The 141,757-nt window shown below is 38.2% G+C and overlaps 16 protein-coding genes and 1 non-coding gene across 19 annotated transcripts; 8 read left to right on the top strand and 9 right to left on the bottom strand.

Moving 5' to 3' along the window:
• Positions 1 to 5,018: 5,018 nt before the first annotated feature.
• LOC111596553 (NADP-dependent malic enzyme) lies at positions 5,019 to 16,454 on the top strand. The gene is made up of 4 exons (XM_023310830.2): positions 5,019 to 5,140; positions 8,641 to 9,436; positions 14,351 to 15,279; positions 15,343 to 16,454. Exons 1-4 carry the CDS (start codon positions 5,079 to 5,081, stop codon positions 16,016 to 16,018), a joined length of 2,463 nt encoding a protein of 820 aa, XP_023166598.2. The 5' UTR covers positions 5,019 to 5,078; the 3' UTR covers positions 16,019 to 16,454.
• Positions 16,455 to 16,748: 294 nt separating this feature from the next.
• Positions 16,749 to 18,432, bottom strand: LOC111596564 (odorant receptor 88a). Its single transcript, XM_023310841.2, has 3 exons — positions 17,239 to 18,432; positions 17,024 to 17,179; positions 16,749 to 16,970 (listed from the first exon to the last, which is right to left on the bottom strand). Exons 1-3 carry the CDS (start codon positions 18,235 to 18,237, stop codon positions 16,920 to 16,922), a joined length of 1,206 nt encoding a protein of 401 aa, XP_023166609.2. The 5' UTR covers positions 18,238 to 18,432; the 3' UTR covers positions 16,749 to 16,919.
• A 272-nt stretch (positions 18,433 to 18,704) lies between these two features.
• LOC111596574 lies at positions 18,705 to 21,314 on the top strand. The gene is made up of 5 exons (XM_023310851.2): positions 18,705 to 19,014; positions 19,077 to 19,124; positions 19,188 to 19,585; positions 19,642 to 19,843; positions 19,906 to 21,314. Exons 1-5 carry the CDS (start codon positions 19,000 to 19,002, stop codon positions 21,040 to 21,042), a joined length of 1,800 nt encoding a protein of 599 aa, XP_023166619.2. The 5' UTR covers positions 18,705 to 18,999; the 3' UTR covers positions 21,043 to 21,314.
• Positions 21,315 to 21,906: 592 nt separating this feature from the next.
• Positions 21,907 to 24,989, bottom strand: LOC111596584 (chondroadherin). Its single transcript, XM_023310863.2, has 2 exons — positions 24,365 to 24,989; positions 21,907 to 23,557 (listed from the first exon to the last, which is right to left on the bottom strand). The coding sequence occupies exons 1-2, from the start codon at positions 24,386 to 24,388 to the stop codon at positions 22,010 to 22,012; spliced, it is 1,572 nt and encodes a 523-aa protein (XP_023166631.2). The 5' UTR covers positions 24,389 to 24,989; the 3' UTR covers positions 21,907 to 22,009.
• A 1,190-nt stretch (positions 24,990 to 26,179) lies between these two features.
• LOC111596645 (mitochondrial import inner membrane translocase subunit Tim22) lies at positions 26,180 to 27,167 on the bottom strand. Its single transcript, XM_023310945.2, has 3 exons — positions 26,679 to 27,167; positions 26,420 to 26,613; positions 26,180 to 26,350 (listed from the first exon to the last, which is right to left on the bottom strand). The coding sequence occupies exons 1-3, from the start codon at positions 26,914 to 26,916 to the stop codon at positions 26,195 to 26,197; spliced, it is 588 nt and encodes a 195-aa protein (XP_023166713.1). The 5' UTR covers positions 26,917 to 27,167; the 3' UTR covers positions 26,180 to 26,194.
• A 65-nt stretch (positions 27,168 to 27,232) lies between these two features.
• On the bottom strand, positions 27,233 to 28,346 carry LOC111596759 (Golgi SNAP receptor complex member 1). Its single transcript, XM_023311108.2, has 4 exons — positions 28,152 to 28,346; positions 27,904 to 28,085; positions 27,462 to 27,847; positions 27,233 to 27,397 (listed from the first exon to the last, which is right to left on the bottom strand). The coding sequence occupies exons 1-4, from the start codon at positions 28,177 to 28,179 to the stop codon at positions 27,295 to 27,297; spliced, it is 699 nt and encodes a 232-aa protein (XP_023166876.1). The 5' UTR covers positions 28,180 to 28,346; the 3' UTR covers positions 27,233 to 27,294.
• A 55-nt stretch (positions 28,347 to 28,401) lies between these two features.
• LOC111596746 (cleavage and polyadenylation specificity factor 73) lies at positions 28,402 to 30,964 on the top strand. Its single transcript, XM_023311081.2, has 5 exons — positions 28,402 to 28,631; positions 28,689 to 28,850; positions 28,912 to 30,203; positions 30,270 to 30,712; positions 30,779 to 30,964. Exons 1-5 carry the CDS (start codon positions 28,558 to 28,560, stop codon positions 30,866 to 30,868), a joined length of 2,061 nt encoding a protein of 686 aa, XP_023166849.1. The 5' UTR covers positions 28,402 to 28,557; the 3' UTR covers positions 30,869 to 30,964.
• On the bottom strand, positions 30,888 to 32,436 carry LOC111596755 (cleavage stimulation factor subunit 2 tau variant). The gene is made up of 2 exons (XM_023311094.2): positions 32,188 to 32,436; positions 30,888 to 32,111 (listed from the first exon to the last, which is right to left on the bottom strand). The coding sequence occupies exons 1-2, from the start codon at positions 32,322 to 32,324 to the stop codon at positions 30,962 to 30,964; spliced, it is 1,287 nt and encodes a 428-aa protein (XP_023166862.1). The 5' UTR covers positions 32,325 to 32,436; the 3' UTR covers positions 30,888 to 30,961.
• A 54-nt stretch (positions 32,437 to 32,490) lies between these two features.
• Positions 32,491 to 41,397, top strand: LOC111596735. The gene is made up of 7 exons (XM_023311070.2): positions 32,491 to 33,439; positions 35,160 to 36,143; positions 36,211 to 36,986; positions 37,058 to 39,110; positions 39,169 to 39,308; positions 39,376 to 40,421; positions 40,491 to 41,397. The coding sequence occupies exons 2-7, from the start codon at positions 35,373 to 35,375 to the stop codon at positions 41,267 to 41,269; spliced, it is 5,565 nt and encodes a 1,854-aa protein (XP_023166838.2). The 5' UTR covers positions 32,491 to 33,439; positions 35,160 to 35,372; the 3' UTR covers positions 41,270 to 41,397.
• A 1,580-nt stretch (positions 41,398 to 42,977) lies between these two features.
• Positions 42,978 to 108,692, bottom strand: LOC111596682. 2 transcript variants are annotated; one of them, XM_023310990.2, is made up of 11 exons: positions 108,449 to 108,692; positions 107,328 to 107,941; positions 106,817 to 106,897; positions 47,974 to 48,177; positions 47,761 to 47,912; positions 47,042 to 47,692; positions 46,839 to 46,976; positions 46,307 to 46,761; positions 45,049 to 46,242; positions 43,828 to 44,990; positions 42,978 to 43,773 (listed from the first exon to the last, which is right to left on the bottom strand). In XM_023310990.2, exons 1-11 carry the CDS (start codon positions 108,579 to 108,581, stop codon positions 43,048 to 43,050), a joined length of 5,511 nt encoding a protein of 1,836 aa, XP_023166758.2. In that variant the 5' UTR covers positions 108,582 to 108,692; the 3' UTR covers positions 42,978 to 43,047. The 2 variants fall into 2 exon arrangements, with proteins under 2 accessions (XP_023166758.2, XP_023166767.2); XM_023310999.2 differs by having other exon boundaries at positions 42,978 to 43,770.
• On the top strand, positions 53,919 to 66,990 carry LOC111596713. Of its 2 annotated transcripts, none has more exons than XM_023311046.2 (4): positions 53,919 to 54,600; positions 65,244 to 65,441; positions 66,382 to 66,492; positions 66,550 to 66,989. In XM_023311046.2, the coding sequence occupies exons 1-4, from the start codon at positions 54,540 to 54,542 to the stop codon at positions 66,774 to 66,776; spliced, it is 597 nt and encodes a 198-aa protein (XP_023166814.1). In that variant the 5' UTR covers positions 53,919 to 54,539; the 3' UTR covers positions 66,777 to 66,989. The 2 variants fall into 2 exon arrangements, with proteins under 2 accessions (XP_023166814.1, XP_030080733.1); XM_030224873.1 differs by lacking the exon at positions 53,919 to 54,600 and adding an exon at positions 64,787 to 65,081 and having other exon boundaries at positions 66,550 to 66,990.
• Positions 68,229 to 68,300, top strand: Trnap-ugg. Its single transcript has one exon. It is a non-coding gene; the product is annotated as a tRNA-Pro (tRNA).
• Positions 77,740 to 106,705, top strand: LOC111596725 (probable serine/threonine-protein kinase yakA). The gene is made up of 8 exons (XM_023311058.2): positions 77,740 to 77,800; positions 100,892 to 101,316; positions 101,421 to 101,884; positions 103,868 to 104,446; positions 104,562 to 105,361; positions 105,444 to 105,649; positions 105,709 to 105,851; positions 105,916 to 106,705. Exons 1-8 carry the CDS (start codon positions 77,749 to 77,751, stop codon positions 106,544 to 106,546), a joined length of 3,300 nt encoding a protein of 1,099 aa, XP_023166826.2. The 5' UTR covers positions 77,740 to 77,748; the 3' UTR covers positions 106,547 to 106,705.
• LOC111596703 (testis-specific serine/threonine-protein kinase 1) lies at positions 95,930 to 97,634 on the bottom strand. Its single transcript, XM_023311025.2, has 2 exons — positions 97,483 to 97,634; positions 95,930 to 97,402 (listed from the first exon to the last, which is right to left on the bottom strand). The coding sequence occupies exon 2, from the start codon at positions 97,337 to 97,339 to the stop codon at positions 96,437 to 96,439; it is 903 nt and encodes a 300-aa protein (XP_023166793.1). The 5' UTR covers positions 97,340 to 97,402; positions 97,483 to 97,634; the 3' UTR covers positions 95,930 to 96,436.
• Positions 98,619 to 99,955, top strand: LOC111596693 (testis-specific serine/threonine-protein kinase 1-like). Its single transcript, XM_023311014.2, has 2 exons — positions 98,619 to 98,759; positions 98,818 to 99,955. The coding sequence occupies exon 2, from the start codon at positions 98,863 to 98,865 to the stop codon at positions 99,799 to 99,801; it is 939 nt and encodes a 312-aa protein (XP_023166782.1). The 5' UTR covers positions 98,619 to 98,759; positions 98,818 to 98,862; the 3' UTR covers positions 99,802 to 99,955.
• A 428-nt stretch (positions 108,693 to 109,120) lies between the features above and the next one.
• Positions 109,121 to 132,747, bottom strand: LOC111596543 (E3 ubiquitin-protein ligase RNF181 homolog). The gene is made up of 5 exons (XM_023310819.2): positions 132,694 to 132,747; positions 127,487 to 127,504; positions 109,434 to 109,748; positions 109,340 to 109,372; positions 109,121 to 109,269 (listed from the first exon to the last, which is right to left on the bottom strand). The coding sequence occupies exons 3-5, from the start codon at positions 109,740 to 109,742 to the stop codon at positions 109,168 to 109,170; spliced, it is 444 nt and encodes a 147-aa protein (XP_023166587.2). The 5' UTR covers positions 109,743 to 109,748; positions 127,487 to 127,504; positions 132,694 to 132,747; the 3' UTR covers positions 109,121 to 109,167.
• LOC111596534 (serine/threonine-protein kinase OSR1) lies at positions 110,950 to 132,743 on the bottom strand. Its single transcript, XM_023310807.2, has 3 exons — positions 132,694 to 132,743; positions 127,487 to 127,504; positions 110,950 to 113,614 (listed from the first exon to the last, which is right to left on the bottom strand). The coding sequence occupies exon 3, from the start codon at positions 113,082 to 113,084 to the stop codon at positions 111,399 to 111,401; it is 1,686 nt and encodes a 561-aa protein (XP_023166575.1). The 5' UTR covers positions 113,085 to 113,614; positions 127,487 to 127,504; positions 132,694 to 132,743; the 3' UTR covers positions 110,950 to 111,398.
• Positions 132,748 to 141,757: the final 9,010 nt, after the last annotated feature.

Raw genomic sequence — 141,757 nt, 5'->3', positions numbered from 1 at the left:
GCTACTTTATATATAGATTTAAACAGCATCTGCTTAAAGTTAATTTTACGCAATCATTTGTTCAGCTTTTAGCGGTTTAAGCCGCGCACAATGTGTTAATGCTCGTTCACAAATTGCAAACGAGTATATAGGTTGAGTGCAATGCCAGTCTAAGTCTTTATATTTTGACAATTGAATACGACCAAGCTATGGTCTCATTCTATATCTAATCTAAAATTATCAATACTTGATGCCTCTTAACAACTTTTGGCAAGCTGAACAAGTATTACGCAGTCGTTTACGCCTCACTTTGTCGCTTTTTTTATCAATTTGCCAATCCGAGTTTAAGGTAAATGCAAAATCGTTTGCTGCTTTTGTTGTCGATTGGTGCAACATGCGGCAATTTCATGGACTGCATTTTATATTATTTTTATTATAATTATTATTAAAAAATTAATTACATGCCAGCAAGCATAGACAGGCAAGCTTGCGCTGCTATATAGTAATTTATATTAAAGTTGGCGTGCAAGCTGCACGGCTTCAAGAGAACTTGCAAGTATTTTTAATGTGCTTTCACTTAAATTGTTCAAAGTATAAAGACTTTAAAGCTTCAAAGCTCACATGCACATTGATTGATAACTTACTTATAAAAAGCTCCACATTTAAGATGCTTTTAAAGTTATTGACAAAGCTTAAAGCGTCTTATCAAGTTTTTTAAATCTGAACTATGCATATTGAAAAGCTCTAATTATAATGCGCTCGAAAGCTTTTATAATATGTTTGAATTGTTAAACTAAAAAGAACTCTTTAAAGCTTCTGAGCTAATTTTTACTTTCTGTCTAAATAAAGTTGATTGGCTTTGTCTATAATCGAAGCTTCTAGAGCTTTCTACAGAGCTTAATGTGTTTGAATTTCAATGGAGATAACAATAAACAAACTCATTTTGTCAACTATTTTCAACATTATTTCAAGCTCAAACCTAGCAGTAAAGCTTATTAAAATAGTTAAACAGAAGTTTTAATTTTCTTGAGTATTTCAAGCTTATTTACGCTAAGTTAAATTAATTGCTGAGAAATTATGATGAAGAGCTTTTTATATAGTAAGGAGGAAGTTGTTTGAATATAATGAAATCTATATATATACATATATACATATATATATATATATATATATATATGAATATAATGAAATCTATATATACATATATATATATATCTATATATATATCTATATATTTATATTTATATATATATATATATATATATTAAATTCTAAGAAAATTTTCTTTAATAAATATTTCTGAGAATTTAATTTATTGGCGAAAAATGTGAAGCTCTTCAATTATTAAGAACTCGCCAAGATAATTGCACTGCTATCTGAATGTCTATATGAATATGTCTATGTGTGTGTTGAGCAAGGACAATGCATTAGACAACGACAACAAGCATATAAAAAGTGCTTGCTGTGTGTGTGTGTGTCTGTAAGAGACTCATAAAATTGTTGGCTATTTGAACGTTTTCTTTTTTTTGTGCTAGCCAAAGCCAAGGCATTGAAAAATAAAACGCGACAAGTGCAGCTAAGCCAAACACACACACACACACACACACACACACACACACACGTGCACAACAAGTTTTGAAAAGGGTGCAAAAAAAAAGGAAGCAAAGAAAAGCTAACAAAAATAGGAACGAAAGCAAGCGCTTGACTGGAATTTCATACTGTTGGCATGCCATGTCCACCCATGTGCATGTGTGTGGGTGTGTGTGTGTGTGTGTTATGCTTTGACGAGTGTATGTGTGTGTGAGTGCTTGGCCTGCGCTTGAGCCGCGTGCAGTAGCTGCCTTCACGTCGATGTGTTGGCCATTTTATTATATTTGCTCGCAGACATTTTTGCTCCAATACGAAAATGGGATTTTAGGATATAAAAATTATGATAGATTACCGCTGAACACACACACACTCATGTCTATATGTATGTGTGTATAGACATGTGCAGGACATGCAGCTGACGTGACTGCAGCGCCGTGGAAATTGTGCCCAGCTTAGCTGAAAGAAAATCATTTGATTATAAAAGTGGACCCTCAATTGCTTTTGTTGCTGCGAGCCTTTATTAAATCTAAGTCAAAAGGGGTACAGCTTGGGGTTGTCTGCTCGTTGTGCAGCAAATTGTTGGCAAAGCAGCTGCTAAAGCAGCAACTGCAGCAGCAGCCGCGACAGCGGCAGCAACAGCAATAATAATAATCCATTTAAGACGTGGCTTATTAAAAGATACATTAATTTAACTAGTAGTTTTGAAGCTTTTCATATTGACTGGATAGTTGACAAAGGCATTTTTGTATGCATATAAATTATCAGACTGCGTTGGTCTGGGATATAATATAATATCTGAAAATGGACCCTTTAATGTTTTTCAACATCAATTAATTTCTTAAGAATTCAAAATACTTCAATTACTTAAATAAAATAAAAACATTTAGCTAAGCCTAAGGCTAGCGCCACCTATAGTTCATACAACGCAAGCAGCCGCTTAGCAAAGACATCAACCCGCTAGCAATGCCATCTATTGTTAAGAAGTGTAGCACAATACATGTGTTTTATGAATATATATAAATATATATTAAATGTTAATAAAAATAAAAAATAAAAAATAAAAGAAAAATATAAAATTAAATAAATTACTAAAATGAAATATTATTTAGTTTTAAAAATATTATTTTGTACTTAAAAGACACTCAAATTATACAGAAATCAAAATATAATGAAAATACAAGTAAGCTGTTACTAATTGCTTAAATATTTTTAGCATTAATTAGTCAAACTGAGTAATGCATAAAAAGACAAAGTCAAGTCAACTGCATTTGAACTCTCCTTGAATACTTCATAGCAATGGAATTCGCATTCAAAACTGAGATTATTCAAATTGATATTTGGGCTAAAGCTTTGTAAACATGTTCAACAAATGCTTAACTGAATTCACTTGGCCTAATGGCTATAACTGTACAGATAATACAACTAGTCATTAGAGCGTTTCGTATTGTTTATACAAAATAATTGCAAAGCCAAAAAAGAAAAATAAGAGAAATAGAGTTAAGTTAATTAAAAGTTTTTGTGCAACTTAAATGACAACTAAATCAACGTCGAATCACTAAAATTACGAAATTGGAGAATTGACATCCGCGACGTTAGGTAAAGCTAGAGTCAAGTCGACTTAGCCATACTCTAAATTTTGTTACAAGAAGAAATTAATAAATTTAAATTTAAAAAAATAATATTTAGATTTCTGTTCAGCTTGTTATAGATCAATTTAATGATATATATATATATATAATTATGTATTATTATTATATCTAGATCATATGTAAAGCATCAATTAATTAACGAATTTTTTTTAACAGTTCAAAATCAAAAATGAAAGATATCTATTTACAGACCAGAATGTAAAGAAGAGAAGTACGAAAATATTCCGCGACTTTCGATGAAAGTTAATTAATTGTTCACAATTTTAGAGAGATGCATTGAAAATTGGCTTATCATAAAAATAGTGGAAATTGTTCCAAATGAAGTTTAATTCATTATTTTATGTCTTATAGATTGCAATTAATTGGAGTTGCATTTTATTTTTGATTTTGTACATATATTTTAACTTTTTATATATTCGTTTTTATTTTTATTTATTCTTTATTTAACACGCCTCTTAAGAGTTTATTCATAGAACTTTTTGGTAGTAAAATGTTGGGAATATCAACCGAAGCATATAGAAGTTCTTTACGATTTCTCAAGCCCTCAGTGAGCATAAACTCAAAGATCTTAATACTTTAAAGAGAGGGTATACACGAATACTTATTCCGAAACTTAGGACTCTTGATGAGCTCAAGACGTACGAACAGCAAAACGAACCACACGCTACATGCTCTGTTTATTACCTAAAGGAAATTAATAATTATAGATAAATAAATGTTAGAGCTCAAATTAAGATAAGTTTCTTTTGAGATTTTTTAAATATTTATAAATTTGAAATATAACTTGTTTACAGAGCAAAAAAACGTTTGATTTCTAGTCAATTAATTATCTGACTAGACTTGAGGTATAGGAAATATTTGAGCCCCAGGAGTTGAGTTCGTTGAAGTGCAACGATGGTCAGTGCGTTTGTTACACTTACTGGGTAAGTGATTATTATTATTATTATTGTTATTATTATTATTTTTTCATTAGCCACGCGCAACATGTACAACGAACAGCGAACAACGACTTTATGCAATTTGTTGCGGCTAAGGTCACAGCGATTAACCAACTGGCCAAGTGGCCAACTTGCCATGTACAAACAGTTAAGGTGAAACACGAAAGAGCCACACAACGAACACTGAATACACTTCAGTTAAAATAATATATAAATATTATAAATATTATTCGATTCTAAACATCTATTAGTGCTACTCCCAAAAATAAAACTAAGCAAATAATAAATTTAAGACGAGCCAAGCTGAATCAACACCTATCAAACACATATGTACGTGACATGCACATACATGCATAATGAACTGTGTGCTCTTATGCGTTACTCACTACGTGACTAAATGTTGAGACTCAACATAAGCGCATAATAAGGCTGTGCGTCCAATTAAACAGCTGTGTGGAGCGCCAAACTGTGTGACTCAACCTCTCTCTCCTGCTCGCACTCCCTTTTACTCACACACACGCCACCTGTCATCGCGAACAAGCATCGCGTGCCGCTGACCGCGTGTGAGAGCGAGCCAAGCTGTTTGCATAATGCCGTCTCCCTTGCACCGACGCCTTGCACTCATCGTCAGTCGCCTTCTCCTTTGGCCATGCGACAACATTTTTGATTGTAACAAGTGGCCGAGGCGGGTTTTAGTTTTAGCTTTAGTTTTTAATTCAGTTTCGCTCGAATCACAGTTGACTAGCGCTCGGCAAACAAAAAGAAGTTAAATATAGTTTATTAAAAAAATAAATTTCTAATATTGTTGAATGTCTTAAATAATTTATGAACTGTCCTTGCGGTGTTTTAACTGTTATACACTCTTGTTATATTTACAACTGTTTATTTATTTAAATAGAACAAAAAAAATAACTTTGCTAAAATGGGCAATTCGAGTTCACTTTGCGCCGATCGCAATGCTATAAGGAATTTTGATGAAAATGGGTAAGAAAGTACAAGAGAAAAGTGTGTGTGCGAGGGCAGCTTGATTAGTTTTGTGATCAGCAAATAACAAAGTGAACTTTTGGTACGAAATACAATTGAAGCTGGCGAAACTTAGAGTTTAATTAAATCTGATAGATTGATAGGACAAATAAAATATAAATATATAAAACAGCAAAAAGTTTTCATGTTGAAAAGAATTTGAGAAACTCTGCGCTCTGAAAATCTATAGAACTATAATTGTTATAGTAGTATGCTGTAAGGTATACTTAGCGAATTTTTTATAAAAGCACAAAGTTTTTGATTGAACAGCTTTACGTCAGACTGAATATACTTTTAACAGTTATACTGCATCCCGTTTTGACATAATTACTGCGAGAAGTTGAAGTTGTTCTTAGAATAATTCTTAGAATACTTCTTATTGTAATACAAAAGTCTACTTAAGGTTATTTTTTTAGTTCAGATATATAATGATACACCATAGATTAGATTACACTTTACCTCTAAGCAACAATTAGTGTAGTAGTGTTCATATTCAATAACTAATAATTTATTAAGCACTTGGTACTAGATAAATAAAATACAGCGCGAAAAATAATAGCACCACCATAATAAATTTACGCATTGATGAAAAACGTATTGACTTACATATTGATGTTTATTGACAACATATTAATCCAACTCAAGCCAACAAAGGTAGCTTCGATGACTGAACTCAAATTACCTGTGAGCATGGTGCTATTCTATTTTTCCCAGCTGTATATATCCATATGTATGTACATATCCACCTAAATGTCGATTAGATTATTGTAGCTTCTTAGTTTGTTCTCAGTACACAAGCACATGAAAGGCGTGTGACCACGCCCAGTCTGCCTGTTCGTCCTTTCAGTACAACATGTAATTAACATTTAATGGTGCGATTCACTAGCGTTTTAATAGCGATTTAAGCGCGTTTCACTGACCCCTAAAACACAAATAAAAAACACGCCTCCATTCGGTAGTTAGTATTGTATATGCCTGTGGGCGTGGCCGGGCACTGATTTAATCGATGTACTTGCAGTCACAAAAAACACACACATACTCGCAATACATGTGTGCGTGTGTCTGGTAAGGTTATTATAGAAAACAATCACAAAATCCTATAAAAAATTCACAATAAAAAAAACACGAAAAAATACGAAATTTAATAAACAAAATAAAAAGTTTAACCTATTAATATTTATGAAGGTTAGACACATGTGTGTAAAATCGCCCAGTCTGAGATTGACTTTCAGTTTTTGTGGATCAGCTTTTGGCATTGGGCTGTGGCTCTATGCGAGACTCGACTTTACAATTTTTACCCTTGCTGCGGGCTATGATAAGTCTGTCACGATATTTAACACGCATTGAGGGGGGCAGTACTTGAACTATATATTTATTCCGGGACGACATGCGAGGTCAATGCAGGAATGTATTAGATTTGAGCTGATAGATTAGATCTTTTTCTGTCTGGCACTCGCTATAAATCGAAACTATCTGCTGCAAGGCAGTGTTTTTTATCTACATATTTATCCATCTATAGCCATTAATTCAAAAATTCATTACAAAAGAGAGATATTAGATCTATAGAATCCATGTAGGTTCCTTTCTTTACTGCACATCCTGCGAACTAGAAATGGTTTTTTATCATTTGTTATTTAGACCTGTATAGGGAATTATTATTCGACTAATTTTATGATAACATCCACACAGACACACTCTTTTATATATTAAATTTTCTATATATACATATAAGTGTATGAAAAATATTTGAAATATATTTATTTACATATATATATATTATTTAACAACATAACATAAAATATGGAAAATATATTTATATATAAATATGTATATTATTTAACATCACTTAAGTCGGTCCCCCTTCAATCACTTTTGAATCACGTGACGCCTCTGTTTGTTTGCATTGCGAATTGTTTACGAATTGTTGAAGCAAAATGTTTTTATGCCCTGATTGATTGTCATAAAGTTAGTCTGGTCTTATCAGTCAATTTGTATGTAAGTACATAAATATATATTCCCTGTTGGCTCTCGCTCATTATGCTTCTAGGCTGAGCGAAAGCAAATGCGATGAAAACTACAAAGTGTAATTGGAAAATACAAAACGAAGTGCCCCAACGAAAACCCCTTAACTTTCTATAGTCAGTTTCATTTTAGTTCTAGAGCGTTTCGGTCACACCAGAATTTTACGTAGTTCTATATAAACCTATATAGACGTTTTAATTTAAGATATCAAAATTTTCCATATATATTGACGAAATTGAAAGTGCTTAGCATGTACGCAACTCTGCAGCGCTTTTCCTCGATTAAAGCTTTTGGACGAATCAAGCAGTATGTATATATATATACATATGTACTATATGTCTTATATATAAACAATATCAGTGTACTCTGTACCCATCTGCCGGGAGCAGAAAGTGGGCGTAGCACAATTCTTATCTCTACTGCTGATTTGTCTAGTCTGCTGTGCCAAGCATCACCTGTTTCTTAATGTTTTGCTAAAACTAAGCATATTTTTAATCAATGCACATTTCTATTACTTAACAAAACAAAAACATATCAGTGAACTAGTTTATTTTTTTAACTCCTGAAGTCTACAGCATAATGTGAGGTACAAGTTATTCATTGCTCTTTTTCCCTTTTCTCTTCCATCAAGTGCCGTTATTAAGTCACAACAATGTCAAGCACATAACATCACATCTTGTTTTATATACCCATTGAAAACGAGACCTTAAGGTATTATGGTTTTGTGCAAATTTACATTATTGAAGCGAGGAGACATCACAAACTCTTTAAAATATATATTGTTCATCGGAACGATCAGCTTAGTCGATGTAATCTTCGCTGTAGCTCTTTGAAGCTATATAAAGTTAAGCACAAGGCTTCTTCTATAGCCCTCAATTTCATCAAATATTCTATATTATATATTTTATGATTTGTGTTTAAGTGACATTGATTAATTATTAATGCAATTGAGAAACATTGAGACAGTAATTATTGGTGCATTGAATAGATAAATATATTACTAGCCATTTTCGAATTCTGATTAAATAACCGAATCGACGAAGCCAGTTTAAAAATTTTCTTATTGAACCTTAATCATATCTTAAAAGCATGGACCTTCAAGACTCTCTTAACCTGATAAATGCCCGCTGTGTAAGATATTATGAAATCAATATAGATGTTTCTCATTTTCGAAACAATCTAGGTTAACAGCTTTTTTTTTATGGTAGTATCAAGTTGCTCAGCACAAGGTGCAGGGTATTTCGTAGTCGGGCATTTCCGACTAAGGTCCTCTTACGTATTCATCTTATAATTAAGTTATGCCGAGAACGAGCATTCGTTTTGCCTACCCACCTAACTTACAGTTACCCAAGCGAACTTACACACAAAGCACTCTCACTCTCATATTCACTCTTTTCCCTCACTCTCTCTCTCGTTCTCTCTCTTTGTCTCATTCACAGCACACCGATTTATCCAACGGCCAACAATTCATACAACCCTTCCAATGGCCAAACAACACCGTATCATCATAAGCAGCAGCTGCAGCAGCAACAACAAAATGAGCACGGCTATTACAAGACCACAATTCCCGTCGGCGTCGGCGTTGGTGTTGGCGCTGGCGCTGGCGCTGGCAGCACCGCTAACAGCAGCAATAGCACACGCTGCGCTCACTGTCAAACAGCTGATTTGTACACACGCGCACTCATCCAAGAGAGAAACGGCGGCAGCAACAACAATAATAACAAAATAAACGCGGCACAGCCAACACACGTACATACCCACACGAAGCACACACACGAGAGCACGAGCAGCTGTGATGGTGACTGCGCTGCCGCTGCGACTGCGAAATGGCGCAGTAGTCGTGTGTGTAAAAATCATACGACTACAACGACAACAACGCTCGAATACGAACTTTCCAATTTTGCAAAACTCACAACACAAATCAGTACGCAACGCGACGTTGACGAAGCAGGAGCAGTAAGTGTAGACGAAGCTGAAGCTTTGCCACCACCGATATTATCCTCGAGCCACTGGCAGCAGCTGCAACAGAGCCTGCACGAGCTACACCAAAACCAAGTCCAATCACTACTTGGCAACCCTAGAAACAACAACAATTTGCACCAAATACGCAACTACAGCGAGAACATGAGCAACAATCTGCAGCGTGATCGCCTCGGACTTTGGGGCACAGGCGACAACGAGATCGTCGGCAATGTCTCTGGATTCGATCGTATGCGCATGAAGCGCTTCAATAAGGTAAGTTTTAAGAAAGTCGCGAGCTTCCCATACACGCGAATAGTGGAAAAATACCAGCAAAGAGTGCGGACTGACTATTGCGGGGTTGTTTTCAGATATACATACATACAAATGTTTAGTTCCGTATTGATATGTATTAGCTACAAATATATGAGCATACAATTGGCGCTACTTGTTAGACGCTACACTAACAAAAAAATTCTAAAAAGCTCACTAAACAGCACTATTTAATTTTTATAGACAGAAAACAAATATAATTTTGACTTTCTTATTAGAATTATTTAATAAAACCTTGACAAATTTTTCGTTAGTGCTCACGCCCTTAGCACTCCTATTGAAACCAAAATATTACTCAATTTCTGGCTGCTATTTTTATGCCACAGACTGCCAAAAAACGAAAGCTCATAAATAATAAAATAAATAGCTATTAAACACAAATGTCAGCTAACAATTTTGTCAAAAAAACAAAATTGGTTGCTGCCGGCTTGCTTGACCTTTAGATGACATAGCCAAAGCAGAGTGTACGTCTACGCGCCGCGCTGGAAGACCAAAGCTCATATTAGATGGAATTTTTTTTCATATTCGGTTTTTAGGTGATGACAGCATTGTTTATAGAAAATCAATAAAACGTAGATGGCTTGTTATAATTGAGTACCCGATAAATTAAATTATATATTCTATAAGCTACTTGCAGTATTAACTTAAGTGTGAACAATTTGTCGATTGGGTTGCATGCGTTTTACCGTTACGCTCACACTTCCAAGTTCATTGCCAATTTGCAGATGCTATTTAGCTGATGTTTTTTTTCTCCCTTCTCTCTCTCTACGTTTTGTAATTTTTTGTTGAGCATAAAATTTGCATGCAAATCGCGGAAGAGAGACAAAGAGAGGCAGAGCGTAGCGTGACTGCTGTTGTGCAAGTGGGAGCGAAGTATGCGCATGAGCTTACTTTAATGGTGAGCTATATGTGGGGTAAGGGTCGCTTGTAGTTGTATAGAAAGAACAGGCAATTTCATATGAGCAAATCCATACAGAATCATTAAGCTGCAAGATAGTATTACAAAATATTTTGACATATATATATGTGTATATATATATATACATATATATATACACATATATATATATACATATATACATTTATATATATATACATATATACATATTAATAATATATATAAAATGTTTTCATTATAAGGTAATAATAAAATATAAATTAAAATGAAATTATAAGAATAAAACATTTTAAAGGTGACCTACAATAACACTCAAGAGCTCTTATCAAATCTGACCAGGGCTTTCATATCTTATATATATTTAACACGCTCTACATGTAGACAATTATAATATATACATATGTATACATTTGTATATATATAAATTGTTCTCTGAGACTTTGCCTATACGTTTCCATTGCATAATGGAAATTTTTTCCAGTTCTTATCGCATTGCATATACTAAATACCTACCACTTCCTCAGCGACAAAAACTGACCTACGTCAAAAGTTGAATACAGTTTAGCGTGAAGCAAAACAATGGCAAAACTCTATAAATATTTATACATATATATATATATATACAAGTATCTGTTTTCATATATATATTTGACACAAAATATTTGTTTGGATATCACAAAACCAAACCAAACAAAAATGGTGATAGACAGATTATTTGCATGTCTGCCCAATTAAGGCGCAAGATAAGGTTAATAGAAAACAAGTCGACTTTAAAATATGCTGATAAAACACACTAATTAAAAATACAATAAATATATGCGAAAACGACTCTGTCACGGTTATAAGGATTTCTTTTCAAATGTTTTGATATTAGATTTGGCTGTCTGACATAGCTAAAGTGCCCACAAAATGTGTGAGTAAATTTAAATAATTAATAGGGTCAATGCGCTCTATCGTGCGAAACTGCGAGCTCACTTACTTCAGTAGTTCAGTATGTAAATAACGAGTTCGTGCTAGAAAAATAATAGTAAAGAACATTTAATTTAGAAAAAAGCTCTTCTGTCCCTGCAAAGTACATACTTTCTATGAGCTTAAGTCTTAATTAATTTCATAATTATTGAAATAGTTAATATATATTTTTAAAGTAGCTGTCATGTCATATTCCAACATTCGTTGCGCCGATTAAAAAAAATTCGTGTTGCTTGAACTGCGGATAGCCAAACACTCACTGTAACGACCTTTCAGCTTTTGAACAGAGGAAACAATTTGTGTGAAATTGTCTGTGGCAGCATCTTTTGTTGTAAGCGCCGTTGGTGTCGTCATCGCTTTGAGGTCAGGTTTCCCGCTGCACGCTTATCGCCGTTACGGGCGACTGTCTCTTAATAATGATAATGCTAATGCTAATGCTGATAATGACAATGATAATGATGATCGTGCCAGACAACGCAAACATCAGCTGAGCGCCAAGCCAGTTGTTTTTGTATTCGTTTTATTTTGGTTTTTTTGCAAATTCGTATGCGTAATCTCCAAATGTTTATTATTACGTATACGCTGCGTGTGACGCGCTGTGAGGCAAGCGCTGGGAATTGCTTACAACGTCGTGTTGAAACGGCAGCTAACAGTTATACCTGTTGCCAAGCGAACGATCTCACTCTCACTCTCGCTCACTATCTCTCTCGCTCTTGCGCACCGACCGCTTATCGTACAGCGGGCGTTACTTCAATGTCAATGGTGTCGTTTTCAACAGTAACGCACTCACTATTTCACCAGCACCATTGATGACGTTTATATCGTATCGTAAACGATATAAACAGTTCCAGAATTATTTTTCATTGGCTAATTCCACAGAATGCGGCGTACGTGCGACGAGCTTCTAACGCTTATTGCCAGCTTTACGAATCAATTATGTTGATTGCTTGAAAGCATTTTTTTTTTTTGGACACTCAGCCACCGCATGGGGTCTTGCTTTGAAATCATTTGATTAGATTAAATCTAATTTGCTTTGCCTCTGCGAAACATTTCCACTGCTCCGGGGTTAGCTATTCGCTTTTTAAGGCAGCTCCGATGCGATCATTCCACATTGATTTACTAAAACACAGGATGAGTTGGCATAAAACTTTACACAATGTCTGACGCACTTTCAAGTATTTGGGGTTTTTCTTTATTCTTTCGTGTAAATTATAGCCAATATTCAGGCATTTTGCATACCATTAAGAATTCTCTGTTTAGTCATCAATTCGTAAATAGAAAAAAAAAACCAATTTGTATAAATCATTAGTATAAAATTGTTAAGGCACGCGATCGATAAATTTAATAAGTTGAAAACATGCATATCTAACGTAATGTTAACACATATATAAGTAAAGTTCAATTATCGAATATAACAAACTTGAGACAAGGCAATTAATATCAACAAATCTTAAATGAAATTTGATTTGTTTATATTTTTCTCCTATTTCTGTGCTCAGCACACGAGTTGCTTATTATTGATATCATTTACAATTATTATACAATCTTTTTTATTGTAAACATATCGAATTGATTTTTATGATTTTATAATATGATATATTTGATGATGAATTTAATAGCGTGACATTATATCACCGGATATAAGTGTGTGCTGAGGCTATATGAAAAAGGTAATCGTCTGAAAGTAAAAGTTATAGTCAGTTGAAATTATTATAAAATGTTTAGAGATATTTATAAAGTTGCCCTAAGTTGATCAAATTTTGTTTACATATAAAGCAAATTTGTTCAAATTTTTTCCTAAGTTTTCTAACTAGAAATTTCCTTTAAAGTTAGTCGTCATTAATTTTTTTAATAAATATATTTTATTAATGCTAGTTAATATAAACAATGTTCCTATTAATCACTTTATTGCAATTACAAAACTTTATATAATTCAAACAAAGCGCTTTCAACTATAATCAACATAAATGCAGTAAGTTCCATTACATGAGCCCAGACTAAGCGTGAGCCTTTGCCACAATGTATAAGCATGTACATGTCAACTGCACAGAAGCTAACTATCAGTTATTCTTTGTCTTGTCACGATTTCGCCATTGTGCAAAGCCCTCAAAGAACGCGCTTCTGCCGGCTGACGGCTGCCGTATGCATATTGTCAGGTAGACTGGCAACCTAGAGGAAGTTGCTCGAGCAGCAAAGACAAACATTTTCACACACTCACACAGGCGATTCCATATAGTTTCTATCAGTCAATTACACAATAGACCCAACCAATTGAATACTTTCAATTGTTGCAAATCATGCTGCTGGCGTATCGAGGCCAGTCGCTCGCTGAGTCAGCCAACTAACATATATTCGACTTTCAAAACGAATGCCCCAAATGCATTTGAATACCGGTTCGCAATCTCCCACCTAACACATATAGTTCGAGATGCTGTTCGCGTCTGACTTTGAACTTCAAGCATAAGTATATGCATATATATATATATTTATATATTTATATATTTGTGTACATTTCACATGCAAATCTCACTGGCTATCGGCTTGGGCTGTGGCGAAGGTCAGTCAAGAGGCGTGTTTGTCAGCCCATGGGCACGGGAACAGCATGGATCTCTACATGGACACGCATCCAGACAGGTTGTCTATGGCGCGTGGCTTATTTTGATAAGCGGTTCGACCAGATGTGACATCTTGACATATGTTGACAGTCGGCTGTTGATTAATCTAATCTAATCTAGACTAATTCCAATCCAAACCATTTAATTTATATAGCTCTATCAGTGGAAGAGTTCAACTAGGATCCAAGAGCAAAACTTGTGTCTGATCTTAGTTCTTCCATAAATATATTTTCCTTATGTGCCACGCCCCCAATGAAACCATTATAATTTTATCTGTTTATTTTGAATTCCAAAACTTTTGCTTCAGCCATCAAAGCGTTGCCAAAGGAAGTACCAGCTTAATCTAATCCTCCTCCTGTGTCTCTTCCATTTTAGGGTCTTGCCTTTACACATGAGGAGCGTCAGATTTTGGGCATTCAAGGCCTTTTGCCCTATGTGGTGCGCACCCTTCAAGAGCAGGTGAACCACTGTCGTCTCTTACTGAATCGACTGCCCAACGATTTGGACAAGTATATGTATCTGATTGGCCTGTCGGAGCGCCATGAACGCCTCTTCTACAATTTGCTCAGCTCGGACATTACCCACATGATGCCGCTGGTGTATACGCCCACTGTGGGCTTGGCCTGCCAGAAGTTCAGTCTGGGGTTCATGAAGCCCAAGGGGCTGTTCATCACCATCAAGGACAAGGGACATGTCTATGATGTGCTCAAGAACTGGCCAGAGATGGATGTGCGTGCAATTGTTGTGACCGACGGTGAACGCATCCTGGGTCTAGGTGATCTGGGCGTCAATGGCATGGGCATACCCGTGGGCAAACTGTCGCTATATACGGCTCTCGCTGGCATCAAGCCAAACCAATGTTTGCCCATCACGCTGGACGTGGGCACCAACACAGAGTCCATACTTGAAGATCCGCTCTATTTGGGTCTGCGTCAGAAACGTGCCACGGGCGATCTGTATAATGATTTCGTCGATGAGTTCATGCGCGCTTGCGTGCGTCGCTTTGGCCAGAATTGCCTCATTCAGTTCGAGGACTTTGCCAATGCTAATGCCTTCCGCTTGCTATCGCTGTATCGCGATAAATACTGCACATTCAATGATGATATTCAGGGCACAGCTTCTGTGGCCATAGCGGGTATGTTGGCGTCGCTGAAGATCAAGAAGACCCAGCTGAAGGATAATGTGCTGCTGTTCTTGGGCGCTGGCGAAGCAGCGCTTGGCATTGCCAATCTGTGCGTCATGGCCATGCAGGAGGAGGGTCTCTCCGAAGAGCAAGCCAAGTCACGTATTTGGATGGTTGATAGGTAAGTCAATCACCTAATATGCTTCTATTTCAAATCCAACTAATCTCTGCATTTCTTTTGCAGCCGTGGCGTCATTGTCCGCGATCGTCCAAAGGGCGGCCTCACTGAGCATAAGTTGCATTTTGCTCAGGTCAGTGCGCCCATTGACACATTGCTGGAGGCTGTTAACAAGGTGCGTCCTAACGTGTTGATTGGTGCCTCGGCACAGGGCGGCGCCTTTACCAAGGAGATTCTCGAGAAAATGGCCGAAATCAACGAGGCGCCCATCATATTTGCACTGTCCAATCCCACCAGCAAGGCTGAATGCACCGCTGAGGAAGCCTACACCCACACAGGAGGTCGCTGCATCTTTGCCTCCGGCTCACCGTTTGCACCAGTCACCTACAATGGGCGTAAATTTTATCCCGGCCAAGGCAATAATTCGTATATCTTTCCGGGCGTTGCTTTGGGTGTTTTGTGCGCCGGCATGCTGACCATACCAGAGGAGGTGTTCCTCCTCTCTGCCCAAACCTTGGCCTCTCTGGTCTCCAAGGATGACCTGGAAAAAGGTAGCCTGTATCCGCCACTCAATTCGATTATGCAGTGCTCGATGTGCATTGCGGAAAGCATCGTAACCTATGCCTACAAAAACGGACTAGCTACCGTACAGCCGGAGCCACAAAACAAGCTGGAGTTCATCAAAGCTCAAATGTACGATCTCGAATATCCTAGTGCCTTGCCCGCCACCTATCCCGTGTAAATAGCGACACAGCAGGAGCACCAACTGCGACCCCCTCAACTACTCAGCTCGTCGTCCTTAACGTCGCGACTTTTGGCAGAAATTCCATTCCATTTGCCTTCTAGGAGGAAACTAGCAGCTGGTGTCACAACAGCAGCAACATGCCTATGTTATTTATTTTACAGTTCTTTTATACATTAACATCCTGTCTTATTAGCACACACCTTTATATATTTATAACGCAGGCGAATATGAAGAAGAAACTCCATATGTTGTTTAACGGTCGATATTGAGGAAAGATTTGTTTTAGATAATCATTTTAAAAATGCAGATGATATGTAAATGGGATATTAATATTCTAGATATCTTTATGTGTATACAAATTCTATGTAAACGTGAACACAAACTATGCTAAGTACATAAGTCTAAATAATAATAAAAATATAACTAAAAACAATAATGAGTGTTGGTGTTTATGAGAGTTAAGGATCTCAGTTGCCAGCTGCTACGAATTTAACATTTAATTTTAAAGGTGTTATATATGTATTGTAGAATATCTAAATACTTATCAGAGATTGGGGCTAGGCTTCGAATCGAACAGATTGAACTCATGTCAATGCCAATTTATATAATTATATATATTATAAAAATTTGAACGTACAATGACTAGAAATTCAGCTTTTAACTATAAAGATATAGTTGAATTTTAAAATATTCTACTAAACATTGCAATTGTTAAATTCTGACGGTGAAACTAAATTGATATAGGCATATATTAGAGCTAGGATTACTGTGTGCTTAAGATTGAACGCTGCTAATCAAATTGTGGTTTATCTTTCTTCTATATATTCTGCAAAAAATTAACTCCGTTTTTTGACTGAGTGTCGATTGCGACCAGGATAAGACCTTATGCTCTGCATATCTACTGTCGTGACTTGAGAAAAGTGAACAGTCTGTAGGCAAGTTGCATAATCTGAAATAGGAAATATTTGAATATGCCTCACAAAGAATCGAAGCTCTACTTACGTCCGAGAAGTGCATCATGTTCACTTCTACCAAGCCATAAGCAGTTAATTTTCGAGTACACTGAGTATATCTTATCCAGATCACAATCAGCCTGCGATACTTCTTGCTGCCAGCGTACCAGTTTTGGTTATACAATGACTCATTCAAGCCAGCAGACTGGGAATATATTAGATAAGATATATTCGTTGAAAGAATTCTTATATCGCTATACTCACCGCCTCCTCGAGCTGTGTGCCACGCAGGCAGCACTCAAAAGTGAAGATCACCAAAGCCATGGTGGGGCATAAGTATTTGCCAACTGTTAGCATATCATCCGCTTCGCTCATTAAATACAAATGGAAACAGATAGACGTTGCGCCCACCAGGTCACTTATAAAAATCGAAAGCTTAAAAATGTCAATGAACTTCTCGCATAACAAATTGATCTCCTGTTGCCGGCGTATCATACCGTTGATGCGCTCATAGAACTGTCGCTCATTAATGGGATTCACACTCTCGGCGCAATCGAGCTGCTCTATCTGCCTACGCAGGCCGCCCAGATACATGATCAGCTGCGTCTGCAGCGCACTGAACAGCGTGTCGAAGGTGGTGAAGTAGGTGACCCCGACTAACATCGCGTAGACGTCGTAGAGCCACACCAAAGGATAAACGTTATGGTTCTGCCTGAGATTGAAAGGTAGCCAACCTCCAAGCAGCTGATGGTCCAGCTGGATGGGCGCACTCCGGCCGTCATAGTCGTGTATGTAAAAAATAATCGGTGCCATGCAGAAGCCGCCAAGTGCACAATATGCAAAGTAACCGACATATCTTTGGCGCTTGGCATGCCGCTCATATATGTCCGGCACTTGGAGCACCTTTTGTGTAGCCAAATCTTTTGGAAATTCGCGATCCATCACGTTGATGAAGTCGACAATGTCGTGTCGCTTCATATACAACATGATTCCTCGTATCGTATAATAAACCGATATACTTAGGACAGGCAGATTTTGATTGGAAATCTCGCCTAGATACCGCGACCGGATAATATCAAAGCAGTTTACAGCAAAAAACCAGAAGTCCAAAGAAAATCCCGTGAAGAAAACCAATACCGATCTGTTAACTATGCGTCCCTCATCATTGCGATAAAATTTGAAGTGTAAAAAATGAAGAACTTGCTGAAATTTCTGAAATTCAAAGAACTCTTCTATTGTAATAGGCTTATTTACGGTGTCCATGTCAAGCAATATATTTCTCCAAATTTTTTCAAACACTGCAAAGCTGTGCTATTCACAGCGTCTATATATACGGAAATCTAGCACCAGCCACAATTGGATAATAATTGCCAGCAGGTTGCATCAATCAGGACTTTTTTTATTTCGCATTCTAATTGTTAGTTGGAAGGTGATAGTCAATTGGTGGGTGCTAAAGCAGCTGTGATGCTTAAGACTACAATAATGATTATAATGCTATGAAAGTGCTAGTTGGGCGTGCCTGACTACGCGATACCCTGAACCTTGGCTAAGCTGATCTTTTACATATTCTAGTTCTACATTTATACTTATATACACATATACATATATACGTGGTTTACAAAAGCATAATTTATGTGCAGAGAACATTTTTTTTAATTCTTTATATTTGACAGATACTCTAATGTATTCAACTGGTGAAACAAAATTTCAATAATTCACTCATTTTGCTTTGAAATGTTAAGTTAAAAAATTACCGGTTATACCCATAGTAATGTGTCGATAAGCTCGACAATATTGCGTTAACGTTGCTCAATTTCGCGCTTACGTTACTCTTGCTGCGTTCACGTTTGTTTTGGATCTGCGTTTAATCATCGCATGGAAAATGCTATATGTTAGAGCGAGACATCAAATCAGTTTGTCTCGCAAGTGCATCCCTGGTATGCACATATGAATAACGTAAATATTGTTGAAAGCCAATGTAATAAATAAATCACTAAATTGCTGTGCAAAATAATTACGCATATAATGGAAAGGTTAACGGTAAGCTCTGCTGCAAAATATTAATAGCTGCAAATAAATATTTATGCACATATTACTCACAGAAATGTTTAGGACGCCGTCGATTAGCCAACGAGCTAAAACAGAAACAGGTGAGTGCCGTGTTGAAAATAAATGTACGTATATAAATACTGAGACAAGCAATACCCTAATAGGCGATAACAGATCAGCTGCTGCAGCGCATACTCTATTCAAAAAGACTGCTAGTTGATCATGTGGAATCTCTGGAGCAATGCATCCAACTCCATCATGAAAAAGCAACCGGCCGGCAGTTGCTAACCACGCGGAGTGCCTGCATTTTGTTGAGCGGCACCGTTCTACAGCACCTAGTTACTCCGCGTGGCATGCGATTGTCCGTGATGCCATCCTTCCTCTTAACCACCGCATTTGGCGTTCTGTGTGTGGTCAAAAGCGTTTTTGTGTGCCGCAATAAAATTGTGGAGCGAAAACTCGAGGAGCTGGTAAAGACCATCGATGAGTTTGGCAATTGTATAAGGCGCAACATGACGTACTTTCAAGAGATTATCATTATGAAACAGGCCGAGCTGATTGAGTAAGTGCAAGCAAAGTAATAAAACAACTTATTTGCAACTGACCTTCTGCTCATAGATCACGTCAAATAGAGCGCGCTTGGGACTGCATTACGGCGGCTAAGGAGGTAACCGAAATACTCTATGATGCGACACGCAAACTGGAGCTCGACTATCCCCTGCCCCCCAAATACGGACCCTACTATGCGCCCATGGAAGAGCTGCGCGAATGCGAATACTTTAAGAACAATGTGACGGACTACAGTCCGAAGCACATCAAGGTACTTACTATGACTTATGCTTATCAGATATTCTCCACTTATATATTATATATTTACTGCAGGACTTTCATAACATATTCGCATATGTGCAGTCACAGTATTTGCTCCGTCTGGCGCTTACCATTCTGACGCGACCTTCAATTTCGCAGCTGAGTGAGGATCTGGTGAAGATCGACAACCAAGTGCGACAGCTCGTGCAAGAGGAGGAGCAACATTTCAAGAATCTGTCGATTGCCATGCAGAATAAGAAGCAAATGGAGATCGCGCAGCTGCACGCAGCCAAAACTGAACAAGGCAAAAGTGGTCCCATTGTGGTGCTGCAACACTCGTCCCTGAAACTCAGCGCCTGTATGGTAGCCGTGGCCGGTGAATGTCAGGCACTGGATGTCACCCTACAGCAGTTAACCGCAGCCGAGGCAGCCAAGAAAAACAATGCAGACCAGCTTGTGGCTGTAGCCAATAATATGCGTGGCATTGAGAATGCTCTGGCAGTTTGCTGCGATGATTTCCAGCGTCTGATGCTTGTCTATAACAAATTTTTAAATAGTAAGTTGGATTTGGGCACTGATCCGGCCAAGAAAACTAAGTCGCCCACCAAGCACGATGAATTTCCGGAAAGCATATTGCGTGTTGAGTTCTCTCAGCATCCCAATGAGCCGCAAAGATGTGATGACTTCTATGCCTACATGTACGACGAGCAAGAAGCGCGTCAGTACGAGAATGAGCAACAGGCACCATATCCGACACCCGAAAAGGAACTGCTCAACTTTGAGAAGCGCATTACCAAGGGCAAGTTTAAGCCAGTGCTGCGACAGCTCAAAGATCGTATCGATCCCATTCGCATAGTGATGCTGGAAAAGGAACGCGAAGTGCTCGCCGCCAAAGGCATAAATGTGGATGAGCTGTTTGGCAAAGTGGATCTGTTGGAGCAGCAGCAACAAGATAATCGTCTGACGGAGCCAACAAGTCTGAGTGACTCCGAATTTGACTCAGCCGATGAGGCATACGAACTGCGTAGCAAACAAATCAAAGAACGCGATAATTTTGCCGAAATGCGTCAATTTCTTGCTCAGAAAGAGGCTGTGAATCTGTTCCAGTTGGACGGACACATGCGTCAGCTGTTGGCCTCAAGTGCAAACACCTCGCTGCCACGGTCAACGCCAGCCATGGAGGAGGAGCTGATCGAAAGCGAATGCTAGACCCCATTAGTCACATTATCTTTTGAGTTTCACAATTTATCTATAAACATTTATGAGATAAGCAAGTGGCACAGCTGCGCCAGCAGTTCGCCATTGGCCTCTGACTGTTTTCGCCTTTCATTATTTTCCCGGATTCTTTATTCGTTCTGTACAAAAAGTCGTACAAAAACCAGAAAACAAAAAAAATAACAAAAAATCAATAAACTAATTTAGAGAGAATGTTATGGCATGTAAATAATCCTTGAATCTCATGAACTGAGATTGCCTATTGTTCCCCTACAGTGGTTGCTCGTTCCTAAGAACGAAGAGTAATTCTATATATAAAAATTGTATATTTTAATATAGCTAAACAAAAGTTATAATTTTAGAGTTTTGCTTAAGGCAACTTTTTTGTTGAAGTTTTTACTAAATATTCGTTATATCGCAGTGCTTACTGTGGGTGCTGATGATTTTCGCTAAATTAATATTCAAATAGATATTAAAATGGAAAATAAAGTATTGTTCACTCATGTCTTACAGTAGTAATTCGAAGACTGGAAAGTGATTATATTTCAGGCATATATTTTAATATACTAAATTCAATTTTTTGTCTTAGCCAAGATTGTCTACTACAAGATTGGCCAATTGAAGTTCTTTAAGCACCAGTGACCACGGTATCCAATCAAAAATGCATAATTCTCTCAAACTGTTTATAAAAATGCATTTTATTTCACAATCATTAAGAACTAACGAAACTTAAGTACAATACAAACATCGATGGCAACACTAGACACTAGGGATATGAAGGCAAGTCTCCTCCAAGGGAGTTGGAATACATATATATATATATATATATATACCATATACTATATACTATATACACAAGCAAATGCATGCACGCAAAGTCTTGTTTGTGTTGTGGCTGAAACACTTTCGTGAACATCTTTGGCTCAGGGCACGTGCAGCAGGTGGGATTGGCGAGCCGGTCTCAGGCATTGGGTGCGCCTGTAGCACCAGCTGCGGCGGCAGCTGCGGCTGCATTATTGAATTTGGTGGTCACCGAAACCGGCTGCAGCTGCGAGAAGGCAGAGAGATTGCTGCCACGCACACTTGTGTAGCGTATGGGCTGGACGCCATAGTCGTTGCCCTTGAGCCGGCGACGCACGCAGACCACAATGAAGCCAATGATGAGGCCGGCGACGACAACGACGCTGGCAATGATCACCGTGAGGATGATATAGCGGCGGCGCAGAAATCTGGGCGGATCATCCTCGACAGCACGATACTTTTTGGGTATGACCATGTTGCAGATTTGCTCAGCAGTTAGATTGGTCAGCGGCAGCCCGGCCAGCAAGTAGGGCGTATCACAGCGAGCGACCGCCAGACTGGGTGACTGCAGTACTTGAGGTGCGCCGGCCTGTTCGAGTGCCTGGAGCAGCTCACAGCTGCAGTACCAGGGATTGCCGGCGATGGCCAGGCTACGCAGCCTTGGCCAGCTGGTCGCATTGGCTGCAGTCAGTGTGAGTGTCGTGAGCGCATTCTGCGAGATGTCCAGTTGCGTTAGATTTCGGCTGGTCAGCAAATCCATGAACTCCAGTCGGTCCAGCTTGGGATTGCGTGCACAGTCCAGTTGCTCCAAGCCAGGTAGCTGCAGAGCGCCTTGCTCAATGCTGCGCAGCATTAACATCTCACTGATGTTCAGGCGACGCAGTGCGTCCAGCTGACGAAAGCTCTGGGCCTCGATCTTGGCCAAGGGATTGCCCGCTAGACTTAGCTGCTGCAGACTCTTGCCCAGCTGCTGTATGCTGGGTGGCACCACAGCGAACTCATTGCCCGAAATGTCCAGCTGATAGAGATTACTCAGCTTGGCAAAGAGCTCGCCGGGCAGCGCTAGCAAACCATTGTGCGACAGATCCAAGCGTTGCAGATTGGCAATGGAAGCCAACGAAGCAGCTGTTGCCGCATCCAGCACACTGAGACGATTGTGGGACAGAACCAATTTTCTCAACTGCGGCGTGTGCTCGAAGAGCTTGCGATCCAGCCGTGAGATGCTATTGTGGCTGAGATCCAAGTCCTTCAGTCCAATTGGCTCGTATTTGGTAGCCTTGAAGGGACCACGAAACAGATCCGGCTTCAGAGCATCGTCTTTGATCTCATTCCAGCTGAGATAGAGACCCTCCACATTGGGCACATCCATAAAGAGCGGCACCTCCAGCTGCTGTATGCCGCAGTGGCGGCACGAAAACGTCAGCGTGCCATTTGTGGCAGGTAGCTGTTGCAGCAGCCGTATGCTGTTGCCAGAAAACGAGGCAACAATCTCCATGTCCGCATGCTGGCTGCCAAACTCCGGCGGCCAGCGTGCCAAAATGTGCTCGAAGTTCTTCATGGCACAGTTCAGAGTCTGGTGCAAGCGATGATTCGTGTCCTGGGCGGACAGGCAGGTGCAAGTCTCGCATATGTTCGCCACGGGCTGATAGGGTATACTCTCCTGCTGGGCCAGTACGACACCCAGCAGCAGAGCCTCAGCACTGACAAGCTGCAAGAAATCATATTTGTAGATTAGCAAACATATGTATGTAAATGTGTGTGTGTGTGTGTGTGTGTATATGTATGTGGCACAGTTCTTAAAGTGAATAACAATTTAGATTAATGAGGAATAGATGCATATTATATTATTTTTCTAAAGGCAAAAATATAAAACAATTTTCTATAGATTTTCTATGCATATCCAAACGAACTACTGAGTAGAAAAAATGCCCTCTATTATCTTTAATATATCTCATTTAAACGGACTAATATATTAAAAAATTATTGAAAGATTAAAAACTTTAAAAAACAAAATTATAAAAAAATTAAATAAAATAAAATAAATAATATAAAATTTTAACTAGATCATTTAGATATTGGCCTTACACATTTAAAGCTTTTATATGATTAATGTTAGCTGCCTTTTTAACTTAATACTATTATTATATACTTATCAAAATAAAATTAAAAAAAATGTATATTATATATCATTTGATAATACTAAATAATGCTTTTGAAAGTTCTACCTATCATAAAAAGGTTTCCCTAAGTCGAGTATTATACACATTATTATTATATTACATATATATTTATATATATATACATACAAATATACATACATACATATATAACCTATCTGAACAACATCAATGTATGTATATAATCTTCACTATGTATTTTATTTAGGTGCTCCATAGCTGACCCTAGCGCAGGAAAAAATAACAACAATTTCAGATAAGATAAGAAAACCGTTCGAAATTTTAGATACAGATACATAGACATGCATGCGACTATATATACTAATTTGTTCACTCACCAGTAGCAAAAATTTGTACTTCATGCTGTAGCTGTATTTATTGAAATTTGATCAACTATTTTGTTTCTTGTTGGTTTTTATGGATAAAATTACAATTGAAAACACTTTTCGGTTTTAATTACACTGTTTTCTTTTTATTTATGTATGTGTTCAGTCGAATTCGATTGCGCTGCGAAATAAACAGCTACCACAAACACTTTTCGAAGTTGAATTGAAACTAAGGTAAATGATTCAAACCGCAGAACGCGTTGAGGCACTATTTGTTTTGATTAGATATCAGCTGGGAGAGCAACACTTGCCGTTACACGCGCGCTCTCTTGCACTCTCGCTCACTCGTTCTCTCACTCGTACTTTACCAAGCAGATACTTTCGCTCTCGGCTAAGCCACTGTGGGCTGCTAGTACAGGGTGTCTTGATTTGGTTTTGTTCTGCTGCAAGGTCGTCTTATGCTGATGCACCCAATGCCAGACGCCAACTGTCTGAAACAATAGACCCGACGTGTTCTTGTTATTGCTCTTTAATTTGAGCAACGAGCGTCAATGATTTCGGCGGATAAGATAGCGGATATGTGTCGCATTCAGCAAGAAGAGCAACACAGTTGACTCAGCTGTTGACTCTCGGTTGCTGCTTGATTCATAAATATTGAGCAACAGAGAAGAATTCCAGGCACAGGAAATATATTAAAGAAATGCCGACTCCAATTAGACGCGAAGAGGCCAATTGCAATGGCAACAAGCGTGTGTGTCACTACGTTCCATTGAACTTTGCGCCATCATCTAGATACACATACATACATACTTAAGCATGCTTGTGTGTGTGTGTGCATGTGCCTGTATGTGTATGCATTGATACAACGAGACAAATTGAGCTGTTCGAAGAACATGCAAATTGATGCCAGCAACAACAACACCAAGTGTCGGCAGCTGGTGTACACTGTACAACAAAAATAACAGAATAAAAAAAATAAGAAAAGCAAATAAATGTTTGTGGTCGCCCGTTGTGTGGCAATTGGTTGCATAAACAAAACAGACCCCGACTGACTCATCGATATTTGTATTCACTGTAAATTTGAATTTTCTTTATATTTTTTCAGACTATTTTTTTACACGCTTAGAAACCGCAGACAACGTTGCACGCGACGCCTTTCAACTTGCAACCTGAAACCCGTTTACGATTTGTTGTTATTGCACTTTTGCAGCTGCCCGCCGTGGTTCATCCTCGTTCTGGGGCTTAAATCAAACGAACAGAAACTGAAAGCGAAACTGAAGCACCGTATGCGACGATCGTTACCTGCCTGTTGCTCAAATTCAACTGAAACTGGAAATCGTTAAAGCGGCAACTACCACAGCAGCAGCAGCAGCAGCAGCCGCAGCAGCAACAGTCGCAACAAACATTCTCTGTCCATGCTGTTGCGCTTGCCTTAAGCTGGATATCGATGGCCGTTCCCACAAGCTGGAAGCGACTGCCCCTTTTACCCCACCCATCGACGAGCCTCCCCAAAAACCGGTCGCTGCCCGAATTTCAGACTGTGGCACATTGTTTATGCCACTGCCGAAATGCGCGACTGCGCATTTCAATGCTTTAATATTAATGTGTAGCAGCTGTGTGTGCGCGCGCGCGTTTGTGAGTGTGTGTGTGTGCGTCTTAAATAATGGCCCCAAATGCAGGAAAAGCTCTTCGTGCAGAGCTCGTTAAACGTTGATTTGCGTGCATTTCCGGTGCGTTCCGCCTTTGCGGCAACTTTAAAGGTTAAAGGCATAAAAACCAGATTTGTAATTAAGAACACACATTTATAGGAGCTACATATACAAACACGACGTTAACTACGCCTTATCTCATATGCATATAGTAATCAATCGCCGAGGAGAATGCCGCAAAGCCCAAGCCGCCAATGATACCTGCCTTAATGCCCGCTCGTAGACCAATTAAGCCGCCGGTTATGCCGCCCGCATAGGTACCGTTACGCCAGTCGGTTACGCCACGTTGCTAGTAAATAGAAATACATATATATAAATTCATGTGAGTGAACAATAGACAAGCCCCCGCTTCACTTACGCTTTCTATGGTGCATTCGACAACAGAGAAGACGGCGCCAATTAGCGCAAAATTCTTGGCATACGAATGAGTTGTGCCGCGCATCTCGCGAAACACCTCACGTGCCGTCTGTTTCTTTTCATTTGCGAATGGATCCGCCATGTTTGGATTCACGGAGGCGCTGAACAGACCCAAAGCTGCGCCAAGTCCGTAACCTGCATGGATAAACAAATAAACATGTGTCAAATTCGTAATATTTATATCGTCAGTTTCAACTCACCCATAACGCAGGCCATGGCACTCTTGAAAGCACAGCTTTCCACGGCAGTTTCTATGAGTTTCTCCTCGTTTGTTTTGATTTTGACTGGCCCATTACTTTTGGGTATAATTATATTCTCGCGGTATCTGTTCATATTTCCCACGAAATGCATGGCCATTCTATCAAGTTCCGCGGTGTCTAGGATTCTGGGCTTGGGTGCCCCATCGACCTTCGGGTCAACGTTGGGTGCCACTGACATGACTGTATTTACGTTAACAATCTGTGGTTCACACAGTATTTGGATTAAACTATATTAATTTGTTAGGCGTGTGGAAATAGTTGGAATTGTTATCACATCGCATGAAGCAGCTGTTGCGTCAGAGTTGTCAGGAACCATTAAGCTATTTCGATAACACTTCTATCGATTGTGGGCAATTCAACGATTCGTTAACTTTTAATTTAAAAAGTTGCTAAACTAATTTTTAATTTTATTTATATGTTTTTTTGGTTTATTGATGAACTGGCATATACTTAAATATTACATTTTATTGCTATCACAAGTTGATTATACACATACATATACCAAATAGAGAAAAAATACAGAAATAATTGTCAGAAAAGTGTCAAATGCTTCGCCTTAATTAAAGGCATAAATTAGCAGCAAAATGACACAGAAGCCTATTACCGCCCCTAAAATGAGCGAATCTCGTCGCTTTTTGATATTGATGCGCTGTATCAAACTGCAATATACAATCAGAGCTGGAGTTATCGTTTTAAAAAATATACTTTCTTTTGTTATATTACCTTGATATTAAGGGAAAACGATTGGATATGTCGTTAAAGCGAGTCTGCAGTCGCTTGAATGCCTGTCGCTGTGCATGCAGGTTATCGCGTGTCTCGATTGCGATGTTTATCTGATCATTTACCATGTTGCTGGCGCTACTCAAATGCCCACTCTCTTTCATATACATCTCACGACGACTGAGTCCTGAAATCGAGGGACTACCACTAGTGGCTAGCCCTGAGCCACGTAACAGCTCCTCTCGCTCGATGCGCATAGTGTGATTGGCACAGATCTTGTTGAACTCCTGTCTGTAACCATGGAGTATTTCCCTGTGCCGTTGCAGTGTGTGCATTGCAGCGCTTCCCGTTGCAGGCAGTTCTGACATCGATTCATTGAGCGCCGATAACTACACATAATGAGGATCAATTGGATATAATTTATAAAGCATATGAAACATCATACCTTATCGAGCATTTGCTCTATTTCAGCAGATAGTGAATCGAATACATGTTCGCCGAGCAGAGGTGATGTGTCAGCAGCGCTGCTGTTGCTGCTACTTATGCTGCTGCCAGCTCCGATTTTGCTGAATGCCACAAGTTTGAGGTCGATTTCATTTTCTAAGGTGCGCGCCTGCTTGCGTAGCACTTGGTGTTTGTTTGAAAAACGGTGTAAGCACATAGGCAAGTAAGCAGTTTAGCACAAATATTTACCATCGTAGCTAGAGCCAACCATTTGCATTTGGTTAAATTATAAGTTTTATTTGCATGTACCAACAAATACAATGAAATTCAACTAGAGATACCAGGGCTGATGAAACAAATCATATGGTATTTTCCTTTTACAAATTAAACGAAGATGCACCATAAAATGAATTAAGTGTTCTAAGCGGGAAAATGAGAACTCTGATTTTCCTAATTTTAACATGTATTCTATTTTGTATATAATAAATAATAAATCAGTTTCAAAATAAAAATACCGTATTTTTTGGTGTTTCTCATTGCTATCGATAATTGTTCATCGATTATTGCAGACATCATATGTGGAATAATTGAACGCATTTTTGTTGCCGGCAAACGTCGAAAGTATAAAACCTTAATTTTAACATATTAATACGGAATGGCGCAATCACAACAAAATAATGACTCCAGAGTGCCAGATGAAGAGAGCGATCTATTACAAATTAAGCCGCTGTAAGTAGCCAACAACGTTTTTAAGTCAGCACTGATGTAAAATTTTCCCTCTTCTAGAGGAGCTGGCCAAGAAGTAGGACGCTCATGCATCATGCTGGAGTTCAAGGGTAAGAAAATAATGTTGGACTGTGGCATACATCCTGGACTATCTGGCATGGATGCACTCCCCTATGTGGACTTAATAGAAGCTGATGAAATTGATTTGCTATTCATATCACAGTGCGTTTGCAATTTTCCTTAAATTCCGTGAATTTATAATATAATTTTATTTGGTTTTTAGTTTCCACTTGGATCACTGCGGCGCTCTGCCATGGTTCTTAATGAAAACAAGCTTTCGCGGTCGTTGCTTTATGACACATGCCACCAAAGCAATTTACCGCTGGATGCTCTCAGATTACATTAAAATCAGTAATATATCCACAGAGCAGATGCTTTACACAGAGGCTGACCTGGAGGCATCCATGGAAAAAATTGAAACAATCAATTTTCACGAGGAACGGGATGTGATGGGTGTTCGCTTCTGCGCCTATAACGCTGGCCATGTACTGGGCGCTGCAATGTTCATGATAGAGATCGCTGGTATTAAGATCCTTTATACGGGCGACTTTTCACGTCAAGAGGATCGTCATTTGATGGCCGCCGAGGTGCCGCCCAAAAAACCAGATGTGTTGATCACAGAATCAACCTATGGCACCCACATACACGAAAAACGCGAAGATCGCGAAAGTCGTTTCACATCGCTGGTGCAAAAAATCGTAATGCAAGGTGGTCGCTGTCTCATTCCAGTGTTTGCCTTGGGCCGTGCCCAAGAGCTACTGTTGATATTGGATGAGTTCTGGTCACAGAATCCGGATCTTCACGAGATACCCATATATTATGCCTCCTCGCTGGCCAAAAAATGCATGGCCGTCTATCAGACTTATATCAATGCCATGAACGATCGCATTCGTCGTCAGATTGCTGTGAACAATCCATTTGTCTTTCGTCATATTTCCAATTTAAAGGGCATCGATCACTTTGATGATATTGGACCTTGTGTGATAATGGCGTCGCCGGGTATGATGCAGTCAGGATTGTCGCGGGAGCTCTTCGAAAGCTGGTGCACAGATCCCAAGAATGGCGTCATCATAGCCGGTTACTGTGTGGAGGGCACACTTGCCAAGACCATTCTATCCGAGCCAGAGGAGATAACAACCTTATCTGGCCAAAAGCTGCCATTGAACATGTCCGTCGATTATATATCCTTCTCGGCTCATACAGATTATCAACAGACGAGTGAGTTTATACGCATGCTAAGACCCAACCATGTGGTTCTCGTCCATGGAGAACAGAATGAGATGTCACGCTTAAAGCTCGCGCTGCAACGTGAATATGAAGCAGACGCCAGCACGGACATCAAATTCTATAATCCCCGCAATACTCACGCTGTAGATCTCTACTTCCGTGGCGAGAAAACTGCTAAGGTGATGGGTCATCTGGCGGCTAAGAAACCAGAGGTGGGTAGCAAACTCTCTGGCGTGTTGGTAAAGCGCGATTTTAAGTACCATCTGCTGGCACCCTCGGATCTGGGCAGTAAGTATAATTGACTAATTATTTAGCTGCGCAGCTTGTACTCAGCCTCCTGCCTCTCTCTTTTAGAGTACACAGACATGAGCATGTCTGTGGTCACACAGCGTCAGTCAATACCTTGGACCAGTTCGTTGGCCACGCTTCAACTACTGCTCGATCGAATAGGCGCGGGTTGTGTTGAGATTGTCGAGCCAGACCGTAAACTACGTGTCTTCAATTGCGTTGAACTGACTGTGGAGCAAAAGATTATTGTCATGGAATGGCATGCGACTCATGTGAATGATGTCTACGCGGATGCTGTACTGGCTTGCCTAATGCAATCCGAATTGGGTGGCACAAACATCAAAGGTGCTACGAAGCAAACCAAATCAGAGGAATCTCGCTTTCGAGAATGCCTCATCGAGACACTGCAGGATACCTTCGGCGACAGCTGCGTGCCCAAGCTGTTCAAAGGCGATTTGCTGCCGGTTACCGTCAGCGGCAAGCACGCCGAAATTAATTTGGATACATTGGTAATGACTATTGATGGGAATTATTCCAAAATTTGCAAATTATATATTATATCTCTTCCATTATAGACTGTGCAATGTGTCGAGGATGAGGTGCTGAGGCAAATGCTAAATACTACCGTGCAGAAGCTTCACCAGACACTGGTGTCTGTTCATTGAAACAATTCCAACTCACATGTGAATCCTCTTTATTAATCATTATTATAAGTTTTCCATTCAAATGTTGTACAATAAAACTCGGAATTTAGTTATTTAGCGAGCGGTTCTGGTTTTAGCTATCTGCTCCTTAAGCACCAGAATGCTGGCGCGTTGCTCAGGTGGTAGCTGTGCAATCTGATCGTCAGATAATTGTAACACCTGCATAATGAGTGCCGCCTTCTCCTGGTCTGAAGCATCGGATGGTAATACGCCATGTGCTCCTAATCGGCTTTGCAGCTGCAATGCTGCCGATTGTTGCTGCTGCGTCACTGTTTGTTGCACCTGTGGAGGCGGCTGTACCTGCTGCTGAACTGGACCTGGTGGCATGGCACCACGTAGACGGGGATCCATTGGGCGTTGACGTGGATCGCTTGGGTATGGAATGGGCGCGGCTGGCGGTCCTTGCTGTTGCTGCGGCTGCATTTGGGCGCGAGTACGTGGATCCATAAGTGGTGGCGGCACAGGATTGGGCATTGGGCCAGGAACCTGGCGCATGTCCTGGTCCAGATTGCGCCCCATCATGCGCGGATCCATATTAACCGGCCCACCGGGCCCCATACGTAAGTCGATGTCATTCGAATGCATATTATTGAAGTTCGGCCCGGGTACAGGCATGGGCTGCATTGGTCCAGGGCCTCCAACACCACCCGACTGTGCAGGTGGCTGCTGTTGCGGCGGTGGCTGCTGCTGCGGAGCTGAGCCCATGGGCATAGCACTCGGATTGGAGTGAGGATTGCCACCCAGAACGGGGGGCATTTGGTTAGCTTTAAAGAGCATACCCAATGCCTGTTGTGGATCAACAATGCGCATCACCACCATGGCCTGGAGCAAAGCATAGGCCAACTGCGGATTTAGCATAAGCATTTGACGTGCCTCCGATGGATTGCTCACAATACACAGTTTCATTTGCTTCATCAGCTCGTACATCTGTTCTGGCGGTAGGGATGCAACTGTTTTGGTAATTAGCTCAGGTGCATCGTCTGGGTCACAGGGTTCACCATACGGATTCTCCACTTGTGGTCCTTGCAGTAGCTGTTGCATCTCCATACGTGACTTCTCTGTACAAGCATTGTCCACACGCAAAGTGCGCCCACCAATTTCGTAGCCATTGAGATTGCGCATGGCACTTAATGCAGTTTCCTGATCCTTGTACTCGCAGAAGCCAAACCCTTTGGGCTTGCCGCTCTCGCGATCAAATACAAGTCTATAAGACGCACGTAGACGAAAAATAAAATTATCTATTCAATCTATCAATCATGATTTGTAGGAACAGGACTTACTTAAGAGAAAGTACCGGGCCGACTTCACTGAAAATTTCCTTAAGCTTCTCCTCAGTGGCTTCGTATGGTATGTTGCCAACAAAGACAGATCTCATGGATTTATCCATAATACTCTGTTCTTGTGCTTTGTCTGCCATTTTGATAGTATTGAATTGAAGTTCACTATTAATAAAACAATAAATTCTTATAAATTATTCTGAATGCGAGTTCCACAGTCGGCTAAAAAATTCCCAATGATGCAGCCACACAGAGTTGCTTAGCACAGCTTAGTGTTGGCAAGCGTTCAAACGCTACAATCATAAGTTTTACAACACTCTAACGCCTGGTGTTGTAATTTTTCATTTGTCGCAAGGTGAAATCGAAATGACGGCTATTTAATAGTGCAAAGTGAATTTAAATCACTAAAAATATCACCAAGTTGTAGCTAATAAAGGCGTACATCAGTTTTGCATAAATGCCCGAAAGAAAATCTATACCAAGTGCATGAAAAACGTGATTGAAAATTTACTTTGTGTGTAGCACACACACGCACACACACATGAAGATAAACGCAGCAATGGCCTCGCACTCGCATTCACAGCATATATGTATATAAAAGCTCAGTTGTATATTGAAGAAGGAGCGCACAAAGCAAAAGACGAGAAGAAAGATTTCTGTGTCATTGAACGAGGCAAAGAGGCGACGACCAGACCAAGACCAAGGAGTCCCCAAACCACAACGTAGCAATTACATACAAAATACATACATACATATATAATAACAGCTGCAGGTGCCCCATCAAGGATACTACGCTCTGTTCTTTACCCCCGCATGTTTATTGGAGAAATCTTGCCCTTGTCTTTACCAAACACACACACGCACACACGTTACGATCGATATTGACGCCGCCTGTATATAAAAGTTTTTATTGAACACACATATCCCATACAAATGCAATTACAATTAGTGCTCATAAAACATTGTTTTCGGTGTGTGTGTGTGTACGTCTCTCCTTGAATGAATTCAAAAGAGAACAGAGAAAATTAAAGAAACACAAAGCGGAAATACTCTGAAATTGTGTGCATGTGTGTGTGCGTGTGTGTGGGCAAGTATAGCAATCGGTAGTGCTTTGTGCGTATGTGGAAAATCAACGCATCAGAATACGAAACGCAATCAGAGCTCGCTATAACCCGCAGTTAGCAGTCCTGAGCAAGATCATACTAACACACATACTACTGCAGCAGTCGTTGCAGCAGCAGCAGTAGAAGCGAAGGTAGGTAAAGAAGGTGGCACTTACACTCTCCACATGAGTTCTTTTTAGTTTTGTAATGTATGTACTCATTGGAGAAGTATCGATGTGTCTATGTGTGCGCTCACTCACGCACTTTTGATTTTTGTGCGACTTGTTCATCGTTTTGCATTGTAAGCTTCACTCAAAGGAAAAATCAATAGCAACAGACGTAGACATTGCTGCTGTTTTTATTTCTGTGCAGCCCCAGCACAACCCTTATACGTGTAGTGCCCATATACATATGCATGTACATACAACAGCAATATTTAGATAAAATAAAACAAACAAAAATTACCCGTTGTGGATGTGCACGAAAAAAAACTACGCAAAAAGTTGACCATTTCCAGCGGCATTGCCAGTGCTTAACAACAACAAAGCAGCGCTAGAGCACAGATGAGCGCGATGTACTCGAGTATACACACACTTGTCTATGTGCATGTACTAATAGTACGATTGAGTACTTGCGACGAATATCGATATTCTTAGTGGTTATTTGGATCATAGTAAGGAGTAATTGCGGTACATTTGAAATAAATATTAGGGATATTACTATCAACTAAAAGCATCTCTTTGCTGGAGTTGATCGATATCTAGCTTAGGTACAAAGAAAATGTTTGAGTTTTGCAAAACATGACGAAAATCAGTTATTGTTGTTCATGGTGAGCAGCTGTTTTTTGTCACAGCTGGAATTGTTGCAGAAATGGGATTCACGTATACTAAAGGCTTTAAAATGCGGTATAAACTTTTCTGTTTGTGTAAAGCTGCAACAATGCAATGGAATGTATATGTTTATACATATCGAGTTATAACAATAATATTGATAAGGAAATAACAATCTCGCATAGCAAACATTTTTGATCATGTTAAGGAAATCAATTATAATTTATGTATATATGTAAACGTAAAGTTATTTCTGCATGCCAGTTTCATGAATTATTGATCTGAATAGGTGGCATAAATCATTTGAAAATCACAGTCACTACATTTTTGTGTATTGTATTGAAAAGTCACAGCATTTGCTGATTCATTGCATTTATTGCTCATGCCCAGCAAATAACTCGTCATTATCGCGACGTTGCCGTGTGCTCATCGTCCTCACAAGTTGAATGCACAGAAAAAGCTGTTCCAAAAGTTGTTGGTGTTGTTGTTGGCACAACTGGGCATTCCATTCCATTCCATTTGCACTCTGTGCTCTTCTTCCTCTATAGCAAGCAGTTCACATGCGGACGAAGCTTTAACCGATGCTGTTGCTGTAGCTGTCGCTGTTGTCTCCCGTTCCCATGCCTTCCCATTGCACACGCATACTTGTACATCATATAGCTGCATAATAGGTACTACAATACATACGCATATTTATATTTATTTGTTGTTTTTGATTTTGATTCAGCGGGGCTGGCAGCCGCACACGTCCTTCGCTTAGTCGTTTCCTCACTTGGGAATTTTGCTGTTGTCTCTCTTATGTTTTCCATAACGAAAGCTTTTGCTCTTGCCACTTGGCCACAGCAAATATATAATGCACGTTTTCGCAGATTATGTCGCAACGATCCGGGGTTTGAGCGGTGCGAATTCTTGGCTTTGCCATATCAGTTGGATATCAGTGTCAGCTTACGGCAATTATTATCGAGCTTCGTTTCTTAGCATATAAATATGTGTATATTCATGTATTCATCACGTACCATTTTTTTATTCTGTTCACTTGCAGCGCCGCTCAAGGATTGAGCAAAATGGCCGCTACACGAACAACAGCACCGAAAGTCACAGTTTTATGACTTTAAACTTATATTGAACGAGACACAGAGAGAAGGTGAGAGAGGGAGAGATAGAGAGAGTGAGAGAGCGTAAGAGGTCGAGTGCATTAGCAACAGCTGCTACCGTACGTAGCTTGATTAGCCAGAGTTAGCAGCCAGTCGTCATCATGGTGGACAGTGTGCAGTGCCCCGTGTGCACGCTTTATCTGCATGCGGGGATGAATCTCTCCGATCATTTGGAGACACATCCAAAGGAACAGGTCATCAAGGCTCTGGTGCAAATGACCATTGTTAGCAACAATGGTATGGGCAGCGCCCTTGCAGCAGCATTGCTCTCTGGTGATGGCGCCACTAGCTCCACCTCATTGTCATCCACGAATGCGGTTGATGTCAAACCAGTTGTACCAGCATCTTCACCACCACCTCCACCACCACCAATAACACCAACAGCAGCAGCAGCACCTGCTGCAGTTGCAGTGGCAACGGCAGCAACTAAATCAACAGCACCCAAAAATGCGTTGCCCAGCAGCAACAGCAGCAGTAGCAGTAGCAACAGCAACAGCAACAGCAGCTGCGGCAACAATAACAAATTGAGCAATCCACCGATAAAGGCAGTAAAATGCGCGCCACCTACGACTGAGGCGCCAGCCAACACATCAAATACACCCACCACAAACAGCGTGACCGCCATCTATTCCGACTATCGCTATGACCAGCAATCCCAGCAGGTAACGCCAACAGCAACAACTACGGTGCATAGCTTTGCACGTGGTGCCACTACGCTGGTAATACCGCAAGCAACACACCAGCAGCAGCAACAGCATCAGTATCTGGCCTCACAGCAGCAGGCTGCCCATTTTGCCCACCTTCAGCAACAGCAGCAACAGCATCAGCCGGCCATGAAGTACACCTATGCAGCAGCGCTGCCACCACTGCAGGTGAGTATCTTATTAGTTTTGTGCACACCTTGAATATCAATTTACAATTTTCCATTCTTTTGTGCAGCTCTTTGCGCAGCAGGCGACATCAACGCAATCACATCAGAAGCCACCACCCGCCTATGGCGCCGCCATCAGTCAAATTCGATCTCAGCACAACCAAAATAAACAGCAACAACAACAACAACAACAGCAACAACAACAACAACAGCAGCAGCAACAACAACAACAGCCGCCGCAACAACACATAACCTTACAACATAACATAAACCTTGCACCACCGAGTGGCAAACATAGTAAACTTCACACGGATATCTTCTTGAATCCACCACCACCACCACCGCCACAGCTCACAATTCCGTCAACATTGTCGACTGCCTCATTAAGACTGCAATATCCGCAACAGCATCCACAAGCCCTTACAGGCAGCAGTAGCAGCAACAGCAGTAGTAATTATGGGGTAGCTAACTGCGCCTCTGCTAACTCCTCGTCTGCATTGATGTCATCCATCTCCGTCGCACGTGCAAGCAGCAGTCGCCAGACAACCAATTCACCTTTTGGTGCGCTGCTAAATGCTGCAGCGCAAGCTGCATGCGCCTCTCCCGCCTCATCCAGTGCATCTGTACTGCGATATGCCGAATCGCCAGTGGCTCACTATTTGGAGCGGGATAATGGCGACTTCATAGTCCAGGAAACTCCCAAGCATATTGTCGAATGTGTTGAGAAGGAAGACGGCGAGTTCTCAGTGATTGAACGCATCTATCAGTCACCACCTAGCGTACTGCACATACACGACGATGACGAAGACGACGAAGAGGAAGACGAGGAGGAGGATGACAAGGGGTAAGTCTTACTTTACATTGCCAGATTCTATCGATCAGACTTTTATTAAAATTTGGTTTTTACCTTTTTAGGTGGGCTAACAGCGATGTTGAGGATCACATGAAGATGGATGATCATGTTGAAGATGGGGACGATGAGCACGAGGATAGTCGGAGCAGAGCTTCTCACAAAGCTACAACGAAAAAGTCTCGCAAAGCAAAAGTAAGTGGAAGAAAGCACAAACGCATCAACAAGCATCAACCGGACGATGAGGATGACTTTATGAGCGTAGGTAGCAGCTGCGCTGAAAGCGAACATCAGTTAGAGCAGCAGCATCAGACGCAGCAGACACATGTGCCACAGGTGGCATCCCCCACGCCAGGTCAACTTTCCACGGCGCCTTCAACGAGCAGTGGAGCGGCTGCTGCTGCTGTCGGTGCTTCCTGCAGTACCAACTCGAACAAATCCAAAAAGAATCGTGTAACAGTACTCAGCGATGTTCCGCTAAACATGAACGAGTATTTGGATCTAGTGGGCAACATTGTAGCCTCTAGTCGCATTGGCGCTACTCGTCCTTTTGCTGCTGTGGCGCCCATACCATTGGTCAAGGTAGAGAAGGAGGAGCCAATGGATGATTACGATACCGTAAGAGACGAGATGCAAGCTATGGAGCAAAAGCACAACATGGAGAATGCTAGTGGCAGCAGTAACAGCAGCAACAGTGGTCATGGCACCACCAGCGTCATACGAATGGCCAGCACCAGCAGCACCACCACCACCACAAATGTTGCCAACGACGATCTCACACAGCCGCCGCCAATGAAAGTGGAGGTGGAGCCAACGGTGCTACTACCGCAACGTTTCTCAGCGCCAGCGCAGCATCGTGGGCCTAAGAAGTTAGTCATCAAACCAAAGGCTACAGTGACGGCGGCAGCAGCATCGACGGCAACGACTAAAAAGACTGATAACAACGCTGCCAGCAGCAGCAACTGCGCCGAAACACTCAGCATATCATCAAAAGCATCCCCAGAGCCGTTGCAGATCAAAAGCGAGAATGTTGAGCATGCTCCCACAAGTGGCAGCATTTTGGAGAAACATCTAACCAATAGCTTCGCCGCACAACAGGCACGCAAACACTCTGCGGTCAACGACGACGATGCACGCGTGCTGCTTGAGTTTGCCAACTCAAAGCAGCAGCTTCCGCCGGGCAATAGCAATCAGACTACATTCGTGGTAAATGCGGCCAGTTTTGCTTCGGCTGGCTCTGTATTTGCGAGTGGTAGTAGCAACGTTCAGAAGTCAACTAAGCCGGGCGATGAATACATTCTGCCAGATAATAATCTAGAGGTGGATGAAATTGTGATATCCTCCTCGTCTTCCTATGCCTCCGATTCGCAGCACGAACAATTGCAGCAGCAGCAGCAGTCACAGCAATCGCAGCAGCAGCAACAGCAGCCGCCAGCGCAGCAAGCCTTGCAGCAGTCGCAGCAGCCGTCCTCCTTTACAGATTTCAATTTTCTGTACCATCAACATGGCACAACAACTGCAGCGGCAACATCGACGGCAGCAGCAACATCAACTGCCACAACCTTTGCTCCATTTGGTATGCAGCAACAGCAGCAGGTGCTGCAACATCCACAGCATGGCTCGAGCGAAGCAACCAATGCTGCCACGCTGGCCTCCTCCTCTAGTAACTCATCAGCTTTAGATCAGGATTGCTCCATGAATGCAACGTTTCGAGTTAGCAAACAACAGTCCACAATGGGTCCCTGGTATCAGCCACAGCCGCAGCAACAGCCACAGGCGAGCACGTCACACGGTTCCAGTGTGGAGCAGTCAAGCAATTTTATTGCTGCACTTGCAGCTGTTGAGTGCTGCAGCGTTGCGGCCGTGGATAGCGACGTGAGCGAAGCCAAGTATTTGGACCTGGATACCTGTAAGCGGGAACAATTGAGCAATAGCAGCAGCCATTTGCCTTCGGCCTCTGCGTCCACCACATCCTCGTCATTTGCAGCCGCCGCCACGGAGAGCAGTTTGGTTGGTGGCTTGGGCTTGAACATACGCACTGATGAGAAAATGCCCGCCAAGGGTGAAATTTCCGAGCAGGAAAGCAATTGTGACATTGAAAACTCCTGGAGTCAATCGGTAAGCAGAAGCAATTATGTAAGTTGATCAACTGACCTAATTAATTCACTCATTTTAGATGTACGGCGACTTATCACAGCGTTACTTTAGAAACCAGTTCACGGATGGTTATAATCAGCAGCTGGCCGATTGGCGTCACGATTACTATCCGGCGCAGGATCTCAGTGGCCAGCAGCAGCCAGAGCGTGAGCAAAAGCGGTTAGTATTTGGCTATTCCAGAACTTATGCTTATGCGTTTTAAATATCGTTAATATCGGCTTTCTAGCTTCGATTTTAACGCGGTCGCTTCGGAGTACACGAATCCGGGTCAGTTGGATACATCCCCAGGCTCAACTAGAAACAATCATTTGTTGGATGCACAGCCCACCACCTCCTCGTCGTCGTCAGCTTTGCTGGCTGGTCCACCAATAGCTTCGACATCGCGTGCTGCTGCCGAAGCGGAGGCCGTGGCTGCAGCGCTGGCGCAACGGAAGCCACCGCGTCGCAAGATCTACAAGTGTCCGCACTGTGTGGCCATCTTTGAGAAGTTAAAGGAGCGTAACGCGCACATGATTGGCGAGCACAACTATGTGCGCCAGAATCGACGTCTCATCTGCACACAGGCCTTGGTCAATACCACATTGGTCGACCCACAGGAGCAGGAGTCACAGGGACAACAGCAGCAGCGTCAATTGCTGCAGGCAGCGGGGCACAGCAATGGAGACATTGTGCATGAGGATTCCAAGGATGGCATTATAAAGATCAAGCAGGAACACTGCCACGATAAACAGGATGCTTCTGAGCAACTACTTGCCCATTCAGAGCTGCCTGATGTGAAGGATTCCGGGCTACTCAATGGTAGCGATGAGAACGGTCGCGATGCAGACATGAAGCCCCCAGCCGGCGTCACAGACTTGGACGAGAAGCCAGCCATACCGCCGTTGGCTATGACAACACCAGCTGCCAAGCTTGCTGCTCTATATCGCATGCTGATTGCATACAATGAGTCCAAGCTGGGCCAGGAGCGAAACAATCTCAGCGAACTTGAGCAAAAGGCCATGGAAAAATCCATATTTTTATGCTATGTATGCCGCACTGATTTCCCCTCTGTGAAGCTGTACGATGCTCATTTGACTGAGCATCCCGCAGAGTGTTTCACCTGTGGCAAAAAATTCTATCGCTGGAAGAACTTTTCGCTGCATCTGAAACGTCATTTGGGCTGGAAGGAGTTCGGCTGTTATATCTGCGACAAGAAATTCGTGGTGCGCAGTGCTCTTGTGGAGCACATGCGCATGCACACGGGCCAGACACCGCTCAAGTGTAAGATATGCGGTAAGTACATGGAAAATACTGAATAGCAACCACAGACACATGCATAACCAATTCTTTTCGTATTAATAGGCAAAAAGTTCAAGCGATATTCGAACTTAACACAGCATCGAAAGCGTCACACTAAGATTTTGGTGCGAAAGAAGGAGTATGTGTGTCATTGTGGCGAGGTGTTGCCGTCTAAGGCACGCTTCTTGTGGCATAAGGAAACCCACGACTTGAAGCCCAAATGCTGTCCCTATTGTTGCGATCGTTTTGTGCATGCCAATTCGCTGCGAAGGCACATTCGACTGGCACACTCGGATAAGTTTGATTATGCTGAGCCCATGGAGTGTCCCATGTGCAAGCAGATCTTTGCCAAAACCTCAATTAAGGCGCACATGGCAACGCATTCGACAGATCCGCAATACGATTGCGCCATATGCAACAAGAGCTTCTCCACAAAATGGAACCTCAAGATCCATTCGTGGGTACATGCAAATCGCACAGCCAAACCGTTCAAATGCGAATACTGCCCAAAGGCTTTTGTGCGCGAGCTGGACTTCAAGAACCACATGAACGCACACAAGCAGATCAAGCCATACACTTGCGAATACTGTGGCTGCAAGTTCATACGCAAATACAATTATATGCGGCATCGGCGGGAGCATCATGGCAACAAGAAGTTCACCTGCGACCAGTGTGACAAGTCTTTCCATCGGCATTATTATCTAATTGAGCATCGGCGCATCCATACGGGCGAGCGTCCGTTCCATTGTACCATCTGTGGCAAGAGTTCGACGACAAAGACCAATCATAATAAGCATCTGAAGATACATCATTCACGGGATCCATTCACCGTGGAGGTTTAAATGGAATATACTAACCAACTAATTGACTACTCTAAACTAAAGTTTAATTCATTAATTAGATAGCTGTTCGTGGCTCTTCTCTGTGTGTATGTGTACATGTGTGAGTGTGCGTGGGTGTGTTGTGTGTGTGTGTCTGTGTCTCTATCTGTATCTGTGGTTAATTACAAACAACAAAAACAAACTAGTATTACCTATTGAACTATAAACATATATAAACATACACATAAATCCATCTATATCTATATATATGTACGTATAGTTTACGTATGCGAATGCCAATTCTTGATAAACAACAAAAAACATGAAATCAATTTATCATAATATAACATTTTACTACTCGTACATTTGAATGTGGTTTAAGAAACTTAGCTAAATGTGAATGTGTTATAGCTCCTTTCGCCCCACCTTCAGCGTTCTCCGTTTTCCTCTAGACAACACCAATCGCCCACCCACCCACACACTCACACACACAGACACTCATCCACATTTAAAAACAAAAGTTGTTATAAACACAATTACTTCAAAAAGAAATCGCTTTAATTTTTGTTCAATTGTAAACATATTTACAATTAGTGAAATGACATGCCTAGTTCAGTGCAATATTCATTATTATTATCATTTAATTTTACAGCGTAGACTTAAAACATCTCAACTTTAGTTTGATAACATTTAATTTTAATCATTTGTATTTACTTATCTCTATATAGATAAACATATATTTTATGTCTAATGCGTTTGTAAATGGCAACACAAATCTAGTTAATTTAAGTTAGTTGCAATTGGTTTAATTATATGCATACATTTATATATGTACCGTTATATTTTTGAGTTTTCCAAACTTGAGCACATTCTAAGCCACACAAATACACATGCACACAAACACACACACACAGCTCACCAACACCAACACTTACATACATATAATATAAAACATTACAGAAAATTGCAAGCGACCGGTTTAGAAATTGTTATATAATTTACGGATTTTTTTAAACTGAAGAGACAAACTGTCTACCAGCGATCGAAAGTAAACGAACACAACTGTCATATTGAAAGAATAAATCTAAAAGTAAAAACCATCTCGATGTTTGTAGAATATATATTTATATATACATAAACATATATATATATATATATATATTTAATTTGTAGTAGTTGCAACTTCTCTAGGCTTATTTTTAATAATTGTTTGCGATGGTTTCGATTATGGAGCGATTAGTTAAAATTTCTAGTTATAAGCCAACACACACAACATAAGCATTATGAGAATTAATTAAATAATACATTACCTTATAATATGGAAAACAACCAACAACAAAACCACTTTCAAATATTTACAACTTACATACAAATTTCAACGAGAATCAATGAAAACAAACAAAAACAAAATTTAAACCATTTTGTGGAAGAAATAAATGCAATTTATGGATAATTATGAACATGGTATACATTTTCGTTGGGTTTCATCTTGGAACTTATTTTTTAAGGAATAGATTCAAATATAAATTTTCACTTGGGTTTGATATTGATCAAGTTTATTGAAAAGCGAAAAATATTACATTAAATCAATAATATATTATATGTATACATAATATATTATATGTATATATATATTGTAATATGTAATACAAGTAATATGCATAAAACATAAAAGTCTAGCACATATTCAATCATCAATACCTTCTTACAACAGGAAATCTTAAAAAGAATATAATGGAATTTTCCTCTTTGGTTACTTCAATTTAAGATAGTTCAATTATTCTTGTAATGTTTGTAAACTATTTCAATAGGAACATCCGACTGTCAATTAGGGGTTTGTAGAGCAGCTCGGTTTTGAATTTATTCTCATATATATCGACCTCGAGTAGTTTAAAGCTTTGCCTAATAGAATCGCTGGATGAGCACGGCTCCGATTCGCCGTAGTCCTCGCTATTGTCGTGATAGTCGTGAGGATAGTGAACGCGTGCGTACACTAAAGGATATTTGCATAGACATGCTTGAAGTGCTTGGCGCACAGATGTGTCCGCAAAGTTTCTGTTTATCTTGATGCCGTAGAGATTGACTCGGAACGAACGCTGAGGAAACATAAAAAGCTGTTTGGGCATTACTTTCAGATCGATAAAGGGCACCACTTCAGTGTCATGGAAATCCATATAGTAGACAGTTGCCTGATTAGAGGCATGAAACACCTCCTTAATAACAGCGCGATACCATTGATTATCCAGACTATAGCGGGCCAGACACAAAGATTCCATCTCCACAGGATTCAACTGTGCAGCGTCCAGGATTAAGGCGCTAGTCTCCTGAGCCAGTACAATTTCCTGCTTGGTAAATTCAGTTAGTTGCGGAGATATCTGCAACTCGGTGGCGGATACCACTTTGTCGATGCTGCACGAAAAATGTTTGACGCCAGTGGGCAGGCATTGTGCCTTGAAACAACGCTGATAGGAACGCTCCGTGGACGTATCCATTGGTGAGAAATGTGCGCTGTCCAACCTTTCCTGCTAAATAAACAAATCGTGGTTAAACGAACAACCATGTACTGCAATCAAACACACCTTATGTCTCAGCTGAATGCGTCGACGTAGTTGTTCCACGGCGGATATGTTCTGCGGTGGCATAAAGCTGGCCTGTTCTGGTCCGGCACTGGATGTTTTCTCATCTTCCTTATTGACATTGCTTTCGACTATCTCCTCGATGACGTAGCCATCCGAGAAGCCCTCAGCTGAATTATTTTCTTCCGAGTGATCCTCATCGCTGTCTTTTTCAAGTTTGATGCTCGTTTGTAGCTGCTCCTGCTTGACTGGCTCCTTGCAATCGAAATCCTTTTCGCACTCAGTATGAAGTAGCTCTTTGCTGTCTAACATGTACTTTTTCTTAGCGGGTGGCGGCTGAGCTGTTGTATTCACCTGTTCAAGTACCAATGGAGGCTGGGTGTCGCCTAACTGGAGCAGCTCTTCGAACACTTTGAAGCTCTTCAGTGTCTTAGCACGTTGCTGTTTCAATTCTTCATCTCCCTGGGTTGCGGCGCGTATCGCCATTTCGTTGTTTAACATCATTGTTCCTATGTCCATGTCGCCCACCTTTATTTGACATTGCGATATACCGTCAACTCCTTTGGCTTCCATAACACGTACGCTGCTGAGCTTCATGACCACAGTTTGGTGAACAGCGTCCACGGTCTTGACGCTGTAGTTCTTTTGCTTGGGCTGGATACCGTGGATGGCTATGCGCCAGCACAGCGAATTTAACTGTGGAAATGGTGCATACGGCAGCATCTCAACGGGCGATACTTTCTCCTCGTTTCCGTAGTCCACGTAGTATACATTGTGCTTACCCTGAGCACTCAACTTGCTCTTGACAATGCCGCGATAAATGAGATTATCCAAGTGATAGGTGACCACCACCGGTTGACCAACCACATAGCTGCTTGACTGTCGCTGTTGCTCCAGCAGGGGCTTGAAGTGATTGACCAGCAAATTGCGCATGTGATGAATGAACGGCTCATCGGTGGCCAGGCTTAGGTAAATCTCACACTGATTATTCACATAGGTGGGCAGTGCAGTAAAAACACTTTTCTTGCATGTACGCGGCTGCAGCCAGGCCACTGGCGGCTCATTGCAACCGAAGGTGGTTTCCTTTGTATTCAAATCGTTGAGCAGCTCCAGTGGCGGCATCTCGTAGGTGTGCTGGAAATTCAACTTTGGCGCTTCCTGGGATCCTAAGATAAGGCAATAATTGAATGAGATCTACAAGAATGAATTCTAATCAATGCTTACTTTCAATTCTTGCCACCATATCAATGCCTGCAAACAAGTCCATATCACCTGACTGCTGTGAGCACAAGCTGCTGCTGCTGCTGTCGCTGCTTGTTGTCGATTCATTTTCCTGTTTCAGCAACTTAAGCGGATCTCTTATGGCATGTCCTGCCCGCAAAAGCACCTCATTGATGTTCGTATACTTGATGCGTGCTGGCGAGAATGGTCCACTGATTTCAGTGTTTGCTCCCCATAGGATGACGTTCAGGCAGTCTCCGCTGCGTCCATAACCTGTCACATGCAGCGAGCTGTAGGCCGTCAGTTGCGATTTAAAGAACCCTACAGCCTCAGCTGACCACTCGATGCCATTGGGAACAATGTCAAATAGGCGGCAGCACATGGCACTATTGCTGATGCGCACGAGAGCCTCATCCATTGCGGTCAGACAGTTATTGGGTACACCCGGCACTAGTTCGCCGATGTCACGCAGACGCACATCGTATTTGCTGGCTGTATTAAAATCGGCGCAGGCAACAATCTGGCCGCGATGCCAAAGCATGTCCTGATCCCCCTTGGCCTTCACACGCACGTAGCACATGTCGCCCGGCTGCCAACTGGTAGTAGGCGAACAACTCTGGTACATCTCAGCTGCTGTTGCTTGCACTGTTTTCCTCAGTTCCGCAATGGCCGAGACAAAGTGCGCGAGTGTTACGTAGAATTCGCCTGGATGCTGTACATGCAGCACTTCGATGGGTGAGCGATTCATGGTGTCAGTTTGACCAGATGGCGGGTGAGCATCCAAATGCTCCTCCTCCTTTGCCTCGTTTATCAGTCTACGCGCATCTGCGTCCAGCTGCGATAGTCGTGCCGGCTGAGGCTTAACAACTTTACTGCTCGCACCACTGGACTCGCAATGGCCCTGAGACACCATTGCGGCAGCCACGTTGCTGTTCCCAAAATGCAGCACAACATAGGCCACGTTATTTCGCACGGAAACCACCTCCATTTGTAGCTTCGGATTTGAGGTTAACTGCTTGAAGGCATCGATGGCAGCCGGTGTCCAAGTATAGTTATTCACTTGCAGTGTCTCCACATCGGCCAGGCAGCACTTGATGGCTATCTCCTGAGTCCAGAATATGCGCGGCAACATGAAAAGCTGATCCCAATAGACTTTCTGTGTGATCCCTGTGTCCACCAGACGCACCAGCACGTAACCTGCATTAGCATTGTGGAAATATATAAATGTATTAACTCATCAATTGGTGGCTAAGCCAATCACCTTTGGGCAAAATGATCTCAATGCAGGCGCGATGCCACTGACCCTCCGATTGGACCGCACAACCCAGCTCCAGGCGACCCAAAAAGATGGGCTCCAGTTGGCTGAGACTCAAGTGATCCATGAAGCTTTGCAGCGAGCGCTGCAGCGAACTGCGATTGTGCTCCAGTTCGTGTGGCATCACATAGAACTCCAGGGGCTGCTCCACATGCAGCATCTGTATGATAAGCACATCTCCCACACGTGGCACGTATTTCGGTAATCTCTGCGATTCCTCTGCCATCAACTGCTGCGACTTCGATGTCAACGGGGTAGCAAAGACATTTCGCTCGAGGGCTAATCCAGTGTATAGAAAGGCTTCGCGCACCGAAATGGTCGAATCATAGTTATTAATGCTTAGATCCACCTCGTACAACTGGGCGCCCAAGGCTCGTAGAATGGTGATATACACAGGATTGCTTGGGGTAAAAGAGGAGAGAAATAGTGGCTTTATTAATCAATCAATCAGTCAGTCTGTTCATCAATCAACGCATACTTTTGCACCACTTGCTTGAGAAAGTCGATGGCCTGTGGTTCCCACTCGGTACCTCCGTTGCTGGGCATCAGCTGCTTCAGGCTGCAGTGGACGGCTGTGTAGGGCAGTGTGGCCAGATGTTCCGGCATCTGACGGAAGCTGCAAGCGATTTTACAAACATATAGTCTATATACCATAAAATTGAAGATTAGCCACGCGCTTACTTGCTGCTGTGCACCTTACGGGTAAGGCCTACGTCCGGCAAGAAGACGTCATAAATTTCACGTGAGTCGGCCTTTCGAATGACCAAGGCGCGATGCCAGCGATCTGTCTCGTTTTGATTGTTGAACGTGATGTATTGCTGCCCCACCACAATGAGGTTCGGTGGCAGGCAGGCTGGCGTTTCAGCGAATGCCTCCAGACTATCACGCATGCGTTGCGCTGCATGAATACACTGTACATAGAAATCCTCCGGGGATTGAATGGAGCGAACACGCACAATCGCATCTGTGCGAAACCTGTCGCCCAGGTGACTTGACAGCTTATTAGACATAGAGCGGGCCGAATTCGACTTGCTGATGTCCATGGCCGAGAATGTGCGCAGGAAATTCATCTGCTGCACATTGCGCTCACTAGCGCTGTCCTTCATCGAGCTGGAGCTGCTTTTAGACTTTTTGGGACGACGCTTTAGCTTCTTGCCGAGTCTGCCATGAGCCAATGAGCCAATGCTCTTCGACTCCTTCGGCTGGCTACGGATCGAGATACGGCTCAGCTGATCGTACTCATTGTTAAAGCGCACCTCAATCTTGGGATTCCGAAATTGGCAATTCAGATGACGTCCTATCATTTCGGATAGATTATTCGTAGTCTGTAAGCTGTTGGGTGATGAGAGTTGTTAACAGAGAGAATGAAGAAATAATAATCAAAGCCATATGTGACTCACTGATAGGGATTACGATCGAGATTGGTAACTTGCACATAGCTGGGTATGTTCTCCAGGTGTTCACTGATGATCATAATGATATCCTTTAACCAAATATTCTGCGGCACCTCGTAACGACCATCGGTGCCGCAATTCAGCAGCTGGCGTAGGTTCTAGACAAAGACAGAGTCAATCAGATATTGCTGACAGCTCGGATAGTATTTGGACGCTCACCTTCAGTACTGTCTCATAATCATTCAGCTGGCTAATTGCCTGATTTAGCTGCAACTGCGGCGGCAGGCTAGCCTCGCGCAGCATCTCAATCGTCTTCTGTTCGGCACTCTGCAGCTGACCATGCAGCAAGCGGAAACGCTGCGAGATGTTGGTCAGCGTTTCGGTGGCAAAATCGCCAAGTTTCTTCTTTGTATTCTGCACCACCTGTACGAGTGAGAGAGAGAGAGGGGGAGAGTGAGACTATTACCATTAAAAGCCATTCTAATGATGCGAGTCTACATTCTACAAAAGCCGCCTGCGCTGCAGGTGAATGGAGAGCGGCACTCGAGTGCTGCCACTTTTAATTGTGCATTGAAAAAATGCTTCTTCGGCGAATGATCATTATCAGCGACGCGGCATTTGTCTGCTCAGAAACTCTATGTCGCCTTGTATATAGCTTTGACTATTAAACATTATGGGACAAGGTATATTAAGATAAGGCACATGGTTTGTAACAGGGGCAGTTAGAGATCTTTGAGTTCTGTCAATGATTCGATTTATATGGAGATTGATGAGGTAGATGAGTAATTGATGAGATGTATGATATATATATGGGCGATATATGTGATAAACTTGAGTTGAATACGTGAGTTTATAAGAGTATCTATGAGATGTATGAAACATACGAGATTCATAGATAGCATAGACTATCGACTCATATACACAGATTATCATAGACTATAACGACATATAAAGATAATACATATATATATTTATATTAGATATATATCAGATATATAATATAAATATAAAAAATTAGTAATTACTATATAATGTGGGTTAGAAGTATCTATCTTACAGAGTTTGAAGCTCAAGTGTTTTCTTTATTTTATTAAAATTATTAATATATATTATTAATATTATTAATATATTAATATTAATATTTCTATATTTTATTTTTCAAAGTTTCTTTCATTACAACCAAATCTAAGGTTAAAAATTTCAAATTATATTTTTTTTTTGGATACTTTCAGTATTAATATAAAGCTAAGACAAATTAAGTGCGCACATATATAATTTAAAATAATTAAAATCTTTTAGGTACCTTACTAAGCAATATTCATAAAATTTCTGCTAATACAGAAGTTTCAAAACTTTTCCTGTAAGCATTTTTCTCACTATACAATATTTATTGTAGAATTTTAAATTTAAAATTAAAATTAGGGATTTCTAACACATGAAACTAAATACAATCTTCATAAAGTTGTTTTAAATTCATTTAAGACTCCTTTCGTTCAGCTTTCAAAATTACATAAAAAGAGCTTTTCATATACAAACTAATTATAGGGTATCTTCCGCTGCAGCATTCGCTGACGCTGTTGCTGTAATAATTGTTGTTGTGCAGCTTTTGAAAGTGATTGTAAAAACCACCAAAAATAATACAAAAATGCTGCTTTGGGCTGGCTTATGACAGCTGATTTGTAGCAGATGACAGGCAAGTTCGCACCAATCGCTCGGTTCTACCATAAAAGGCAGCTCAGATCGCAGATCATAGATCGTAGATCGAATAGATTGAGTGTCGAGGAGAGCGTTGATCGAGAGGCGAGTGTAAATGAAATCCATATTGAAGCTAGCGTTCGCACATCATTAAAACGAAACCATATTTATTTCGGGGTTGGGCATTGTTTTACATGCAATCGAAGTGCTCGATACGACACGACTCGATACGAGTCGAGATCAAATCAATTTACTCTTGACCTTGCCCTGGCTATGTGGCCAGAGGCGGGGGGAGAGCCAATCGCATTGATATGCTCTATTGTTTTACGCTTCATGCGATTTAATGGACCCAGCCAAATGGCTCTACATGCGTGTCCAGCAGTGTATGCTGCCAATTAGTTTTAATGGCCAACATAGAAAATAGTTTTCAATAATCTGCAATTTTCGTGGGCATTTCGAACACAAAACGCAACGCACACACTTCCTACGACAAACTGTCAGTCAGTCAATCGGTCAGTCAATGCGTCAATCAGGCTTTTCAGAACGAACAATAATAATAACTGAGCAGTAAAATCCCAAAGAGTTGGGTTTAAGCTTTTAGGCTTTTGGTCGATCAACGAGCACGCAGCAAAAATTCTTAATTATGGCCAAAACAATAATTGGCATAAAAACTAACTACGATATACGATTTTTAAATGCTCTACCTTAACCATAAAGCAATGTTTTATTATACTCTTTAAGACTTCATAGACAACACACCAGTCGACAGCGCTTCCTCTAAGCATCTTTAACCTTGCTGGCAAATAATAATTATTAACTAAGTTAGGAAGAGTTTTGGTGGCTTTAATAGTCTTTAGTTGGCAATAATTTGGTCATAATTTGAAGCAGCAGCATTTAGCGCACATTAAAACAATTAGTGAGCAATTGAAGTAGTTGTAAAAAATAAACCAAAAATAAAAGCAACAAAAAAAGATGATTGCGCGTAATTTCAGCGAGTGTGTGTGTATGTATGTGTGTAATGTGTGTGTGTGGTTGAATGAGTAACTTAGTAACTCAGTAACTCAGTCAGCCGCAGTAAGCCACTTCATTTGGCCAGTTTATCAATTACGGACGGACAATTTACTGGCGCTTTGAGCCGCCTCGTTAACCGCCGCATTGCATTAATAATACCCTGTGAAAGGGTTAGCTAACTTTGTCACGCAATATGTAACATTATATGAAAATCTTTTACAGCATCTTAAATAATATTTTTATTCAATAAAAATTGCTGTCCAGTTAGTTAGCTTTACTCGTTGATGGAGTGACAAAAAGTATATTGGTTGACTTGAAATTCCCATTACTTAAGGCGTAGGCCAAATTAATGCGTAAGCTATGAAAGCTGTAAGGCCTACAGCCTTAAGGCTAAAATCCCAATTTTTTATCATATAATGCTGCTTTTTGACTATCCTACTATCTTTTTATACTACTATACAACTCATTCATTCAACCATTCAATTATTCAATCACTACATCATTCAATTTTTGCACCATTCTGTCATATTATAATTCCAACTTTCTATCATTCCATCATTCTATCATTCAATCATTCAATCATTCTATCCGTCTATCTTTTTATTCTTCTGTCCTTCTCTCATTTTTCTCTTGTATCTTCCATCTTCAATCATCAATCATCAATCATCAATCATCAATCATCAATCATCATCATTATCAATCATCAATCCTCAATCTTCAATCTTCAATTATCAATCATCAATCATCAATCAATCATCAATCATCAATCATCAATCATCAATCATCATCAATCATCATCAATCATCATCAATCATCAATCATCAATCATCAATCATCAATCATCAATCATCAATCATCATCAATCATCAATCATCAATCATGAAACATCAAACACCAAACATCAATCTTCAATCTTCTATCTTCTATCTTCTATCTTCTATCTTCTATCTTCTATCTTCTATCTTCTATCTTCTATCTTCTATCTTCTATCTTCTATCTTCTATCTTCTATCTTCTATCTTCTATCTTCTATCTTCTATCTTCTATCTTCTATCTTCTATCTTCTATCTTCTATCTTCTATCTTCTATCTTCTATCTTCTATCTTCTATCTTCTATCTTCTATCTTCTATCTTCTATCTTCTATCTTCTATCTTCTATCTTCTATCTTCTATCTTCAATCTTCAATGTTCAATCATCAATCTAGCATCTACTATAGTTCCATTACCACATTATTTATCTCCCCTAGTTGAAGTATTTTCCTAGAGTATTTAATATTCCACATGCCACATATGAATAGTTCTATTATGGCAACTTTTTTCTTGTGGTGCGTGCCCGAGAGTTGTAATGAGAAATCAACTTTTGCCATTTGCAACTTTTATTTGTTTATATAATAGTTAATTCGTGTTTCTTTAGTGCTTTTGATATTTAATGCCTTTCGTGTGGGCGACTCGCTAAAGCAAAATTTGTGTTTAATGCACTGCTCAACCCTATGCCCCAGGCCCAGCCCCTGCCTAATGTGATTATGAATTATGCGTATTGTGAGCGGCCTTGAAAGCGGCGCTGTGTCTGTCCCACAAAAAGAGAAAAATAAATAGTAGTAAATATAAATAAACCTGGCTAATTTGGCATGCTGGTCAGCGCGGCCAAGTGGCTAAAATAAATCAGGCTAAGACAAATAATGAATGCGGTTCCGACTGAAAGTACACAAAAAAAGAAGAGATCTGAGACTGAACAGGTCTGGAAATATCTGCAGTTTGGATACGCTAGCAGGTTTAACTGGCTGTGAAAGATGTATATAACTTTTGAATCATATTTTAGTAAATTTTGTTATATGTTTTACTGTTCCTAAAGTTGTTGAATTATTTATATTATATAATTGTATTATAATATATAAATCATAATAAAACTGACTTCGCTCCATTTGTTTCAAGCAAGGAAATTGTTTTTAGAAAATCTACAATGATTTCAAAGTATATTTCAAGTAAATTTTTTCTAGAATACAATAATCTTAATTAAAAATATTATATTACAGTTAAATATAGTAATTTGATTTGAAAACAAATATAAAATCTGCAAAAGTCACATCTATAAACTTAGCTTAGCTCTTACTATAGCCTTATAAAATAATCAGAAGACAGAAGGCATTAAACATTTACTCAGAAACTTAATATATACTGCGACGCTACTTCTATAAAAAAAATGGCAACGACGTATTATACCCTATCTACAGCTAAGAGAATGTATGTAGGAGTCAACGAAAGGTATGGCTAAATGCCTAAAGCTGAAGAATAAGTAAACACGAGCAAGACACCAGCCAATCTGTTCGCATTGATCTTCTGATAGTTCGTGTTGGAGGTTAGAGTTATGAATATATAAGACAATATAGATTTTCCTTTTTCTTTTGAATATCTGCAAGCATGAACATGGTAATCACGGCTGCCTCCTGACGCTGTCAAGTGGCAAGTGGCAACGGCAACACGATCAAGTCGAAACAACAGTTGTGCCCCATGCTCAAATTTCACGCCGTGGGAAACGATGGCATATGTTTATTGTTTTGTTAAATAGGAATTTAAGATACAAGACGCCGCTCTTCGAAGCATAGATGGTTGTGGCTCACTCATCTGAGTGCAGCATTGATTGCTGTCGCCCAAAAAGTTAGTTTAGGTTTTATAGAAAGTATCTGCTAGTCGCGCACTCCCGACCACTTCGCTCTTACATTTTAGTTTCACTATTCTTTTGGTTCTTCTGCAGGGCAAAGACATTCTGGCCAGGTTCTGTGGCGGCAGCAACAACAACTATAATATCAAACTTGGCTACAAGGTCAGGCGGCAAACAAGATGCAGCAGCCAAAAACAAAATAAGATAAATAAATATATATATAAATACAGTTTGTATATATATAGAAGTAAAAATGAAAGGAGACCTTCTAGGCAATGAAGTGTCGTTTTGTTTTTCCTTTGCCTAACTCAGTTCTGGCCCAGAGCCAAAATGAAAAACTTCTTAATTACATGATGCCGAAATTGGCATTATGTATTTATTTTCAAATAAAGTTTTTGTTATCGTTAGTCTAGGCGAAGGTTGAGCCTAGGGTCTCTCTGATCGGCTGTGTGTGACTCATCAGGCTTTGATTTAATTTGATTTGATTTGCAATTGCGTAAGGCCAAATCTAGTTAGCACAATTAAAAGTGAGCACAGCTGAGCGCGCTGAGACAAGATTTGTTGTTGTTGCTTTTATTATATTTTGGAGGCACGACAAACGAGTTGTTGGCCAGGCTCACAGCTAAAAAGCGACTCAACTTTTGACTCAAGCTCTGAGCGCAGCACTGGATGTTCGCGTTGCGAAAAATCCAACAAGACAATTGAAAACAGAAAATCAGTTGAAGCTGAAAACGCCAAGCGAACAGACGTTAACGCGCGACTTGAACTGCAACTTGGCTAAACTGCTAAAAACAATCGCATTTGCTACCCAAATTTGAGGCAGGCTGTGCTGCTTGCAACCAGCAGCTAGCTGGAGACAAAAGCTAATAACAATAACAACAAATATCAAATTTGTGATGTGTGTCTAACTGTGTGTGTGTGCGTGTGTGCCTGTGTGTGTGTATATAGTGCAATACTCGAGTGCTATTGTTTGCAGCTACTGTTGCGGCAATTGCAACTGTAAACAAGCATCGCCCGCCCGCTACTTTGGTGCCACATATTGGGCAACTGCAACTGCAACTGCAACTGCAGTCAACAAGTCCCCGTTGTTGGGCCAAGCCAGGCAAAACTGACACGAAACGTTTTCCTTTCTTTTCGTGGTGTGGCACAAAATTTATTTATTAAAAACAATTTAAACGCTTTTTAAGTTTTTTAACGAGCACTGCGCGCGTTTACTGTCGCGCCCGCGTTTTTTTAGCGGTTTCTTTATTGTTGCCTTGCCGTATTGATTGGAAAGTCGCTTTTGTTTACGCTTTGTCAAAAGGTCATAAGCAATACAACAGCAAACAACAGCAACAGCAAACATAGGCAACAGCAAGCAACAGGCGGTTGCTTAGCAACATTATTTTTTACTGGCAACATATTTAGCTAGCGTTAGCAACATGTTGCCAAGGCTCACATTCGCTGTGCTCATCGTCTTTTGTGGATATTTACTGTTTACGGGTAAGTCGCATAACTAAGGCCGTAAATCATAAATGTATGTGCAACAACAACAACAACACTTGCAACCAGAACATAAATTATAGCCTGCGGCTTTTTTAGCTCTTACTGTTGTTGTTGTTGCTGCTGCAGCCAAATCGAATTACAGCAAAACGCAAGCTAAACGCAATAAATCCAAGCAGATTACATGACACACGCAGCTGCTGAGAGAGGGCGTGCGCGGGCGATTACAAACGCCTTGATGTGTCAGGCGTTAACAAAAAAGAAAAAAAAACAGAAACATACTAGTGAAACTCTATAGATTAGCATAGACGACGATGAAATACTCTTAAAGACAGTTGACAGTTGTAAAAGACGTACTTCAGCCTAGCTAAAAATACTTTTTTGGTAAATTTTTTAGCTAAATTGAAATATGGAAATTAATAGTTTATTATCTCATTTATTTCTGTATTCAGAAACATTTTATTATTCTTACAATCAAAACTGCTGAAAAAACTTCAAATTTTAGCTGTGAAACGATCTTCCTTAAAGCTGCTCTGAAAACACTTTCATATCATAAATTGAAAAGATATCTTTAGCTTATCAAAGAATGGTTCTTATATTTATTAAAGAATGATTCACATATATCAAAGAATGTTTCGAGTTCGCGTAGATTGGCCTGCCGTCAATATGCACTCAAAACGAATCGACCCGCTCCTAGAGTATAGACTGTAAGGCGAAAACCCAAAAGCCGCGTGCGAAACGCGCGTATTTGACATTTATGGCCAAGTAGTCAACGCGTCGTCATCTTGTTGGCTTGCTGCGATTTATCTGCAAGACGAGACTTGCAACATCAGCGAACTGCCTTTTACGACTGCCACGCAAATCTTTGCCTGTTTTCTATTATGCAACCGATTAGCAGATGCGCAACTAATACAAGACTTACGCAATCTAAATCCAAATCCAAATCTTAATCTAAATCTGAATTCCCATTCATAATTTGTCAGGAAAAGTTCTTTTTGGCCATTTGACATTTCACGAAATTTGAAGGTTGTTCGCGCCGTTCGCACCCAGCGACAATCGACTGCACGACATACCATGTGGCAAGCACAGGGATAGCAGCTGGCAGCGAGTGCGGGGCGGGGCGGGGCGGGGCAAGCATTAATATTCGTTTGCCATTTCGATTAGGTGTGAGAGAGCAGTTTGCTCTTGCGTCTAATTAACAATCGCATTGCTATTGCATTTTATATTATTGCTTAGTTCATTGCCCACATGCAACTGCCACAATAGCTTAATGAGAGGCAAAATGTCAAACAGTTGACAATTGTTTCGCATACCCTGGCAGAAAAGTGCGGCTAAGAGTGGAGAGTTGCACCTGGATTGAAAAGTTTCAAATGTGACAGAAATATATGTAAAATTATATTTTTGACTTTTATTAGCAGAACGATATCTATGAGCAGATCAAAGAAAATTTTAATAACAGAAGTAAAGAAAAGATTTTAAACTTTTTATTTTAGAATTAGATAATGAGAGGTTTGACCTTAAGATATACTCGAAATATGTTAAGTAACTGTATCAGCTGTGATTTCGTGCCCTAAAATGTATTTTACTCTTGACTTTAAATTTCGTAATACATTCAATGCAAAATACGGCTTAAAGAACTAGAGCTTAAGCTTTGCAGAAAATATGTGAATAAGAGGAAAAATGCAATTAACTGCGTAAATAGTTTTTATACCGACAATTTCTCCAAAAAAATAAAAAATTAATATCTTAAAATATTAAAATAATAACTATTAAATATAAATTATGAAGTAAAAAATATAAAATTAAAATATTAAATATAAAATTGAACAGAATAAAGTATAAAATATAAAATGTAATATTTATAACAAAACATTAAATAAAAAATGTAAAATATTAAACATAAAAACACAAAATCTTAACATAATACAAAAATTAAATATACAAACTATAATATATAAAACATAGAACTAAAATAATTAATTATATATATATTATTATTTGATAGGAAAGACAAGGAAAATATTCTTCAAAAAGCTATTGACAAAACTTGCTCAGTTAATAGACGTTTTAAGCTCATTTTAATACTAATTATATATATTATATATTAAATATTATAGATGATAAATAAAAAATAAATTCAAGTATTTTATTTATGAATACTTAACTTAAGACTCAATTATTAAACACATTTTGTGATAAATGATTGAAGTAGTCTCGAGTAAGTGATAACTGCTAGTCATGCAGTCTATTTCAGACAGGTGTATCTATATATTATTTTCTATATTTGCAAGTCAGATCTATATATATCTATTACAATTGTGATGGTTTCAGTTACTTTCAAGTGGGGGCAACTGCATGCTCAATGCTTGCTAAGGCTGCGAGGGCTGACTCAAACAACAATCTTATTTATTATGAAGTCTAGACATAAATTTCTTGTGACATCGCAGTATGAAATTTAATGCTAATTGCAAAAAAATAAAAAATAAATAAATAAAAAGTTGTTGAGCTTTAAACAATAAGATGTTAAACAAATTTATGCAATGTTAAGTAACAAAATGTTAAGCTAGTTGAGCAACTATTTAACGTGTGTTGTTAACATAAAGTGTTAAGTTTTTATATGTTAAAGAAAATAGTTAAATATAGTTTTTAGTCTTATTCAAAAATATTTGATATTAAATTAAAAATACATCATAACTGAAAACTTAGCTTAGCAATTCAGTCTTAACTTTTAAGATATTCTATATATATCATTAATCATTTCATACATTTCATAACATGCCAAATTGCAAATGAAAGTGGGTTGCAAGATTTAAACAGATTTGTGCACAGAGGAAAATGGCAATCTATTTTTGTTTTAATCGCCATTTATAGATAATTAATTGCTTATAATTAATTATGTATGCCAGCAGTCACGACACTCAATTGACTTGATAAAGTTGTTGTCTCATCTTGAAAAAGGCAAATGGCAAATTCTGCATCAGCTGAACATGCAGAGCTATAACATTCTTCGCTCGCAAATTGCGACGCGCAACGGCGCGTATACTTAATGCACCAGCTTAGGCAGTAACTAACCGTCTTTTGTTTGATCTTTGAGCGCACATCCGCCAACAAGTACAGTACAGAGACTCGACCGACAACAGCAACAGCAACAGCAACAAATTGCAACATGATGTCAAAACATTTGCCATCTACTTATAACTATGCAAATGCTTTGCCTCTTGGTTTGTGGAGGAAAAACACAATTTATGACTCTCTGGCAAAAGTCTTTCAATATGCATTTTGCCTATCTGGTTAATGCGAAACGGAAACTTTTATGAAAACAAAATGTGCGATAAAGCTCTCGACTCTGATATATGACTACAGCCATAATAGCTGCATATACTATATATGTACACATATATATATACATATATATACATATATATACATATACATATATATACAAATATTGTTGAGCCTATAAATTGAGGCTAGATGCTCGTTTATTTGTCTTTGCATTTGACATGCTGATAAAACTTTGCCTCCAGTTGTCACTTGTTCGCTGTAGCGCGTGTAGTTTTGCCCACTATCGCCAGGTGGCGCTGCATTGCAATTCCAATTGCATTTGCATGTTCGCAAAAATTAATTGATTTATAGGCGGATAACAACAAAAATAGTATGGCTACGCACACGTGCAATGGAATTTACCTGTGCACACATACTCTGTTGTGGTATTTGGAGAAATGGTATATTAGCTTTTCTTATCAGCTATGTAGAGAGACTAGCGACTATGAAGTAGTGTGGAGCTCGTGTCACTACTGAGAGCATATAAAAATTTTCTATTGGGCATCTCTGATCTCGTAACGTTAAAATTTTTTTAAATTAACAAGTTTTTTTTTTAACAAACACAAAGCCACATCCTCAAATTTATATTAATATGACCACATTTTTCAACTACAAACAGAGCATCGCGCAGCTGTGTTTAACCAACTTAAGCTCTCATTATTCTTTTTGGGCGCGTAAGTCAAGCATTTGGCACACATGAGAAAACAATTTATGCGCGGCTGTTGGCCAAGCAAAAACCCAATACAGGCAACAACAACAAAGACATAACCGCCCAGCTGACATATGCAAATGGCACAAAAGGCGATAAGCCCCGAAAAAAAAAATAAAAATTATAATGCCAACGTGCAATTTGATTGAGAAAAACTAAAAAAAAAAAGACAAAACTGAATCTGACGGCCAACAACTGTTGGCAATAGAGTTGCAAAGAAAAACGCCTTCAAATTGCTTGCAGACATTTCCTTACAATTTGCGCCGAGGATCGAGCCATTAATTTGCGATTAATGTTAATGCCATGGCATAATTTTCAATTAAAATGAAATTTGCTTTGTGCGCGACAAATTGCAAAAAAGTGTATCTATATATATATTAAGTATATATATATATAATAAAATTGTGCTCATTTATATTTATGAGTTGGCCGTTGATAAACTGCCTGTGGCCGAGGCGGCTTTCAATGCAATTAATATGAAATAAAAATTCATAATTACATACATATGCGCATCCATATAAAAAGCGAGTTTTAAACAGTTTCTGACAGCAGACAATATGATTTACCTGCGCAGACGACAGAGGCGAACGAAATTAATGTTAAAGCACTTTTCACCAATAAAGTATAAAGCCTTAATTAGACAAAAAATAATAATAATATTGCTGACCCAAAATATATTTGTTTATTTTTATATTTATTACTAGAGGTAACTAATCTATCCATCAACTGATTTATTATTATTTTTCAAGTTTTTTTTTTAGTTTTTAAAAAATGTTCTTTTATGTATAATTATTAATTAATTTAATATAAATCTTTGAGTATTAAAATTTAACGTATTTGAAAAATGTATAAATTTGTTAATATTTAAATTAACTTTATATTTCTACAACAAATAGAAAAATTTCAGAAATAGCTAGTGCTATTAAAAATATTAGTTAATATACTATTAATTAATTTAAATATTTATGATGTCTTGTATAGCTTTAATTCTTGATTATTAAATACAGTTGGGCTACATAAAAACTTTAACAATTATATATATAAGATATATTATATGTACACTATATACTAAAAATTTACTAGTTGACTCTACAATCTAACATTATTAGACTCTCAAATACGATTACCAATTCCATTCAATTCTCATATCAAGCGTAATTTACAGCTTGCGGAACATATTTGTGGCTTTAACGCTTTATCAGCTTTATGCTTCCTGCTGTTGAAAGGACTCAAAAAGTCTGTCTGCCATATATAACTGAAGACTACATGTGCTGACATTTACTGCAACGATCTCCGTGCTGCTGCTGCTGCTGCTTTACGCAATGAGGTGAAGGGTTAAAAGTCAGCAAACGGAAATTGTGCGGCATTTTATTGACAATTATGAGAAAATAAATCATTTAAAAACAAAAAGTATCAAAAGACGACATGGCACATCCTTTCACAATGAGACCGCAAACAGCAACAGCAACAGCAACAATAACTGGCCACATGCAACATACAACTGTCGCCGCAAACATAATTCAGTTCCGCGATGATCCATCGGCGACTCGAATGGTTGAAAGCGGCGCAAAATAAATTAAGCTCATTATATAATTGAATCCTTGATAGGCTGATTATCCACACGGCTGGGTGTGCGCCTGTGTGTATGTGTTTGTCTGTGCTTATTAAAAGGATAATGCCCAGTCAAGCGCAAAGAATGCCAATGGACAGCACAAAAATTATGTAAATGAATTTCCTGTTGCGCCTTCTCTCCACACAACTGTGCAGCCAGGTGGGCGCAACGGCAAATAAGCTCTCTTTAATACCGATAACGCCTGAATTGCCGTATATACATGTATAGCATAAATGTTTATATGGGGCCATATCCAATCGAGTGTGTACTTTAGTATAATCAATGCATTGCTTGAGCTTTAAAATCGCAAGCAAACAACATAAAATAAAACAAGAGTGCTCTAGTCGGGAGTGCTCGACTAGCATATACCCTGAACACTGCTGCAATCATACTGCGCTTCTTTTATGCACACATAACAAACATCAAAGTGATATTGAATGACAAAAAGGGTACCCTGTAGTGACTAAGATGGTTTAAAATTTACTTGCTTATTATATTGAAATCAAAATGTGGGCTTTTGTCAATATATAGTTAAAGATGTCTGAGCTGATCATAAAATACTCTTGTATTCAATATTGCAATCAATACATTTATGATCTATAAAACCAGATCTATCTAACAACTCTAAGAAATATAGCTTCTGCTTTCAAGCTTTTATTTAGTGCCACCACAAACTTCAATTTTTTTATCTTTACAGGGTATGCGTAATATATTGCCTATACCAAAAAATAGTAAACAAAATCACAGCGAGCTCCACCTTAAAAAATGTGCATGTGCCTTGAATTTTGCCAGCTTTTGCGGCCTAGTCATAGATTTTAACGGCAACTTCATGCGGTCACGATTTGTTACACACACACATACACACATATATACACACGTCCATTCAGTTAGATATTGGGTGTATAGACAGAGCTCCTTAATCTAGCGACTAAATGCATTGCATAAACTGGCGGCCAAACCTCAGCGACGACGATTTAAGCCAAAACAATGCAACAAACGAGTTCGAAGTTGTTTTTCATTTTCATTTTCATTTTCATTTGGATTCGTGCAAATAGCTCAAAGGCGCTTTTTGTTTTGGCTAGCGCACTCTATATATGGCTGCCCCTTTACCCCTTCTGGACTCACTCAAACATATTTTACGGCCATGTCAAAAATTATGAACGCAGCCAATATCCATTTGATATGGGCTTAGATGAACAAGTTTCTAGCTGCAGTTGCCGAAAAATGCAAATTGCCGAACTAAATTGAGCCGAAATAGAGAGAAAAAAGCGCCGTTAGAACTGCTTTTGATGCATATCGCGGGTATCAAATAACGCCCCCGACTACGCCTATTACGTCTAACAAACTGGGCCGTTTTGCGGTTAGAGGCTATCAACAATTTGAAGGCGGCAAAAGTCGCGCTTTTAACTAACCAAAGCCGTTGCAACAAATCGTAGTTAGCATTACTTAACTGATTGTTTAGGAGGCGAGAGTAGGACAAGGATACTGTTAAGTAGAGTTATTTTGAAGTGGGCTAAGCTGATATTTGATATCTGATATGTCAATAGTTAAATGTGAAACTATTAAAACTTCTTTCAAAATTGGTTCATAAACTAAAAATTTGTTAATGTGAAATCTGAACCAATTTTGAGTGTTAACTTGTTTCTTATCTTCATATTTTTGAAATATGTGCAGCAAGTATCGGTTTAATGTTGTCATATTTCTAAAAGGAGCTGTCTGCAAATGAATCATATGAACGTGTTATGTAAGTAAGATAGATCTGCACAGCTCTATGCAGAGGTGGTGAAGTTTGTAATGAATTTGATCAGCTAATTGAAATTTGAGACTCTTTACGATATTTTATGTACATATATATTTCAAAGTTTCAAGTATCTATTCAATGAGCAATTAAGTAAGCTTGAAAAATTCCTAGCTGCAGTCTTCATATACCAATTTGTTTAAGCATACCGAATTGCAAGAGTATCCAAAAACTTTAATCTAATTAAAATATATTCAAAGGCAAGCTACTGCCTGGTTTTATGAAACAGTTTTATTTAGAACCTAAATCATTTTTCATACATTATTAAAATAATATTTTTTAAAATTGTTAGCAAGCAAGATTTTTTTGGCTTTGCTTGAATAAATAAAACTTTATTCGACATAAATTTGCACTAATTGAATAGCAGAATGGTTATAATATATATTTTATACCATTAAAATTCTGTTATATATTTCTATCTTAGCTGATGCTTAGGCACGCCTTTATAAATTTCTATTCATAAATGTTTGCCATTGACTGAGAAATTATTGTAAATTTCGAAAACAATTTGTCATTGGCCCAACTCCAGGCACAATAATCAGTCGATGCTTATTTGCGCTTGTGGCAGGCAGCAGAGACTTCGACAACAAAACATGAATAATGCCACAAACTGCAAATTGCGCAGCTGATAAAAAGGTCCAGGCTAAACAGAGAGAGAGAGAGTGTGAGAGTGCAAGATTTATGTTAATGGGCTTTACAGGTAAGCCGAGCGCAACCCTTTGGCTAATAAGCTCTGGCCAACTCTTTATCAATAGCCAAGTTAGCGCAAAAGCCAATTACACAATTGTGAAATGCGTAGCAGTTGGTGCTGCCACAATTTGGTGCATGCTGCATGCTGCAGCGTATGGCAATTACTTTAATTATGCGACTGTTAAAACCAAAAACCCAATCACATTCGCGACGACAAGCCACCAAAGTGTGGTTCGATGTGGTGTCGCTTGGTGTACCGAAAAAACCAGCATTTGCAGCACAGATGGAGGAGGCCAGAGGAGACTCAATTTGGGTTACCTAATCCAATGCCAGACGCGGCAAAGAGGTGTGCCCCATAGCCAGGCATGATGCACTGCATCCGTTGGACAGCTGCCCAGCCCCTGCCACAGCCCAGCCCAATTCGCTGTCCAATCTGTTCCGCCATGCGAAATGTTTCATTAGACACATTATTTTTTTATTTTGCCACGCACAACTTTTGTGCGTATTGGTTGAATATATATGTTAGATATATATATCTCGCAGACAGTGTGCAGTGGCTGCTGCTGTGGGTTTTTGTTTGCCTCGCGACTCGCCTCTAATTACAATTTGATTGTTTTTCGTAGTAATTATTTCATTTGTAATAAATTTTGCTGTCATTTATGTTGCAATTTGTCGCACACACTCACACACACAGTGTGTGTTTTAGCGCGTGTGACTAATAACAAATTTTTCATTGAATGCTTCTCGTCTCTGTTTCAGATTGAGTTTGCCTTATGCCTATGCCTGCTTTAATATTTTCCAAAAATTATTTATTTATTTAATTATATCCGTTTGGCTTATGAAACAAACAAATGCACAAAGAATTTTAAATTCAAAAGTGCTCGAAATGAAAAAGATATGTTTTTCTAAACATTTTATACACTATTTTTCATATTCATTTTAAACACAGTATTTTGTGCTAATTGATAATTAATAATGAAATAGCTTTTTGTAAGCCGTTGGAAAAAGAATTTCAAAAAAATTTTATGAAATAAGATTGTGCACTTTTAATTCATAAGCGAAGTCAAATATGTAAAAGTTGGCCCAAAACTATTAGCATTTAATTGTTTGATAAATTTACCAAGGATCTAGAACACTAAGAGTTTCAACTATTTTGTATAAATTTCGACATGATTTCTAGACTAACTCACTCTCTATTTGTGATAAGATTTGCAGCTTAATTTAGTAATAAAATTTAACAGCCAACAATTAAAAACTCGAATAAATTTAAGGAAGATATTGTCTCTTAGATCTTGAAGCAATTCATGTTGCAAACTTGATTATTAACAACAAATTTATTAGATTCAAAACTATATTGAAACATTTGCTCATACTTGGACTATAGATTTATTAGCAATACAATTTTAAGACGCTTAGAAGTAAATGTTGCTAAAAGAGTTAAAAGAAAATTTGCTTAAATATTCAACCATTTATCAATAAAAACCAGTCTAAAGTTCAAATAAAACTGACAAAATCCAGAGGAAACTAAGCCCAAGCCTTAAGTATGTCATCTGCCAGTAGGAGAAGCATTCTTTAGCTTAACAAGTTAAGATCTTGTTAACACGAGATATATAGAGCTTAAAATAAAAATTATGTTAAAGTCGGCCTTTTCAAGGGGCAGCTGCCCTTCAACGAAAGTTCATATGCCTGCAACATGTAGGCGATTGCGCAACGCACACAGTCGGCAGTCGGCACTCGACTTGAATGACGGCATTTAAAGTAAGCGACAGCTACACAACCACAACAAGAATTGAGAATCGAAAAAAAGCACACACTACAACAAGGTTAAGGTCAATTACAATTACAACAAACGACAACTGCCAATATCGTGAATAAATTGCGCGAAGTGTAGAATGAAATTGAGAACAAGTTTTTCAGTTTGCCAACGGCTTGAAGGCATGCAAAATACCTGCCGACGTGTGGGCTGCAGATGGAGGAAGCGGCGAGCGTTGCTGTTGCTTAGCCACAGCTGCAAATTAAGCTAATGAGCGAAGAAAAACCAACAACAGCAAATGATTACTAAGCAATTAAGCGTCATAGTTCTAGACAACGAGTCGCAGCAGCAGCAGCAACTTCAGTTAGCTAAAGTATTTTCCCAAAGAAGCCGCAAGGTCAATAGCCAAAACGAACGCCAGACGACAGCAGCTTGTCAACATGGTCACATCAATGTTGCACAACATGAGAACATGTTGCACAATGTTGCAGCAACGGAAGCGGGCCAGCGCTAGAGGTTAGAGTTGAGCTACAGTTGACAGCTGTGCTCGAGTTCGAGTTCCAGTTCGAGCTGATGCTAATGGCCCCAAAATCGGGTGCGGCCGAAACCCAAATTATAATCTTGACATTAATGCGATTTGCGACGCCCGTTATTGTTGTTGCAGCCTTGAACTTTACGCTTTTGAGGCTTGGTTCAGAAAAGTTAATTATATTTTATGTTGTCTTCTACTACAACTACTTTTTTTCGCTTCCCGTAGATTGCCGCGAAACGGAACGTTCGAAGCGCACCAAACGCCCACGCGCGCCGGAGCCCGCCGTTAACTTTGAGCCGGAGCCGCAGCAGGATCTGGAGAACGAGGAGAGCGGCAGCCAGGAAAAGGATCTGCCCGAAATACCCGATAATTTTCTGAGTCCATCAGTGCGCGAATATCTGGAGCTGGGCAAATCAATACCGGGTAAGCATTACAACTGACAGACAACTCCATCAATACGCGCGACTGACCATCATTAGGCGCATGCCACGGGCACTGTTTGGCAACAGCTCCAATACCCTTTAAGCAGTGAAAGCGGGTGTGAAGGGTTGCAGCTTGTTGAATTAAAAGCATATTTAAATTGTGTAAAGAATTTAAATGCGATTCATTTTACTAGAGCTGGGGATTTTCAAGTTAGAACCTGCTCAAGATCTATAGGTTCCATTGATATAACTTACTGACAGACATCATAGATCTAATATACCTCTTAGATAATATAAATAATATCATAAGTAATAGAAATTAATATCTATTTTATTTCTTTGTTCTCAAACATCAATTTCAAGCTTTTCTTATGAGTTTTCTTCAACAATTATTTTGAGATTTTAAGCCCAATCTATGCAGGGTTCTCCTCACTTGCCGAAAGTAATCAAATTATATATAAAGACCCAACTAAGTACAGGATATCATTTAGTCAAGCACGCTCAGTTCACATCTTGTTTTGATTTTCAGTTGCAAAATGCATTTTTCAGCCAAAAAAAAAACGCTTTTTAAATTATTTTTCGAATGGAAAATTTGGCACAGAAGTGCAGCTACTCGTAAATTCATTTATTAGCGAGTGGCGGGGTCAAGCCGGGTCGGTAGAGCAGGCGGTGCATGTCAGATTTGTTTATGCCAGTCGTACAACACGCGTTTTTTTCTTGCGGCTGGCTGGGTGCGTGCGTGCATTTGACATTTTTTGTACAGCTCAACAGTTGAGGGCGGGGGACAGCAGCAGGAAGCTTTTTTGTTGGTTGGGTGTTCGGTTGCAGCTGCACTTTCGTTTAAGTAAAAAACGTCAGATGAACTGAAATTGATTGGAAACAAACAAGATTGTTTGTTTATTTTGGTCAGCACTAATTGCAATAACCAAATAATCTTTCAGGTCGACCCGGCGTAGACTATCCCATACTCTCGGCCATACCCTATACGAACTTCTACTGCGACGAACAGTCCTATCCGGGCTTCTTCGCGGACATGGAAACCAGATGCCAGGGTGAGTAGCTTTAACGTCTCCAACTATATGAACAGTTCTAACTGTTAATGTCGACAGGTTGGCACTATTGCGACATTGATGGACGTCAGGCCTCGTTTCTGTGCCCCAATGGCACTCAGTTCTCGCAGGCGGTCTTCGTCTGCGATTGGTGGTTCAATGTACGCTGTGATCTCTCGCCCCGGCTCTATGCGATCAATGCGCGCCTCTATCAGCGCCCCAAGGTGAACCCAACTCGACCACATCGCATCATCACCAAGCAGCTGGTCGAAGATATATTCACTTGAGCAGCTCGAACAGATCTTTTCGTATATAGACTTTAAAAATAGTTTGTCAGCAACTATTAGTGCTTAGATTTTGTGTTTATGCCACGAACATGCTTGTGTCTATCATGATTTATAAATGGTTCTCAATTAGATTTCGACCGCATTTAGTTTACTTTTCAGGCGTCAAAGTGTGCTGCAAATTTATGCTCCTAAAACACGCTAACTTTTTTTATTTTCAAATATGGTCGCTAGATAATTGAAGCTTTGAGAACTTTTAAAAGATCTGCTAACTAATTTTATAAATTTTTTAGGAAAATAATATTAAAATGAAAAAAAAAAAAATGTCATCTGAAACTGAAGTTTTATATTAAATTTGATATTAAATATATAAAAAATGATTAAAAACAAAATTTATCTAAAATTAGAAAAACATTTTTGAAGTGATTACAATTTTCAGGAAACTTTAAAACAGACTAAAATTTAAAATTAAAAGTAAAAATAAATATTGAAACAAATTCTAAAAACTAACTTCCAATATAAAGTTCTCAAGCCCAAATTTTTAAAAGCTCCGTTAAGTAAAAATATTAAAATTAAAATTGTAAAATATCAGATAAATGCATTTTAAACATTTATTATATTTAATCGACATGCATTTCCATGTTTAGCTATATTTTCATACACATATGTCTACTATATTTAAGATTTGCTATAAATGTAAAGTTTTGTATATACTTAGCATTAGTTGGATTAAAATAAAACGTATTCCTAAGTAAAAAAATAAATGTTTTTATATTTAAATTAATTTGTATGAAATATTTTATGATTCGAATATTCACAAGTGTTGATTTAAGCGGGAAGTATTTTATATTTAGGGTATTTCAGTTTGTTATAACATAGTTATATCCTCTAACACTCCAAACAATTTCTAGAACTTTGTAAAAAGAAGTCCGACAGTAAATCAATCTAAGGTCAAAGGTTGTACAGCTTTAGAGTTGGCATCCACAGACCTTGGAGGTAATATAATATAGTAGCTGATATATATATAGTAACTGATAACAGATTTATATATTTAATAATTTTATAACCTATATATAAATACAAAACATTTATATATATCCAAGCTCAATAGTATACAAATTTGCATTCATATGAGCAGTCGAGCCTGCAGCAGCAGCAGCAGCAAGGTATTAATATCATAAACAAGCATTAAAAGTATAATGCAAAATTATTTTTAAATTAAAAGTTTCCCTAATTTATTCATAGTATAAATCTCGAAAACAACTCGCATCTAAAATATCTCACTATAAATTACGATTGCCTATGTTCAGGCGCACACAAATTCATGATGCTGCCACTAAAAACTGTTGCACACTTTTGGCTGCTGCATGCAACGGCTAAAAATAAACTAAACGTGGCTAAAACGAGAGCACTGGCCGAAGCAAAAGGTTGGCGCTGGCTGCTGTTCGAGCATGCGGCTCAATGGTCTAGGGGTATGATTCTCGCTTTGGGTGCGAGAGGTCCCGGGTTCAAATCCCGGTTGAGCCCGGCAATACAGATTTTTTAGAAAATATTTTACAGCCTCTTTTTTTCTTTTGTTCGGTATGGTAAGTTAATTAAACAAACAAGTCGAGCGATTGTCATTTGCAGATATGAGCAAGGCATTTGGCTAACAGCTGCTGCTGCTGCTGCTGCTGCAACAGTTGAGAGATGGCTGCCGGTTGATTTGAGCGGACGCTGCAGCCGAAGCAGCTAAGACGATAATGAACCGGGTTAAAATATGTGCAGCTCGTTTTGTAGCTGCAACGATTGAGCAGGCGATAAAGCATTGTGTTTGTGCTTGCGTGTGCGTGTGTGCTTTATAGACGACAATTGGAAAATTGTGAACAATGAAAATGGTTTGCCAGCGCCAGCAATCGCTTTTGACCAGCTGAAGCTGCTGGTGTGAATAGATCTAAAAAGCCGTCAAATAGCCCGAATGCCCGAAAGTTCAACGCTTATGATGTAAGCGCGAGTTATCTGCTTAGATAATTTCCCTTACGTTGTGTGTGCGTTGGCCATAAATAATTGACCCGAAGAATGGAGACATCTTAATCAAGTATTACCAAACGACACAGCTGACTTTCACCCGGCTTGCGCGGCACAAATCAAATCGGCCAACGATATGCAATTTTTGGCTAATATAACTTTTGATATTGTGGCCTTCGCTGCATCCGCCAAAATGGGAATTGAAAAAACTGCAGGCCACAAAATAGAAATGTTAAATAAATAATAAGCAGCTGCGTTAGCCGGCGACAACAAGTGCCTTTTAGCCAGTTGCACTGCACAGCACAGCACAATATCAACAACATCAGTCAGCCAAAAAACAGCTCACTCTTTGGCCAAGCCACATGACAAGCCACCACGGCAGCTGCCTTCACGTCAAAAAATTCATGAAAGCGCAAAATGTTGCTTTAGCGATGAACGCGTGACACATGACTCCTGGCAAAGTTGCTTGCAAATGGATTTTGACAATTGTTCAGATTGGCAAATGAAAAGTTGGCTTAATCAAAACTAAGTCATTCTGTATCTGAGCGGTTTAGAGGTTAGTGTAATTGAACTAATGTTTTTTTAATGTGTAACTACTATGATAAAATATAATATTTCAGCGGATTTGTTTGACTGACAAAGATGAAGAGCAAATCGTTTTTTCTAGCTTAAAGCTTTGAAATACTCAACGAGCTGAAAGACTGGCAAACGTTTCTTGGTAATATAGCCAAAAGGTTGTGGAATACAGATATTGACATAGATACAGATATAGATATAGATATAGATATATAGATATATAGATATATAGATATATAGATATATAGATATATAGATATATAGATATATAGATGTATAGATATAGATATAGATATAGATATATAGATATATAGATATATAGATATATAGATATATAGATATATAGATATATAGATATATAGATATAGATATAGATATAGATATAGAAACAGATATAGATACAGATATAGATACAGATATAGATACAGATACAGATACAGATATAGATATAGATATAGATATAGATATAGATACAGATATATAAATAGATAGACGTATACAAAAACGAAGCAGAAGCTTGGTAACGAATGACTTTTAAAATAGTTGAAAATGAAAATTGAATTCATCCTTAATTATAGATAATTAAAGAAAAATTAAGTATAATTAAATTAAAATTATAATTCTCATATATTTACATTTGATCCAACCCAACCCAATCCAAGACATCACATTCCGTGCTGCACATCTCTAAGAAACATGTCTCAAAGCAAACTTAGGCCTGCATTTGTTAAACTTCAAAGTTATGACACTGGTTATTGGTTGTTTGCTGTATAAAAACGTTAAGTGATCGCTGCATGACGACCAGCTGACAACCAACAAGCTGCAAAAAATGTGTTCTTTTTATCTGGCGCACACATGGCGTATGAGTAATATTTTGGGTTAATGTTTTGTAAAAGGCAGCTACAGAAACATGAAATCGTATCAATTGCAATTGCACTCAACAAATCACAAGCTTTTGCTGCTGGCCAACAAATTGGCGTCTAACTTGAGACCAAGACTCTAGAGTCAGGTGTGGTTGAGCCGTTAATGACTTCTGCTGGCGGCCAGAAACTTAAAATGAAAATAAAAAGCCCGCCAATTTTAATGAGGCATCGGCACAGAGCAGGTAGCACAAACAAGCGATCAACTGCCATGATCAATGAACCGTTATGCTTGTTTGCTTGTAGACCTGGTCAAGTGAATGCCATTTGCTTTGGGAGACAAAAAGTGAATGTAAACAGTGAAAGGATTCGCTCAAGGTGCGCCTCACAAAGTTCAGCCACAAACACATATAGCAAAAACTTAATTATGAAATAATACAACTCATCTAATTTACCTATCAATGCGCTGCAAATAGAGCGAGTGATTGCTCAAGACTTGCAGAAGTGATAACACGTTCGACGTTGGTAATACGAGTGCCACCCGCATGTCACGCAATTGAGTGTAAAATTACCTTTTCATTCATGAAATAGCGATAGTCATAACAAGTCAGTGAAAAGCGTGCACATTTTCACTTATGCATTTTCCCTTTGCCATGAGGCAACCTGCCTGTTACGTGCTCCCCCGAGCTAAGCCGCTGTAACATTAGCTGGCGCAAAAACTCGGTTACTTGGTCAGCTGCAGGCAAAAGCACCCACCACCACCAGCACCACACACAACCACAGACATCTCTCGTCACGCAGCTGTCCATAATAATGCAAGCGCGCTGCAAGTGTTGCATCATTATCAACATAGCAGTTATGTCTAAGAAATATGTTTTAAATATTATTATAAATGCCAAGCGGCGAGCTGATTGCTTTATTACAGCTCAAAAATGATATCAGATTAAACCATTTCTTTTGGAATTCAGAGCAAAAAACAGCTTGATACTTTTATCCAAATATAAAATCATTTCCCATTATGAGTTGAGATTCACATATTCAATCAATTTTAATAGAGCACAGATATGTTCTAGTTAGAGCTAAAGTTAAAAGATAAACAAGAGTTTCTGCTGCTTAAGCTAAACAGCTTAGTCGAGCTTGTATTTTAAAGTAGCATCATTAAAAGCCAAATTTGCTTAGCAGTTTTATTTGATATGTAGAATCAGTTAGCTCTGTGATATATTGAAGAAATGTAATCGATTGCGACATATAATGTCTACAATGATATTTATGCAAAGTTTCGTAGGCTTATATAAGTAGAGACAAGTTTGCATTGAAGCTAGCAGATAGACATGGCTTTAACAACTTGTCTATTTTATAGATATATTTATCTTAAAACATCTCATACATTTCATGACAATATTAAGGCAATTATAATCTAAAATACTCACAACTTGTATGCTTAGCAAATAAATTTTGCCAAAGAAAATTGTAAAACTATCATGAAATCAAGTTAGAGTGCTCTAGGCGGAAATGCTTGACTAGGAAATACTCTGAGCAGTGGGCAAAGCTGCTATTCTAACCATTCTGCACTTAATTTGTTGAATAACTTTTCTAGATGCAGTTTCTTTATATCATGTAGTGCGCAATAATGTCAACAGTCTCTACAGTAAAGAAGTCTACACAGTGAATGTGAAAAAATTAAAATGAAATGATCGATAATTATTGATAATATGGTTTTGGTTTGAGTTATCGAAAAAAGATTGAGCAGCTCGTACTGCGTGTGGTCCACAGCAATAAACATTTAAATGTTTGTCTACTTAGATAAACTCAGCCAGCTACATGCATCCTCACACAGCCATTACATAATATCCTGATTTTCTATTATAAATGGGTATAAAACTCAAATTCACAATTTTAATAATAATTTCTTTGCTTGATATAAAACTTTCGATCAAAGCAAACAAATATTGTATCGTTGCTATTTATTTAGCTCCGCAATCTATATCGCAGCTCTCAAATGATTCGAGTTGCATTGTTAAGCTTTTTCATCAAATGCAAGAACACTTTTGGGCAACTCATTTAACGAGGTCGGTAATTGGAGAGCTATGCTAACTACATTTGCACATACTCAATGGCAATGAAAACAAATTAAAACCGAAAGCTCTCAACAAAGTTTCTAAACATTACATTCGTTGACAAATTAAGTGTAAATAACACATTTTGGTTAAGCAAACAGAGACTAGATCATCACAATATGTTGATGGCAGCAGTAGCAGCAGCAGCAGCAGCAGCTAGGTGCTTGACAGCAGGTGCAGCTTGGTATCGTCAGGTGTGGAGAGCAAAGTGCATTTGCATAATGACAATGCAATTTGAAATAAACGCAGGACACATGTCAGCGAATAAATTAATTTACTCTCTCTCTCTCTCTCTCTGTGTGAGTGTGGTTCTCTCTGCCTCCAGAATTATTTATGCAGTCAAAGCAAACGAGGCACAGCACAATATGTTTGAATTGGCCAACAGATTGAGGCTGGTCCAGCAGACGTTGCATGATGATATTTTTAATGCAGCCAGAGACACAGCAGCTGAACGAAGACGTGCTCACACAATTGCATTAATTGCCTGGCTCAATTGTTGGCCTAAAACATAAATGTAGTAAGTAGCTTGGCTATACAATTCTAGCCAGCCCCTACTCTGACTACTTCCGCTCGCTGCCTGCTCTTCCTCCCTCGCTTTGCTGGCCATATTTCAATTATAAAGAACTCAAACGAACTCAAAGGCGTGCAATTTTCAAATGCCAATTGATTTTGCAGCACTGACTGAGCTCCCACGCCCAGCCGGACGAACGGACGCACGGACGGACCTGCCCACACACACAAATACTTTTCCGCCGTAGTTTGCCCGGCGACTTGTTAGTTGCATGTTTTTTTCTGCGGGCAGGCAAACAAATGCGGCAATTGGCATAACATAACTAGCAGAAAGTGAAAAAGATCTTTGTTGATCGACGGGCAGATACTGTAGAATGCACTAAAAATAAGTATTATGCATAAGTTGATCTGCAAACAATTGTTGGCTTTGGTTTGTTATTTTAAATTATTAAAACTATTTTGTTATTCAATATAAAAAAGTTTAAGTTTTTGGAATTTATTAGTGAAAATTTTCTTCGAATTTTTCTAATTTTGTTTACAAAATTATTTATTTTATGCATAAATAGTTTGTTTTTTGTTTTGATTCATTGCTAGTTAGCCAATCATTTCTATACCTCTTAAATAATTTTCAAGTGCTGTCAAATCAAAGCAGCAAAGATATACAATTTATATAATTTAAATTTTTTTAAATTTAAAATACATATTACATATGTAAATTAATTCATAAGCATAATCGACTACTAATATTTACGCATTAAAACTTTACTAAACTCAGATCAAAACCCGCAAAATTCATGCGTGTTTAAAGATGTTCGAGCTATAACGTAATACACAATTAATTATCAATAAAAATCATGGGTTTTCATTATATTTCCACCTAATTGGCTAAGATTGTGGATAAGAGGCGACGAGATTAATCAATTATAAGCGGAACATTGAAAACAAGCCTAAATCGTTGTATTTTAGGCAACATGAAAAGATGCGGAACTCATTTGAATATAAATAGAGTCGATAAATAAGTAAACATAATTTGTGTTTGGGAATAACTGTTAATATATTGGCCAGATGAATATCATAGCAGGTAAGATAAGTATTTTCAGCTAAATAACATATATTTTTCAAATGTTTTATCTTGACTAACTATCATTTGCCAAGACTAGCAAGATGCTTTAGAGGGTATCTAGAGTCTGTCAGTTCTCAGTGCAAGTCTGGGTGCCTGCTGCAGCAGCCCACTCGCCGCTCGCAGTTCCATTCAATTGCGTTTGGCATTCAAGGCGCGTGATTTTGCAGCTTGTGAGCTGGATTTGCCTTGCACTATTTTTGCAAGAGAAAACAGGAATTGGGCAGGGGGCATGCAGCATGTGGCGCCGTCAGAGCTGGCGACCGCAGCACCCGCAACATTTTGCCAACAGCCACCGCAGCTACAATGTTGACAACGACAGCGACGACCCAAGCGGATTCGCATTCGCATCCGCGTCCATTTCCATTTCCATTTCCCTGGCCATGTCCAGGTCTATGTCCAGGTCCACCATTCAAAACCATTTAAGCGCTTTGGCTAGCTCGGTTTTTGCTTTCAGTTTTTTTATGCTCCCTTTTTTATGGGGTTTTCCACACACACTTTTTCTTCTATTTTGCTTTTTATGGGTTATTTTGACGCCTTTGGCGCTTTGCGTGTCAGTTGTAGGTGCAGGAGGTAGGAGTAAAAAGGAATGAAGCAAATAAAAGAGCGCCGCAGGAAAAAGAGCATGTTATATTTCTTTGGCTGGGCATTATAATTGAAAATCCCACAAAGGTGTCGTCTGTGCGCTTTGTGACTAAATTGAATTTAGTAATCGGTTCTTTACGTTGCTCCTTTTTTCCCAGATCTTGATTGGCTTAGAAACTGAATAACAATCCAACAGGTTTCCCCCTCTCTCACTCTAACTGACTATCAATTGCAATCAATACATTTTTAGGGCGCTTTTTCCCGACTTTAAGGTCATAAAAATTGAAAGAAAAGAAAAGAGTTGGGAAATCTGTTGCTTGATCGTGATTAAACACGCGAACTCGAGTTGCCTCAGTTTTTAATTGTTTTTGGCATTCATTTATGGGAAAACAACTAACATTTCCATTACAATCTATTCGTGCAATTAAACTGGAAACTAACTAATTGAACTTGAAAACTAGCGAATTAAAAGTAAATGTAAATGATGAAAAAATTTAAAGACATTCATTAATCAACTTCAGTGTGAAAAGCGAAAACAATATAACATAATTTCAGGTCATTGTATATCATATATAATCTGTACACATCGCAGTCTCTATATGTCTTTAGGTATTATATGAGAGCATGCCTCTTAACGTGGCCATAAATTAAGCTTTCGACTTATAGATAAGACAAACTTATAGAAAGTGCAAAGCTTGCGTGATGGTCAAACAAAAAGTAGTTTGGAAAATCAATGGCAAAGAGCTGCGCGCTTAGCAAATACTCTCTTCAATGTGTAGAAAATAACAATAATGAAAAAAAAAAAAACAAATTAATAATTAAGTAATAGTTCAAAAACTTTATAAATTCCTAGCTTCAAGAAAGCCATTAATAGCTGTGTTTATGTTGTATAAAAAAAAAACAAATGTTTGATTTACAACGCCTCCAGTGGGCGTATATCTATTAACAACTTAACAACTTAACGGACGCGGCTACATACTAATGGCTAAACATTCCAAATTGAAAGTCTTAAACCTTATTAGCAATACAAATAAGCGGATATTGTACATATCTAAAATACTCTTTGTATAGTCGTTCAAGAAGAAAAAAGGTATATTGGATTTGTCTGGCAAATCGTGAAATATTAAATACTAAATAGAGTTTAAATTTGGAATATATGGTTGTGTTGGTTTAAAATATGCAATAGAGGAATATACGCACATTTTAGGCTGTCAAATCGAACTATATCTTCAAACTTTCAAAGCTAGAGTTAATTTACTGCAAACTGCTAACAAAGATTGAAAGAGATTCCCAAAGGTGAACGAGTATTATGCAATCGATAACACCTAGTACTGACTTGTTACTTTACAAGCTAGATTTATTGAAATTTCTCAACATCTTTTTTCTATAGATTTTATTATTATTAGACTGGAGAACATGGAAGATCAACTCAAGTCTAACCTTAAATTTAACCACAAATGACGTATGCTGTAATCCAATATGTATAGGAACACATATATTATACTGCACTATATAACAATAAGCTGCACTACAATTTCAAGAGGCTTCTTTGTTACAACATAATATTGCGTGTCGAAATCAAATTTTGTATGTTTTATTACTTACGAAGCTGATTATATTTTGTGGCTTGTGATTTTCATGAAAAGCGCAAAGGTTAATTATCGCACAGTGAAAGGCGGCAATGCATAACATAAAGAGATAGAATTAGCCTCCGGCTCAGGTCCATAAAATGCAGAATCAATCAGTTTTAAAAAGTAGCATTGGTAATTGCCTGTTAATGGATTCATTACAAGCCTCAAAAGACAGCTACAACGAAACGGTAGTAAAAACAAAACACAGACCTGACCTAGGGCAATGCAAAGGCAAAGCAAAACAACAAAAAAACATAATAAAATACCCAACGTTGCGGCGCGAGAGAGGAAGGCAGCAGCACTATCAACAGTTGACGTCGGCAGATCGCACAGCACGCGTTTGCTGACCGCACGAATGGCAGTCGAAAATGCAAATACAGCAAGAGAGTGAGAGTGGGAGAGAGAGCGGCTGGCGCATGCTCTCGCGCTGTCGAAAAGCAAGCAGTGCATACACTGCTTGGCGCAAGCTGCAACAATTTCAAATAAACGAAACGCGCAGCCGCGCTTTTGCCTCAGTTTCAATTGGAACGTTGCGCATGCGCCGTGCTCGAACTAAAACGCGCGCGCGAATTATAATTTGGTTTTTTGTGGTTTGTGCGAAATCTTTATCATTTAATCAGCTCTAAGCAGACAACTAAAAGCCAAAAATTCTAGACTATTTACATTAATAAATGATAAAAATCGCGTACGGCAGCAATGTGAAAGTTGACTAAAAAATTCTTATAAAATTAAGTTTATTGTGTGTTAAGAGCCAACAACAATGAAAAGTGAAAATATACCGAAAAAGCTATGACACAGCGAACCCTAATACAAATAGCCCTTTTTGAATAATCTGTCGAGAGGCAAGCCATAAAATAGACAGATTTATGCACCAATTTGCTGCGATAGAGAAACATTTCGTTTATATTTATTTATTTGCTTGGTTATTGGGAGAGAGCGACAAATTAGCTTAAATGCTTTTGTAATTTTAGGTGTCAAAAGGCCATAAAATAAAAATATGAATTGGCAATGTTGCAAAAAAAAAAAATACTAGAAAAAAATCATGTTAATAGAGGCTTAGTTTTTCTATATTATAAACAATTCATTGGAATTTATTTGGAAATTTTTTGGGTCATGCCCAATTCAAGTCACAAATTTCACTCTCAAGTCAAAACTTCTTGTCAACTTTCCAAATAGGTTTTCTTGTCAATCTTGTGATTCTATTGCATCGAAAAACTGTCACCTTTAACACTCCAAAAAAGCCCACACCTAGAAACAATATAAAGCTAGACATTCTCTTTTTTTTATTATTATTAACAGCATTACTATTGTTTCATATATAATTTATGTTTGTTACGCCCACTAACAGAACTTTATTTATTTTGGTGGTGCTTTCTTCTATTCAAATGAAATCGATTAAGTTGATATTTCTGTTTAGATTAATCCGCCCATAAAATTGTTATATGTATTTGCTAATCAGTATCTGGAAATACCAAAATAGAAAGAAATAGCAAGACGACGTGTTGATTTATAAACGCGATCCAGTATCACCATCAACAGAAGAATCCCAAAAAAACAAAGACAAATAAAATGCGAAGTCCGAGCCATAGCAGTTGTCGCTGGCTCTTGCCATTGGCATTTGGTAAGTACAAATCAAAATCAAAAACAAGTAAGAATGCTCTAGTGGGATATGCTCGACTAGTATGTACCCTGAAATCGAGCTCAAAATTGCATTTGTATAATTTTATTTATTATATAATTAAATATATAATTATATATATAATTTTATTGTATAATCTATTTTATAAATATCTAGTTTAGTTTTTCCACAAACAAATTGTTTTTAATAATTGATGTAGGCTAAACACAAATTTCCTATTGTGCCATAGCTCTCCAGCTTTCAAAGTGAAACCTAAACCTAATCAAATAGATAGATATATAGATCAAATAGAATAGTATAGTAGTAGGGAGAGTTCGAAAATATATACTGTTGACTTAACTCCTTCAGGTCTTCCAATACCTCAACAGAGTTAACTGAATATAAGATAATCACAACACACAACATCTCCGCCTCCTCCTGTTCCACACACCTGCTCAAAGCCAATATACCCTGTTCCCTCATTATCAATGCGCTCAGAGTATAATTACCCGTTTATACCGCTAGTCGACAAACTCGTTTTACCGTTTGCCACCGGGCCGCTGCTGCTGCAGCTGAGGCTGTTTAGCTTGGGTGCTTCAACGGGAGCAAGGTCGCAAATGTCGCTGCTACACATTCGGTAAATATTGGCTAGAAATTATGCAATGCCCCAAGGGGGCAGGCAACAGCTGGCAACGAGTTCTCTCGCTGGCCCCAGGGATTGGCGAGGACATTACGAAATGTCAACTAAAATCAAAGCGATGCGCTGCGCGATTGTCCAACCATTGAACAAACCATTGCCAGGAGCCAGGAGCTGGTCGCATTTTGAAAATTATGTATAAGCGGCCGCTAATACCGGATCTAGTGGAAATGATAAATATCCCAAATACGTGCGCAGAGTGGCATTTGATTCGCTGAACGTTGCGCGATTGAGCAATGTGCAACAGACACACACAATGTGGACGTCATGGACGTCATGCGGCTGTAGACCTTAAATAGGATTCATCATATTCATTGACAGCCAACGAATTACAACGTCGCATAACTGTCCAACAGCAGCATTTTTACTTGTCTAGGTGTGTGTGTGTGTGTGTGTGTGTGTGTCTGGTGCGGGGGCTTCGTGTGTCTTGGGGCAAACGTGCAACATTTTGTGTGCACTGCATTTGCAACTGCAAAATATGCAGCTAATTTATGCAGCTCGTTAGCGTGCGGAATGCGCTTTCGTGGGAGTTTTCTGGGGATAGCTGCCATTGATATATTAAGCAGGGGCAGCAAGCGGCAGGAGTCGAGTCGAGCCAACTGATACGAAGTAAGGAGAACTCAAACAAAACAGAATACAGTTGTCAAGCAGTTGCGAAATATCCCAAGCAGTGCTATCAACTGCAGTTGTATGTGTAAGTGTATGCGCATGTATTAGTGCATGCTAGAGAGCTTTCTTTGTAGTCAAAAGGCAGCAGCGTGTGTGAGGTCTGTACGTGTGCTTGCAAGTGAAAAGTTAGCAATGAAAGCTAGATTAGTTTTCTTAAAAGTTATGATAATTTTGGTTTATATAAGAGAATTCAATTATATATATATATAGTTTAGGTGTCTTAAAGTACAAATATCTGTAAGATATGCTTTTATTATACTATATTTGTGCTCAAATTTCCAACATTTTCGTTTATTTGCTGTGCATTCTAAAAATACGTTTAATTAACGTGAATAATCTTCAAGTAACTCAGGAATTTATGTGATTTATCAGTCAGTCTTCACTTCACTCTTGTCAGTTTTTAGTTTGTATAAGACTTCAAGATTGATTACTTGAAATAATTACATTTAACCTGTTATATTGCAACAAATTCTGTTTATATACATTTCCATAATAAAGATAAATGTAAGATAAAAAAGAAGGCAAAAACTGGCACCACTTTCCCTTGACATTATGTTAATAACTTCCTAAATATATTATGGCAACAAGCAAACAAACAAATTCACGTTCACGTCCACTAATTACCGTGAACTGTAAATCTCTCGTAATTTTACAACATAATTTGAGTGTCAACTTTTTGGCTTTCGGGAAAATTAACAAATTTTGTATATATATACATATATATATACCTATACACTTTTTTGGCCACCAAACTTGAATAATGGTCTTCAGGTGGCGACCAACAGCCAACTCGCAATGTAGTCGAAGTGGCAGCAACGCCCACCTGGGGGCAGCTGCATGGAAAATGCTGTAGCGCTCAAGCTGCAGCGCCAGTTAAAACAAGATTTTTCACTTGCCGCGCGTGGACAAACACAGCTCGACCACTGGCGAAAAGAAAAAGTAAAATGTTTGCCGAAATCGCTGAAAACAAAAAAAAGAAGCACGTAAAAGTATATAAAAGTATGCGCATGTGCTCGACTAACGTATACCCTGCCACTGGCTTATTTTGAAATAGAGCCACAGGATATGAATATGACAAACATTTGTATATGAGTCGTCGCTTCTCTTCGCCTCCAAAATCACTGGTAATAAGAAGCTTCTGTGCTTCGTACATTTACTCCTAGAGATCAATGCGTAAGACCCAATCGTTCCATATTAAAAATCTATATTTCGAAATTACTGAACACATAAACATGATACCTTCTGAACAAGTTAGGAGCATAGATACACAAATCAGCGAGTAGAAAAATGGTATCTCTGCCGAGGTAGTTAAACGGAAACGCCTCGGCTTGTTGCAGCCTGTGTCAATGACTTTGAAATGATTTCAACGACGCTCGCAAGTTTCTCAATTCGAAATTTCACTCAATGTGCAGCGGCGACGGTGACGGCGGCGGGTCAGCATCGTACGTGAATTTGATTAGCAATTGGATAATTGATATAATGCGATCTTAAACTGATGGAAAGCACTGTTAGACGAATACGTGACATTACACTTTTACTTAAATGCATAAATTGTCCGCACTCTCTGAGTACCAAAAACTCGATTCGGAATCGAAACGGATATTACGCGCACTTTTAACCCAATTAATGGCATAATTTATTACAAGATAAAGTTGGGCCTGAAAACAAGTTGCGCAAGTTTGGCGTTCCGTCACTGATCAAGTTCAATGTTGCTACGACTTTTCCAATCGGACTGCTTCACACTTCCTGTCCAGCTAAGCTTATGCATTCGATTTTCTTTAAATGCACACGTATGTAAAACAGTTTTTAATTTTTTTTTTTTGATTAAAGTCAACGAGTTGGCTCAACTATTAATCCTACGGGGAAATTTCACAATTTCACGCGGTGCATTGCAACATTTTTCTCTCTCGTTTTTCTTTGCCAAGCTGCGAATGGCTTTCGTTTGAATTGGACTTTTCATTTGGATTCGTTCGTGCTTTGATTGTTTTGTGGCCTTTGGCAAATTTGCACAATTTCCAGCCAAAAGCAGTTAATAATTTGGCAACACAATTGGCAAGTCCGTTTCGCAGATCAAGTGCTTTGCTTTAAGTAGGCGGAAGACACGACTTAAGCCTTAAAACTAGTTTTGAGTTATTTGTCTGCACAGCAGGTGCTAAACCCGGAGCTAAAAAACATTTTTGATATATTCTATTAACATAACATTTTTCGAAATGTTTAGAAATTCATTCTATTTTTTTAAAGCTTGAGCAATAAAATTGGAAATGTTTTATATTTACATTTAAATTTAAAAGAAAGAATGTGATTTTACTTTGCTGCATTATTAAGTAATCGAACGAAATATGTCCTAATCGTAGGCAACAAAAACGACAACAGCAACATCATTTCCATTACATAAAGAAAAACAAAAGATAGTTGAGGGAAAACCCGCTTCATATATGAATTTTCTTCAATCAACATTCAAATGAAAGCAAAACTTAGCAGAACGACGTGGAATATACACTACACTGAGTAAAATTGTGAGAATATGAATGAGAAACTTACGATCTTCGCGATTATTTAATTTGTTAAACTTTTCAGTTATCGATAACATAAACAATACAATTTATCGATTTGTAAAAAATAGCTTTTTAATATTTTTTCTATAAATTATACTAAAAATTTAGATGCCTTTCTCATTTAGTAGGTATCGATTGCCATAAGCAATATATAATAGTTATCGATATATCTGCTTAAACGTAAGTCGATAAATTAATTTTGTAATAATGTTTGAAGGGGCAACAGTATTCAATTAGAGAGTACTAGCATATGTCTAATGAAATACTATCGATAGTATCGATTCTTTTGTATATATCTGGCCTTTCGATTCATTAGCACAATCCACACATTTGTTTATAGTTTGCAAAATATTTTGCATATTGAGAGTGGCGCCTATCTGAAGTAATTTATAAGTAGGAACTAAACGAAACTATTGAAAACGCTGTACAGTTCATATCATAGAATATGTAAGATAACTGACAAGATTAAAACCAGTTTTAGTCTTAACGGGTTTAGTGAACTCACTTATAATAGTGAAAGCTCGACGATATGTGGCCAATGTCAAGCCACTGCGTTTTCAGTTGGTCAAAATAACTAGTTAACATATATCACAGTATAATGCGATTCAGTTTAGGCACTTCTGGGTGCCGCTGTTTTTCAAAGTAATGCCAAAAATGTAGAATAAATTTCAAAAAATCTTGGGGCAACGTTATGCAAAGCTAATAACTGGAAATGACGCATTAATCAGCGTCAGACTACACCAGAATATTTTTCTAAAATTAATACAAATTGGTTCACATGCATATTAATAGACTCTAGCTATAGAAGTGTATATATGTATATTTCATGCGCCGCTAAGCAACCCAGCAACAACAATTGAAAACTGGGCTAACAACAATTGCATGAGCAGATGATGTCTATGCGCCCGCTGAGGTGTGTGAATATCTTTACAGTCATTACACGGCGTACTTTTGATTTTGGCAATAGCAACCACATGACGACGCGTCGTTGGCCAAATAAAGCCGAAATAAATGTCAACACTTGATACAGTTACTCTTTTGTATATAATAGTTGTTGCTCTCAAATACCCTTTAACTATTGAAAGTGCAATATGTTTGGGGTATGTTAGGCTTGGCAAACGCAAGCAAGTCTGATTTCATAGCTATCATAATCTTTTAATGCACTCATATAACTTTATATTCTTAAAAGCCGCTGACAGAGAGAAAGACTTAAAAAAGAGGGTAAAGATATTTAAGTATCTTCTGTAAATATTCTTTGAAATCGTTTATTATAGATACCTAGATTTAGTCTTAAATTAACAAGAAATATTAGAATTCCACATAAAAGCATTTTATTATTGTTAAGGAGGCATTTTAAGAAAGTTATTTTTTCTCTTTAAGCCCCAAAACATTTTACTAGTTAATATTAAACTAAGAGCTACATAATTTAACAACAGCTAGTGCTGCAACTTAGGGTATCTTCTATTCGCGCATGCTTATGTTTATTTCTCTCTTTTACTTGTTTTTTTTGTTAACTTGGCTTATTAAACAGTGCAGAGAGTTGCTTTGTTAAGGGGGGCAGAAAATGTGTAATGGTAACCCAAACAAAACGCTGCATTTGGCAAGGTATTCCATTGTTGCTGTTGTTTTTGTTGTTGCTGTTATTGTTATTGTTATTATTATTATTATTGCTGTTGGTGATATTTGGCTTAAAGCGCGGCGCTTTCATATATAGCATTACACTTAAGGCTTAGGCGCTTGGCTCGTGCGTAACTCTGCTCTTAGGCCTCTACAGCCGTTAGGGCCCCGTGAGCTGGTTAAAACGTAGATGACAACATGACATAATTGCTCATTGTTATTGCCGTAGCTGTGAAAGTGCTAGCTGTGTTGACAACGCCTAGAAGGGATTTAATTAATTATCTAATTAACTACAAAGTGACACAAGATCCGAAATCAAAGGGAAAGTTAAAAGAGACGCCGATGTGACATCGCAAGACCTGCCAAGTCGTAGATCAGCTTACATGTGGCAGCGGGTTTACTGAACGATCGCCAAATGGCAGCTACTCAAAAACCCATTCACTTCGCACTCGTGCCACGACTCGTTCATTGAATTGCACAAAGGCATAATTGAAATTGTTCACTCACAAATGCATTAAACAAGCGGACATCAGTGATGCGATTCAAAGATGATAGGCCATAGGAGCATTATCCATTATTATTATTATTACTTTATTATACGTGCAATTATGTTTTGATTACTCTATTCAATATATGATCGGAAACTTGCAATGTTATTCCCCTTTACGATTGTAATTTCCCTTAAACAGCAAGCGAGAGAGAAAGTGAGGGAGAGAAGAGAGACATATGGGAGAGCGAGGGAGTGTGAGAGACACAGAGAGACACAGGAACAGGGACTACAGAGAATAAGACAAAGCAAATGATACTGTTAGTAGCAACATATTAGTAAATTAAATTGTTATTAAAACTTTTAATTTATTTAAATCAATCATCGCACATATTATAATTATATTTTCATTGCAAATTTGATAGTTCCTTTAATTTGGCATTGAATTGCCTCGAGAGTTCTAGTTAACACGGCTGCTACATATAATTTATCAAATTATGAGCTCTATAATTAACTCGGATATTGTTTTTATGTTAAGTGTTCGAAATAGCATAAATGTATCTACAAATTAACATAAAGCTTAAGCTGTAACGGTTGCAAGCGAAAATCTTGTTTCACTATGTTTAGTTGATTATTGATCGATTGCATAAACTAATTTATAGTTGCTATTGTTGTTGCTGTTATCAAGGTTCACTGCGAGTCTGTGGCTCTTCATAAATCAACGAGACGCCAGCCGTTCCGTAGATTAATTTATGCTTAAAAGCTTGTGCCACGTCTGAGCCCTAAGGTTAGACTCTAGGGCGAAACTATAGCGGCGCTCTGGAGGGGGTTATAATAGTTAACTAAAACAATTGTTTTGTTTTTTCTTCTTAGCATTTCCATAAATTAAAGACAATTATGTTTAACTGAACGAAATGTATTTGTGATAAATGCTTGCTAAAATGCTACTGCAGCTGAAGGTCAGCTCGTTTATGCTAATTATATCTTAAAAGCCATAAGCTGCGAGGTCTGAGTCATAAATGATTTCGGCAAGGATTGCGTAACTTTTACTTATTTGGGCAGCCCCAGGCGAGCCAGCAGCCAATGATAGTATTGATTCTTAATCAAAGACAATAAATCGTGGAAAAAATTGGCAAGCGAGTTGCCAACTTGCCAACAAGACGCTCAACACCTAAAGCAAAAACAGTTAATCAATTAATTGGCTCGTAAAGATGGCGACACTGTTATTTGCATCTTTTTTGATATACCCAGAAAACGGCCTGCCCAGCCAGCAGTGTATGATATATGTAACAGACTGCTGAAGATCGGGTCGAACTCAGAGTATATAGATTATTGAACAGCGCCTTGAGTCGATATAGCCAAATCGGATTGTCTGCCTGTTGAATATCTCTAGTGTGTGCATACATATTTTTGTATACCCTACAATATCGCTAACTCATCGATCTCTGTCTCATGTCTTAAGCATGATCTATGCATCGATAATTGAGCCATCAGCCGAGTGCTGAGCATCTGCTAGTCTGGCACATCGAACTAGAGCATTTTTACTATCTTTTTTATTTATTTATTTTGCTTTGTATTTGGCTTGAGGCCAAACCACAATCTGAAGCCAATGATCTCGAGCAAACAATTAAGCACTCAGATTCTAAGCCACAAAATAGCGTTTACTAGACCATAAATAAGGGCCGGCATTTACGGCCAACAGAAACAACGGCGACAGCAGCCGCGTAGGCGAACGTCTGACACATGCCAACTTGGCAAATGCCAAAAAAGCTCGGCCTCAAGCCGCACGAATTTAAGTTAACAGCAACTTTTAAATGCAACTTCAATTAAAGTGCGGCACATACTTTTTTCCAGCTAGCTATTAGCAAAAGATTTCAAAAATAATTTTAAACATTTTTTAAATTGTGAGAATTGTCCGACAATGAGTACGAAAACTTACAAAACGACAAACAAGTTGAAGTACTCTTGAAAGTAAATGGGATTTTATAAGTAAATGGAATTTGCATTCGAAGTGCGATATTTTGACCAAGATTAGTACAAAATATTTATTCAACATTAGTAAAAATTTTATTTATTTTGCAAATGTCAAGTTTAATCATAATTTAGTAAAAATTATAAAATTTCTAAAGTTCTTCACTTACGTTTTCATTGAATTTTCATTAGAAGTTCAAGTTGATGTATAACAAATTTAAATAGTTTATATTTATTTGTATTATAGCTATCCAGTTAGTCGGCCTTCAGCAGAAGCAACAGCAAACACAAATCTATGCAAATTTCTGTGACGATAAACTGAAAAACTAGTTTGACTATCGGGTCGACTATCACCACAGTTATGAAACCCTAACGAAAGAGTATCTATAAATTTGACCAAAATTCTCATCATTGTCAATTGAACCTTTCGCTAAAAGTGCACAGGGTCAATTTGTTGTGCGGGTCAGCTAGTTAGTTAGTTGTCTGGGCCGGCGCCCGACCTTGTCGGGGGATAATTAAAGACGGCGACTTAATGAGTGCGCCCCAGCCAAACTTGTAATTTGCAACAACACGCACTTAACAGTTAAGTAAGCAGCATTCATAATTTAAAATGATTAAATTAAATGCGTCTACAAAATCTTGAAGTTGAAGCTAAACTTCATTGTTAATTGTTTCCTCTCGAAGGCAGCTTTAACCACAAAATGTTATTTCAATCGGAAAAGTCTATCAAGCGCGATATATACTTGAAGCAATTTCGTAGCAAACGAAGCATTTGACAGATTGAGGAAATTGCTATTTAATTCGATATAGATAACTGAAATTTATAAAATTATTTATCGATTAAACTTGATGTTAGAAACTTCTTGAGTAATTGATGATATACAAATCAAGTAATTGTAGTAACGAAAGGTTTTAAGATTGATAAGTTGATAAACATTTTATCCTAGTTCTAGTTAATTATTACAAATACTTTATTAACTTCAACACATTCCATAATACTTTAGCTTTATTAGGGAAAACAGCGAATTAAATTAAAATTTCGTAACTCCCGTTAATCCATAATTAATAAAAAATTTCATTATGTAAAATACGCAAAGAAAGATACAGTTAACAAAGTTAATAAATCATAGTGATAGATGGCCCACATTATTAAATAACAAATAAACTATTAATTTCCGCCTCTGTTTGTTAAGTTTGTGAGCATAAGCAACTAGACCGAAATAATCAAAAATTGGGTTAATTAGGAAAGCCGTAGTTCGTTACGCCCAGAAAAGAAATGGTTAGATCAGCGCCTTGTTTTATAATCTTTGTGTTTGCTTTGGCAGCAACAATAAATATTTGGCTTGAACGAGGCACGTTTTGATTGAGACATTGGCAACGCTTGTTATTAGTTGTGCTTCTCATTGGCCCCTCGGAAACGTGACTATGACGATCTAATTAGCAACATTTGCTGCCTTAGTTAGTATGTATATCAATCAGACAAGCCCCATTGTTGGGACTTGACAATCGACGATTAATTCTAAGCATTTTGATTTGTCGACAGGCAGCCGCTAAACAATGGGCTTGTATTAATTGCCATTTAGTGAGCGAATTGACAAAGAAACTGACCTCGACAGAGCCAATGCATTAGACCAATGAGAACAAAATTAACCTCTGCATTAGGCAAATGACCCCAGCAATTTCCGACTTCAATTAATACTCGTTCCTCAACAAGTCATAAGTCGACTTTTTGCTGAAAACGTTTTTCAATTACCCAAAGTGCAGTTAAGTTTTATAGGAGCTGTCGACTGTAGCTACCCTCTGCTATATAGACATTTATCTGCATAACATATGTCCAATAAATTAACGTGTACCTAAAGTGCCAAGCAGTTCAAATTATGCTTTCTGCAGTCATCAAGTAATTAAGTAAGTAACTAGCCTAATTTAACTTGTACCTTAATAAAAACTCTATTTAGATTTCAAGTTTAACATGTCCCTAAACTATAAAGCAGTTCAATTTCAAGCAGTTGAAAATATACAAACACTTACTTCTACACTCTTCATGTACCTAAACCTTGGTTAGCATATACCAGCTACAGCTATCCTGTACGTATGCCCTAGTTATCATATACCTTAATTTACCTTGTACTTAAATCAATAAGATGCAAATTGAAACATTTACAATTTTGTAATCTATGAATTTTCAGATTTATTTCTTAGGTACCTATATTAGCATGTACCCTAATATAACATGTACCTACATTAGCTAGCAGTTAGAATATCGCTTCTCTAAAATTTTTATTGTTACTAAACAGTAGAAATTCAAGCCATTTAAAACCTGCTAACTACCTATTAAAAACGCTTTTATAGCGCATATAACCCAATCTTAATTGTAAACAGATTTAACATGCTAGTTAATCCATGGGACTTTAAAGCAATACGTTTCTAAGTATTAGTTTATAGAGACCTGTTCTACGTGACAAGAACAACTCGTCTGATATATATCAATAATATGCAATGCATATGTCTACGAGTAACTAGCAAACGATGCCAATTCTGTTTTCCTCTCTTACATCGATTTGCACAACTTTAGTTAATACTCAAAACTTATTCGTATCATAAACAGAGGGTATAAACACTCAGATCGTGAACAATATTTAGCAGCAGCAGCAGCGGCAGCCACAGCTCGAGCCGGAGCTGCCACAAAATATGGACAGCCGTCAGCTGGCAGCTGGTCGACCTTGATGTAGCCATTTGCACAAATATCTAGACGATCTCTTCTTGCTTCGATCGATTTTTGTGGCGCGCTACAAATCGATCAGAGCCGCAATAAAGCGAAGTTTTGCAGCGTTGCCTTTACATTTTGTGCAATGTTTTCCCATTTGGCTTTTTGGGGCTGTAAAGTAAATTATATTCAAATTTGTTTAGCTTGACTGCGCTTCGACTGATAAAAATCCCATTTAAATGTGCAGTTGCTTTTACTTGGCCACAATAAAATTAAAAAAAAATACAAATAAATAAATAAATTACATTTAATTTTCGTAATCAGTATTCAATGGCATTGGAAAATTTCGATTATATAATTAAAGGCTTGCAGTGAGTTCAGAGGCCGAGCTATATGAATGTGGCAGCAAATCGATATTACAACAGTAATTGTATGCCTAGATTTATAGCTGGGATTAGTTCATAAATTAAGCCACATTTTCTTAGTAACTGTCTGCCGGTGGCCACACAAATCGTGCTTAGCCATTGCTCATACGTCCCGTGGGCGCTGCATGGCAGCGGGTCAAGCGTTCGGGTCAACCCACCCAAAATCAAGTAAGAAAACCGAGTGTGAGACAAATTGAATGTAGCAACTGGTCATGAGCCATGAGTCATGACAGACAACTTCAGTAGTTGAGGAAATCATTTTGTTAACAGATTTACAGGAAGCACTTATGTAAATATTGGGAAGTTTTATCACTTACAGATCATCTGGCCGTGAAATGCAAAACTCATCATAATGAGATGCATCTGAACAAATGAAGACAGCTTTAAAAGAAAATGCAAATGCTTTAAACGCTTTACCGCGGCGGTCAGAAAGTGTAACAAAGGGCCAAAAGGCAATGCACGAAGCCACATTTCATTTGCATTCAATTAGCGCAAGCTGATAAGAAACGATAAGCAAAGAGTATTTTAGACTTGACGATACCCTGCATGCATGGAAACTATATTTATTTAAGATTTAGTGCACTCTAACAGCTTATACACATATATAACTTTATAGCTAAAAAGCAACTAGCTTTTATATGTTTGGGTAAATCGATATTTATCGATTTTTAGAAAAAATGGTTGAGTTATGGAAAATAAGATATTTGAGCATTGGTAAACAAATGTTTCGTGCTCTGCACATACTCTTTATGTCAAAAATATATTAAATCTGAATAATGGTCGATATCTGACTAAGAAGATTTATCGATTTTCAGCAAAGTTTAGAACTGTCTGCAAAAGTATTTATAAATTTTACAATATCAATTAAGTATCTTGTTTTATCTTATATTCTAATAAAAGGACTTCTGTTGATTTCTGAATATCGAGAAAGTTATCGATAAGTCGCACATAATCTTTAAACTGGTTCCTCCAGTACCTCTTTCATAGTTACTACTTACACAAAGACAACATGTAAAATTAATCATATCAATTCATCTGGATATATTTAATGTATGCTATATATCTTCATTCCCCATTTCCCGTTGAAACTCTACATCGACAGAGGATAAATGAGGTAACAGGCGACTGGCGACAAGCGCCATAAGTCAGCTAGAAACGGTAGCCAGGCAGGTAACTGTCAGACAACTGGAAGTCGAACCAACTTCCAACAAATTGAACTCATTCACTATTCTGTGCGATTGACAACAAATTGTACAATTCTAAAGTTGACAACGTGGCAGCCTCGCCCTCTGCTACAGCCCCACAGCTGTTGCTTGTGACTCTGATGAACGCAATTTGATTAGCTGCGTTTCTCTAATGGACGGCTGTCAGCTTCTAAGCCTTTCGGCAGGCCTGGAGAGGCAGTGAAACAACAGCCCATTGCGACATTTGCAAACCGTAGCTAAACGCTACAATCCGAAAATAAAAAACAAAATCAAACCATTCACTTTTTCTGTGGAAAACGTGGAAATCGAGCACAACACAATTGAACATATTTTTTGTTATACTTTTTTCCCATTACTTAACTAAAAGTGTAATTGTTGAACCAGCGGTCACAATGTGAACAATCGCCAGCCAAGTGCAAAGTATAACTTGGCTCACATATGGAGTTAGCTGAAAACGGATGCTTGTCGCATCGCAAGACAACTGGTATGATTATTTATAGATCGTTTTTTTCTGTTAAGCAAATAGTCAAGGACAGAGAGACTTTCGAATCTGCAGTTGAGAATTATTTAGCTTAATCAATTGTTCTCATTCTTAGCAATATTACAAACAGGTCTTTGTAGAGGAATTACCCAAGTCTGAACACAGCCGGTTATTTTATGAAACAACATTTTATAAGAAAGCCAAATATATTATTAAATGTGAGGTAATTAAAACAAATAAATTTGTGAAAAGCATTCTTAAAATTATATTTAAACAATTGAAATGCAAATCTCAAAAATATATTTATGGTTTCACTGTCTTGACCTTTAGATAAATATGAGTAAAAATTTTGCGTTCAATCCGAATCGATTTTAGTTCCATTCTTAGCATTGTTTAGACTAATTTGTGATAATAATTGGTTAGACCGCAATTGTAATTATTAGATAATTAACTATCTCTTTGCTCAATTATTTGTATACTTGTGAAGAAATATGTGAAAAGAGTATATTGGATAAATAGTAATTCGTGTACAGCAATACATAAACCAATAAAAATAATTGAGCGAGGAAACAAAATATAATTCGAATTGCAATATCTAACTAATAGAGGCAAAGATTCATATAGTAAACTTTACCTAATGAGGCGAAAATGTATCTATAATCTATTTTATGTTTTATTTATAAAACTTTATCTGCAAAGTAAATGAGTCCTTATATAAGATATTAAGGAAAACCTCTGTATGATATGACTATAACCACAAAAGTTCTTAAACTCAAACTTTGGGATTTGAAAATGGGCGAAGTATCTATGGATACGTAGCATAACTTTCAAAATTGTTATGCTTCAACAACTAGGAAATTTTGGAATATTTGATTTTAGCACATGTAAAATCTATAGATTAAATTAAATATTATTTTTAAAATTTCATAAATCAAACCATATTGACATAAATAATATGAAAAGTAAAATATGAAGTCATAAGTTTATACTTTCTGGAATGGCAAACATTCTTTATATTACTCATTCTTATGTCTCTTATATACAATTCATAAATTCAATAATGAATTGAAATATAATTTTGAATGGGTTTAATTATGCATATATTAATTATGTATTTATGAAATAAATTAAATATATATATATTCATTGATATTTTCAATTATATATATATTTATCTTATATTTTATTTATACACTAGACTTCAGCTAAATCTTGGTTGACACAACTTTCACTAATATATATATATATATATATATAACTTTCTATTGGTACATACCACATAAGCTTTAGCTGAAATTTGGCTTTCAGATAATATCGTATTATAAGCCGCCTACTAATAGGCTTTAAACAATGTAATTTTGTGGGCACACTGCTATTTAGATCCAAGCCAGACTCTTATGTAAATGATGATTTGCAATTTTTTGAAATGAACCGCGCTGACCCCGGCGCATTGTGCTTTAAACTAATCTATGTGCGCTGAGCTGAGCTCGCAATTTTTCGCACTTCGAAGCTGGCTAATATTTTGTGAGCCAAGCTTATTGCATTTAGACGGACACTGTAATTAGCCTGCAGACAGTCGGGTGCCATGGCACGGCGCATGCGCAGCAGGCAACAGGCCAAAAGGCTGCAATTCGAATTGAAGATCAGAGGGGATTGAAGAGGGGCAGGCGGACAGCTTGGTGTCTTGCTTGGTAATTGAAGAAACGGTTTGTAAAGTTTTAGCCAATGCACAATTTGCGCCATAAATGGACAAAACTAAAATAAAACAATGTCGACAAATCTGTGGCGTCTGGCTATTATAATTTTCAGTGGTAAATTGTTAGCCAAGTTTGGGTATTTAGTGTACGTCGACCCCTCCGGCTGGCCGCACAAAAATGTCCAAAAACACAAATCGCGTCGCGATGACAAAATTAAAATTCATTTACGCTCAAGTAAATATTTACGCAATAAATTTGCATTTAATTGCATTTGTGAAAAGCGAACGAAGCCAGCGACGAGCGAGCGAGGCATGCGAAAAACGCCACAAAACATTGGCCAAAATCAAATCAAATTCGAAAGTGATGAAAGTGAAATGGCGACACTTAAATACGCTGCAAATGTGTGAACGACGTGCGCACTGAAGTTAAGATAAGCGGCTTTAGCGGTTAGTATTTTAGCCATATGTTAAAGTAGATTAAGACTTTTATCTCAAGGCTTAAGCGTGAACGACATGGTAATGATAAATTGTGTGGGTTTTGAAGCAGAGTAGTATTGAAGCAGAGTTTATAAAATTGAATATTTATGGGAGAATCAAACGATATAGTAGAGCAGCTGAACCTAGGCAATATCAACTTTAGCACATAATCAAATATTATTTTGACTAAAGTTGTAGAAAACATATCTTAAATAATATGGAAAGTTTAGTTTATACGAAACAATAAGCCAAAAAACTCAACTCTTAGAGCTTCAGAGAAACACAGTGAAGTACTGAAAAATAGCTTGAAATAACTCCAGAAAATCGTTAATAATATATATCATATGATTGAACAAGTCTCTTCCCCAATCGTTACACAGTTTATGCCAAAAATGTCATACGCTCTGCAAGTGTAGCTCATATAACTGTCCGCAAATGCCAACAGCAGGCCCAAAAACTCGCACTCAATGCAGTTGGTAGCCAATGCCCGCCCGATGCCCAAACCTATTTGATGTCGAAATCGAGGCAAAACAATTTGCGCGACGTATCGAAATCTAATCAAATTATGCGCCAGAAATGTCGAAAAAGCGTGAAATGTTTTGCCTGCGGGCCGGAGTACGCTTGCCTATTAACCCTGACCAGGTTGTATCTATGGGAGAATGAGCGCCCGGAGGGTATTTGGATAAGGGGACAGGGTGCCAATAGGTAATGGTTGCGCACCTGACGTATTCAAAAATTGCATCAAAATCGCAGCAAATAAGAAGTGCCGAATGCAATGCACTGCCAAATGTTATGCAAAAGTGTTTGGCAAACAGCGTGTGTAGCTGTATCTGTATCTACAAATATGTATCTGCCGGAGTGAGAACTGCAACCAGGCATGATGATGCGTGGAGTGTGCTCGCATTATTGGAGCGCTTCAGCGCAGCAGAAGTTGGGTCTGTGCGGCGAAAAATGTTTTTATGCGGTTCGCTTAATGTGTTTTAGCCATAAACCGGCTCAACTTGTCGCGGCCAAAAATGCAAAATGCCAACAATGAACACGGCTCACAAATGCTACAATATCAAACTCCAAATTTCGATGGCGGAGTCCCAAACCTACACTTTGTTCTCCTCTTTTTTTGTCATTTGTATCTAACTTCGTTTGTTTGGTTTTGTGCGCCTAATTGAATCTGCAGCACTCACTGTTTGAATGTGTGTGTGTGGGTTTGTGAGCGTGTGGGTGTGTGTGTGGGTGTAATTGAAATAGCTTTGTGTGTGCAAGTTCATTTGGCCAACTATATGTTAAATTTTGCATGTTCCTGCCGCACCTTTTGGACAATCGTTAACGGGCGCGTTTTTAATCGCTACAAAAACGCGTGCAAGTCGTCTACATTGAAAATTTGAGTGAAGCGTGAAGCTACAGATCATTATATTTAGTATAAAAACAAGAAATGAACTTATAAATGAAATATTTATATACATCAAGTTGGTTCGTTCAGGAAATAACTATGCAAAGGATAGTTTTAACGTTCATCGACTTGAACCAGTTTCCTATTTGTCTTTAATTGCATTTTAATAAGAGACGCTTTGGTAATTCAAATTCAATTGTCCGAGCAGCTGTTCAGTCAAGCCAAGCAAATCGAATTGAAAACGAAATTTCATTCAATTGTTGAGCTGCGCAATTGGAGACAACAAAAAAGATTTGTCAAGAGCTGGAAAAAGATGAGATAGACAAAAGTGAACGGAAGTTGCTAAGCAACTTTCAACAAATACAATGCACAGGAGTTGGGTCCGAGAGGTGGTGATATGAGGACTGTTTAATAAGCCGTTGCAATAACAACAAAGATGCGTTTCAGAGATGATGCATCCACAGAGCTCAACACGTTGCCTGCAAATTAATTTGAAAGCAGCCAACTTGAGAGCGAGGGGAAATAGATGAGCCAATGCACAACATTTTAGTGCCACAGGCACTCACACACGCACACATGTACATATTAATTAATTCAAAATTGCATTACGCATACGCACAGGTGTGCAGGCGATGCTTAAACTAAACGAAAAGCCGAGTTGTGCCACACATGCAGCTGCACAGCACTTGGACAAAAGAGTCGTAAAATAAAAACACAGCACACGGCACATAAAACAACGGCAACAAACCCCAGAGCTAACGAAGCAACAAGAGCAACAACAACAAAGCCGACAACTAGAAAAGGCTCTAAAGACCAAGCTCTAAACATTTTGATAGAAATTAAGTTGGAATATGGCCAAATACAGGTAGTTGGCTGGCAGGCAGCTGAATGTGGGTGTACACTCTGCACCACATGTCACACACTCGCCACGGCTCGTGTGCTGTGGCACGAACCAAACAGGCCAGACCTAGCCATGTTAGGAGACTGTTTGGCCACTTAAACTGCCCGCGCTCCAATGCAAATTATCTACCCCAGAGCTCCGATTTGGCTCGTACTTTCGGACACTTATTGTCCGACTGTCGTCTAGAGATTGTCGTTGCCGTTGTCATGGCTGCCAATTGCAAGTTTGTTAAAGTTTGCAACACATGCCGCCCAGGACACGGCTGCCTACCAAACATAAGCTGAGCACTAGAGATGTACCCGTGAGCAGTTAGTTGACTCGATAGTTCCAAAAGTTCAAATTAATAAAGAGGTAGCAGAGATAAATATTTGGAAAATATATTTCAGAATGCCTAAATTATGAACTAGCTCAATTGAACAAATACCATATATTGAATATGGTTCAGTTCCTTTCAGGCTTCGATTCATAGTAAGACAAACTAAACTATTTACTCAGCTTGCATAAGAGCCCTCTAGTTCAAATGAACCATGAATATGGCTCTTTTGCAACTGGTTCCTAAAGAGTTCAAGTTCCCTGTTACAGAGAAATGGAAATGAGTTTTTGAACTAGTTCGTTTTAGACCTTACTTTAAGTTCAAATAAACCATTGAACAGCTGAGCTGATATTTGTATTTCAAGTAAAAAACCTAAGCTACTCTAAATTTGCTGAACTGGTTCATTCAAATACCAAAAAAATAAAATCAATAATTTGCGTAATTGAATCAAAAAAAAAAGGTTGATTTAAATTTTAATTCCTTAGCAACTTTATTTGAAATCTTAAAAAATAATATTCGAAACTGAATCTTTTCAATAAAAAGAATGTCAACATAAGGCCAACAGCTTAGGGCCATCTCTACGGCTAGCCTGGCTTGGTCTCGCTTCACCAAATGGGAGAAAATTCAGTTAATGCAGTTTTATAGTTGTTTTTCTTGAACGATTATGACAGCGTCTGTGGTCAGGGTCAGGCTTCGATGCACTTTTGTTTTAGTTGAAGTTGAACAAAATATATGAGGAGGCGTGGCTGCTGTAGGAACAGCAACAAAAGGCACCAAAACGCTTGACAATTTTTCATTTATTCCTCATTTAGTGTAAGTAGTGTAGGGGGTATACCTAACAATTTAACTAACTATGAATATGTATAGATACATATACATATATATATATATAGAGTTATAGTATAAAACATACACATATATATACACACACATATGTACATCACATAGTTGCGTAAATGGAATAGCTCACACCTGACTTTCTGTTGAATACTTAAGAGTATGCTCTGATTCCAATTCAAAAAATATATATGTATATATATGACCATATCTTCATTCAGTTGGAGGCCGACGGACGCGGGTCCTCCACAGAGCTCAGCCAGCTGCAGTTAAGTATTTCACGTAGATCCCAGCGAGTCGCTGCATCTGGTTCCAGCAGCACAGACACCGTCGCCTTGGCGTGCGGCGATATTACATCCTGTAGCTTGCGACGGAAGGCAAATTTCTTGCGACGTTGATCCTCGAGCAGTTTGGTCAGATTGCTATCATCGAAAGGCATCTTGGCGTTCATCATTATAAACAATATAACGCCCAGCGACCAAGCGTCAGCCAACTTTGGATCGTATGGCACACCACAGACAACCTCTGGTGCAGCATAAGCGGCAGACCCGCAATATGTTTCCGATTTCAATTGATGTCCGGTCTCGTCTCGGCAATATCTGGCAAAGCCAAAATCGGCTAATTTGACATTAAGGCGCTTCGATAGCAATATATTCTCGCATTTGAGATCCCGATGGGCAATGTCATGGGTGTGCAGATACTTGAGAGCTTTCGCCATTTGAAAGAACCAGACCTTCGACTGTTTCTCATCGATGGGGCCCGACTTCTTGATGTGCGTCAATAGATCACCCTTTTCGGCGTAACGCATGAATATGAAGATCTTGGGGCCGCGTTGCAAAATGCTGTGTATCTGTATGATATTGGGATGATCCAGTTTTGTCAATATCTCCAGTTCGCGTGGAAAGAACTTGTGCACAAAGTCGGTGGGGGCCTTGGCCTTATCGATGATCTTGCAAGCCAAATTAACGCCATGACCGCTTTCATCCGCATAGCCGGCGGTGATTACAGTCGCATAGGAGCCCTCGCCAATCTTGTGGCCAATATTATAGCCACGCTGGGCCAGGGCGTCGATGTCCGAGCTGCGTGTGCTCAGCTGACGGCTGCCTCCATAGTTGGTCATGATTTATGCAATGTCGAGCTTTACCAATCGATATTCTTGCCTACGATCCTTTTTGTGTACCAACTATACATTTTGGCCATAGCAGAGTTAGTTAAGTGGGAGTGTTCATATCAGTCGCTTCTTGGATTGTCAGTTATATTTACCGTTGTGTTGGATTTCCCTCACTAAACTTGAATTTGATGGTACTATTATAATAAAGTTGACAAAATTGCCTCCAATCCAGAAATTTTGACGAAATTACAAACGTTGTGAAAGAGCAAAGACAAATAATAAAATAACTGAAACTCAAATTGCAATTATCATAAATTTTGTTTTAACTGGCCATGTCTACTATGCTCTAGTTTTTCTTTTCTCTATACAACAACTCTGCCAATCGAAGTGTTAATACAAACATAAAACAATGTTAACTAATTAACCTCAACTGACAGCTAAGTTTATCACTAATGATATCGTTGAATGCTGCGCACTTCACTTCTCTTTTGATGGTCGTTATTAAAATTAGAAAGAAAAATCATATCAAGTTACAGTGCTTTAGTCGAGACTGCCCGACTTGCAGATACTTAGACTGCAGCACTTGCTTTACTATGAGCAATAAAGACATTCAGATGCACAGAGAGACATGGCTAAATCAACTTACGTGTCCGTCCTAACCAAGATTATTAATGCTTTATAGAGACGCCTGCTGCTGCCTGTTACATACATTTTTATAAAATATTTATACCCTATATTCCCAATTGCAATATATTTAGGGTATAAAAACAACTAATGAGACTGCTCTAGAAACTTCTGATTCAGGTTTTTAACTAAAGTTAAATAAAGCATCCAGAATATTCGATTCACTCTACTGCTACTGCTGTTCAAAATATATACTTTATGGGATAAGAAAAGCCTCCTTTTGTCAGTTACTTGTAAAGTTAAGAATACTCAACTGATAAATGATTTAATCGAGGAAATCTATTTAGTCACAGTTCAATCTATTCTTGAATAAGATATTATAATCATCATCATCATCATCATTCATCATCATTTGACATAGGAAATACACTTAGTCAATTCATCCCTAACAAAACTAATCAGATTACAATTTGATATAGTTAACATAGGCATTATGTGTCGAAAATTCGTGCCACATGGCAAATACACGAATTTGATAGCATTCATTAGTCATATATCCGCAAGTGCTTCGATTCCTTCTCGACTTTGCAATTTCGATTTCTATATGTATATATTTTGTACAACCAAAGTCAACTGGGTTTCGTTGATCAAGATAAGTTTGGTTTCATTCAAGTTAAGTTCGTTATTGTCCTTGTTCTGTCACGTTTTTATTTTGTCAAAATTTCTGGAACCAAATAGGAATTTTTGTTAATTTTATGTAATAGTACCATCAAATTCAAGTTTAGTCGACTCAACCAATGCAACGGTAAATGTTTCGAATGCATTTTTTAATTCACTCTCACCACGCCCACTCCTCCATGCAGTTGGTAAATAACACACAAAAAAGGCAACATTGGCAACATTGAATCATGTGCAACAATGGAGAAAATGCCCAGATGCGGGGCACTCGAAGCTCAGACATCCATGCCCTGGCCCAACAGGGCTACAAGATCGGCACCAAAATCGGCGAGGGATCGTACGCGACGGTGATCAACGCCAGCTTTGCTGATGAGACTGGTCATATTATCAATTTGGCGTGCAAGGTTATCGATAAGGAAAAGGCGCCCATTGACTTTGTCGAAAAGTTCTTTCCCCGCGAAATGGATATATTGACAAAACTGGATCATCCGAACATCATACAGATTCATAGCATCTTGCAGCGCGGCCCGAAGATCTTTATTTTTATGCGCTTCGCCGAGCGAGGCGACCTTTTGACGCACGTCAAAAAGGTTGGCTATGTTGAGGAGAAACAGGCCAAAATTTGGTTCTATCAGATGGCTAATGCCTTAAAGTACTTACACAGCTTTGATATTGCCCACAGAGATCTTAAGTGCGAGAACATTTTACTCTCTGAACATTTCAATATAAAGCTAGCCGATTTTGGTTTCGCCTGCTTTTGCCAAAGCAAAGGCGGCAAGCGTATGTTATCAGACACATATTGTGGCTCGGCAGCCTACGCTGCCCCAGAAGTCGTCTATGGAGTGCCCTATGATCCAAAGCTCGCTGATGCCTGGTCATTGGGCGTCATATTGTTTATAATGTTAAATGGTAAGATGCCGTTCGATGATGCAAATCTGACCAAATTACTGGAAGATCAGCGATCAAGGAAGTATGCGTTTCGTCGTAAGTTTCATGACGTAATCACGCCTCATGCCAAGGCTACTGTTGCTGTGCTTCTCGATCCGAACCCAGAGACACGTTGGACTCTGCGTGAGATTCTCAAATGCAGTTGGCTTCTGCTTGAGAAGGAGCACCCACAAAAGGAGCAACTGCCGCACCAACAATTGCAACGCGAGCAAGAACCATAGCAATGATATTGTAAAGCTAAAAATTGTGTTTTGACCTTTCACACTGAATAATTTACATTTAGGATAAAGTCGCGAAATACCTCGCATTCACTCACATTTCATACTTCAAATACAATGTATTATCGCAACCCAATGAATAAAAATATTTTTTTAAATAAAAATACATAGGAAAAAAGGGACTTCTTCTTAAGCTTACAATTCTCCAAAGTAATCCGATTTTATCAACAAATGCTCATCATTTTAGACTAATTGATTTTGAAATGCGTTTTTAAACACATGATAACATCTAGTAAATTTCTCTAATCTTTTTCTAATTTTTGTTTTTTTTTTTTTTTTTTTAATTTTTTGGAGCAATTTTCGTTGACGGTACTGGGCATTAGTGGGTTAAACAACATTTGTCGCAACTTTGTTTCTCTAACTCTCTACCTGGTTCTCGCTCTCTCTCTCCCCCTTACTCTTTTTCTAAGACTCTCGCACTCTCTTGCTCACTCTCTTACTGTCACTCTCTTGCTCACTCTTTTACACTCTCACTTTCTCTCTCTCTCACTGTCACTCTCTTTTTTACTCTTTTACTCTCTACTCTCTACTTTTTTACTCTCTCTCACATCTGATTTTTACTATTATAAATTAAATGCTTTTTTATGTCAGAAATTGCTTATTTTAATAAATATATATATTCATATTGAATATTTAACTGAATATTCAAGAAGTTTCCTTGAAAAAAAAAGTATTTTTTTTAACAATAATAAATTGTCCAACTTCAGGCATAGCTATAGCTAGTTTCATTTTAATTATTTCAATTTATTTTACTATTTTTATTAAAGTTTTGAAGTTGTGATGTTAAGTTCGAAGTCTAAAATGGTGATCTGTTAGTCGCAAACAAACTCTTGATATAATATTAAGATGATCTATAAGTAGATATTCAAGTCTAGAGCAGAGTACATAGCCAAAATAAAAATTAAAATGACTGTAACGAGAGCGAAATTTTATTACAAGACACTTTTCGACTCGCACTACCTGCATTAGATAAGCTATCCAATTCGATGAGATTTATGTAAGAAAAACTACAAATTGTCACATCTCTTTGCAGTTTTTTGCCTTTTGCAGCTGCCACATGCCAACGCCGATGGCAAGCACAACGACAGCGACGTCGTTGCAGATGCCGAGCTAAGCGCCTCGGAGCGTAATCGTCGCTTGATTCCCTATATGGCATTCTATTTGCCAGCACCGGAGCTGCCCATCAATCAGCAATATGCTGTGAAGCATGCCTCAGCCGCCGGTGGCTCACAGCTGTTGGCGCCAGCGCCAGGCCCACCACCCAGTCGCATACCCGTTCCCGTGGCCTACATGCCGCAGTCGCATCCACAACAGCAGCCGCATTATCAGTCCAATGCAGCCGATGTGTATCACACGTTGGCGGTGCCGCATGGACCAGTGCCACCTGTGAAGGGCAAGGAGCCGTCAGGGCAAGGCGCCACATTTATTGCCTACAAGCCATTGAGCGCCACACAAAAGGCAAGTACACAAAAGCAAAAAATAAATATGATTGCGGCATAAATAAAGTCGAATATAATCGTGCAAATGATCATCATCCTCCTCATAATATATTACATACACAGCACAAGACGGTGCAGCACTTTCCGCCGCTGACGCAGCAGGAGCAGGCACAGCATCAGCGCCAGCCGCAGCAGGACCAGCAGCAACAGTACGAGTTGCTGCCACCGGCACCGCAACTGCAGCTGCAGTTTCAGCGACAACGTGGCAAACAATCAAAAGTCAATTTAACGCCGTTTACAGCGCATAACACGCTGCCGGGACACTTTATACCCATTATTTATACACCGCTGAGCAAGTCGAACAGCAACAATAACAACGAGCTGCATAACGGCAATACAATCAATTACAACAAAAAGCAGCCGCCATCTGAAATTGTCTACCATAAAAATGCGCATCAAACACAAATTGTTACGGATTATGCCGGCGATGTGCCCGCCATAGGCGGAGTCTCGCCAATGCCGGAGTCGCAGTCACAGGAGGAACAGCAGCAGCAGTCAGCAGAGAAGGCGGTACAATCGAATCCAAGGTAAGATTTCATATTGTATCTATAAGATACAAAATGTATCTGCTAGTGGCTTGCTAACATTTGCAGCGTTGCATCTGTTAGATACAATATCTACTGTAGCGTATTGCGCTTAGAATTTTTTGTGGTGGTTTCTCACACACACCCACACACACATACATCTAGTCACACACACCCACCTAGTCACACGTTTATTCAATACCAGGCATTGTTGCAGTTGCATTTGCAATTGCATGTTGCATATAAATGTTGCACCCATTTCATCAAGAATTTGAAAGGAAAAAGCTAAACAAAAACTAAAGTCACTCGACTGTAATATACCCTATGTCTAGTTTTGAACAGAGACAAAAATAAGTTAGTTCTACTGTACCTATAGCAAATAGATCCGATCGTGGCTAGATTTCTTAAAATTTAAATTCAAATATAATAAAATTAAACAAAGTTTAAAGCGTCCCTATTAGGGATATGCAATTTGATATAACTTTTAAAAATCCAAACACTTCTATAAAAATAATTACAAAAAAAATTTTTTAATTTTAAATTTTAAAAATTTTTAAATATTTTTTTTTAGCCAATCAGTATTAAAAAGATTTTTTTTTTATATTGATGCAATGTATCAAATATATATGTTATTATTAATATAGATATATACCACATACAAAAATATTTATATCTATGAATGTATAATGTTTATCAATATCTATTAAATAATTTGAAAATCTTTGGAAATATCACAACCACTATAAGCACTATTGCTCGCTATGAATGCATCTAAGCTAGATACGGCAACAAATTTCAAATATTTAAAATAATTTTAATTCCAGTTTAAAATATGAAATTTTATTTCACAATTTATCAAAAAAGGAAGCAAAGTCTAAAACTTTCGTTTCTAATAATTTTCAATTTTATATTATGTAGTGCCAGAAGAATTAATATTTTTGTTCAACTTATAAAATATTTATTCACTTTATAGTTGGCCTTTTTCTTTTTCATTTTCTAGATAATTAAATTCGTTGCAAAAATCTCTGCTTCACACTTCCTATGCTCGCACAGCATTGTTTACAAACATTGAGCTGTTTGACATAGTTGAGACATTTTAAATAATTAAAATGGTAAATTAAAGCTGGCCGAGGCGGGCTGTGCTTGAGCAGCACCGGGCAGAGCTGTTGAAAGAGCAGTGACACGGCAACACAGGTTGCATGCAACGCCCTTGGGCATAGAATTCAATTGCATTTAATGCATTGCCTCAACCTCTGCAACGGCTGCTAGTGCAACTGATTCCGTTGCTGCTGTTCTCTCTCACTCTCTCTCTCTCTTTCTCTGTCTCATCTTCTGGCAACGTCTCTGACGACATTCGTTTGGCTGACGTAAGAAGCTGTTTGCTGTACACCACGAGGCGCCCCCAAAGGGGCATCCAATGGGCGCGCATTGATGAACGCCTCGTGTTCATCTCGTAATGTTCACAAATTGCAAAATCATGTCATAAACAACCGCGGGCAAACCCGCCCAAATACAATATGCATACGTATATATATATATGTAGGTAGATATATATATGTATATATATATATATATAAATGCTACAGGTCAGTCGCTTAGCAGCTATTTTTACAGCCCCTTCAATTACACCCTAACCGCAATATTGATACAGTGAAATATGTCGTGAGAGTAGACATTTGTAGTTAGATAACTTTGAGTGTTTCAATGAGTAACTGATGATGATGATGAAGCTAGTTGGCATAAGAGACTAGCGAAGCTGCTTCTGCTGCAGTTTGATGCAGATATCTTGAAAGTCTGAGCAGAAACTCAATATGCGAAACCTTATCGGTAAAACTTAGAGAACAAAAAATATTCATCCCCAGAACTTTGTTGTTCGATAGTTCCTCTGACAGCTAAACGTGACTTTAATACGATAAAAGAAACTATTAAAAAAATCATTGCTTTCACTGTTTACACTACTCATACGCTTTTGCATGTGCCCCGCAGCGTTGGCTATAGCGTGTACAATGAGCCAGCCGTTGAGACATCTGCCACAGCCAGCTCCACCTCATCGAAATCCACAAAAACCGCATTGATAGTCCATCAAAAGTCGCCGGCCTATGGACACGTAAGCAAATACGAGAGTTACTACAACATGTCGCCGGAACAGCTGCAACAACGGCAGCCACAGCACCTGCCGCAGGAGCACCTGCCGTTGACGCCGCAGGAAAAGTACGTGCTCTATTTGCAGGAGCGCATGAATCAACAGATTCAGCAGCAACAACAGGGACGCTTACTTCATCACCATCCACAGCATCCACATCATATCCATCAACAACAGCCTGAGCAAAGCAATACGAAGGCGGGCAAACATCCGCACAGTCCACACACACATACTCCAACGGCCGAGCCACCACCACAACCACCATCACCACCATCACACCACAGTCAATTACACAATTACAATGGGCCATTCGGACGTCCGGAGGCAACTCAGTCGGGACAGCAACAGCAACAGGTGCTGCATATACCCCTGCGCGCCCTCATGGGTCCACTGCATGAGCAGCCAAAGGACACGCTGCTCGGGTAAGTCCACACCACACAGGCCGCATAAACACTCCTCAACATATGCTTGGGTTCTCAGTTGCTTCTAGTTGACTTCTGTTTACTATTTATAATACGCTCTGTCATATTTCCTTAGCTCACCCGCACCGCCACACTTTATCGATTACCTCATCGATGGTCCACGACAATCGCTGGACGAGGAACAACAGCAGCAGCAGCAGCAACATCAGCAGCAACAGCAGCAACAACAACCACAACAATCACATGCCTACATCCTGGTTACCACCACAGCTCCGTACACAGATCATTCCCAGTCACCGCGTCTTCATGACTTGTCACCACCCACCCGTAGGCCTCATCTGTACAAACAGCAACCCACGCTGCGCCTACAGCCTGTGACGCCTGTGCACAATTATCAAGCAACACGACGACCCGTCTACATCAGTCCACCCACGCCCAGCGAGACTGTCAAGATAACGCCCAAGTACGTCTACGTGACTAGTAAGCCCCCAACATCAGCTGTCCACAGCGAGCAGCCCCAAGCACCGCCGCCCGTTAAGCTGAAGCCCATACACAAATATGCACAAGAGCGTAGACCAAGCCAGGTGCTCGCGCCGAACGATGTTGATCAGCTGCCGGACATACGCACCTCGTCGCTGGCCGAGATTCTCCACAAGCTGCAGGCGAGCAATCATTTGCCGCACACCCTCACCCCGGACAACATAGACAACTCCATCAAGACGCTCATACGCATTCTACAGAACCTAAAACAGACCCAAACAATTGTGCCCAATCCGCCGCAGCATCATGAGGCCAAGCCCAGCAGCAGCAACAATCCCGACTACGACTACAGCACGGGCAGTGAGGAGGTGCAGCAAGCGCCAGCCAAAACTGCTGGACACGTCGATGCGAATCTGCTGCATCAAAAGGGCCCAAGTGAGTTGCCTTCCAGCAGAGCAAGGAATTCAGTTTGCTCGATTTCCATATCAACATTGTCTATCAATTGACTTTTTTATAGATAAACATCCGGGACCCAGCACAGGTCGAGCTGGCATTGATTATCCGAACTATGCGGAGATTCCGAAGACCAGCTTCGAGTGCACGCAGCAGCGTTACAAGGGCTTCTTCGGTGATCCGGAGACCAATTGCCAGGTGTGGCACTACTGTGATCTCAACGGCGGCAAAGCCTCGTTCCTATGCCCCAATGGCACCATCTTCAGTCAGGTACACAAAAACAAAATTTCCTCAGTCAAAGAAGCTTAACCAAAATTGATAATTTCCAGATTGCGCTGACCTGTGACTGGTGGTTCAATGTGAAGTGCTCGACGACCTCGCAATTGTATGTGTTGAATGAGCGGCTCTACAAATACATACTGCCCTTCAATCCGAAATTCCCCGAGGATTACAACGGACCCATTGTGGATAAGTAAATGCAACGCATAATCAATTGAAAGTAAATCAATTAACGAACTTTTTCACTGACATTTCAGATACTTGGCCATGAAGTTCCAGGAAATGGAAGAGAAAATGCGTCTGGAAAAGCAACGTAAGGCCGATCAGCAAGCCGAAAAGCCCGCTGCTCCAGCTGAGGCATCCACGCCCACTTTGCCTAAGAACCATAAGCTGTCGCCCACGCATGGCAGTGGCATCAATGCACAGGTCTACGAGCAGAGCTCGGAACGTAATCTGCTCATCGACGATGAGATTGACGACATATCGGAGCGTGGCACCTACGACACCTATGGCCAGGCACCAACCACGATAATGGCTCCAATTACAACAACAACAACAACAACATTGCAAGACTCCCAAACCCTGGGACATCGGCCCATAGTAGTTTCATCTACGCCGGAACCAGAGCTGCCAGAGGAGTTCGAATCGCTGCCAACGCTAGCTAACGATCCTGAGCTGACTTTGGAGCCTGAACTGGTGGGCGACGACTCACCAGAGGGCAGCGAGGAGCTGGAGGACAAGCTGCAAAATTTGCGGGACACAAATTCGGCTGCCGGGCAAAAGCGGCGCGAGACGACGAAAGTGAGCGTCGAGAAGCTGGAGGTGATTGAGATTAAAACCGATGGCTCAACTGGACACCTAATGCCCGTGGAGCAGGCGAGGAAGTGAGACAAAGAGAGACAGAGGGAATGAGAAAGCAATAAGCCTGTGGCTGAGAGAATGCTTGCCATATTTCTAATGAGAGTTCTTGTACTTGTTCGTCTGTTGATGGCATACGCCCTTTAAATTATTCATAGCGAGCGACTACTGTAAATAGCTAACTTTAAATGCAACAATAACTATCTATATACTATATACTAGAAAGCAATTAAATATAAGATTAATTATAATAAATGCAAAGTATTAAGTTAACTGTAAATTGACTTCATATTCACTCACCAACTGAGCATTTTTGATTTGCATGAGAGCCGCGTCAATGGAACTTATCGAAGATGGAATTTCGGTTACATAACGATGATTCTACAAATGGATATTGATTAGTGAAATGAGTAGGGCATTCAAGTTATTTTAATAGCATTTATGAACTACTTCGGCACTGATCAAACAAATAGGCCACAATTTGCATTATTTGTAGTCATTTTCACCTATGTTCCACATGCATAGGTGAAACTGTTTTTCATAATAATATAATAATGCCTAATAGATCAAGTTACTGTAGGACAACAAAAGGCTCTAGTTGAAAGTTAAGCTAGTTAACTAGCCAACTTAAGCAAGCTTAAAATTAAGTTTATATGTAACGCCAGGCATACAAGTTGAGCTCTATTTATATACAAATTATTTGATAAACTAACATTTATTGTACTAATAGTCAAGGAATCTAATTTATGAGACTACAGCATTATAGACACAAGAAAAAACTACTTTTAAGCATATCTTTACATTTGCTCACCATTTCGCTCACTGTGTAGGTAACATGATTGGCATGATGCCTAATGGCGCACGCCTCGCAGCTGTTGCGCCTGCACGAGGTGCAGAAGATGGTTGCCGGTACATTGTGCACATTGCACATCAGCTGGACGGGCATGCGAAAGATGTCATTGCCTATGCGAAGATCGACGTCACTGCCAGTGCGCTGCTTATCGTCGAGCGTCTGAAAGATGTGCGTCTTGAGGACGCGACTGTAATGATGTACCGTTTCGAAGCAGCGCTTGCAATAGAAAGCATTACACTGCTTGCATTCGCCACTGGCTACTCTGTGGCCGCACTCGCTGCATTTGGTCTCCAGCACGATCTCGCTTAGTGTCGGGAGGCAGAGCAACGACTCCTCCAGCGAATAGCGGTTACCATAATCCAGACTATTTGTTTCGCCCAACACGTGATAGTTCAGCTCGTAGTAGTCACTTATGTTGCCAATACTTTTGCCATTGAGCTCCTTTGCAATAAAGCTGGGCAATGCTGAGCTGAAGCACACGGCGCACTTGAAGTCCGCTTGCTGGCAATGTTTCGAAATGCAGAATTCGCACATATGATGACCGCAGGGTAACAAAAATGGACGATGATTATCTGTATTGGTATTTAAATAGGTAAATACAGTGCTTAATATAAAATAACAAATTTCCGTCTTAATGTTTTTTTTTTTCATTTATAACAATTTCCCTTTAAATTTCCTGATTCAATTAAAATTCCCTCTGCCAGGCATCAAAATTTGTTGTGCAGAGCAAAGAGAGCCGCGATAACTCAATTTACAGTTGCTGTATTCTCAGCTGGAGTGCATATATTTTGCCTTCATTAATTGCCCTTCATATTTCCTGATTCAATAAAATTCCCTCTGTGAGGGACAGCAAATGTCTCTGTTTAGAAGCAGCGCAAAAGAAAAAGCCACAAAACTAGAGATACGCATACAAACATATACAAAAATAACGGTTTACAGCTTACTCAAAGCACATACAAACATCCACATTAAATGCCCTCAGGCGCCCTAAATTTGTAAAAATTTCATCTACTGGCTCATAATTAATTGCTTTTTCCTTTCATAGAATACTGAAAACTATTTTTATATTTGTATCTTACCTGAGGCCCCTGCTCCTTCGGTAAATTTGTGTGAATATTCGCGAGTGCATTTTGGACAATGCAATTGACTGCGCAAATGAACCGCCACAAATTTGCGATCGAAAAATTTAACACTATTGTCGTCGGCGATCATTTTTGTTTATAATTTTATAATTTGCTGTTAACACAGCGTGTCTGATGTGGAACAACTTTTTTTTTCCAAAATGTCGGCAAAAGTAAAAAAATAATTGACCGGCTTTACTGAAGTGCGCAAAACTACTAATTGTCAAAACAGTGTTGAACAAGCTCGCGCAGATCACTGATTCATTTGGCAAATCGGTTGCTCACGAACTGAAGTCAGTACGCTGTTAAGGCATGAGCATTAACATACTGTTAACGGTTAAATTCAATTTGAATTGCAATATTAATTCTTATTTTATTTTTTCAGGAAAATAAAAGTTTTTTCTGAACATCATCATCATTTTTTATTTGTATAAATTTATTTAAACAATTCAATTAGTTCTAACAACTCAATATGAACATTGAACTGAGGAACAAAACAGCGCTGGAAAGAGATAACTCGTGTGTGACGGAAACTATTTGTTTCTTTGTAACTTGCCTTTTTTCTTATTTAAAAAACTGTTTAAATGTGAAAGTTTATTTTTATTGCATTTTACACGACACCGAATTCAAACCAAAACCATTGAAAAAATATAAAAAAAATATGTGTTTCGTTTCTCTTAGCCAAACATGGAGTCCATTAAATTTTCTTGGCGCAGACGTCGATTGCCCTCGTCCTGCTGGAAACGTCGCAGCTCCTCGTAGACCTCATCATCCGTTTCCTATGGGAAATTTTTATTTGAGTTTATGTTGCCAACTTTTATTTTACGAATGTCTATAAAAAATACTTACAAAGATATAACGGCAAATTGGACAAGAATTGGCCTGAAGAGGTGCGTACATAAGTGAATTTATATGATGTTTGTAAATATATTATATATATTACCTTCTTTAACCATAGCATAATGCACTCCTCGTGGAATTCGTGTTTGCATGGCAAAACTTTAAATTTGGCGCCTTCTTTGGCCGGTTCCTTGCACACGGAGCACTCGAAATCCTCCTTGACCTCGTCGGCTGCAATTTCATGGATCGGCAGCGCGTCTATAGCCCTTTTAGATGCCTCCGGCACCTCGATTTCCATATCGATGCCATTCATTATGGCCAGCACCTGCAGACGTCGGTAGTTTCGCTCGAAATCGTTGGCCCCCTCCGGCCCGGTGGGCTCATGTCCCAGCTCATCGAAATAGTCGGCCATAGTGCCCTGCAAGGTGTATCAGAATTTTGAAATATATGCACAATCTGAGCTGAATAAAACCCTTTTTTGAACTGGGTTCGTAGAGCCAAATGCCACTTTATTATTTATATCAATGTCAAATTAAATCGTATACAATTTCTCTCATTCAATGTAAGTACAATAAGTTATAGACAATACATATACATATAGATGTATATAGAGTTGTCACTGATCTGCGCCTATGGCTTAGTATTTAGTAGCACTAGGAATATTTAAGAGGTCTTTGCATTTAAAATGTGTTTTAAGAGCTAGATTTGTAGTTTAAAAGTATTCTCCACTAGTCTAAAATTACAGGCAATACTGGCATATCGGGAGCGCTACAGACTCTATAGTTCCTGTTTTTTTTTTTTGTTTTATTTTTCTTCTTTTACTGTATTTTTAGAAAAGGTCTTGAGCTGATGGTAAATATATGTGAAAAATTTATTATAAATGAATTAAAAATAAAATAAATTTTTTAATTTATATAGAAAAAAATTTACTAAATCGTAAATGGAAATATAAAATGTAATCGAAAACATTTTCTTATTTTAAATATATTTTTTATTTTCATAAGAAATTTAGTATTTTTAAAAATATAAAATATATATTTTTATTAGAAAATAAAATGTAAAAAATAAAATAAATAAATTAATTTTAATTTCTTTTTTTTTGTAATTTTTAGTTCAAAAATAATCAAATTCCCAATTATTTTAAAATATATCTTTATTTGCCAATATATTTGAAAAAATCCCTTTGAAAGAAAAAACACAAAATCAATTTGTTGTTCTCATCATATCTTTTCATAATTTTTTTCGTATTTTTTTGTTTTGTTTTTACTATAAGTATGTGGTTTAATATTCATTATAATTATAGTATATATATATATATGTAGGTTTTACTGTACTTCATGAACAATTAAATACAATCTTTAGCAGACAAAATATTACTAACGCTAATGGGTAATTGTTTAGCTGTTTACGACACAACTGTACTTCATCGAACGAACTTAAAGATTTAACGGGTTAAAAGGGGGAAGGGCAAAAAAAAACAAAACTTGGGCTTAAACTAGAGAATAAATTAAAAGTGGCCCGCGAATCGGGTTTAAATAGTAGCCACTACAAACGTACATATATTATATATATATATAAGTACATATATATATATATATATATATATATGATTTTGTAGGGATTGTAATATATATTATATATATATAAACTTTCTATATATGCAGAAACAATAACGAATAAGTACACGATTTTCGATTTAGCTTGGATGCTGCGACTAACTACGGCAGGTATTTCTCTTCTTTTTACTCGGGAGGTAGGACTGCGAAGGGGGTCTATGAAGTAATTACAATGCGCAGAGCGAGATAGAGATAGATAAAAAGATAGTGTTAAAAAGAGGGAGATAGCGACGAAGTGGAAGAGAGTGAGCGAGAGAGAGACAGATAGTATGATATAGGCAAATATAATTTCTATAGTAAACGAACGGCTTGCGTTTTTTTTGCGATCTATAACTAGCATTAGCATTTACAGTTATAGTCTAGTTTCTAGTCTATATAGCTAAAAGCGGCGCAGGCAACATAACGGTAAGTGACCGTGGGGGAGGATATTAAGGTGGATATGTGACCGTATCCTAGTCCGTTATAGATATCTGCGCATAGCCCACAAGGGAACGTTCGTCGGGCGTCTCGCCCGGCTGAACGCCCGAGCTCAGCTGGAACGTTATTGTCTTCATCGTCTCGCATTGGGCAATCAGCTGATCCAGATGCACGGCCATCGGTTGTGTATCCAATGCATCCACCAGGCCCGCATCCACCAATTCCGTTGCAATACCCTCCGCCGTATCCTTGCCCACGGCGAACTCAAAGCGTATATCGTGCAGCTCGCGCCGCAGATTGCGCATGCGCAACACCAGATTCACGGGTGGCGCCTCGCCAGCCGCTTCGCTGGGCAGTGGCATTTGGGCTACACCAGCCGCCAGCTCCTGGGTGGCAGCTGCTGTTGCAGCATTAGCAGAAGCAGGTGCAGATCCAGGTGCAGGTGCAGTGCCACCTGGCGTCATTGTAGTCGAGGATAGGCTGCGTGTTATTTCGGGTGTTGTCTCATCCCGATCGCTGTCCGAGGAATCGGCACGTTCGAGTCGATTGATGGGACGATCCTCGGACTCGGAATCGGATGAGGGATGCTTGCGTCCGCCAGTGCCGCTGGCATTGTCCTCCTCCTCACTGGACCACACCCACTCGCCGGTGACCGTTCGATGCAAACGCCCAGATGCGCCCGGCTGACGTTTAGCTGCCTTGTGGACGCGCGTCTCCATGCTGGGGCCGGATTGGAGCAGGGTTTGTGTTAGATATTTACGATCCTTGGCCTTCTTGAAGAAGGCGTGCTTGAGCAGCTCGCTGGCAGTCGGACGTTTCGATGGCTCCTTTTGCAGGCACTCAACGATCATTTTACGGAATGTCTTGCCATAGGCCTTATACTGATCCTTATCCTCGGCGCCCGTATCCAGTGTGGGCGGTTCATTCTGCAGCGTCAGCATCAGGACCTTCATCGGTGGATATTTGTGATAGGGCGCCGTGCCCGTTGCCATCTCAATGGCCGTAATGCCAAACGACCAGATGTCCGCCTTGAAGTCATAGCCATGATCCTGTTCCATCACCTCCGGTGCCATCCAACAAGGTGTGCCCACGAATGTGTGACGCACCTTCTGCCGGGACAGATCTCGGCCAGTGGCCAACCAAGCGCTAACCCCGAAGTCAGCAATTTGTATGGTGCCATCGTCGCCGATGAGTATGTTGCCCGCCTTGATGTCCCGATGGATCTGTCCGTTCGAGTGGAAATACTCCAGACCCTTGAGCACCTCCTTGAGCACTGTGGCAATGGTTGCCTCATCGAAGACGCCCTGCTTGCAATTGGCCGTGCGCATCTTGTGTTTAATGATGTCCAGCAATGAGCCGCCCTCGAGCAGGCGCAGGACCAACCACAGCTCCTCACGCACCACAAACGATGTGTGATAGGTGACGACATTCTCGTGATTGCACGAGGACATCGCCTGTATCTCCTTGAGCAGCTCATCCATTGAGGTATTCCATTTCTCCAGATTGATGCGCTTGATGGCGCACTTCTCGTTCTTCGGTATGCAGTAGGCGCCATGCACCACCGCCGTGGCGCCCACGCCAATGACATCCCTCAGCTCGTAGTCGTCCTTGGAATTGGGCCAGGGCTGTTTCTCCGGCGCCGTAACGCCCAAGCCGGCTGCTGCAGCTGCAGCTGCTGCTGCAACATTATTGCTGGACAGCGTGGCAGGTATGGAAGTCATGCTCTTAACGGCGTGCGGGGGCGGTGTACCGGGACGCTTGTTGCGATTGAGTTGCTGTTGCTGCAAGAATGCCGGCTGGCTCTGTGAACGTTGCGCTTGACGTTTCGGTTGCTTGGCTATAACAGCAACTCCTGATTTGATTAGCTTCTGTCTCTGCTGCTCCCGCTGCTCCTGTTGCTCCTGCTGCTGCTGCTGCTGTTGGCCAAACTCTGTGTCCTGTTGCCTGTAGTAGCTTTTGCTGTCACTGCGACACGCTATGGCGCTTAACTGTTGCACGTTGTAGCTGCCCGAACTGGTGCTCTGTCTCAGGTGATGTGTATTTGTCGTCTCCGCCGGCTGCTGCTGCTCCGACTCCTCCTGCTGCTGTTGCTCCCTCTTGCCAAAGCAGTCAAAGATACGATTTTTTTCTACGTTTGAATCTTCAGTTACTTTGTTACAATTGTTATTGTTGTTGTTGTTGTTGTTGCTAATGTAGTTACAATCGTTGTTGTTGCTGTTGTTATTGTTGTTGTTGGCGAAGTTTGCAACTTCTGCAATAGAGCAAAAGAGAGTTACGTATAATAGTAGAGCGCCTCAGTCACAATAAATATAAGGGAAAAGCACAAAACGAAGCAGTTTAAGTTAAAGTAAATGTGTGTACATCAATACATCAGCTGATTGATTGACGGATAAATCTAGTAGGCATAACAAGGCCTTGAAAGGGTTTTTATTTGAAATCCACAGAAGTGTGGAAAGTAGATGAAAAGGGATACATCAAAACATCAGCTGATTGATTGATTGACTAATAGATTTAGCAAGCATAAGGTGGCCTTGATATCGCCTGTGGCAAGAAGTAAAAAAACATACATAAGCTGATTGATTGAAACTGATTGAATCGGATTGATAAATCAATGTATAGACTTCAAACATCATATAAATATGTTTTTAAGTTGAAAGCTTTGAAATTCATGCACAAGTGTCGAAAACAGTGTTGGAAAACTACAATTTTTTAAGCTATACATCGTCTGATTGATTGAGCAAATATTTTGAATCACCCAAAATAAGCTCTCAAAATTATTTTTTTCTTAATTTAATTTACGTAGTCGTGTGAAAAATAAGTAAGGAATACATCAATACCTCAAAAATTTGTTTGATAAACTAATGAATTTATTAATGACTGAACAACTAACACTATCACACTATATATCTCAAATTTATCTTTACTGATTTTTATTTTAAATTCTGTTAAAACCGACAATTTATAAGATATGTTTGATTAACAGACAGGCAAATAAAATAATATCAAAATGTAGTCTGTTTTATTAGGTATAAGCATAAGCCTATAACAATATTTAAAGTGAAACAGAAGTGGAAAAATATTAATTCCAATGAAAAGTGTTTTCGTTCTTATTCCCATTGAATCGTAACAGAAAGTAAGCATTTAATAACTAAACTTTTCAATAAAAGTTAATTGAAAATGCTCAAAACTTAGACAGTTTATCAAATATTAAAAAATGAGTAATTTCCATTACTAAACGCTTTACTGCGCCCACTGTGCGAACTTTTACAACTACAGCTGAGCGGCGCATTGAATTCTTTTTGGGTATAATTAAAGCGGCTGAGAGGGCTTTACTTGCACTCGCACCCGTTCATAAAGTAAACAAAATGTTTACGCCCAGCAGCACATGCCGACGACATAGACACACACACACACGCATATAGCTGAGAAGACCTGCTGCCCTCCTAATGACTGATAAATAGAGTAAAGGCAAAAATTTTTCCACAACCAGGCGAGCTGATAAGCGTTGTGTATATTTTGAATTTTTATGAATCAACTGCAGTTAAGTAAGAGCGTGTTTATAATGCTAGACGCTGACTGTACAACAGTAGCGGCAAATATAGTGTGTACTGCGAGTTCTCTCTTTATTATTCAATCTCTCGTTGGCTTGGTGTGTCTCTCTCTCCCTGTCTGTTTCACTGATCCGCAGTAGCATAAAAATTGACGCTCGGCGCAATCAGTTTGGACTGTGCGGAGGTGTGCGAGGGACCAATGACCGCATTCAGTTATTTTTAGATCACCACAACAACAACAAGGCGTAGAAAGTGCAATTAAGTATTCAGTTAACTGCTTATATTAAACATGGTACAATTGCTTGAAAGTGTTTTGCTCTCTCTCGCTCTTGTTGTTACAGCTGTTTGTGCAGTTATAGCTTCAATCACAGTTAGCTAAAAGGGAACAGGGGTGCTTCAGTACACGAAATAATTTTTTTTAGCATAGGGAGTGGACGGTGGGTCGGTATGATAGGCTAACATCTAACAAAAATAATAATAACAATAAAAGTACTTTTATCAAGGGCGCGTCGTCATGTGGCTTAGGTTGAGAATGTCAAACATTCCGGCTCCAATTGGAGCAAACGGAAACCAAATACAACAAGCCATTTGCCGAATTTCGCAATAATGAGAAAGGCAAATAAAATGCTCGAAAGCAATAAAAACAATATGTTTACACAACAAACAGTGGAGCAGAAGTTAAGGGTGCTCTCGCACAGGAAATATATTTCTGTTTTCTTAAGAAAAAGAAAACACTTGAGCAAAGGTATTGACGCCTATATATGCATGCTAATTTAAGCGAAATCTTACGAAAAAGAAGAACTTTTTAAAATAGCCACTAGACAAAACAAAATAAAAATAAAATCGAAAAACCCACAGCAAACGTTGCCAGGCGCCGCTAACTAAAATTCACAATGAATCAATATTAAAATCACACGTTAGCCAAGCAACTGAGGGGGAGGGTATGGGGGCGGGGTATCGCAGGGTATACCGCTCACACGATCATGTGAAAATGATAAGCAGCGTGTTTTGTCACACGACCGCAAAGGAAATTGTCTCGATAGGCGATCACAAGAGTTCAATTAGTTTCGATTAAGGCCCTGCATTTCGCATTTTTATTGATTTCACGCAAAAGAAATCAAAACAATTTACGCAAAACTATGATGATTTCTTCATTGCTATGGTAATTACATTTTGCAGTAGATGCCCCTTATATTTCTCTCTCTCTCTCTCTGTCTGTCCCATACACTCGATGGACGATCGACGTTGGCAGCAAAACGCACGCGCGCGTTTTTTTTCTCGTTCGTTCTTTCGGTTCGCTTTGCTTTACGCTTTGGGTATCGCTTCGCTCGACGCGATATCGACGCGTTTGAATTCAACGCCGCACAACAACTGAGCGTATGTTGGCGCAGCCCAAAGCGGAATAGCCCCAAACGCCAAAGCGTGGAAACGTCAGCGCCAACGTCAGCAGCAGCAGCAGTAGACAGCAACGGCAACAGCAACAACGCGTAACAAGTGTGTAAAGAGACGAGTGTGGAGGAAACAGGCAAAAAGAAAACAACAACAACGTACAATAGAACTACAAAAATAAATGTATTGAGCAAATATCAACAACAAGGCAACAGGCAGGGAGGCGGGTGGTTGGTTTGTTTTACAGTGCACTGAGAGCGTAAGAATGAGAGAGCTACGATACAGTGGCACAGTGGAACAATTGCCTCCAATTAGGAAAGAAAAAATAAATTTTAAAAATAAATAAAAATGTTTACAAAAAATTAAATACAGCTTTAAGTTGGCCGTACAAATTTGATAAATATCAATATTTTATATAACAATAATTTTTATATACACGAAACATATGATTATTATTGTTTAGTTTTTTTTTTGTATTATTTTTTTTGGTGCTTCTTTTGTATCAACATGAATATGCATTAAATTCCAATTGAAATTTATTGTAGCGCATTTATAATTCGTATATATATAAAGATGTTCCATTTGGTTTGCGGCTTGTATCTTTTCTATATATTGTACTAGATTTTTATCAACGCAACAGCAACAACAACAATATCAAAAACAACAACATTTTTATAACAAACGAATACAATTAGCAACAGTAGAGCTCCAAAAAGTGGAGCATAGAGGAGAGACAATATATTCACATAGCTATAACCCACAATAACCTCCATTCCCTTGATATACACTCACATATACATATAGATATACATACATGCATAGAGCTCTCTGTAAATACGTTTTGTATCTACGTAGAAAGAACCGTCATGGAAAATTCGTGAATCGCATTGCTGGTTGGCTAATGATTTAGTTTCCATGTCTCTAGCATATGGCATAGACGCATTTCTCTGACGTTCGCTAAAATTGTACTATATACATTTATAAATATATATATATCTATATGAATTATCTTTATCCACATGTATTTAGTCAAAAATTTTCGACACAAGGAGCTAAATGCTGTGCAGTTTTATGCGCCATCATCGACTTACATATAAAAATAAAAATTCGCACGAAAAAAATATTTCTCATTTCACTGCGTGCGTTTATTTATAGAGGAGTTCACTTCGTGGTTTTGCATATCATTTCCAATGCAATGCGCGCTAGGAGGAAGGGGAATGGGGGTACTGTGGAACGGTAAAGGTGATCGTGATTGGCTAGCTGACAATTGCTTTCAGTGTGTGTGCAGTGTGCGTGCCTGATGGTGGTGTGCGTGTATGTGTATGTGTGCGTATGTGCTTCTGTGGCTGCGGCGTCAACACATTTTGCGTTTATTGCACTTTGCATTCGCAAATATGTATTTATGAGATTTCTATTTTTAGACCAGGCATTTTTCCGTACGATCTTTATAATTTCAATATTGACACATTAATAAGCTGCGCTCTGAGCGCTGTGCTTGAACTCTTTGTGGGTATTTTACTACGAACAATTTGTATTTACTTGATCTATATGCAAATATTATGCATAGCCATTGTAAGAAGTCGTAGTTTTATTTTAATTGAGGTGTTTATCTAGAGATAGATAATTGCGATCACAAGCACCGATAATGATGTTATATGACATGTGTATGCTTATAGTCTATATTTTTATTAAAAGCGTCTAGTATAAGGATTCCAATTCTTGTTCTGGGCTTAAGATTGAATTTTTTATCTTATATATATATATATGTATCTCACATATACTTTTAACATATATTTTAATTTTAAAACAATTTATTATTATTTTGAATATTTAAAATATTTTGTCTTTTGCATATTAAATAATAAATATCTGTTTATATAAATTTGCTGATCTATATATAAGCATAGTTGCTGACATTTCAAGTTTTCAGCGCTTAGTATGAAGATAAATTGATAGTTTGTATTGCATTCTCTCAACATTTTGATGATAAATTATCTACAAGCTGAAACTGAAAATATCAGACAAATCTTAATATTTATTTTGGCTGCTTCTAAAAATATAAACAAACTTGAGGGATATTGTCTAAGTCGTTCAGCGTTTAGAACAAGATTTAAAAACAAAACTTAAAATGACCTCAAAAATTGGCATAAACAACTAAATATAGTTTGTATACTAAATATATAGATATATATGTATTTGTATATCAAATGTATTATTTCTGTAGAATTCTAGTTGAGCTTGCCACCTTATATGACAATGCAACATGAAAGATCTGGAAGTTATGCACAAGTATGGAAATTGTTGTTGACAAATATGCTCGCTTACACAGCAAGTCGAGTATATTGGTTTCTGTTTGAGAAACTTAAAACTTCGTAAGTCTAGAAACAACACAATAGTAATTTGCAAAAAAACCTTTTTAAAGGTTTAATTGGAACGTGCTCGAATCAAATGCAGTCGGTTACGTCCTCATATACATCATTAAATAAATATCTTATATAGTTGTGCTCGATAAAATAATAGTGCAGCACTGAACAAAACATAAACCCAATGAAAAGGTTTTTTTCCGTGAATTTAAAAATTAAATAAAATTCGATTTATATGAGAAATTAGCCTAGTGTTATTGAGCTGAGCGCGAGCATTAGAAAGTTGGTTACACACTGCTATATGAATGAAGCTTTAGCTTGAACGCGTTTAATTAAGCTGCAAGCGAGTATGAGGTAGTTGACGAGACTCTCATAAATGAATATGAAACTGTCAAATTGTGAACGAGTATTAGGCAGTCAGTTATGCTTCGTGGCAATGTTGTTGTTTTTTTTTACTTTTTTTACAATTTGTTGACTCATTTATTGTTTTATGAATTTGAATTATAAAATGAAAAAAATGTTATATTGATTTTGGAAGCAAAAAAAAAAAAAACAAATTAAATTAATATAAATAAAAAACATACTTTATACAATGAAAAATTATTTTTAATAAATTAAAAATATTTAAAAATAATTATTTTTAAATATATTTAATATTATTTTTTATAAAAATGGTTTAACTTTAATAAATTTAATTTTTATATACATTAATTATTTTCAATAAATCAAAAATTTGTTTTTAGTAAATTAAATGAAAAATAAACAACACATTTTCACTAAATCACAATAAATTGAGTATTTGCATTTGATCAAACTTTGCCTGGCTTACAAATGATAAATTGCGCGAAGTTGTTTTATTTCATCAGAGATAAATATTTAAATAGTTGCATTTAATTTTTATAAATGGTTTTTTGTTAGTCACATAGCATACTTGAAATGTGTGCGTTTCTTTATAAAAATGTGATATATATATAATATATGATTTATTTATTTAAATATGAAATATAAATAATATTTATTTTTCACCCACTTTGCCTGAGGCAGATCATATTTAAGAACTGCATTTTGACAGCTTTCGATCACGATTTTTGTCCGTTTTTTTTGTTGTTTTTGGTTTAGAATTTTTGTGGCACTTGTTTGGGCTGAGACTTGAGCCTAACTGCGCCGTGTGGCACTTGAGATGGCTGTTGAAAGCGATCTGATACGATCGGCGATTGATATGGAGGCCGCAATCGCAGTCGCGTGCAATTTGAAAGCAACAAAAAAATCGCATTCGCAGCGCTCGATCAGTCGGTCGATCGGACGCTTGGTCGGTTGGTCGGTCTGTCTGTCGCTCCTCCAGCGCGAAAATCACAAATTCGACTGAACTTCACAAATCGTTGTAATCAAACATTTTAAATGAACATTTCGTTAAGCAATAAACAACAATAAAAAATTAAATGAGCGCTACAAATGGCGGAACACGACGGCAGCGTCGATTGCGACGAATTCCACAAAAAAATAAGTACTCTAGTCGTCAGTGAACGACTAGAAAATACCCTGAATCATGTGTCGAACAACTGTTTTTACACATCTAAATTCGAAAGTGCAAAGTCTGTTTGTGGCTTAGCACAACCCATATAACAAATAGCCAAAGAAAGCCTCCAAAACTTAGAACATCTGCTCTGAAAATTTTAACCGATCTCATCAAAATCAAGCTAAGCCCTTCAGTTCTCTATAGACATACGCATACAGAGTTTGACGAAGTGGGCTAGACTGGACGGTTTATTTGAATCAATAATATAAACATATAGAAACTTATATGGTCTGGTCTAGACCACGCCTACTTCCAGTCCTATTGCCTACGTTTGAACCAAAACATTACACCCTATCTACTCTTATTTGATGGGTTCAGGGTATAACAAAAAAAGTGCGAACTTTTTACCGCCTACATTGGGCATACGTAGGTGTGTGTGCGTATGTATATACATGTGTGTGTGTGTGCGCGCATATGTGTGTGTTCATACGCTTCTTTGTAGTGGTTAGCTACTCGCATTTCGTCTGATTCCGATGGGATTCAACGACTACTACAGGCACAAGTTTTCAGGCATAGGTATCAGTGGGTGGATTTACTAGCAGCTTTATTGGTTAAGACAACTGTCAAAATTTTAATTCCTTGACTTTTTTGCATTGATTGAAAATTTAAATTAATTAATTTTGATTTATTGGCACTTTATCTATGTGCCCCATTCTTGTGGGCGGTACTTTTGAATTTGTGCAGGGACTTTACAATGAAGAAGTTTTTATTTTTCATGGAAAACCTTTTAGATATACTTCATACTTTAGTTAGGTATCATCTAAATATATTTCTAATTTGGTTATGTCATTTGAGTTAAAGTCAACTTTGATATTCATTAAAATCACATTTTATTATCAATAATATCTAACTTTATGTTTAACAAAATTTATCACTTTTAGTTAATAACTATTTTTGAATTTTTTTTTTATTTTATTTTTTAAATTTGCAACAATATATTATAAAAACTAAGGCTAAAGCAGCTCATAGAAATGATCTGAAATTGTATTCATTAATCCAACTTTTCACAATAATATAAGCCAAGCTTTAAGCTTTTTTGAAGTTAAGTTAAGTTAAGGAGTTAAAAGCAATCAACTTCCATATTTATTATTAGTTATCAAAAATAACTTCAAAACAAAAAGCCAAAGTATAATAACTCAGATTTACGAAATTGTGCGTCACAGATTGCATAATACTTAATAATTCTTAAGAGGCATTCTGTAGTAACTTCACTGCCTAATTTTGGGGTTGTAGTTTCAAAGCATTGCACGCTACAGAATTTTCCGATAGGCATATAGAATATATAGTATGTTCATTAAAATAGTAGTTCTTATTTTTGTTGATATAACGAAGTATTAGACTCAGAAACATATATAAAATATAACACATAAAGTTAAACTAACATTAAATAATTTTATTTACAGCTCTAAGTAGTCACTACTATTTTTATTTCCTTCTCAAGCTCTGAAGTACACATGATCCTAAGTTTCCAGCAAAAAAACAACTTAATAAAAAATATGTTAATAAAAATATTCGTTGCAAAATATTGTGTGCTTAGTCCTACTACTATATTCACAGCTGTATAAATATCTTTGGGTAAATCAATAGAGCAGTTTGACATAAACTAATTTTTTATTTCTTATTTTCCACTCCATCAGTAGACGTGGTTATATAAATCTTGGACAATCGTTAGAATGGATCGACAGTCATTTTACTTCGCATAGTGATAGAACTGTCTTTCACCTGTCGCTTACAGAGAAATCTTTTCAATAGACAATTTCTAGTTTACTTTTAAATAGTTAAGATCTTTGTGCAACCCTCGCCTAAATACGTTTTCATTTTTGTATTTGCTCAAGAATTAGCAACTATTTTGTGGTACTTTTTCTAAGTTGCGTAGTTATTATTAGTTAAAACAATTTGCATGGTGCCTAAAATATATTTTTAAATTCATTCGCTTGCTTTCCCCTCCCAGTGTTTTTTCTTCAGTTTTTAAGTATACCCATTAACATATAGAGCTATATAAGCATTCTCCTATATATACATATATATTTATTGCCTTAAATGTGCGAAATTTAAACAAACGGATTGACAACAGTAATACAGATTCTGTTTCTATAGCGAACTTTATTTTATGCTTACCCGCAACACGAGTCAAGTGATCAAAATTTGCGTCAAATTTAGCACTTGCGAGGAGAAAACATGTTAACAACGTGTGCTCTCGAGCGTAACCGACTGCGTAATACTTGTTCAGGGTGAAAAAATAATTGCTGTTTGGTATATTTTTGGATTGGACATGAATGAAATATAAAGGAAATATCAGTAGTGCTACAGCGATTAACCAAGTCCTTATGAGGCGTATATATATGAAAATTCTGGAGTTAGCTCTACTGAAATTACAGCATTTTTGCCATTCGACATGTCTTCAATGAGCTTCGCTATATATCTCGAAATGACTGGCATCCTTCATTGAAATAGCCATGAAAAACCTATATACTCTTTATATTTCCTGACAGCACATATAAGCATTTCAATACACAAACAATTATCGTCTCATTTTATAGCACGTGTGTAGGCGGGGTCAAAAATTGTTGCAAATGTCTGCAAGGTTTTAGTGGCCTTCTCTCTTTCTCTTTCGCCCTCCCGCTCTATCTCTTAAATATCTATTTTATGCATATCATTAACGGGGCATTAACACACTGTAAACCGCCTCAGCACGGAAACTATGAATGACCGCGGCGAAACGAGCCGATTTCAATGTGAATGAATGACATATATATAATAGTACAACCAACAAGTATCCAACTAAAACAAATGGAACTACAGATGTGTATATATACAGGCGCCAAGGTATTTTCTATAGTATATATATATATCTTTAGATCTTTTCTGTTTAGCTTTGCTGTTCTGAACAGGGTATTTGGATTTCAACATGAAATGTGGAACTCAAAGAAGATGTTATATGTGCGATATATGTAGGTTGGATCAGTATGTGAGGTATTATAAGATTTGTCTGTATTTTAAGTTAGACCTAAGCTCTTAGTTACGTGAAGGTTGAATTACTAGACCATAGCTACAATTATGTAAATCCCATAATATCCAGGGTATATTATCTTAAACATACTAAATCTTCTAAGTAGTTCGGGCTTGTCAGCCTTGTCTGAAACTTTAGACATAGAGAGTACGTTTAATAAATTATAAATATGCCTCGAGTGTCAGTTCGTGTTTATGTGAAACATGTTTCATTTGTTCAGTTCAATTTGGCTTTGGCAATATTATGAAGCATTTTGGCCAAGGCAAGGACAAGCGTCTATTGCTCTCTGGAAAGGTGTGCAAAACATTGCAATTTAGCAAAAAGCATTTTGATATATACTATAGAATATATACATAAATATATATATATATATTTATTTATGATGAATGTGATCCAACTGCGCTGCGTTGAGTAATAACGAGGTTATTGTAGTTGAATGAACTCTCAATGTAGACGGAAGTTACGTATAATTATATGGCTATTAGGTGCAAATACTCATGAGACACAAGTAAAATCTTTAGTGCTCGTTGAATGCCAGCTTGAAGCATGAGAAAATAAATTTACATACAGCAAATTAACATTTACCAATAAAAAACCTAAAGTACTAAGATTGTTAGCAAATTGAGTAATTAAGCTTTAGAGATAACGCTGAATGCTTTATACAAATGGGGTTTTGAATCACTTATGATCCACTTTTTAGCAGGGATAATTTGATATCTGAAAAGTCTGTGCGGATCTCTAATATAGAACAAGTTTATGTACGTAACATTGTCAACTATATTGTCTGCTAAGAAGGATTGTCAGAAGGGACAGGAAGAGGAGGAGAGACAGAAGCAGACTGAGAGCAATAGAGAGAGAGTGAGAGAAAAGTAAAGAGATAGAGAGGCAGTGAGATGCTGACATAGAGAGAGACAGAGAGAAAGCAGGATAAAGACAGATAGACAGACATAGGTAGATTGGTCTCCTAAGAGAGATATAGAGTGAGAGAGATAAAGATAGAGAGCGAAAAAGGGAGAAGAGATTTGTCTGTAACGAGAGATATAGTGAGAAAAAAGAGAGAGAGAGAGAAAGAAAAAGAGAACGAGAGCGAGAGAAGGCACAGAGTGAGATATATAAAGTTGAAGGAAGAAAAAGAAGGATTGTAGGGGAAAGCAGGCTCAATAAATTCCAAAGACTGTAGCTCGGTCAGAATGGGACATCCAAGAGATTTCCAAGGGGTGACGTTGTCGTATGATGAGAGAATGTCAAATATAATAAAAAAATGTGGGGTTTCCCATTGGAATTTCCCAAAAATGTATTAAATATGATTATGATATAGTCTGAATCTTAACTTGTGTTATTTCATTATTCTATATTTTATACTAATATATTAATATTTCTGTTAAATAATGAAAATTATTTAAGACTATATTTAGTAATAATAATCAAGCTGAGCTGATTATTCTTATATTAATATTTTCACCTCAATATATGCATAAAATTCCAATTTGATTATCAAGTCTTCTGATAAATATTTCTGTAGCAAGCAACAAGTCGATAACACCCTTTTGCTGTGTTCAGTTACAGGATATTTGAAGTATATAAATTATAAATTTCTATCGCTTGACTAATCTCCTCTCATGCCACTCAGTGCTTATATAATTTATTCCCCCAGCAGGAATTTCAGCCAGCTGACCTTGTCGCAAATCCCTCGAATATTATATATTCTATATACTCAAATGGAAAAGAATAATGCAAAAAACACTTCAGGCCGAGTCACGTACACTTTTTTTTTTTAGCGATTTTCAGATGCGCACGACATTTTCCTCAATATGCAAATAATGATTAAACAAAACAAAACAAAACACAATAAAAAAAGCAAAGCAACAAGTAAAATATTTGCGCGCTTGATGACAATGACTAAAAATAGCTCCCCAACAATTGAAATGTCGTTCCATATGAAGCCCCAACTGGCTTTGTACTTATTGTTGTTGTTGTTTTTCTCTTTATTGTTGCTAAATTTAAAACTCGGCAAGTGAGTGGGCAACCGGGTAACCATCGACCAGGAAACTTGCAGCAGCCATTCAAAGCAAAAGCAGCTAATCTGGCAGCTTAATACTCGCTCAAATAATTATAGAAATGCAAATTTGTCTAATTAAAGTGTCGAAATTGTGAAAGCTTAATTTTCTTTTAGTTGTGCCAAGCCCACAGGAATCATGTGCATATATAATTCTTGACTAATCTATAGACAAGCTCAGCAGCAACCCAGTTGACTTCAATAACTTCAGTCATATAAACTTGATAATTTTATCTGATATTCCTGCACACGAATATTCCAAGTCTTTAGCTTCCAAAAATATATGGATAGATACAAATTTATATATATACAAAGAAAATCCTGTTCAGACACATTTAAACATGAGTAAATATCTCAAGTTTCAAGACACTTCATACAGAGAGAGACAGGGACGCAGTGACAGATGGACGATATACTAGACATAACTCACAACTAATATACTCTTTAGTAGTTTGTGAACGAGTATAAGCAATGCGAACAGAATGTCAATAAAGCGCTGTGCGAATGTATTTCAGGGATTGACCCTGCAGACATGGAAATCTACAGGTCCAGAACAACTGTAGTAATAACAACAACAACAACAGCAACAACAACACACACAAGTTCAAAGTCAAAACTTAATGCGAAATGTCAGTGGAAAAAAATTGGGGCGCCCACAAATTGAGCGAGATAAAGATGAAAGATGATGACGATGACGATGATGATGATGATGATGATGTGTATGTTGATAATGATAATGTGGATAATGTTGATCATTAGCTGGGTCGATCATTATGTCAATTTCTAGTTGTTTTTGTTGTTTTTTTTTCTGCTTGGCCAAGCATGCAAACGACTTAAAACTAGGGAGGCGGGGCAGCATGGCAAAAATTTAATTAAAATTGGCGCACTTGAAGTAGTCGATAGATATATGTATATATGGATATATAAATATGCGAATATTTACAGTGAAAATTCAAATGAACGAACATTTAAGCTGGTACAGAAGCTGATATACCCTATATATAAGGTTAAAAATGTGGGTATATCTGATCAGATGTAGTAAATGAAGCTGATCAAATGGGCAATTGGGTAGATACAGCCGTCGTTCTGATAAGATATTTAATGTACTCTATTTTGATAATACAGCAAATAGAACAGTTATTTCATGTAACTACCATAGATATAATATGAACGTATTCTCTATATCAGATTTTTCTAGGGTTGAGTTCTTATAGATAATCAATTTTAAGCTAACTGATGAAGAAATTAATTATTTTTTAAAAGATTAATATCTATATCGGTCTTCTATATATCTATATCTTGATCTATGTCTATATCTATATCTATATCTATATCTATATCTATATCTATATCTATATCTATATCTATATCTATATCTATATCTATATCTATATCTATATCTATATCTAAATCTATATCTTGATCTATGTCTTTATATTTATATCTATCTACATCTATGTTTATATCTTCCACAGAGCATCCCAAGTTGTTTTCAATGACTTCACTAGTTAATCTTTCATTATAGATTTCTTATATAATCTTAAATCCAAAGAGTTTCAATCTAATATTTAAACATCAATTTCAAATTATTAGAGACTCGCTCGCTTGAATAATAAATCTCTAATTGGGGAATTGCAAAAGTAAATGTCTCAGTCCTCATGGAGCCTCTACTGTAGTTGTTGATATTTCTAAATGACTGGCACAGTGAGCACTAAAAGTGTACGCCTGACCAAATGGCCACACACAATTTCCGCGTGTTTACATGCTGTCAATTACGTGAACCACCGACAGCCCGACCGACCGCCCGCCCACCTGCTCCACAGCCATTTGTGCGGCTGCTCCCCTTCGGGATGATTTCCAATTTAATCACGATTTTAGATTACAATTTAGATTCGCTATTTGTAAATTGTAAATTGCAATTAGTTTAATTAATGCATTTCGTCTACGCATTGAGTTGAGCAAAGCGCGTCTGCCTCGAAATCATTTCAATGCCGATGACTAATGCCATCGAACACGAACCCTCTATTTCTATAATCCAAATATAAATATAAATATATATATATATATATTTATATATATATATTCGATTCGAGTGGGCAGGTTATGTGATTAGTGATGTTGCGAAATGTTTCTTCATATATATTTTTATATATATTTATAATTTATTGAAAAACTTACCAACTTGTCCTGTAGAATCTGAAAGTAGAATATAAAATATGATAAATTTATATATGTTTAATTTATTCCATGTATTTTTTAATATATATAAGCACAATTATTATATAGAGTATAACAAAAAATTGTCGAAATTATAGTCAAAAACCGTTTCAATTTTTTTTTTAATCTGCTGAGTATTTTTAGTAAACAAGCCTATAGCAGTACTTATAAGAGATCTGTTCTTGTGAAGCCATGTTGTTGCCTTATGTGTACTGATGCCGAAGAGTTCGACTGTTTTGAATATTCAGTTATTTTATATGCATTCTGATATCATACACATTTCTTCAATTGTTATTCGAAATCTGTTTAATTTGATTTATTCAAATTATGCAATTGAATATTTTTAATATCAACTAAAATATCTTAAATATCATATTAAATTTATAAAATATCTCAATTGTTTTTATGTATCCCACACTCTCTCACTTAGCCCGCCTGATATACCCTGTGCCCAGCTCTTACAGGGTATGCATTTAAATCAACTTTCGTTTAACAGGCGCCACTCAAAATGCATTTGACATGCATCAATTGCTACGAAAATCTTTCTATCAAATCTCATCCGTCGCACCTGTTGCCACAAATTGTTTTTCGGCCCGTAGCGCGGCTACAGCGAAACGAATTTTCAATCAACCATTTGTCAAGTGCGCAGCGGCAGCAAATTTAAGAGCTAGCGAGCTGCTTAAACAAATAACAGTTAATAATTGAACACTTGCGCGCCTAAGATCTGTTGGAAATGTTTGTTTTCAATTGTTGATTTGTTAGCAGCAGCCACAAAAATACCGTTTAAAGATAATTTGGTTAAAATATATTCAAATGACGTCTTAAGCCCAAACAGTTGATGTCGTATGAAGCCACGGAAAAGAGTATAAAGTTTCTGTAAGAGATAAGACCTGGTCTGTGCGACTGATAAAATATATATGAATAGTGGATTAGCTAAAAGAGCCAAGTTCGTTCTGCCGGCCACAACAATAACTTGCTCTCTTTACTCAAAAACTGAAAGACTTTAGATCTTTTATGCATTCACTGAAAATTTCAGTCAGAATCGAAGTATAGTAACAAATGGTTGGGCAGTGTTCAGGGTCAGATACTGCCGCCATTTGCCAGGTTTGCTTCTAACCTTCTTCTTCTTCGCTCGCATGTTAGTTGAGTTATTCAACAAACCTATAGAAACTCTTTTCAAAGGCCTGGTCAAACCTAAATTACATTGTTGAACAAGAATATTTTTTGTGCAACTGAAACGAACCAAAATTATCATATAGAAAAATACTATCGTTAAATATAATCTCATTTATTGATTTCTAATTAGCCAATGGGGATGAAAAAGTATTTCAATAAGGGTCGAACATGGTGGAACACATTTATGGTTCAATTAACTCAAATAGCTATGTCAATTTGGGTTTGACAACTTAGAAAATCCATTTGTAATAGTTTGATTTGACTTTTGATATGATAGAAACTAGCCCCAAAGCTGGTGCGTATCATTACATGAACCTACTCAGCTTTTGCTGTGATCAATTGGATCAAGTTACCGAAACTGCGGTAGGTGGAAATTTATAGTAGAATGACATAAAAGCACAGAGCTGTCTTCTAAAATTAAACTAATTACTAATAAACATGATAAATATATTTTTATTTTAAGTTAAAGTTTTTTTTTTTTTTTTTTAAAGATTGTAAATCGATGCTTCATGTATTGTCTATCAATGATTTATGATATATATATTATTCTTATCAGGTTCTAATTGGATATGTTTATGTTTAAATATAAGGCTAAGGCACATTTCGTTGGTCAACAAGAGTTTTCCAACGTTTTCAGAAAAGCAAAGCTCTTAGACCTCTAAGAGCTACAGGTATACAGAAAAAAAAAAACATTTTTATAAAATAAAAAAAAAACAAGTGTAAACTGATGGGAAATGCTCGACTATCAGATACTTAATCAAAATGTAAATTAGTACTTTTTCTAGTATTTTTCTCTAATATTTTTTTCTAGTATTTTTGTAAGCACCAAAGACGAACGCTCTCTAGTTGAATTGAGTTTAGCTGAAATAATGGAAATCTGTATTCAATACTTAACTGAGTATCACTAATTGAATAGTTTTAAAATAAAAAAGCCAAGTCTAAATATTGACGTCGATAGGTGTGATGAGATCGAAAGATAATGATAAATTTGTATTGCTTAAGCTATATGTTCTTGTCTGCACTATACATAACAAGTCTCTGAACTGACTGAAGACTTCACAAGTCACTCTGCTTCATAAAATATAAACTGCTGCCTGTGCGACATGTCAATGTCTATCTTTTAATGTTAAGTTTTAAAGTACATCAAGTTTCGCAAATGTGGCTTAAGTACGATCAAAATTTCTATAACATTGATAGACAGGCATGTTAGGTAATTGCATGTGTCTGCTATATAGTGCTCAATAAACTATGATAGACACTGGCTATACGCACTTGACTTTTAGTTTTCAGTTAATTGTTGGGAATTTGAGATATTTTTGTGTGCTCTGTGGACACGTAGCTGAGCAGTTGCTTGACAGCTGCAGGCTTAAGCATGTGTCATAAATTATCAACTTTTATGCTCAACACGCTGCATATTAAAAATGCTTAAAACAATAATAACAACAAATAGGCGAAGGCAAAAAGCAATCAGCAAATAAACATTCACATACGATGGGGCGGTGTGGCATGGCACCGTACGGCACGGCACGTGCTGCTGTAAAATCCATTAAAATATGAATTTTGTGACTACAACAACAGCAATGAATAGCCAACAATGGCAGAGGAGGAAAAACAGAGCGTATTAAATATGAAATCTTTGTGGATGGCCAAATGACATGCAGGACAAACAAATTGCGCATAAATTTATGACCCAACTCACTCGGACTACAACAAATAAATAAATTTTCCAAATAACATATGAATGATACACTCAATGGGTGGCGAGACGTCATGCAAATACCTGCACAGGTAATTGCAATTAGCAGGAGAGAGAGTTTCAGTCTAAATATTTGAATGGAAATTGAGTTTCCAGATATTAAAACAAATACAAATAGCATCCTAAGTAAAAAAAACTGTTGCATAGAGCTTTAGAAATATTACCTAGCCATGAGTTAGGCTCTGAATAAGAAGAAGATCTGAATAGAACCACGTTTGCTATAAAACTATGATACATTCGAATATTAATTAAGATATATATGGATTTAAGAGTATTTCCAAGATTCTTCTACAGTTGTAGATATGCAAAGATTTCCATCGAGTATATATTAAGCATATATATATCCTGTATATGAGGAATATATATCAAGTATACGTATATTTATAACAAAAGCCAATATACCCCTTTTCACTTCGCGGACGAGTAAGAAATACTGTTTAACTTAAAAAATACCACTCTAAAATTAAATTTGCTATTTTAAAAATATTCAAAACATTTAAATCTATAAACTGTATTCAAAATACCTCATAGATAATAAAAATTTCAAATAAAAATCTAAAATTTTCAAGACCAAAGAAAATTTCTAAAAACCGCCAATTAAATAATCTCAACCAATAAAATTTTCTCTATCTAATATAGAGCATTGACTAGTCACATTAGCTCAGTTCAAATAATTTCCTATATAATTTGGGGGATTTTCACATTGGCGGCTCGTAATCACACAGTCGAAACGCTTATCAGTTGCATGATGCAGCCCTGCAGGGCTACTGCAATAGCTTTCAGATTGAGCTGTTGCATTTATTTGTATTTTTTATTATTGGCGCCCTTTAATCAATGGCAATGGCAATGGCAACGAGCGTGTGTGTTCGGAGCGTGACCAAAGTACAATGGACCGCGACGAGTGCAATAAACAATAACAAGTCGAAAATTTAAGTGCAACAAATCAATCAACAGCAAAGCAGGCGACAGTTTAAGAGAGAAACAGAGAGAGAGAAAGGAAGCAGCACGTGGTGACAGCGCGGCGTCAGTCACATGAGCAAATACAACAAGTACAACAACAGCAGCCACAACAACTATCGGCAGAGCAGGCGGCATCTCAAGCATAATTGCGTCTGCGGATGCGACTAATTGTAACTGCAAATGCAAATTGGCAGCCAATAGAAATTCGGAGGTGGCGCACGCTTAAGACATGTATATAAGTGTGCGTGTGTGTATGTGTGTTGAGAAGGGGGTGGTTTGTGGAGTCGCGTTGATCGATTGAATTAGCGGGCTGTGCTCAAATCACAACGGAATGAAGAAACAGGAGAGCAACAACTACTGAGGCGCGTGGCAATGTGTGAAATAGCAAAAGAACAGAGAGATAGAGTGTGATAAGGGAAGGGGGTATGGGGCTTGACATTTCAGTTTAAGTATGGCCAAGTTCACAATTGTTTGCAATTAACCTTCAAATATTAGTGTGAGAAAATTAACCTTAGTGACGAATTAAGGCACAAAGCAAAACATGAAGAACAAGAACAACAACAACGATGCGCACTACGACACAATGCAAGCAATAAAAACCATAATACGCTAAATTTGTTATTGCATAATGAACGTAACAAGCGCATTCTCTTTCTCGCATACACGTTCTGGTTCGCTATAAGTGCAAATGCAAATTTCAATCGCGCGGGAACAGGGCAGTGAACAGCTGAGCGGCACAGCTGCAGCACTGGAGGCAGCACCCACAAGTCGCAATCGTTGGTGAAATGCATGGAAAGCAAAATGCGACTAATTGAAACTAGTTGTCGGCCTGTGGCTGTAACGTAACGTCGTCCATTTGAAGTTCGTATCAATTAAGGAAATGCTGCAATTCAATCAATTGCTAATGCATGACTGTGCCTAAGCTGTAGGGACGCCACTGTTGTTGCTTTGCACGCGCGTTCCAATTCCAAATGACACGCATAACCTCACACAACTACAAGCGCATTCACTGAGTCACCCATGCAGTGCCGCTCCACAGTTTGGCTATGTGTGTGTCGCACTCTCCTTTATTTGCTCTCGCTCTTTCTCTCTGTCTCCCTATGACAACAAGCCGGTATTTCGTTTTCATATTATTACCGCAACGAATGAAAAGCTTAAAAAGCAAACTCAAATGAAATATGTACATATGCTAAAAACCGACAAACATACAAGAACCAGTTACTCAGATTCAAATAAGCAAGTAAAAACAGAGAGAAGAAAACAACAAAAAACCAACCTGTTTTCCCTTTGCTGCTCCGACAGCTGCACAGTCGGCAAAATCGATTAAAAACCAATAGGATTGTTCCACACACTGCAGCACAGGAGGACACCGCGTTTGCTCCTTTTCACCGAGATTGATAATTTTCTTACGAGTCCACTAAAATGCCACTGCACAGGGCACAGGGAACAGTAATTATACCGCAAGCTGAAAGTTCGGCGTGACGAATCACTTTTTATTTTGTTGTAGTTGTATTTCCGTTGTTGGTGTGTGTTTATCTGGCAAGGGGATTAGCGGAGTGTAGCTTGAGCAGTAGCAGAGCAGTCGTTTATCTTTGTGGTTTACTGCAATAATTCAGTGCACTCGTATTGTCGCAAGCTGTGTTTCTTAATTAATTAACTTTTTGCACTTTGCTACTTTGCTGACAAACGAAAATTGAAAGCAAATTTCAAAATGTCGTTCAGCAGCGGCACGAAATAAATACACAATAAATTTGTGTAGCGCGTTTCGTTTTCATTTTGTTGCGTCGTGTTACGCTGCGTTCTCTTGCTTACCATGTGTACCAACAACATGTGAGAGCGCTGCTTGAGCGAGAGAGCTAGTGTGAGAGAGTGGTTCAGCTTTCTGACAGCTTACAACACTACAGCTAAAAGCACTGGCTAGAGTAGGCGCGCATCTGAAATTTGAAAATGGTTTGGTAAAGAGAAAAATTTCAATTTCGGATTTTAAAGGGCTTAACAAAGAGAATATATGATTTTTATGCCACTTTAAGGTATATATACCAAATATGTTTATTTTTTTAAAAGTATTTTCATAATATTTATTAATATTTTGTATTTTAAGATTGTTATTTAGTTTTATATTGTCTGTAGGCATGGGCATGTTTTTCGACTTGTTCACATGTTTGTTTATGGGCTGTCTGGCGACAAGTTTCGTGAATGTGGCATGCCACTAATGCGTCAATCGAGCGCTGCTTTCGACTAGCCGCAAAAAGACCGAAATCCAATCAGTCAACGGCTTCCGATGACGGCCGACAAAAACCAATCAACTAAGTGTCCAGTGCCAAGAATTAGCATAAGAAAGCCCCGGCGAAATGCGCAAATGAAAAGCGTTTAGTTCCTAATGAAATTTTACACCCAAAGGGCGCTCGTTAAACGGCCACGTCAGCGGCCAGGCCCGACTAAACCAGACCAATTGGGCTTTCCCCCTGTTGCAAATGCCCTGCCACTTGTCTGGCAAGTTTGACTTAAGTGCAGTTTTACCGAGGCGCCTGTCTGGATACGCTTTTTGCATCGACCTCCCTCGCTCATCCCCCACTCGCTCCGCCTGCTCCACTCGTTGCTTGTTTGCCCGCTGTAAACGTTGGAGGAACGTGTTAACTGCAGGTGTTTGGCATTTGAGTTACGTGCGCATGCAACAAATTGCTGGCCCCACAATTCCGTTTACATTACCCAGTCGAACCAACCACCCACCCACGCATCCACGCACCCACTGTAATTAAACGTCAGCAGCTGAATGCGCGCTTCCACGGCTTATCCCCATGTTGTCTGCCAGTCCATTGCATATGCATCGCTGTGCTCGGCCAAATCGGCGCGTCTCATAATCCTCAAGTAATCTGAGGGATTACAGCAACAGGCAGTGGACAGTGGGCATTGGGCTAATGGGCTGATGGCAATGGTCAATCAATTGAATGTGAAGCGGAAAAAAGTGGCTGAGTGAATCATAAATCAGGTGAATATATTATATATATATATATACATATTTATAAATAACCTAATTTATTATTGATTTGTTAGCTATTTTTATTATCAATATATATATGTTATTAAGGATAAGATTAAATACTTTAAGTAAGTTTAGCTAGTTCTATGTCGACTGCAGATCCAGCGAGAGGAGCGCCTGGAGAGTAGAGGAAAATTGTCTTAAATTTCATATTTTTTGTTAGGCGTATCGTAAAGTCTGACATAACGAGGCTCAGATAGAGAGCGAGAGAGAAAAGAGCAAGTGATAGATATATTGAGAGAGAGCAAATAAACTCGAATTTTATTATATTTTTTGCTATATTTTGTAAATCAAAGATAATTTAGATATTTTTAGATATGTCTAGAAATTGTTAGCGTAGAATTTACGTTTAGGATATATTAATTAAATAAGATTAGCTTAAAAGAGTTTAGCCTTGGTTTATTGATGGTGATGAGTGTCTGAATAAATCTGTATTTTTCATTCTTCTTATAATATAAATAGAAATAAATAATATATAAATATTTTTCATTCTTCTTATAATATAAATATAAATAAATAATATATAAACATTTTTCAAAAATTTTATAAATAAAAATATAAATTATAAATGTAAAAAAAAGATTGTCTTAAAAACTTGTCTCAAACTTTCCTTCCTTACTTCGATTTAATTCGAATTAATTCATTCTCACTCTATCTTTGTCTCACTTTATCTGCGTCTTTCTCTCTGACTATCTCTCACTACCTTTTCATCTCACCATAGACACAACTATTTTTTAACTTAGCTTAGTTTATTTGGACCTATAGTTATTTTCCCTGAACGCATTGAAAATGGCAAATGGTTTTGATAAAATGTATGTAACAGGCAGAAGGAGTAGTGTCAGACCCCATAAAATATATATATTCTCGATCAGGCCGAGTCAATTGAGCACTGTCCGTTCGTCTTTCCGTCTGTCCGTGTGTGAATGCGTCAATCGCTAAGCTTCTATAAGAGCTAGAGACTTGAGGACTAATATATGTAATATTACTAATAAGAAATTATGTAATATAAATATTTATATATTATTTATATAAAAATTATTTATATTATATATATATTTATATATATATACTGATCAGCATGATCAGTAGCTGTTCACATAGTTGCATACATTTGTCTGTCTTTAATATCATTTAAAAAATGAGTAAAAAAGTAATAAATGTGCTCAACAGCAGAAAGAAAAACACATTTGAATCACATATATATGAAGTATATATCTATAACATATATATCCCCGATCATACTGACAAGTTGTGTGTATATAGTTAGCTTACTCCGCTCGCCTTGTCTTCCGCTTCAAACTCTATTCAAAATGAGCGTAAATTCCCACTCAAAAAGTGCTCAGCAGCTCTGCTGGCGTTGCCCTTTGAGTGACTTTTGGGTATAAAAGGGCGCAGCAGCGGCTGCGGCGATCAGTCATGTTCCCGACCTGGACTAGGTCAGTCGTGTGGTGCAGTGAAAGTGGTGAATAAATTTAAGTTTTTTTTGTTAAATATTAAGTTTAAATAATTTGTATTTTTTAATAAATAATGTATTAGTTTAAATAAATATTTTTAAGGTTTTTGATCATTGTTTATTTGTTTATTAAATATTTAATATTTAGTTGTTTAAATGTTTACTTTTAATTATTATTAATAAACACTAATTGTTATTGTAATAATGAAGTTCGTTGTAATGTTCATTAGCGAAAATGAACATTCGAAATAATGATCATTTATGCTCATGAATATTATTAGTAACTATCATTAACGTTAATGTTCATTAGCAATATGCTTTTTTTCATGATCATTCTCATAATGCTAATTAAGTTAAGAGTAAAATAGCCATTGTTAATTAAGAACTAAAATATTTATTAAAATAAGTAATATTTAAGAGAATTTAATTTTATTTTTTACTCTTTATGCCCGTCGTAGGCAGAGAATCTCTTCTCTAATTTTCATTTTTTATAACATTAACGTTTTGCACATATATATTAAACGTTCACAAAAGCACATATTGTATATATATTTATAATTTAAAATATTTTAAAACAAGAATATATAAATGTTATATATTTATAAATATAAATATATATAATATATATATACATATATATATATATATATATATATATATATATATAATATATATATATATATAATATATATATATAATATATATATATATATATATATATATATATATATATATATATATATATATATATATATATATGTATATATATATAAATAATCTATTTATGTATTACAAACTAAATATTATAATGAATAATAGAAAAATATCTGAAATATTGTATATAAAAAGTCAAAAGTCAGGAAAAAAAAATTAAAAACTAAAAAATATAAATATATTTATTTGTAGCTATATTTACTATATTTATATTATATATTATATTTATATTTATATTTATAGCTACCTATATTTTATGCCCTTCTCTCTCTCTCTCTCTTTTTCTCATTACCATTCTCTGCATTTCCTTCTTCTTCACTTTTTTTCTTTCCATTACTTAGAAGCATTAAGAAATCAATTTTTTGAGCTTCCGCTACGCAGATTTGTTTCTCTCTCTTTTCTCTTCCAATATCATACTTCCCTTCTTCTTTACTTTCCTTTCCTTTCCATTTCTTACAAATATTAATACATCAATTTTAGGCTTCCCCTACACAGATTTGTCTCTCTCTCTCTATCCATCCATCGTTCCATAATCCATCTATTCCTCTTTTTAGATATATGACTTTATCTTTCTCAATATCTGTCTCTCTCTCTCTCTCTCTCTCTCTCTCTCTCTCTCTCTCTCTCTCTCTCTCTCTCTCTCTCTCTCTCTCTCTCTCTCTCTCTCTCTCTCTCTCTCTCTCTCTCTCTCTCTCTCTCTCTCTTTCTTTCTCTCTCTCTCCCACACTCTTTCTCTCTCTCTTTCTTTCCCTTTTTCCGCCTTCATCCATTCTCTAACATTCTCTTACAGACTTCTCCTTTACTTCCGTCTCCTGCCTTCACTTCTTATGAGCATTACGAAATCTATTAGCTGTGCTTCCCTTAGAGTCCACGCCCAGCAATTAGACTGGATTGGACAGTGTTGTTGGCCACTTGGGCCTGTTAGCAGGTGCTTTGCTTTGGACGCATGGGGCTATAAAACGATTAAAAGGCCGCACGAGCGCAACGGCAGGAAAACAAACACCAGAGACATGTTACCGTAGCCTGTGGGCCGTGAGTTCCGTGTGTCCTGTGTCCAGGACACTCGTCCGATGTCTGCATCGATGGAACGTGACGCTGCAAGTGGACTCATAATGCAGTCGTCACCTGGCTTGCCAGCCCTAAATGCAATCAGTTTGAGTGCCTTGATATATATATTAGCGCGGGCGATCGGCAGCGGCTGGGGTGGACCCACTAAGCCAGGCGAATGCGTTAGGCAGCTCATTTGGCAGCCGCACACGTTGCCTCAGCCGGGTCTCGACTGCATTTCGAATTGAAGTCAAAGCTAGTTAAGAAATAACGCAGCAAATGTCATCAGCATAAGTAAAACAACGCCAAAAACCTGGAGCAGCAGGCGGGCGAGAGGTGGGCGTGCCAGTTGAAGCCAGAGCCAACACCTGAGGTGTACTTATGGCATGGCATTAGCATTCCTTACAGCCAGTCGGAAGATAACAAAACACAGCACAACAATTGCAGTCGAGACGGCAACTGAACACACACGCAGTCACACACCCACACACACCACACACAACACACACACCACACACACCCACACACATACCCACACACTCATGGCAGGTTGTTTTGCGTCGGAAGGCTTCAGCGATTTTATGGCAGCACTTGAAGCCGATGCCGATGTCGTTGAGGTCGCTGCAAATAAACACATTTTCAAGCTCAATGCCAGCGAAAAAAACAACAGCAACAACTGCAAGAAGTTGACAAGTGCACGACTAAAATATACCCTGTATTCATGAAATCATGCAGGAGACAGACAGGGAGAGAAAAAGAAACTAGAGGATAACAATGAGAGCGGCAAAGATAGGTGTATATAGAGAAAAAGAGAGAAGAGAGAAAGTGAATGAAGGGGGGAGAGCGAGAGAGATAGGCAAGGAAAAGAGAAAAGAAAAGCCGAGTGTATGAGAGAGATAGGAATAGAACGAGAAAGGAACGGAAAGGGAGAGTGAAGGGGAAAAATGCAGAGAGAGCAAGAGAAAAAGAGCAAGGATCTCCGAGATATATATTAAAGTCCTGGTGAAGTATCGATACTTTTCGATTATTTTATATATCTTAAATAGCCGTATTTAAATATATCTCGATATTCATATTTAACAGTTATTCGATACAGATGCAACAGCATCGCTATTTATCGATAAGTTGACTTAAAAAAGAAAAGCTTCAACTTTGCATGCATTTTATGATCCTAAATTGGTGTTAAACATCGATAATTATCGATTTTTGGTACATAGTAAAGCCTAAAATCTTATAATTTACATATATGAAAATCGATATTAATCGATAAATATAATGATATTTTATCATATGCTCAAAGTTCATAACTTGAGATCATATCGAAATTATTATATTCTCACTGCTTCAGCCACAGCATGACCCTAAATTCAATTTACAGGGTATGCCAACAAAGGCAGAGACGAGAACAAAGCCAAACCAGAAATAGAAATGAAAAAGATCTGGCATCGCCTGTGCCCGGTTATTGGGATTGGAACTGGGTCTCTGCTCTGCCTGCCAAACGGACACATAATGAAGTTTCGCAATCTCGTTGACTGTGCGAATATGGGCATGGCGTCTGCCTCTGACGTCTAGGGGCAAGGGGCAAGGGGCGGATCGACCATTGCTGCCGGCTCAAGTGTGATTACATGGCCATGTTCGCTGGCGTCGAGTGTTTGTGGCATAATATTATTGTTTCTGTGCTCGCGTGTGAAATCAAACTCAATGCAATGCCAAAAGGATTAAAAGGATACAGCGACTAGCGCTGACGTGCCACATACGCTACGGCCACACGTCCTCCCACGAGCCACGTCGGGTCAGAGTAGCTGAAGCCCGCATCGACAGCTTGTAACTGTAAACAGATACATAAACTGGTGAAAGTTTCCAGCTTGAATCGGCTAGCGGGACTCAGGGCTTGCGCTGCTTTTTGCCATATCTGAATACATTTTTATTCATTTAAAGGGCTACCTTAAGATATCAACAACAAAACAGAAATAAATAAAATAAAAACTAAAAAGTGCATAGCTTGTTTAAATTAAAATTGTCTAGCTACTCTGGCAAAGAGATAGAGACATAAGATGATATGATTGAAGTATGACTTGACTTGAAATCAAGGGCAAAGACGTAGCCAGACTCAACTTGCCATAGATTTATAAATAAGTTTAATATATATTTAATTTGCTTTCCTTAATCTATAGTTGTGTTTTATAAAAAAAAATATATATTTTTAAATATACAACTAACAATTTTAAATTAATATTTTTAAATTATTTAACAAACAAACTATTTTTGAATATATTTTTACATGAAATACATTAATTAAAAATATATAATTATATAAAAAATTATGTAAACATATATAATTATATGACGCGTATATTTTTAAATTAAATAAATAATTTAAAAATATATGCGCGTATTCAATAAAAATATTACTTCAGTTTATTTTTCTTTAAGCTATAAAAAGAAATATTAAATATTATATATATTAAAAAAAAATATATATATATATAATTTATAAAAAGAAACATTTTTTTAAAGTTATTTAACATCTAACTGAATTAATGTTTTACCTTGAATTTTTTTTAAACATTTTACATTTTCTTTTTTTGTAATAGTTTATTAATTTGTTTTCAGACTTTTACCTCAAAATATTAAGTATATTATTTTTTTAATATTTGTCTATATTTTTCTTTTTCATATTATACATAAATTATATATTTGCATTTTAATATTGTTAAACATTTAAAATTTTTCAAAAACTATATATTTTTAATTCCTTGAGAGTCCTTAATTCAATATTAATATTAAGCTTACACATTATTCCCAGCTTCACTGTCGCTTGCCTCACTAGCTATGCACTCTGCGTCCATTAGCCTCGCTTTCTGTAGGGGCCACATGCAGTTGTAACAAGCCGTTGCACGTTGGCGAGACTTGTTCCACCTCAGTTTCCCAAAGGGCTGGCCGAAATGCGCAGATCCGCACGAGCTGGGGCCCAGCCAGCCACTTGCAACACGGCGCACGGGCAGTGGCTGAAGCTGGGGCTGGGCCAGAGTCAGGGAGCCAGCCAATACGAACAATAACAACAACAAGTGGAACTTGAAGTACCGTACAGTTATTTGACTTTTAACTTTTATTGCTTTATGTAGTTTAGATAAACGTTTGTGGCATGCCATAAATACGCAGCAGCAGCAGCAGCATATCCAAGACTTCTCAGAAGCGAAAACAATGCCAAAAGGAATGTCGAGTTGTTGTCCAAAAGTTGAGCGAAATCAAGAAAAATTAGAGCCAAACTGGGTAGACGAATATGAAATGCCCTTAGAGAGCCAATTTTTGAATAGAAGAGAAAGTGACGGTATCGATAACTTAGGTTTAGGTAGTTTGAAGCACAGATGAAAAAATGAAAATACAAATTTGCTGCCAATATTTATTACAGAGAGCTATAAAATATAGATATTTGATATGACGTTCAATATTTTTATGTGTAAATTGAAAATATATTTAAGATACTTGGAAAACTTTTAAGCATAAAAACTTGAAAGTCACCAGTTTTATGATCAATTGATACGAGCTGGCTGCTGTTGTACGATGTATATTCAAAAATTGGTGCAAGGGTTGAACACTTGTGGCTTATGGATATTCGAGAATATATTTTCGATTATTACAATGTTATATTGGTATTCATTCACTCACAGCTGTTTAGCTTGGACGTGTTTTGACTCCTCTGAGATTTTTGACTATTCCAAAAAAGGAGTCGAGAATCTTCATCAAACTTTAGGACATCAGCTCAGTAAAGATGACGCTGTCAACGTATTGCATAAACCTGGCTAACTGTGACTTTTTATTGTTATCGAACCTTAAGATATAGGAGATAAAGATGATATCGATGGAGGAGCAGAGCAAGATAAGAAAAATGATTCTTTGAAGTGCTTCGAGGATAATACAAAACATAGACATAAGAGTTTAATATATAATGGAGATTACTATGAAGGACACCAAATATATGTATATAAACATATATATATATATATATTTGGACAATCTTCAACACAGACAGAAAGCTATATAAAGTATGAATTTCATGAATATGACCTAAAGATTGACAGAGTT

Source organism: Drosophila hydei, unplaced genomic scaffold, assembly GCF_003285905.1.
Source record: "Drosophila hydei strain 15085-1641.00,03,60 unplaced genomic scaffold, DhydRS2 tig00008119-arrow-pilon, whole genome shotgun sequence".
Lineage (NCBI taxonomy): Eukaryota > Metazoa > Arthropoda > Insecta > Diptera > Drosophilidae > Drosophila > Drosophila hydei.
Note: the sequence above shows the minus strand (reverse complement) of the source record. Positions and strands in the feature narration are given on the sequence as shown.

What these genes read in the sequence shown, in the direction of transcription:
- LOC111596713 (XM_023311046.2), top strand. Translation starts at nt 54,540, where the DNA reads ATGTTGCCAAGGCTCACATTCGCTGTGCTCATCGTCTTTTGTGGATAT. An exon ending in GCTGGGCAAATCAATACCGG is followed by an intron (nt 65,442 to 66,381) that starts GTAAGCATTACA and finishes ATAATCTTTCAG; the next exon opens with GTCGACCCGGCGTAGACTAT. An exon ending in CATGGAAACCAGATGCCAGG is followed by an intron (nt 66,493 to 66,549) that starts GTGAGTAGCTTT and finishes TAATGTCGACAG; the next exon opens with GTTGGCACTATTGCGACATT.
- LOC111596534 (XM_023310807.2), bottom strand. Translation starts at nt 113,084, where the DNA reads ATGACTTCCATACCTGCCACGCTGTCCAGCAATAATGTTGCAGCAGCA.
- LOC111596693 (XM_023311014.2), top strand. Translation starts at nt 98,863, where the DNA reads ATGTGCAACAATGGAGAAAATGCCCAGATGCGGGGCACTCGAAGCTCA.
- LOC111596735 (XM_023311070.2), top strand. Translation starts at nt 35,373, where the DNA reads ATGGTGGACAGTGTGCAGTGCCCCGTGTGCACGCTTTATCTGCATGCG. An exon ending in CAGCGCTGCCACCACTGCAG is followed by an intron (nt 36,144 to 36,210) that starts GTGAGTATCTTA and finishes TCTTTTGTGCAG; the next exon opens with CTCTTTGCGCAGCAGGCGAC. An exon ending in AAAACTCCTGGAGTCAATCG is followed by an intron (nt 39,111 to 39,168) that starts GTAAGCAGAAGC and finishes CACTCATTTTAG; the next exon opens with ATGTACGGCGACTTATCACA.
- LOC111596574 (XM_023310851.2), top strand. An exon ending in ACGAGCTAAAACAGAAACAG is followed by an intron (nt 19,125 to 19,187) that starts GTGAGTGCCGTG and finishes ATACCCTAATAG; the next exon opens with GCGATAACAGATCAGCTGCT. An exon ending in AAACAGGCCGAGCTGATTGA is followed by an intron (nt 19,586 to 19,641) that starts GTAAGTGCAAGC and finishes TTCTGCTCATAG; the next exon opens with ATCACGTCAAATAGAGCGCG.
- LOC111596703 (XM_023311025.2), bottom strand. Translation starts at nt 97,339, where the DNA reads ATGACCAACTATGGAGGCAGCCGTCAGCTGAGCACACGCAGCTCGGAC.
- LOC111596755 (XM_023311094.2), bottom strand. Translation starts at nt 32,324, where the DNA reads ATGGCAGACAAAGCACAAGAACAGAGTATTATGGATAAATCCATGAGA. An exon ending in GGCCCGGTACTTTCTCTTAA is followed by an intron (nt 32,112 to 32,187) that starts GTAAGTCCTGTT and finishes TGCGTCTTATAG; the next exon opens with ACTTGTATTTGATCGCGAGA.
- LOC111596746 (XM_023311081.2), top strand. Translation starts at nt 28,558, where the DNA reads ATGGCGCAATCACAACAAAATAATGACTCCAGAGTGCCAGATGAAGAG. An exon ending in GGCACCCTCGGATCTGGGCA is followed by an intron (nt 30,204 to 30,269) that starts GTAAGTATAATT and finishes TCTCTCTTTTAG; the next exon opens with AGTACACAGACATGAGCATG. An exon ending in AAATTAATTTGGATACATTG is followed by an intron (nt 30,713 to 30,778) that starts GTAATGACTATT and finishes CTTCCATTATAG; the next exon opens with ACTGTGCAATGTGTCGAGGA.
- LOC111596553 (XM_023310830.2), top strand. Translation starts at nt 5,079, where the DNA reads ATGGGCAATTCGAGTTCACTTTGCGCCGATCGCAATGCTATAAGGAAT. An exon ending in AGGAATTTTGATGAAAATGG is followed by an intron (nt 5,141 to 8,640) that starts GTAAGAAAGTAC and finishes TCTCATTCACAG; the next exon opens with CACACCGATTTATCCAACGG. An exon ending in GCATGAAGCGCTTCAATAAG is followed by an intron (nt 9,437 to 14,350) that starts GTAAGTTTTAAG and finishes CTTCCATTTTAG; the next exon opens with GGTCTTGCCTTTACACATGA.
- LOC111596682 (XM_023310990.2), bottom strand. Translation starts at nt 108,581, where the DNA reads ATGATCGCCGACGACAATAGTGTTAAATTTTTCGATCGCAAATTTGTG. An exon ending in CTCAAGCAAGTGGTGCAAAA is followed by an intron (nt 46,762 to 46,838) that starts GTATGCGTTGAT and finishes TTTTACCCCAAG; the next exon opens with CAATCCTGTGTATATCACCA. An exon ending in TATGGTGGCAAGAATTGAAA is followed by an intron (nt 44,991 to 45,048) that starts GTAAGCATTGAT and finishes GCCTTATCTTAG; the next exon opens with GATCCCAGGAAGCGCCAAAG.
- LOC111596564 (XM_023310841.2), bottom strand. Translation starts at nt 18,237, where the DNA reads ATGGACACCGTAAATAAGCCTATTACAATAGAAGAGTTCTTTGAATTT. An exon ending in GCACACAGCTCGAGGAGGCG is followed by an intron (nt 17,180 to 17,238) that starts GTGAGTATAGCG and finishes ATATATTCCCAG; the next exon opens with TCTGCTGGCTTGAATGAGTC. An exon ending in ACATGATGCACTTCTCGGAC is followed by an intron (nt 16,971 to 17,023) that starts GTAAGTAGAGCT and finishes TTCCTATTTCAG; the next exon opens with ATTATGCAACTTGCCTACAG.
- LOC111596584 (XM_023310863.2), bottom strand. Translation starts at nt 24,388, where the DNA reads ATGAAGTACAAATTTTTGCTACTG. An exon ending in AGTACAAATTTTTGCTACTG is followed by an intron (nt 23,558 to 24,364) that starts GTGAGTGAACAA and finishes GATTTCTTGCAG; the next exon opens with CTTGTCAGTGCTGAGGCTCT.
- LOC111596725 (XM_023311058.2), top strand. Translation starts at nt 77,749, where the DNA reads ATGCGAAGTCCGAGCCATAGCAGTTGTCGCTGGCTCTTGCCATTGGCA. An exon ending in GCTGCATCAAAAGGGCCCAA is followed by an intron (nt 105,362 to 105,443) that starts GTGAGTTGCCTT and finishes ACTTTTTTATAG; the next exon opens with ATAAACATCCGGGACCCAGC. An exon ending in AACGGACCCATTGTGGATAA is followed by an intron (nt 105,852 to 105,915) that starts GTAAATGCAACG and finishes CTGACATTTCAG; the next exon opens with ATACTTGGCCATGAAGTTCC.
- LOC111596759 (XM_023311108.2), bottom strand. Translation starts at nt 28,179, where the DNA reads ATGCAAATGGTTGGCTCTAGCTACGATG. An exon ending in TAGAGCAAATGCTCGATAAG is followed by an intron (nt 27,848 to 27,903) that starts GTATGATGTTTC and finishes CATTATGTGTAG; the next exon opens with TTATCGGCGCTCAATGAATC. An exon ending in CGTTTTCCCTTAATATCAAG is followed by an intron (nt 27,398 to 27,461) that starts GTAATATAACAA and finishes TGTATATTGCAG; the next exon opens with TTTGATACAGCGCATCAATA.
- LOC111596645 (XM_023310945.2), bottom strand. Translation starts at nt 26,916, where the DNA reads ATGTCAGTGGCACCCAACGTTGACCCGAAGGTCGATGGGGCACCCAAG. An exon ending in TGCCATGGCCTGCGTTATGG is followed by an intron (nt 26,614 to 26,678) that starts GTGAGTTGAAAC and finishes TTATCCATGCAG; the next exon opens with GTTACGGACTTGGCGCAGCT. An exon ending in TCGAATGCACCATAGAAAGC is followed by an intron (nt 26,351 to 26,419) that starts GTAAGTGAAGCG and finishes TCTATTTACTAG; the next exon opens with CAACGTGGCGTAACCGACTG.
- LOC111596543 (XM_023310819.2), bottom strand. Translation starts at nt 109,742, where the DNA reads ATGGCCGACTATTTCGATGAGCTGGGACATGAGCCCACCGGGCCGGAG. An exon ending in TTATGCTATGGTTAAAGAAG is followed by an intron (nt 109,373 to 109,433) that starts GTAATATATATA and finishes GCACCTCTTCAG; the next exon opens with GCCAATTCTTGTCCAATTTG. An exon ending in CAATTTGCCGTTATATCTTT is followed by an intron (nt 109,270 to 109,339) that starts GTAAGTATTTTT and finishes AATTTCCCATAG; the next exon opens with GAAACGGATGATGAGGTCTA.